This window comes from Lycium barbarum, chromosome 1, assembly GCF_019175385.1.
Source record: "Lycium barbarum isolate Lr01 chromosome 1, ASM1917538v2, whole genome shotgun sequence".
Lineage (NCBI taxonomy): Eukaryota > Viridiplantae > Streptophyta > Magnoliopsida > Solanales > Solanaceae > Lycium > Lycium barbarum.
The window spans coordinates 120,599,046-120,743,224 of NC_083337.1; positions in this window are offsets into that span (position 1 = coordinate 120,599,046).

Sequence of the window (144,179 nt, forward strand, 5' to 3'; positions counted from 1 at the left end):
ATTAGGAATACAATAACGAATATAGATACAAAATACATGTACATAAATACATAAATACGGGCTATCAATATGTTGGGTTTAATGCCCTAGAATTTGAACTTCATGGATATCAAGAAACGGAGCATGGGGAAGAACGTAGAGATTCCCACACGTGGATGGAAGTTCTACATACCTTAATTGCTCCAAAACTTGAATTAAAGACTTGAGTTTTGGAGAAGATTTCCTAAATCTTGATTCTTGAACCTTGAGATGTGTTTTCTTGAAAACCCTAGATTAGGAACAGTAATTTCTTGCTTAGATTGTTAGAATATATGTTAGAATTGAGTTGGAATAATTAGAGTGGGCTTACCTTGGTGTTCTTGATGATGGAGGAGGGTAGGAGGTCGTTCTAGGGCTTGAAGGAATGAAAAATAATAATGTGAACTGATACGGACGAATATATACTGTTCTGGAAAATTAAAATTTTTGCCTAGTTAAATACTGACCGAATTTTGAAATACGGACTGCACTACGTCTCTTCAGTAAAATGGCCATAACTCTTTGCACAGATGTCTGTTTGACCCCCATAATATACCGTTGGAAAGGTATTTCAAAGCTCTACAACTTTTATCAAGGAAGTTTTCCCAAATTCCAAATACGTTTTGAAATACGGGCCGTATAATGCTCAGAAATCCTTGGTACCAGTTTACGACTTGAATTGCGGGCCGTATACTGAAATACGGTCACTGTTCATGGGCGTAAACCACCATCTTACAATTGAAGAGGAAATTTCAAATTCCCTCATTCTTTATCTGGTTTTCGAAGTTTAGGATCATGGTCAAAGCTTAGGTTAAAGGTACGGAGTGTTACATTACATCAGGAGCCCTAGAAGTATTTCAATTCCATATCCAGGAACCTTCCGGAAACTCAGTTCCTACCTACTCTAGCCTGAGAGTTCTCTCAGAAAATCTAAGAAGCTCTCCACATCATATATATTTTGTGTGTTGCACCAAAAGGCTAAGAGGGATAAGACATTGAACTTCAGCTTTTGTGTGTTCTCACTTTTTCCTTCAAAACATTTATGATTCCCTTATTTCCAAATGACCCACCAAAGACTAATATGCTGATAGTCTTTGATGCTCACTGCTCCTTCCCTATTCGAAAAAATGGCAATAAGGGATGCTTTGAGGCTCTTCTCGAACTTCTGATATTGTCGAATGGAGCTATTGTCTCCTCACCTTTCCTTTAACTGTGTTCCAGTACTTTCGGAAGAAAGCTGAAAAGAAACCATCAGACCTAGGAGTTTTGTCTTGTTCACAATTATTCACCACCTCCCTAACCTCCTCTTTCCCTATGTCCCTCTCCAGCCATCCCCTCATCTCCCTCCTTATTTGTTCCTCTACTCTCTCCTTGTTTGTCTAAACTTTGTCCCCCCCCTCACAACACCCTCGGTGCTTCCCTTTGGTCAGCAAGCCTGGGGAGAAATCGAAGGCCCCTAGCAGTGGGACATTCAGTCTCCGCTGCCCAGTCCGCTCTAGCTACTACGATTCACCCCGTATTGCGAAGATTCCTACCAAACAGGTCTTCAAATATTCTTTCTCAACTGCGCGTTTTTCACAAGACCAGTTGAAGCCGGGCTTCTTCCGCTGTCTATCTTCCTATAACCCTCCAGGTTCAAAGCTGGCCACGCCTATGCTTCCCTGATTTGAATATCTTGGCTTGTCCAGAAAGTTCTCTCGCCAGACATTTTTTTGTTCTGCCAGATAGCAAAACATTCTCTGAAAATTAAGCTGCCAGAATCCCGGCCAATGAGGTATGTTGAAAACTGAATGGGCTGGAAACAGTGGTGTTGCACTAGAATCCATCACAAGTGCCGTGCATGATTGATACTCACGGAACTTACCTCCTCCCTTCCAGTGTGTGTCAGTGCGTAGCTGCTTCAGCTGGGAAGCCACTTTTGTGTTTTGGTCGCCTGGATCTTCCGACACCTTGGCTGTGGCCGGATCTATGAACTAGTAGTCGCAAGTGGTGTTCCGATGTCTTGGGCTTTTGACCATCAGGGTAAACTGACATTCTCTCTCTGCAGCTTCCTGTCTCTTATTGATATTGCAGTTAAAACTACATCAGATCATTGTCTAACAGTACTATTTGTGAGAATAATGATATTTAATGATAAACATTGAAAACCACATACTGGAAGATAAGGTGTCTGTTGTTTACAAACATTGGAAATGAGAAAAATGATGAAGGCAACTTTCAAGAATAGACAGTGAAATCTATATACCATTAATCTATATGCCATTCTTTGTCTAGTTCCTGAAATATCTGAACTCATGCGCCATCCATACTAGTGTTTTTAAAAGCAAAAAGAGCAAAAAGAATGACAAGGCCCATGGGGATCGAAGTGAAGCACACAGAAAAAATAGAGAACACTCGATTTAGTACAAAACAAAGTTAAATTGCAACTAATTTCAGCATTCAATATCCAATGCCAATATTAATCCAACTCCTAAAAGTTCAAATTCAAAGAAGCGACGGATCCTTGTTGGGTTCACTTTGCGCACTATTGTTTGAAGTGCAAAAGTAAAAGTGGATGGCATCACCCATGAAGCGATAACCCCCTTTCATTGCTTTAAGTTACAACATGGGGCTTTTAGAGCCTGTTTGGATGGGCTTATGCCTATAAGCTGAAAACAGCTTATAAGCTAAAAAAAATAAGTTGGGGTAGTCTAACTTATTTTTTTTTTGGCTTATAAGCTGTTTTCAGCTTATAAGCTGCTTTAGATAAGCTAAGTCAAATGGGCCCAATTATTTTTTTGAGCTTATTTTAAGCACAAAATGACTTTAAGCTGGCCAGCCAAACACTCAAAAAAGCTGAAAACAGCTTATAAGCAACTTATAAGCCAATCCAAACGGGCTCTTAATAAGGCTAATTCATACTACAAGGAGTCCACAAATCTTTAAACTGTCTTGGCAAGTGTATGTTTCACATGATAGGCTGGCTCTTTGTTTGCTTAAAACTTGGAGCTGCGCAGGTTCTCTGTACTTTATGCTAAATAGGGGCCTATCCAATCGACTTACTATTCATTTGAGGGACGGAATCTGATAATTCTATGTAACTCGTGTCTCATCATAGGGTGATCAAAGATCTCCTGGTATTATACCATTGGCTGTGAAGGATGCCTTCAGCATTATCCAAGAGGTACTTCTTGTTAGTGCAAACTTTATGGATTATATACTCTGTCATAAATACTAGGCTGAATTTGTTGCTGGTTTAGACTCCGAGCCGAGAATTTCTGCTTCGTGTCTCATACTTGGAGATCTACAATGAGGTGAGCTTCCAACCATTTATGAAGACTGTTTCTTGTGTTTTTTCCTGCTTAAAGTCCGTAGTTCTTCTCGATATACTGTGTAGTAAATGTCAACTGTTAATCCCTTTTCTTGATCTACTTTTTGCTGTTTATCCTAATTTCTTGACCCCTTCTAATTAAATGCGGAACTTCTTCCATCTCCATGATTTCTACCACGGGATAATGATAAAGTTTGATTTTACATCTTTTCAACAAATAGCTGCCATTAACTATAATTATACATATAGATAAAACTCGAGAATGGCTTATAAGAATTCATCTATACAATTATTAAAAAAAATGAGTAACATGTTTTTGTTACATCGCCGTTTTAAGGCCTTGTTTATGAATGAAATATATTTACTTGATTAAAAAAAAAAAATGTAACACCATTACCAGTTATAAGAAAGTTCTGAAACAATTTTCTTTTGAGAAATTTCTCTCTTTATTCTAAAAATGAATGGTTGGAATGAAAAACAAAACTATGACCCATATGTTTCCGTTTCCTGTTTTTGAGATATAAGCTATCAATCATCTGACTTGTAAGCATGATTCATGTATAGCATAAGCTCCTAAGGCTTTGACATCATCTTGATGATTCATTGAGCTGCTTTCTTTACACATTAAAAAAAAGGCTAAATACCTAGATAGCCCCTTAAACTTGGCACAATATGTAAGTTAGCCACTTAAATTAGCTAGTGACCAGATAGATACCTTCTTGGCAAAAATGTGTCTGCTAAGCACACCACTCAGCAAAACCAGGCGCTTGAAATTACACGCCGATGATATGTTAGATAACTAATTGAATAAAGACACGTGTCATCACAGGAAAAAAAAGCTCAGAAAGAATAACAGTTTCTCTCTCCCCAAACTCCACCCCGCCCCCAACCTTCCATTTATTTTTCTCTTTCTTCCCTCTCTTTCTCCATATTTCTCTCTGTTTCTGTTTCTTTCCCTTTCTCCCTCAGCCTCGGAACTGTCTCCCTTTCTCTGTTTTCTTTTCTCTTCATTATTTGCAAAAATTATTAAAGAACTGAATGTGGGTTCGTAAAGGATGGCAGAGTTGAGTTTATTTTTCAATGAGTTTATTTTTCAATCTTCTTTTTGATTTAGTTCAGAAACAGAGATACCATTCTTCAGTTCACCATAGGCACAGATAGGGTGCCATATTATTATATTTTTTGACAAAAATAGGGTGCCATTTTGATATCACACGTTTTGGCTATTTTTATTGATTCTCCGTTGCAGTTAGTTTAGTCGAATGAGTTAAATAGATGTGCTTATCCTAAATGCAGAGTAAACTTTTTATTCTCATTTCATAATGTCAAATTTGTTTCAGCGATTGTGGGTGTGTACTAAATATTCTATAGTTTAATTAAGATGTCCAGTAACACATAAAGCTCAGATCCACATGAATAGATTTTGACTCAAATGGAAATATCTAATTTCCATGATGTTCTTTTGCACCAGAGAGAGAGAGAGAGAGATGGCGAGGGAGAGGGGAAAAAAGGAGTAAAAAAGAAATTGAAATACATGGTTGATTTTGGGATATTAAAAGTAGAGCTTCTGCAGTATTAGCACAATCATGCGCTCAAAATGGAATTTGCGATACACAGTGTGCCATGTAGGATTTATGTGTTTAGGGAACACACTTTTGCCAAGTTAATGTGTCTATCTGGTCACTAGCTAAGTTTTTTTTATGTGGCTAACTCTTACAAATTGTGCCAAGTTTAAGGGGCTATCTAGGTATTTGGCCAAAAAAATCCATTCATTTGCTATCTTTTACCATCAGTCTCAATTGCATGCCTCTTTCATATCAGACTACTAATTTCTTTTGCTTAATTGTGGTTACTTGAAAACTAAAGGGTTGATTCTGTTTAAAGATGAAGCATTTTTCTGTTAGTTGATAGTATCAGTAACGTCTGCTCTATTCAGGTTGTTAATGACTTGCTAAATCCAGCTGGGCAGAATTTAAGAATCAGAGAGGACACTCAGGTTTTATTTCCATTAAGATTCTTATGCATGTTCATGTAAACAATGCTGTTACACACCTATCTTTCTTTATGATGCTGTATCAAGTCATTAACTGTATGACTTCCTTCTTGTTTCATAACTTCCATTCATTTGGCAGCTCTTGTTTTTCTGCTAGGTAGCCCTTTTAATAATAAGAAACTGCCACTTCTACATCTTGGAGGAAGTGCAGTTTAATTAAGCGTGATCAATCTATTCTTTGCACCTTCTTGGTTCAATCAATGAAATTTTACATGTCAAAAAGAAACAAAAGGTTCAGTGATCAACCTATTGGACAAATATATCTACACATGTAAAATGTTGTGAACCTGCAATGGTGGACAATCATAAATGACATGCATGAATAGTTGCTTCCTTAGAAATGCTACAATGGCATTGTCAGCAGGTTATTCCAAATACTAGATTCACCTCCAAGCTTACGAAATCTGAAAGCGCTCTCTAGCTGCTGGTTATTGCACATATATCTCCATTGCCTCGGACTAATCATTGCCTCATTGGTTAGTACAACTACCATAATAGGCCATGGAGCATATGATAACTTGGGGGTTAAGTAGTTGCATGAACTACTTGGTTACTAAGATAACTTGGAAATAAAATTGAGATATACTTGCGAAGCAAAGCTACTTCTGAACTAATATTGAGTAGACAGTAAAAAAACTTTTTAACTCTCCTAGCCATTCTTTTTTTTATTCTACTATTTTTTTGTTTTGTCGAAATAAACCCTTCATTGGTAATTTAATAGTTAATGAATAAAGTACAAAGAGGGGGACTTGACTGCCTTACTCTTCAAAAAATAAAAAATGAACAAGTTCAATCCCTAAGCTAAGAAAGGAAACCATTCAAATCTTTGACAAAAGTGTAGGAGGTAATCCTCTGGAATGTAAGCAAAAGGCTTGTTCCTGTATTAGAGGAGTCCTTTCATTTACAATGTGAACCATAACTACTTTAACTACATGACTAACTTTACAAAGGTGGCTTCTAATTCTGGAAAGGATTTTGATAATCGAGGAATTCACTGTACTCCAACTTTGAAACTCGATGAATAATGGTCTGCACCTTTCCCTTCTCCACTAAGTATCGAACTTGGTTCGCCTGGTAAGATTCGAACTTGTGACATGTGCCTCCAGTGGCGGAGCCAGGATTTTCATCCAGGGGGTTCAAAAATTCTAAAAGGTAAATACACGAAGAAGTCAGGGGGTTCAACATCTACTATATATACATAACAAAATAATTTTAACTTTGAAAATACACTGTAATTTTTCGCCGAGGGGGTTCGGATGAACACCCTGGAGCCAATGTGGCTCCGCCCCTGTGTGCCTCCCATACATCCACGTTTCCATTGAACTAAATTTTTGAAAAGCAACTCGTCTAGCAATTTTTTTTTTTGCTAGCAATTCTTATCAATCTAAAAGGAGATCTTCTCTTACCATTTCAATCCAAAAAAAGGCTCAGCTAGTAAGAGCTTACCTGGTATGTTGGAGAGAATCCGGGAACATAACAGATATATTATCACGATTCATGAATTCATGGTCCACATCTAACGTGACCCAAGTGTGACTTGAATGATTTTACTGGCAACTAATAAAAATTGTGCGAGCCCTCTTGAGATAATAAGCAGGACAATACTAAGTTCACTTAAATAACATATCTACTGCAAGGTATATAACATATCTCTAGCCAGCTTTCTGTATTAAATGCTACTAAGCATCTTCCTGATGGGATGTCCAAGGTGCTACTAAATCTGCAATAAGGACCTTCTCATAGAAGCCAATCTCACATGCAGAGAGTCCTTAAAGCTGTTGACATTTGTTGAGATTCTAGCTGCTTTAAACAGAGTATTAGATGCTTATTTTTCAATCTGCACTGGTCTTTTTTTTTTTTTTTTTTTCATTTAAAGCAGTTTACAGTGTTCAGGTTCGTTTGTAAAGTATTGCTTATGCACATTTTTCTTCATCCTAAGCTATTTTAGTGTGTTGAATCTTCTATTTGATGCAAGCTGCTTTGAAATTTTATAGCACATTGCCCTTCAATTTTCTGATTTCTAAACATACAGTGTTCTTATTTGTTGTCTCCTTATTGGTTATAGGGGACCTTTGTGGAAGGAATTAAGGAAGAAGTTGTTTTATCCCCCGCTCATGCTCTATCCCTTATTGCTGCTGGGGAAGGTATAAGCCGATGCTTTTACAAGTCACATCATAACTATCTTCAACAAGAGAAAATATAAACAGAAATGTTTCCATTTTCATGTTTTACTTTTTCCTTGTCTACCTTTGTATCCCTGCAAAAGCATACATTTAACTGATGTTGATCAGTGAAGATTTTTAGCAAGAAGAAAGGGCTTCTTGTATTTCTGAATGAATATACAATCCATAAGAATGGGTACTTATACATGAGTTCTAAGACTAAATAAGGAAAGACAATATTACACAATCAATTCCTAATCATTTACATCAATACAATATATTCCTAAAATGAAGCTATCAATCTTAATCATCAATATCAAATCAACATCTCAATCTTAATCATTAATACCAAATCAACACTCCCCCTCAAGTTGGTGCAAAGATGTTGCACATGCCCAACTTGCAAACCAGTGTATGAAAAGTCCGTTTGTTGAGGCCTTTAGTAAACACATCAGCTAGTTGTTTTTCTGATGACATGTGGAATAAACTCAAGACACCACCTGTGACTTTTTCTTTGATGAAGTGTCGATCAATTTCAACGTGCTTTGTTCGGTCATGCTGGACTGGATTTCGAGCTATACTGATTGCAGCCTTGTTGTCACAATACAAGGAAAGTTTCCTTTTTTCAGACAATCTCAATTCTTCTAGTAACTTTTGTAACCACAAAAGTTCGCAAACACCCTGGGCCATAGCTCTATATTCTGCCTCCGCACTTGATCTAGCAACTACACTTTGCTTCTTGCTTCTCCAAGTGACCAAATTTCCTCCTACGAGTGTACAGTAACCGGATGTAGACCTTCTGTCATCTAAAGATCCAGCCCAATCTGCATTGGTAAAGGCTTCTATTTGGAGGTGACCATGTCTGGAGTAAAGTAGACCTTTTCCTGGAGCAGACTTCAGATACCGCAAAATGTGAAAGACAGCTTGCATATGAGGATCTCGAGGATCATGCATAAACTGACTCACTAGGCTGACTGAATAGGCTATGTCTGGTCTAGTGTGAGAGAGATAAATGAGTCTTCCAACCAGCCTCTAATATCTCTCTTTATCAACTGACTTTCCAACTTCGCTTTGTAGTTTGTGAATGCTTTCAATGGGTGATTCTGCTGGTTTGCAACCTGTCATACCTGTTTCTTTCAAGAGATCCAGAATATACTTTCTTTGAGAAATAAAGATTCCTATTTTTGATCTAGCAACTTCAATTCCCAAGAAGTATTGCAATTTTCCTAGATCCTTGATCTCAAATTCCTGTGACAACTTCTTCAATCGGGTCATCTCCTTTTTGTCATCTCCTGTCATTACTATGTCATCAACATAAACTATGAGAAGAGTGAGTTTATCCTTTAAATGTCGTATAAAGAGGGTGTGATCCGCATTTCTTTGTTGGTAACCAAAGGAGATCATTGCTTTATAGAATCTGTCAAACCAAGCTCTAGGAGATTGCTTCAATCCGTACAAGGCTTTCTTCAGTCTGCATACCTTTCCTTGACTTTGTTCAGTACCAAAACCAGGAGGAATCTCCATGTACACCTCTTCTTCTAAGTCTCCATGAAGAAATGCATTCTTCACATCGAACTGTTGCAAATCCCAGTCAAGATTAGCTGCACAAGATAGAAGAATTCTAATAGTATTCATTTTTGCAATAGGAGCAAATGTCTCTTGATAATCCACTCCAAAAGTCTGAGTGAATCCTTTAGCCACCAATCTTGCTTTGAACCTTTCAATGGAACCATCGGCTTTATGTTTTACAGTGAAGACCCATTTGCAACCAACCAACTTCTTGTCTGGTGGTGATGCGACAAGTTCCTAAGTCTCATTCTTTGATAAGGTCTTCATTTCTTCCATCATAGCTTGCTTCCGCTTAGAACCTGTAAAAGCTTCCCTCCAATTCTGGGGAATAGACACAGAAGAAATAGACAAGGCAAAGGCTCTATAGGAGGGCGATAAAGAATTATAGGAAACAAAATTAGATAAATGGTGTTTAGTGCAAGATCTGACTCCTTTCCTGTGAGCAATAGGCAAATCTAACTCATTAGGAAGTATAGATAACTCACCAGAAGAAGAAGGTTCGGCTTCGACAGGTTGCATGATGGCTTCTTCTGCTCTATTTCTCCTTGAGTAAGTTATCAAATCAGGCCTATCCAAACGCCCAACAGTCTCCCCCTGAATTCTTTCTCTAATTTCACTTTCTCTTATGGTAGTAGTTTCAATAGTCTCCCCCTGAATTCTTTCTCCAATTTCACTTTCCCTTGTGGCAGTAGTTTCAACAATAGAACTAGGAAAACCCATCTCTTCTTCCTTATAATTCTCCCCCTGAAGAGGTGATGGTGTAATACTGAAATAGGGCTCAGATTCCCGAAAGGTAACATCCATACTGACAAAGAATCTCCTAGAAGGAGGGTGATAACATTTGTACCCTTTTTGTGTTGGAGAATACCCAATAAAGACACATTTAAGAGCTCTAGGTTCAAGTTTCCCAGAGTTCCTAGCGTGAACAAAGCAAACACACCCAAATATCTTTGGAGGAACAGTATAGTCATTTTTACCCTTTAAAAGCTTTAAAGGACTTCGGAAATTAAGAGTTTTAAGTGGCATTCTATTGATGAGGTAGGCAGCTACTAGAATGGCATCCCCCAGTAAGGCTTCGGTAGATTCATGGTAAACAAAAGGGATCTTGCTACTTCTAACAAATGCCTATTTTTTCTTTCAGCAACCCCATTTTGTGCACTAGTATAAGGACAACTAGTTTGATGGATTATCCCAAAAGACTCCAAGTAAGCTCCAAAAGTTTTATCCATGTATTCTGTGCCAATGTCAGTTCGAAATATTTTTATCTTAGCCTCAAACTGAGTACAAATCATCTTATGAAATGACTTAAAACAGGAGAAAACTTCACTTTTGGCTTTTAACAGATATACCCATGTCATTCTAGTGCAACAATCGATAAAAGTAACAAACCATCGGCTACCAGACAAAGAAAGTGTTTGAGTAGGACCCCAGACATCAGAATGAATAGTCGAAAAGGGAATTGTGCTTTTATTGTCACTCAGAGGATAAGAGTTTTTAGTGTGCTTGACATATTCACATGCATCACAAGACAAAGATTCAAACTCAGTTCTAGAAAATAAACCAGGGTATAACTTTTTTAAAGCAAAAAAAGATGGGTGTCCCAACCGTCTATGCCACTGTATTATTTCTCGGTTGACATCTGTCACGCCCCGAACCATGGCCTGGGCGTAACACGGCACTCGGTGCCTGACTGCATGTGACCGAGCGAACCACATTGCTTGCTGAACCATCATGAGGCATACATGAGCGGAAATATAACGTGAAGTGCATGATGAGCTTTTATAAAACATAGTAAGTCATAATATTAAACATAAATACTTGATTAAGTCATGAATGCGGACAATATCATAAATGAGCCAAACCGGCTAACCAACTCTGGAAGTGTAACATGACACTTGTCTTGTCTATGAAACCTCTAACATGAGTCTGAAAAAAACACGTAACATACTTGCTGGGACAAGGCCCCCAGCATACCCTTAGATGCAAAACTAGATAAAGAAAGACAATGCCTAAACCCCGAATGAGATGGGGCTCACCAATAAGCTGGTACGTGCAGATCCTAATGAGCAGAAGCGTCGTCTTGTAAATCCGTACCTGCATCGTGAAATGCAGGCCCCCGGGCAATAAAAGGGGACGTCAACACATTGAATGTACTGGTATGTAAAACAACTGAAAGAAACAACATAGGACATGGAATAACATGATAAAAACTGAAATTGAAAACCTGGACATGAACATGAGCATGAGTACATATATATATATATATATATAACGTAAGTAAAACATGATAAGTCGGGAGAGCATTTTATAAACCGACATGTGATATCACCACGTGGGTACGTGGAGTCTGGTCCTCGCCGCGACCAGCAGAGCCCTCATACCTTGCCAGGGTATAAGATGGTATCGTGCCTGATGGATCCATTCAGTGTAAATTAAGGTATCGTCCTAACTGGGCGGAGCGATCCTTGTCCTATGGTGGCTATATAGTTTTCAGGCTATCTGAGCCTTCTCGGTAATTCGTGCAACTCCCAAAAACATGAACATAATATAATTGGCTAAGAAGCCCATGATTTTCGTGAATAAACTTGTACTTGTCTTGTAATCATGTTTTCACGAAATAACTTATAAACATGGTTTCATGAAATAACTTGTAAACATGGTTTCATGCGATAACTTGTATTTAGTATGTATGTATCTTGTATCATAGCATGAAAGTAATTATATAATATAGTTGCATGAAAACTTGTAGACATTGTAGGATATTCATGAAATAATCATTCTTAGTCAAAACATGCATGGAAGAACCCATGGAATACAAGATATGGGTTTTCACAGATTACGGACGGATTCTCAATAATCATAAAGAAATATTAAGAACTCAATGATGGAATTATAACAATTCATACATAATATAATCATGGACATGGACCTAGGGTTATCATGAGCATGGTATTGAAACCTTAGTTTTAGTAGAGAATCATAATTTTATGAATTATGAGGCGTGGGGAAGAACAATGATGTTCCCACACGTAGATAGTAACTCTACATACCTGGTAATGCCTCAAACTTGAATTAAAGACTCTAACTTTGAAGAGGATTTCCAAAATCTTGATTCTTGAACCTTGAGATGGTTTTCTTGATAACCCTAGATTAGGAACAATGATTTCTTGCTTAGATTATTAGAGTATATGTTAGAATTGAGTTGGAAAGGTTTACTCAAGTTAGAAAGGGATTAGGAACTTGAATTCAACCTAGAATCATGATAAACTTACCTTGGAAGGTTCTTGATGCTTGGGACTTGTTCTTCCTGACTTTAGGGTAATTTTTCGTGACTAGGGGTGTTAGGGAAATAAACCCCAAGGTTAAATATAACTTAAAACGCGAAATCCCAACTTTTAACCCGAAATCGACCTGTTTCGCGATGGGTCCGCGATGCGGGTGCATCGCGCGACATTCTGTAGCTCAAAACTCGGAGTTGCGCGATCGGTCCGCGAAGCGGGGCCATCGCGCGCTCTCTCACGCGCCCCGAGAAGCGACGGGTGTCGGTTCTGCACAGTGTTCGGTAAAATAGGCATAACTTCTTGTACATAGCTCTGTTTGGGCTCCACAATATACCGTTGGAAAGCTATTTCAAAGGGTTACAACTTTCGTGTTTTAAGTTTTCTCAAATTCCCAACGGATTTTCACGAAATTTGACTGGAAGACAGACGTATCGAAAATTTAGCCGATTCTATCGAATTTTAAGTGCCTTACTATTAGCCATATTGAGACGATCATATCTCCTTGCTCCGATCTCTGATTGGCTTGGTCCTTATATCGTTAGAAAGGTATTTCTACATACTACAACCTTCATTAAGGGTACTTTCCCAAATTCCCAACTAATCAAGGAGTTATCACTGCCCGAAGTAGGCCTATCAACCATTTTCGCAAAACGTTCAAACCTTCAGTTTTTTCACTAAAACTCTAATGATATGAGTCTAACCTTAGTTCCAAGATACGGGGTGTAACAATATCCTTATTTCCTACAAAAAAGGCCTGACCAGAGTCTCGAGTTCCATCGATCAAATATAAGCCATTATGCAATCTACCACTGTCAATCTTCTTCCCTGTATGAAGGTCTTCAAAAACACAATAATCAGGAAAGAATCTGACACTACAGTTTAGTTCTTTGGTGATAGCGCGAACAGATAATAGGTTAATAGGAAAATCAGGCACATGAAGAATGGATGATAAGGTAATATTAGGAGTACAAAAGATTGAACCTGTTCCAGAGACAGGGGTTAGGGAGCCATTGGCTATTCTGACATAATCCCCTTTGGGACTAGGAGAGTAATTTTGAAGGCCTTTAGAAGAGCCTGTCACGTGTCTATTCGCACCAGAATCAATAATCCAACAATTAAGCTGAGCATTAAAAGCAATACCTGACTGCACATAATTGGGACTAGCAACACTAGAAGAGTCAAGTTTGTTCAGAAGACGGCGAAGATGTTGAACTTCATCTCGAGACAAAGTCTCTCCAGAAGTAGTGTCACCCATATTATCTGGATGGGAAGGGTTAGAATAGGCCTACGACCCGAGAACTGAAAAAAAAAATTCCAGAAAAAAATCGCAGGAAGTTGGCTGCCACGCTGGAATCCTAATTCCGGTGATCGGAAAAAATCAAAACTGATAGGGATAGGCTCAGAATGTTCCAGCGACCCCAACAGAGAAAAATAATCTAGAAACGAACTGAACGGGAGGAGTTTTTTGTGCGGACAGCCACAAAGAGAGAAAAACTCGACCTCTTTGATAAAACACGGAACCCTAGTGCTGCGAGGGAGAAAACTCACCTCAAAAAGGCAGCAATGGATCTGATACCATGAAGATTTTTAGCAAGAAAAAAGGGCTTCTTGTATTTCTGAATGAATATACAATCCATAAGAATGGGTACTTATACATGAGTTCTAAGACTAAATAAGGAAAGACAACAGCCTGTGTACAACACACAGGAGATGAATCTCTCCAGTTAGTTTATAATGTTTAAGTCCTTATTTTGGAATATTAGAAGCATCAACTCCAATGGTGCTTTTGACAGACTTAAACAAATCATCAGGCTTCAACATCCACCTTTCATAGCTATTAGTGAGCCTTTCCATAAGGCTGACCAAATAGACAAATTCAAGAGATTATTGGGATTCACTAATGCATATGCCAACTGTAATAGTCAAATATGGCTATTTTGGAATGATATAATAGATTGTAGTGTGGTAGAAGAAACTGACCAACAAGTTACTTGCAAAATCAATTGGATGGGCAACAATTTGATTATCACCTCAGTATATGCCAAATGTGAAGCTGTTCTTAGAGAAGATTTATGGGATAGCTTGAGAGATGTTGCTGCAAATTATAACTTACCTTGGTATATTGCTGGGGATTTTAATTGTATTACTGATCCTGCTGAGAAACAAGGTGGTACTCCTCATAGAATGTCCAAAAGTCTTTCTTTCCTGCAATGCATCATGGAATGTGATCTGGTGGATCCAGGATACTCTGGATCCAATTTCACCTGGTGTAATGGATGGTCTCCGGATAAAAGAGTTTGGCAGAGATTGGATAGAGTCCTAGTTAATCATGAATGGATGAACTTGTTTGATTCGACCTCGGTTGATCACCTAATAAGGACAGGGTCTGATCATTCTCCTCTCCTAACTATTGCCAACACAAATCAGAGAAATCATACTAAATATTTCAGATTCCTAGATTTATGGACCGAGGAGGATAATTTCTATAAGACTGTGGAAAATGCTTGGAATATTGAAGTTCAGGGATCAGCTATGTGGAAATTCCACCTTAAGCTAAAAAATACTTGCAAGAAACTGTCTGAATGGTCCAGAAACTCCGTGGGGAATATTTTTGACCAGGTTACTGATTTGGAAAAGAATGTGGCTGACATTGAAAGCAGGATCCTCATTGACAATTCTGAGAGTAATAGAGCTACTCTGAATTATACTAATGCTCTTCTTGTCAAAGCTTACAAAAAACAGGAAGCCTACTGGAAACAAAAATCAGGAATCCAATGGTTTGTGGAAGGAGAAGTCAACTCCAAATTCTTCCACTCTATTGTCAAAAGCAGGAAAAAGAGACTATCGCTAAATAAGATGAGGAAAGAGGATGGAAGCTGGATTGAAGGCGATGAAGAAATTGCTAATGAAGCTGTATCCTTTTTTTCAAATCAATTCTCCAAAGAGAATTCTACTACTGACTTTTCTAGTCTTAATTGCATTCCTAAAGTACTAAATGACTATGATAATGAACGTCTCACTGCCAATCCAACTATGGATGAACTGAAAGATGTGGTTTATTCCATGAGTTCCCACAGTGCTCCTGGCCCTGATGGGATCTCAGGGAAATTCTATCATAGTTGTTGGGAAATCATAAAAGATGATTTGCTACTAATGGTTCTTGATTTTTTTGCAGGAAATCAGATTCCAAAGGCCCTCACTCATACTTGTCTAATACTTATTCCAAAAGTAGACAATCCTCAGACTTTTACTGAACTAAGACCTATTAGTCTTAGTAATTTCTCAGTCAAGATCCTTTCAAAATTAGTTAATCAAAGACTCAGTTGCCTCATGCACAAGCTGGTCTCACCTAATCAAACAGGCTTCATCAAAGGTAGATCAATCACTGACAATATCATGTTAACCCAAGAGATGGTTCATAACATCAACAGAACCTCTTCACATTGCAATGTGGTGCTTAAACTGGACATGACTAAAGCATATGACAGGGTTTCCTGGGATTATCTTCGTAGAATACTTAGACAATTTGGGTTCTCTGAGAGATGGATTGACACTGTTTGGAGACTCATCACTAATGTCTGGTATTCTGTCAATATTAATGGCACTAGACATGGTTTTTTCAACTCCACTAGAGGCATCAAACAGGGAGATCCTCTTTCCCCCTCTCTTTATTATAGGAGCTGAATTGTTTTCTAAAATGATGGACTCTTTAACTCAATCAAATTTTATTCCATTTTCCATGGATAAGAATGGCCCTAATATCTCTCATTTATGCTATGCAGATGATACTATTTTATTCTCATCATGTGATCCCCAATCTCTAGAGCTGCTGATGAATAAATTGGGGAAATATGAAGAGGTTTCTGGACAACTTATCAACAAGAGAAAATCTGGATTCTATGTCACTTTTAAAGAAGATGACCCCAGGATAAATATTATTAAAGGGATCACTGGTTTTAATCATTGCCAGTTCCCTATGATCTATCTCGGATGCCCCATTTATGTTGGGAGGAAAAAAATTGTTTATTTCAATACTATGGTGACAAAAGTTGGTAAAAGGCTACAAGGATGGCAAGGAAAACTTCTTTCTTATGGAGGAAAGGCAGTTCTTATTAAATCAGTGCTCCTGGCTCTTCCTCTACATTTATTATCTGCTGTATATCCTCCCAAGACTGTTTTGGAACAGATAGAGATGATCATTGCCAATTTTTTTTGGGGAATGGATGGAGACAGGAAAAAAAAACATTGGTGCTCTTGGAAGGACTTATGTTTCCCAATCAGTGAAGGAGGTGCAGGTTTCAGATCCCTTAGGGATATCTGTAATACTTTCTCAGCAAAATTGTGGTGGAGATTCAGGACTCAAGATACTATTTTAAAATCATTTCTTGAGGCCAAATACTGCAAAAGATATCACCATGTTGCTAAGAAATGGGCTTATGGACAATCTCACATATGGAAGAGGCTCATGGATAGCAAAAAAGTGGTGGAACCCTCCATTCTATGGAAAATCGGCAAAGGAGAAACATCTTTTTGGTGGGACAATTGGACTGATCTAGGTCCTATTGCAAACCTAGTTCAGAATCAAAGAACTCCCAAAAAATCTATGGTCAAGGATTTCCACAGGGGTAATACCTGGAATATTGTGAAACTCAGGAGGATTTTACCTCAAAGTGTAATCAACTCTATTATAACCATTGAGTTTAACACTGAGAGACAGGATTTGCCTATCTGGACTCCTGATCTTACAGGGAAATTCAGCAGCAAAACTGCTTGGCAGATTGTGAGAAGGAAAAGAGAATCAACACTTGTTAGCTCAAAGACTTGGCACAGAAGAGTTCCTTTTAGGATCTCATTCTTCTTAATGAGGGCTTTGCAAAATAAGATCCCCTCGGATGATGCAGTGAAAAGGTTTGGAATCTACCTTCCTTCTATTTGTAATTGTTGTCTAGTTCATAAAATAGAGACCACTGAACACCTCTTGAGTGAAGGGCAGATTGCCAAACAAGTATGGGAATTCTTTTGCAACACATGTGGTATTGGTTTGGTTCAGGGACAAATAAGATTGTCAACTATGAAATGGTGGATAGCTAAAGGCAGAAATGAAGTTCACTCATGCATTCTTCAGTGTATACCAATTGCTATATGCTGGGAAGTCTGGAAAAACAGGTGTAGGGCCAGGTTTGAAGAAAAGAAGATGTCATCTTGGTACATTATTCAACAAGTCAACCATCTTATTTCTTTAATTCTTAAAGCACAGTTCCCTGATCTACAACTTCCTAGTTCTTGGTTGGAGAAATGTAATTTGGTGGAAAAGCTCAGACCTGTAACTCACTCTCAGGCAGTGTACTGGTATAAACCCAATTTTAATTGGGTCAAGCTCAATGTGGATGGTTGTAGTAAAGGAAATCCAGGTTCAGCTGGAGGAGGAGGCATCATAAGAGATCACAGAGGTATAATGAGTCATGCCTTTGCTGAATTTTATGGGCAATGCAGCAACAATACGGCAGAGGCGTTGGCCATTTGGAAAGGGATTAACATATGTAAGGATAATGGTTTTCGGAATGTTATGGTGGAATCTGATTCTCTTATGGTCGTCAACATGATCAAAGAAAAGCTAAAATCACCCTGGCAACTAACTGAGATCATTGTTAAGATTCAGAGATTAACTAGATACGGTGATTTTGAGTTCAAACATATATACAGAGAGGGAAATTCTACAGCGGACCTACTTGCTAACTTGGGAGAAGACTCAAAAACTTCTACTATCTTCACTGAAGCTTCCGTCCTTCCTGCTAAGGTTAGAGCTTCAATGAAGCTAGAATTTGATGGGCTCCCAAATTTCAGATTTAGAAGCAAAAGAAATAAATTCCTATCGAATGGTAGCTGATTTTTTTGAATTTTTGTGGCACCTCTTGATGTACTTAGTATCCTTTTACTGTTGGTTTCAACCAAACAGTAGAGGCAATACTAATCACCACTTCCAACTTAATATTAGTATACAAATGGGAAATAGGATGGATTTATCCAACCTCCACTATGTAAATGAGGCTAAGGTCTATGTCCTCCTCCGTGCAATTATGATTTTTGGAAAATATACAGGTTGGAGTCATGCCTAACTCCTCCATCATAAGGATGGAACTCTTGAAGGAAAAAAAAAAAATAAAAAAAAAAAATAAATCTTAATCATCAATATCAAATCAACATCTCAATCTTAATCATTAATACCAAATCAACAATCAGCAATTGCTCGCATTTCACGCTAATTTTTCTGCATAAATTGTATTAGACCAGTTTTTCCTCCATTGTTGGGAAGTTCTTTCACTACAAGTTAAGAACCAAAATTTTGCTACAGATATCATGCCAAGAGAACATATGTATATTGGTAATGTTTCCTAAAGTGCATATATGATAGTTGAATGCAGCAATAGTAATTCTGTTTCCATACTTTATTCCTTTTGGGAAACTTCTTTCCCCAAATTCATCCCTCTAGTTTGGGTATTGTTCAGTATAGCCCTTGACTATAATTTTATAAGGTTACAGCCTGTCGCCTATTCGGCCCTTAGCTAAGTTGCCTTTATGAGAAATATAAGAGAATGGGAGAAAGAACAGGTGGGAATCGCATACTGAGATTATTGTCACGTCCCAAAATACCCGCTAGACGTGATTGGCACCCAGCAAACACCACCCGCCAGGCGAACCGTATATCATACTCTTAACTATTTACAAAAGCACTAAAAGAAAATAAGTGCAGGTCCAACAACGTTATTAATGATAAAAATGCGAAATAGTCGCCAACAGAATCCACTCACGAAGTCTTCAATTACCAGCTTCGTTCTCAACGACAGTATCTGCATGGACATGCAGGTAAGGAGTGAGTTATACATAAATATAACCTAGTAAGATCCTCGACCTGCCACTTCAAATACCCCTGGAACAAGTGTTAGAAAATACAAACACACAACAAGCACAAAAATATTATGCACATGAATATATCATTATATAATAGCAACCAAGGTCCAAACCACTGTTTATCAAATATATTATATATCTCAACACAATTTACACTACGAACCGTCATAAGTGGCAGTTAAAGAATTAGTCAACACTATGAATCCACGGCAACATACACAATGTGCCAAATATGTCAGGAAGCATACACAATGCTAAGGGAAGCATACACAATGCCCCAGTATAATCAAGAAGCATACACAATGCTAAGGGAAGCATACACAATGCCCCAATATCATGGCTCACAGATATATCACATCACAAAATAATTTATAAAGAGAGTTTTGGATTATTTGAAAATAAAGTATATGCGGTTGGCCTTAAGGACCACCGATTCTGCCAAGCACACGCTCGCCCCAACACATGGACCAGGCAGACAAAACATATTTTTAAAACGGTTTTTGAAAAGCAAGTACCCAAAGCTTAAAGTCTCACTTACCTCAAATTCACAATTCAAGCACACTTCCCAATAAATCAAAACTGTGTTCTTGAGTCTCCGGATTGCCTCAAACTACACAAAAACGGATTTAGAATGGTCAAAACCCTTAGGGTAAACCACTTCTATATTTTTAGAGGCTTAAACGGTTAAAGTCAAATTTTAAAGGACGAAAACGCCCTCTGGTCAATGTGTTCAAAACCCGACAAGACTTATGTTTTCGGAAAGGCCTTAACGAGAGGATTCCAACGATATATAGAAGTCTAAAATCCGACGCTATTTGCCCTTTCAAATCAATGATTTTGGTTGAAGAACCCTAGAGCTAAACTTTCTCCATTCCTCAAAATATCCCCATGTTTTCACTATAAAGATTCACCCATAATTATGTAATAAACTTAAATAAAATATTACAATCATTACCTTAATGAGTTGGGAGGAAAATCTTTATTTTTTTTCTCCTCTCCCTTCTTCTCTTTTTCTCCCTTTCTTCTACTGCGTTTTTTTTTTCCTTGTTTCTGCTTCTATCGTTTCTGGTTTTCTATTTCACGTCTGATGCTCATCATACTCTTATTCCTTTTTCTCTTTATTTTCTTTTTTCTTTTCTTTTTCTTCTTTTTGTGGGCTTGGCCCACATCTCTTTTTATTTTTTTAAAGGACCCTTTAATCCTTCTTTTCTTTTATTTTGTACCACTTAATTCTTCTATATATATATATATTTTTTTTTTATTTCCTTCTTTTATTTAAATTACCAACTAAGCCTAAAAAAATATGGGTTATTACATTCTCCACCACTTAAAATGACGTTCATCCTCGAACGGATCTAGATCATACCTGTCGCGTCAAATAAATGAGGATATTTATCTCGCATATCCGTCTCAGACTCCCAAGTAGCCTCCTCGGTTGGATGATTACGCCACAACACTTTGACTGAAGCTACCTTCTTCGACCTCAATTGTCGCACTTGCCTATCAAGAATAGATATCGGACCCTCCTCATAAGTCAAATTTTCATCGAGCTCCACATCCTCTGGTTGAATCTTATGGCTGTTATCACCGACATATCGTCTTAGCATAGACACGTGAAATACGGGATGAACAACAGACAATCTCGGAGGTAAAGCAAGTCTATATGCCACCAACCCAATTCGATCCAAAATCTCATAAGGACCAATGTACCTAGGACTTAACTTGCCTTTCCGAGTGAATCTCATAACTCCTTTCATAGGGGATACTTTTAAAAAGACTTTTTCCCCCTTCATGAACTCCATATCACGTACTTTCTTATCTGCATAGGACTTTTGTCTGCTTTGTGCTGTCCGAAGCCGTTCTCGTATCAATGCAACTTTTTCCAAGGCTTGCTGAACCAGATCTGGACCTAATAGTTGTGCTTCGCCCGGTTTGAACAATCCAATTGGTGAACGACACCTGCGACCATATAGAGCCTCAAACGGCGCCATATGTATACTCGATTGGTAGCTGTTATTATAAGCAAACTCTGCCAAAGGCAACTGATCATCCCAATGACCACCAAAATCAATCGCGCAAGCTCTAAGCATGTCCTCTAAAATTTGAATAACTCGCTCAGACTGCCATCAGTTTGTGGATGAAAAGCTCTACTCAACTCGACCTGCGAACCCAACGACTTCTGAAAAGACTTCCAAAACTCGGCAGTAAATTATGCACCTCGATCAGATATTATAGAAATAGGCACACCATGAAGTCGTACTATCTCACAGAGGTAAATATTTGCTAACTGCTCTGCGGTATGAGTAACCCGAACTGGTATAAAATGAGCGGATTTGGTGAGTCTATCCACAATCACCCAGACTGAGTCATGTTTCTTGAAAGTATTCGGCAAACCAACTACGAAATCCTTCGTAATCCTTTCCCACTTCCACTCTGGATAATCAAGTTTTGCATTACTCCGCCGGGTTTTTGATGTTCATATTTGACCTGCTGACGATTTAAGCAACTTGTCACATGTTTCAAAATATCAACCTTCATACCTTTCCACCAATATAATCCACGCAAGTCTTGGTACATCTTCGTAGCACCTAGGTGGATGGAGTATCGTGAGCTATGAGCCTCTTCAAGAATTAGTTGCTTCACATTACCCACCATAGGAATACACAGTCTACCGTGACAACGTAACACGCCTTCGCCATCAATAGAGAATGACTTAACGCCCCCATTTTGCACTCGATCTCGCAGTCTAGCAAGACGGGGATCTTCATATTGGCAAGCCTTGACCTGCCCCACTAAGGACGATTGTGCCACCATAACTGCAAGTAACCTGCCCTGTACTGTATGATCAATCCGAACTCCGCGGTTGGCTAATGCCTGAATATCCTTAGCCATAGGTCGTTCTCCAGCAGTAAATCGGGCCAAGCTGCCCATAGACTTTCTACTCAAGGCGTCTGCCACCACATTCGCCTTACCAGGATGATACAAAATAGTAAGATCATAATCTTTAAGTAACTCTAACCACCGTCGCTGTCTCAAATTCAGATCTCTTTGCTTGAATATGTATTGCAAACTCTTGTGATCAGTATAGATTTCACACGGCTCACCATAAAGATAGTGACGCCAGATCTTGAGTGCAAATACAACTGCGGCCAATTCTAAGTCATGAGTTGGATAATTCTTCTCATGTTTCTTTAGCTGTCGAGACGCATAAGCTACCACTTTACCATTCTGCATCAAGACACAACCCAACCCAACTCGAGATGCATCACAATAAATGGTGAAACCACCCTCATCAGTAGGTAAGGTCAAAATCGGGGCCGTAGTCAATGCAATCTTTAATTTCTGAAAGCTTTCTGAACATTCATCTGACCACTGGAGTACCACACCTTTCTGAGTTAAGCGTGTCAATGGAGCAGCTATCTTCGAGAAACCCTCCACAAACCTTCTGTAATATCCAGCTAGTCCCATGAAGCTGCGTATCTCTGTGGGAGTAGTGGGTTGAGGCCAATCTCGAACTGTTTCAATTTTCTTTGGATCAACTTGAATCCCATCTCAGGACACCACGTGTCCTAAAAAGGAAACTGTGCTCAACCAGAACTCATATTTTGAGAACTTGGCATAAAGCTTTCGTTCCTTAAGTGTCTGTAGCACAATTCTCAAGTGTTGTCCATGCTCAGCCTCACTCCGAGAGTAGACCAAAATATCATCAATGAACACAATCACAAAATGGTCTAAGTATGGCTTGAATACCCTGTTCATGAGGTCCATAAATGTTGCGGGGGCATTAGTCAGCCCGAATGACATCACCAAAAATTCGAAGTGCCCATATCTTGTCCGAAAAGCTGTCTTGGAGATGTCCTCAGTCTTGATTCTCAGCTGATGATAACCTAATCTCAAGTCAATTTTGGAAAAATGAGTAGCACCCTGCAGTTGATCAAACAAATCATCAATACGAGGCAATGGATACTTATTCTTGATAGTCGCCTTGTTCAGTTGCCTGTAGTCAATGCACATTCTCATCGTGCCATCTTTCTTCTTCACAAATAACACAGGTGCACCCCAAGGCGATACACTAGGCCTAATGAACCCTTTATCAAGTAGCTCTTGGAGTTGAACCTTCAGTTCTCTCAACTCGGCTGGAGCCATACGATATGGAGGAATAGAGATAGGTTGAGTCCCTGGAACTAAATCAATGCTGAACTCGATTTCTCTCATCGGGGGTAGGCCGGGTAAATCTTCAGGAAAAACATCCGCAAATTCGCGAACAACAGGAACACTAAGGTTGAGTCCCTGGAACTAAATCAATGCTGAACTCGATTTCTCTCATCGGGGGTAGGCCGGGTAAATCTTCAGGAAAAACATCCGCAAATTCGCGAACAACAGGAACACTATCAATAGTAACATTCTCCGCTCGAGTATCATGAACGGTGGCAATAAAACCCAAACACCCATGATTAATCATTCGGCGTGCCTTTACATAAGATATTATTTTTCCTTAAGTCACAGGAGTCATGCCTTTCCACACTAAAGTTTCTCCAGGAAAATCAAAACGTATAAGCTTAGCGTAGCAATCAACCGATGCATAACATGATGCCAACCAATCCATGCCCATAATCACATCGAAAGCGGACATCGGTAATACATAGATCAACTACGGTGTCCCTGCCCTGAATAGATATCACAGAATCTCTATAAACTCTATCCACTAATATACTCCCCCCCACTGGGTTTCTACCACATACGGCACATTAATAGACTCAACTCCCTGTTCTAAGAATATAGCAAAAGAAGGAGATACATACGAATACGTAGAACCAGGATCAATAAGAGCATATGCACCATGAGAACCAATAGTAATAATACCTGTGACTACTGCATTAGATGCCTCGACATCCTGTCTGGTCATAGCAAAGAATCTCGGCGGTCCACCCCCTCCCTGAGCAACCTGTGCACCCTGTCGACCCTGTCCACGAGCACCCTGTGGAGTGGTCCTAGCTGGCTGAATCTGACCCTGTGTAGCTGTAGTAGTTCTGGACTGAGTAGATCTGGACTGCCCACGATAAAAACCACTCTTGCCCCCAGATGGAGCACCACTAAACCCACATGTGTTATGTGGCTTTTTGCTTTCACGCTCAATTTTGTCCATCTCTAGATAGGACTCGTAACGGAGAGCAGTGTCAACTACATCTGAATAGGTACCATATCGCACATCTCGTACCACAGGACCACGATAGCGATGCTCAAGTCCATCCACAAATCGTCTCACCTTCTCTCTCGGATCCTCTACCAAATAAGGTACATACCTGGATAAATCTGTAAACTTGGCCTCATATTCTGTAACGGTCATAGTTCCCTACCGCAGATTATTGAACTGACGTCTCATGTCATCTTGCTTGCTTAATGGAATAAACCTGTCCTTAAACAGTGCTAAAAATTCTGACCAAGTAATAGGTGGTAACCCTGCTGGCCTACCTCTCTGAATCGAAATCCACCAAGACTCTGCAGAGCCTGAGAATAAGAAAGTGGCAAATTCCACACCACGAGTCTCCTTCAGCCCCAACGTAGTCAATATCTTTTCACAATGATCAATGAACTTCTGAGGTTCAATAGAAGTTGGTGAAGCATCAAACTCTGGTGGCTTAAGATCCATGAAATTCTTAAACTCCTTAGATTGCCCTACAGACTGGACAACCTGTTGAGGGGCCAATTGAGGCGTCTGATTAGCTGCAACATTCAACTGAACTTGAGCTTGTGCTTGTGAAGTAGCCTGAGGACCTGTAATTCCACCATGATTAGGCGCCAATGCCTCCAAAACATTCAATAATCTGGTCACCACATCTGCGGGCATAGCAATAGTAGGGGCGGCAGCTGGTGCCGGTGGAGTGTTCTGAACCACTTGTTCTTGCAGTTGCTCTGAAGCAACTCGGGGCTAACCCCCATTCACAACTTCAGGCTGAGGAGTGGCCTGAGTCCTAGTCTGAGCTCTAGTCTAATGAGCACTAGCTTGTCTACCACCGAGGGTAGCACTCTGTCCAGCACCACGTTTAGCAGATGAAGATGCACGTTTCTTAGCCATCTGCGAAATAAATATTACAAGGTTAAACTTGATTCAACTCACGCACGAACAAGGAATGAAAGAAGGGAAAACTTCCTAGATGTCCAGTAGCCTCAAGGTCATAAGTATGGGCGCCTACATACCCATGAACAAGATTTTACTAAACACTGCTCCATGACCCGGGACTTGAAGCCTAGGCTCTGATACTAACTTTGTCACGTCCCAAAATACCCGCTAGACGTGATTGGCACCCAGCAAACACCACCCGCCAGGCGAACCGTATATCATACTCTTGACTATTTACAAAAGCACTAAAAGAAAATAAGTGCAGGTCCAACAATGTTATTAATGATAAAAATGCGAAATAGTCGCCAACCAAATCCATAATCGATTTATGAAAATCAATCAATGCTAAGATAAAAAAAAATCTCTAGCCTACATCCCACACTAAGACCATGGAGCATCTAACAGAGTTACATGAGTTTGAGTGTCGGGCATCCAAACCCAAAATAAAAGAAATAACTAGAACTAAACAGAATAAAGCTGAAATGGCTGTCTCCACGAACAATGCGGTGGCTCACCTCAGCAATAGAATCCACTCACGAAGTCTTCAATTACTAGCCTCGTTCTCAACGACAGTATCTGCATGGACATGCAGGTAAGGAGTGAGTTATACATAAATATAACCCAGTAAGATCCTCGACCCGCCACTTCAAATACCCCTGGAACAAGTGTTAGAAAATACAAACACACAACAAGCACAAAAATATTATGCACATGAATATATCATTATATAATAGCAACCAAGGTCCAAACCACTGTTTATCAAATATATTATATATCTCAACACAATTTACACTACGAACCGTCATAAGTGGCAGTTAAAGAATTAGTCAACACTATGAATCCACGGCAACATACACAATGTGCCAAATATGTCAGGAAGCATACACAATGCTAAGGGAAGCATACACAATGCCCCAATATAATCAAGAAGCATACACAATGCTAAGGGAAGCATACACACTGCCCCAATATCATGGCTCACAGCTATATCACATCACAAAATAATTTATAAAGAGAGTTTTGGATTATTTGAAAATAAAGTATATGCGGTTGGCCTTAAGGACCACCGATTCTGCCAAGTACACGCTCGCCCCAACACATGGACCAGGCAGACAAAACATATTTTTAAAATGGTTTTTGAAAAGCAAGTACCCAAAGCTTAAAGTCTCACTTACCTCAAATTCACAATTCAAGCACACTTCCCAATAAATCAAAACTGCGTTCTCGAGTCTCCGGATTGCCTCAAACTATACAAAAACGGATTTAGAATGGTCAAAACCCTTAGGGTAAACCACTTCTATATTTTTAGAGGCTTAAACGGTTAAAGTCAAATTTTAAAGGAAGAAAACGCCCTCTGGTCAATGTGTTCAAAACCCGACAAGACTTATGTTTTCGGAAAGGCCTTAACGAGAGGATTCCAACGATATATAGAAGTCTAAAATCCGACGCTATTTGCCCTTTCAAATCAATGATTTTGGTTGAAGAATCCTAGAGCTAAACTTTCTCAATTCCTCAAAATATCCCCATGTTTTCACCATAATGATTCACCCATTATTATGTAATAAACTTAAATAAAAGATTACAATCATTACCTTAATGAGTTGGGAGGAAAATCTTTATTTTTTTTCTCCTCTCCCTTCTTCTCTTTTTCTCCCTTTCTTCTACTGCGTTTTTTTTTACCTTGTTTCTGCTACTATCGTTTCTGGTTTTCTATTTCACGTCTGATGCTCATCAGACTCTTATTCCTTTTTCTCTTTATTTTCTTTTTCTTTTCTTTTTCTTCTTTTTGTGGGCTTGGCCCACATCTCTTTTTATTTTTTTAAAGGACCCTTTTATCCTTCTTTTCTTTTATTTTGTACCACTTAATTCTTCTATATATATATATTTTTTTATTTCCTTCTTTTATTTAAATTACCAACTAAGCCTTAAAAAAATATGGGTTATTACAATTATTACATCAAACTATGAGAGGTTTGGGTTGTGATGTATATATTTTAAAATAGGAAGGAGCATGATAACAACGAGGTTAGGGGGATCCTAAATATATAAATAAATTATTAGATGTGCGGAAGGAGCATGATAACAACAATGTCTTTATTTCTTGCTCCAACTTCGGTCATTGAAAAGTTGGAAAAGTTTCAGAGAGATTTGGCGGACAGGACAAGGAAGTTTCAATTGGTGCGGTGGGAGACTATCACATCTCCTAAAAAACGGGGAGGCCTTGGAGTTAAAGATTTAAAAGTCTTTAATAAAGCTTTATTAGGCAAATGGTTGTGGAGGTTCGGGGTGGAAGCACAAGCTTTGTGGAAGGGGGTGATAGTTGATAAGTATGGGATTACGGAAAGGGGGTGGAAAACTAGAGACATCGCTTTGCCTTTTGGATATGGGTTGTGCAGGAATATCATGAAGATATGAGATCATTTAGTGGAAAATATCTCATTCAAGGTTGGAGACGGAGAAGAGTACTTTTTTGCGGACATAACTGGTGTGGGAACATTTTATTGAAAGATGATTTTCATAGTTTGTACAGAATTTCTTGCCAAAGAGACTTGTCAATTCAACAAATTAGGGGGACACAAGATGGAGCGACTTTTTGGGACTTGAGATTTAGAAGTGGGAAGTGAGTGAGTTTCAAAGATTGATAGAATTGCTTTATAGGCAAGTCATGGTGGTGGGGCCTGGAAAATAATGGAGTGTTCTCTGTGAAGTCTTTCTATGAGAAGCTTTTGGTTAGGGAGGAGGTTGATTTCCCATGTAATGTAATATGGGTTCCAAGTGTGTCGAGGAAGGTGTGTTTCTTCACCTGTCTAGCTACTAGAGGGGTGATTTTGACATTGGAAAATCTTAGAAAGCGGAAGGTTGTCTGTGTTAGTTGGTGTTACATGTGCTAGGAGGCGGGCGAGAACGTGGACCATCTTCTTCTACATTGCGGCTTGCGGGCGAGAACGTGAACCATCTTCTTCTACATTGCGGCTTTACCATGAGATTATGGTGGGATATGTTAAAGTGATTTCGAACTTTTTGGGCAATGCCAAGAAGTGTGAAAGAGTTGATGGTCAGTTGGAAGAGCAGGAGGAGGAGGAGAATATGAAGGGCTTGGAATATGGTTTCGCTTGCGTTGTGGGTGGTTTAGAGAGAGAGAAATAGGAGAGCTTTTGATGGAGTAGAGTCGAGTTTCTCTCAGTTGAGGAGTAGTCTCCGCTCCCTTATTTTCTTTTGGTGAAAACAGAAAGTTCCTTGTAGTGTAGATGATTGGGCAGAGTTTGTAGAGAATCATATTGTGTAGATGCTTTACCTTTTGGTATATACCTTGTATACGGCTAGTTTGGCCAGTTTATGAATGAAAATACCTTTACTTGATAAAAAAGTGCAGAAACCAAAATAGAAAAGAATTTGAAAACTAGAAAATAAAGATATGGGAAATTCAAGGAAATAAAGATATGGGAAATTGAAAACTAGAAAATAAAGATATGAGAAATTCAAGAACACAAGTTTTGAAGATTGAAAAGCTCCAAGTAACAACGAATTGATTATTGGGTGGACCAAACGCCTTTACTTTAAACGAATCAAACTTAGAATTCGGATCTTGACCCCTTCTTGAGTAACGTTAGACAACAATTAGTATGTGTACTAGTCGCCTTCTAAGAATACCAAGAAGAAACCAAAGATATCAAAGAAGAAGTTATCTTACTACCTTGAATTATGAACTAGTTAGGTTGAAAGATAAATCCCAAAGCAATCTGCCACAAAGGTTCAAAAGAACTCTTGGTTATAAAATATTCTTCAAATGTAAGTTTCAACGAAGGAACGAAGCACCCCTTTATATAGTAGTAAAGAAGGGGGCTGGTCAAACACAAAATTAAATAGGAATGATATTTCCTAGGGGCATAGAATGTTGCCCACACTTAGACCAATGCAAGTCAACATAAATTAAAACAACTCTTAAATATGTATTCTAGAAACTAGTTTTGGGGCAGATTTGGGCTGCTGTATTTTTCTCTTTTTTGGGGCAGATTTGGGCCTCATTTCATCTCATCTTGGACTTTAATTTGGCCTCCAAATAGGTGTAAGACTTGGACATAATATCTTCATTGGCTGGAGCTCTTCTTCCATCACAAGACACTTTTTATTAGCTAATTGGCCATTGAGCTTATTTTGAAATTTTCTTGTTTGAGATCTTGTCATGGGTCCTCTTGGAACCTCGAAAGCTTCATCCATGTCCTTTAATGACGTTGAGCTGCCATGGATGCTATCATTCCCCTCTTCTTGAACAACATTCGTCCTCGAATTCAAACCTGCATCAAATAAGGAAAGATCAAAAACATTGAAGGTAGCACTAACTTGATATTCGCTCGGAAGATCAAGTTTGTAAGCATTGTCTCCAATACTTTCATGGACTTCAAATGGACTATCTCCTCTTGGGTCTAATTTGGGTCTTTTTTCGGCAGGAAATCTTTCCTTCCTGAGATATAGCCGTGAATCATATAATTCTATAAAGACCGTTCTCTCAAGCAATTCACTACTCACTTGGAAAGGAAGAAAGAGATACTCACAAGATTTTGAAACACCAATAATCTTGAGGAATAAAACTTACATATGTAAGTTGGTTTCACCAATTATGTACCCCAAACCATCTTGCCAACCAAGACTTCTCCGCTGTTGGTATGGTAAAGAAGGCAATGTACAAGATTGTTCGAGCACCAACTTAGCCCAAGTATCTCTACAACATGCATTAAATTGAATACTTTTATGGCACTGCCAAACATCATCAGAATCAACAAAGATTATCTCTCCAAACAAAGTAACTTGGCTCACAAGAATTTCACAAACATTGGGTAAATAAAAGAAACTAACAGAACTGAAGATTAAAGATTTTAATCATAGTTGGCTTCTTCTTTTTGTTCCTTCCCATGAGTACCTACAAAAGAAAAACTACCAAAAGAAAAAGCAGAAGCATCATTAGTGCTAGTATAAGAATAATAGTTAAAGTTCACCCAAATTCTCTTGTTTGTCTTTTGTCTCAACTTCTTTTTTTCTTTCTTTTCAATCTTGCTTTTGTCTTTCTCTCCTCCCTTTTCTTGTGATAACTCACTCGCTTTTCTCAACTGAAACTCCATTTTCTCCTCTCTTGGATTGTCATTTTGCTCTCCCTAACTCTTCTCAATTTTGTATCTCTCTTCCTTCCCATTTTCTTTTTTCACTCAATTCTTTTATTCTCTCATCTTCTCTTTTTTTTGGAGGAGGAGGAACTTCTACACACAGAAGTTACACATGAGGAAGAGTCACTATCTTTTTCGCAACTTGACTCCCCTCTTGGAAGATTACATACTCAACAATCTTATGAGAAAGAGTAGGATGATTACTTTTGGAGTTAACTTCATCTTGACACTGTGTTATAGAATGAATACGCCTCAATTCCTCTTTTAAATTGCCCCAAGTCAAAAGTAGTTGATTAAATCTCACCTAATGGGGGTTATTATAATCATTCACTAGCTTCTGTAATTTCTTGGACAAGGCCATTGTGGCAAACTCCAATATCTCTATCTCTCAATAATTGTTACAAGCAAATATATGCTTCATATAATATTCCCATTGGAGGTCAGTTTCTTCACTAGCATACATGTGCAATTTTGGTAGTACCATATGACTACTACCCCATTTGGCCAATCCTTCGTAATCATATATTCTTGCACCTGTCAAAGACCATCTTCATTTATAAAAGAAAAAAACTGTAATGGTGTATCACTCAAATTTTGGCTTTTTCCCTCAATTATTCTCACCAAATCTTATTTTTTTCCCCTCAAATAACCTTTGGGAAATTACTTTGTGGATCTATAATTAAACCCCACTCATATCAAGCTCTTAATAGTAAAATAAAGAATTTTGGGACACTAAAGAAAGTGAAGGATGAATCCTAGAAAGAATTAGGATTTAGTTGAAACAAGACTCGGATAAAAAGGAAAGGATTTTTTAAAACAAGACCAAAGGAGTAAGAAAAATTGATTGTTTCTTACCCTTAAAGATCTAGGATCTCCTCTTCTTTTTGTTAATAATATTCTTACTTCATAAAAAATACCCTTAAAGTTGGTTTTGAAATTCTCCAACTTCCCAGTCTCGCAAGTTTCTTCTAAACCTCAAATCCCAAAACCTTTCTCCCTCTTGTAAACTCCATGATTGTAAAATCGACATCCTTTTTTGGCAAGAAATCCAATACATGTTAGGAAAAGTGAGTTTCAAAATATTGTTTCCACACCACCTATGATTATCTTATGTTACTCACAAAGCGGTCGAGATCCGAATCTATTGTTTGATTCGTTATCTTAGGTAAAGGCGTTAGATTTCTCTTATCTATACGCGAGACTGGAGGTTTGGCGACAGACTCTGGAGTCGAAGGGTTTCAAGTTGAGCAGGACTAAGAAAGAGTACTTAGAGTGCAAGTTTAGTTATGGGAGTCAAGTAGAGGATGAGGACGTGTAGCTGGATACTCAGGTCATCCCAAAGAAAGAAAGTTTCAAGTATCTGGGGTCGATCATCCAAGGGACTGGCGAGATTGACGACGATGTCACACATCGTATTGGAGCGGGATGGATGAAATGGAAGCTCGCATCGGGGGTGTTGTGTGATAAGAAGGTGCCGCCTATTCTAAAGGGAAAGTTCTACAAAGCGGTGGTTAGACCGGCTATGTTGTATGGGACGGAATGCTGGCCAGTTAAGAAAGCGCATGTCCAGAAGATGAAGGTAGTTGAGATGCGGATGCCGAGATGGATGTGCGGGCATACCAGGAGAGATAGGATTCGGAATGAAGTGATTCGGGAAAAGGTGGGTGTGGCCCCTGTGGTGGATAAGATGCGGGAAGGGAGGTTGAGGTGGTTCGGCCACGTGCAGCGGAGTTGCGCTGATGCGCCAGTGAGGAGGTGTGAGAGGATGGTTGTGGTGGGCCTGAAAAGAGGGCGGGGTAGGCCAAAGAAGGCCTGGGGAGAGGTGATTCGGCAGGACATGGTGTTACTCCAGCTTACCGAGGACATGACCGGTGATAGGAGGGGGTGGGTGGAGGTCGAGTATGAGGGTAGAGGGCTAGTGGGGGGCCGCGAGGTTTCCTTTCTCGTATTAGGAGTATTTTTATCCTGCTTCTATGTGTTGGTCTTGTCTATCTTTGTTATTTTATCATGACTTCGTTGCTTTTGCTATTTTTCATTTTCACATGGTTTTGATTTGCTTGTCCGTATCTGACTCTTTTCCCTTGTTTCCCTTGTTTTCCTTGTTTTCTTTTGAGTCGAGGGTCTTTCGGAAACAGCCTCCCTACCTTCCAAGGTGGGGGCAAGGTCTGCGTACACTTTACTCTCCCCAGACCTCACGTTGTGGGATCCAACTGGGTATGTTATTGTTGTTGTTCTTGTTACTTGGTTCCTGTCAAGACTTTATAACTTACGGTCTTGGAAATTCTTAGATTGTTCCTTCAAATTTCCCATATTTTTATTTTGTAGTTTTCAGATTCTTATTTTTTATTTTTTCTTCTGCACTTCTAATATTCAGTTCTAAATTTGGGATCTCCCTAACCTTGTTGTTATCAGAGCATCAAGATTAAATAGTCTTCCTAGTTAATTTTACTGATCCTAATTGATATCCAGTATATTTACAATATGTTCCTACTATCAAATTGGTGGATACAAATCGTAATTACCAAGCTTGCGACACATATAACTAGTTCGGAGACCGGGAAGTGTCTTGGTGAATATATTTGCAAGTTGATTATTCGAATTTATAAACCTTATGATGATACTTTCTGAGAGTTATTTTTCTTTTTATAATCGAGAAATCTCCAAGGTCTAGTGGCGCACGGTTCGGTGGCTGATGGGCCCCTTCCTCTGGAATTCTCAACTGAAATACCATATTTTTGTGTTCCTGATTCATGCATCACGTGTCACGCCACTAGAGCAAAGCGCTTGGGCCTTCCTGAGAATATCTTTTTTTCTCTGATAAATTGACAATTAACTTTGATTTGCTTGTTTTGTCACAAAAGATCAATCTAGATGCAATATGAAAGTGCAGTTTGATTATCATATACAAGCTTCATCTGATTAATCTCTCCGAACTTCGGTTTTTCGAGCAGTTGCTTGATCCACCACTACCATAGCATGAGATTCTGCTTATGCATTAGATTGTTTCATCCTCTTCCAAAAGCCCTAAATTGTGTCCAACAAAAAACTAGAAGTAGACATCTACCAGAGGGTAATCCGGCCTATATGCATCTTTATACCCAAAATTCTGCTTATTTCCTTTGATCTTTGCTTGATTATCTCTCTCTGAAGCAGGTTTTATATATCAAAGAATACGAATTATTACATCCCAATTAATATCATTGGGAATTCCATGAATCAACTTACAACGCTTATCAAGAAGGCAATATCAGGAGAGTAATATTGAGTATTCAACTTGCTAAACAACGTTCTATATCGTTGAGGATCTCTAAACAGCTCCCAGACTTGGTAGGAACTTACCATTTAGATTCGTAGAAGAGTCAATAGCCTTACAATTTGTCATCTTGTTTCTTCTAGAATTTTAAGAGCATGCTCCCTATGAAATGGCAATTGATCGATCTCAATACCTACGAAGTACTTCAACTTACCTAGATTCTTGATAGAAAAATGTTAAAAGAGATGGTGCTTTAACTTAGTAATTGCCACTTGATCATTACATGTGATCAATAAACCACCAAATACATGATCAACATTAGGGTGACTCACGCCAACCTCTTAAATGTTTATGTTGATATTAGCAAGGGGACTACTTCAGATAATATAGTGATTGATGTAACTCGACACACCAAATCAAAGGACTCTCCCTGAGCAAAAAAATACGGTGGTTGTTCCATATATATATATATATATATATATATATATATATATCGTATCTTCTAGATTCCCTTGGAAAAAGTACATTCTTGATACCAGCTGATAAAGCGGCCAATCATGAACAACACCATGAACAGAAAAAGGCGGATGAAAGCAATTCTTAGGTGTAGGGAGAAGGTATTATGACCATAGTCAAGTTAAAAAATCTATATGTAACCTTTCGCAACCTAACATGTGTTGAGGCAATCACTTTGACTATCAAGACTAACCTTTACTTTTAAGACCTACTGACAACCAAAAGTAGATTTAGTTGGAGGGACACGAATGAGTTTTCAAGTATCAGTAGAGGGTACAAAACAACAACAACATACCCAGTATAGGCCCACAAGTGGGGTCTGGAGAGGTAGGATGTATGCTGATCTTATCCCTACCTTTGTGGGGTAGAAAGGTTGTTTCCAATAGACCCTCAACTCAAATAAAAAGAAAAGGATTTGAAGCATGGTATCAAGAAAAAATATGACAATAAAATAGTAAGATAAAAAGCAAATGAAGCAACAAAAAAGAATCTATGCAATTGCTACTAATACTACTAATAAGGAGAATACTCGGCTACCTACTAACCTTCTATAGGGTCATATCCTGAGTAAGCTGAGTTGTATCATGTCTTGTCTAATCACCTCCCCCAGTTCTTCTTCTGTCTACCTCTACCTTTCCTAACTCTTGTTATAGCCAACCTCTCACACCTCCTCTTCACATATCCGAACCATCTCAATTTCGCTTCCTTCATCTTATGCGCTACGGGTCAATCACATCCCATAGACGACTCAGGAATAGAAACAATTGACGATGACAACATAAAGGCATAATGGGATGATGGCATATGATGATAACTCAGAAAGGCATAATAAGTGGAGAATACGAGTAGAATGACTGCCTTTTTGAATTCTTCCTGCCAGAAGGGCAAGGATATGTTAGTTCAGAAGCTTAGAGTTTGAAACTACGACCTATTTCTGTTATCTTGTCAAAAAAAAAAAAAATGCGACCTATAATGCACAGACATATATTGTTTTTATCTTGACGGGTCAATTCTTGGATAGGCTGTATTTATCTTCTTTCTTTTATTTTTAACTTTACAGTGATTTTAACTGTTAAAAGTCTTTTTATTAATTGCACCAAGATTGTGCCAAGTTTTACGACCTATACATAAAGGAACACTTAATTACACCAAACATATAAACACAACAATAAAGGGCTCCTGATCCTCCTTGTTGCCTTGGTCATATCTCTTTTATGCCCTTCGTTGGAGTTTACAGTTATATATTAATGTTTTAAGTTTTATGAAAATTCGTTTTCTTCTTGCAGAGCATAGGCATGTTGGTTCCACAAACTTCAATCTACTCAGTAGCAGAAGTCATACAATATTTACGCTGGTATTTTATGTTTTTACCAATGAACTATAAATCCGTGATTAGTTATGCTATTTTGATCGTACTTGCATCTTGAGTTTCGTCGAAACAATGCGTATATAGTAATTTTGGCAAACTTTCTTTGGACAGACAATAGAAAGTAGCCCCTGCGGTGAATATAGTGAAGGAGGGGCAGTTACTTTGTCACAGCTGGTAAAAACTCTGCTCTAGACTTGTTAGACTTCAACATAATTACTTTGAACAAATCATACATTCCTTGCATTAGGGTAGGCTGTGTACATCACACCCCTTGGGAAAGGGGTGCGGCCCTTCACCGGACCCTGCTAACGCGTGATGCTTTGTGCACCAGGCTGCCTTAATACATTCCTTACAGCTTGTTTGGATGGTTGTTACCTATTTTATTGTGTCAAATTATTACTTTAAATAAAATATCTGTTTTGATGGTTACTTGAGTTTTACTGTATCGTATTGTTAAATTCATTGTAATGTAACGATCAAAAGTGCCATTTATGTAACGGCCTATTTGGTGTGGTCGCGTTATTACCTTTTTTCCCGCTTTTCATTTTGACCTTATTATATTTAATAATCCTATTTTACCCTTTACCCCATTTTTTTTTATTTTTTATAATAATTCCAGTCGTGCCCAACATTTTCTTTTTAATATTGTGAGTTAATTATTCATATTGCTGGTACGTGGTGTTATGAGACGACGAAAAACGATACAATTTATCAAACGTTTATAGTTATCAAAACAATACAATAGAAGATGATACGAAACACTATGTAACGATGCATAACAACCATCCAAACAAGCTGTTACTGGCCTAAACTACTCGTTTTAGGAGAAGAACAAGGAGTATGGTGGAATTTTCTGATATCATTGAAGACATGAACTTAATTGATCTACAATTAGAAGATGGTAACTACACATGGTTCAAAGGGGATAATCAAGATAGAGCTTCCAGAATTGATAGGTTCCTGATTTCTGAGGAGTGGGATGACAGTTTTAGTAATATAAAACAGATTCCCCTACAAAGATTAGCATCTGATCACATTCCACTAGCTTTAGAGGGGGGCACGTGGAACAGGAGCAAAAACTATTTCAAGTTTGAGAACTGGTGGCTAGGAACAACTGGTTTTTCAATGACAGAGTCCAAGAATGGTGGAGCTCTTTCATTTTTTCAGGCATGCCTGACTATGTACTGGCTTGTAAATTAAAAGCTCTCAAATCAAAACTCAAGGACTGGAGCAGAAGTGAGACAGGAAATTTGGGTCATCAAAGGAAGAAGCTGTTAAGCCAAATGGCAGAACCTGATGAGGTGCTGGGAGACAGAGTTTTAACAGAGGAAGAAACTGTAAAGAAGGCAGCACTGTTCATGGAGTACGAGGAGTTGATAAAAAATGAGGAAATCTCATGGAGACAAATCTAGGGCCCTATGGTTGAAAGAAGGTGACAGGAACACAAAGTTTTTTCACAAAGTGGCAAATGCACATAAAAGATTCAACAATATTGACCAACTGATGATCCAGGGAGAATTAACAGAGGAGCCAGCTAGAATAGAAGAGGAAATTATTGATTACTACCAGAAACTGTACGAAGAAACTACTCAGTGGAGACCTACATGCCATTATGACAATTGCCCAGTCTTATCTGAGGAGGATAAGGATTCTCTACAAGGTAGCTTTGATGAGAGTGAAGTGCTAAGGTGCTTGAAGTTGTGTGCAATAGATAAAGCACCTGGCCCGGATGGCTTTACTATGGGGTTCTTCATTAAGTGCTGGGAGATAGTGAAGCAGGACATCATGAATGCTTTTCATAACTTCTATGACAAAGAAGTCTTTGAAATAAGCTTCAATGCAACATTTATTGCTCTCATTCCCAAGAAGAAAGGTGCTAAGGAACTAAGGGATTTCAGGCCTATCAGCTTGATAGGTAGCATCTACAAATTGTTCTCCAAAGTTTTGACAGAGAGATTAAAAAGAGTGATCTCAAAATTGGTGGATTCTCAACAAATGGCTTTCATTAAAGGTAGACAGATCATGGATGCTGTCCTCGTAGCTAATGAAGCAGTTGACTCTAGGTTGAAACAACAGAAACCTGATATTTTGTGCAAACTTGATATTGAAAAGGTTTATGACCATGTTAATTGGAGTTTCCTTCTGAGCTTGCTAGAAAGGATGGGTTTTGGTCAAAAATGGATACACTGGATTAAATTCTGCATCTCTACTGCTAGCTTTTCAGTCCTTATAAATGGCTCTCCAGCGGGGTTTTTCAAAGCACAAAGGGGACTCAGGCAAGGTGACCCTTTATCACCTTTTCTGTTTGTGATTGCTATGGAAGGCCTTAATAATATGATTAAAACAGCCAATCTGAATGGATGGATAAAAGGCTTTAATGTAGCTAGAATTGGCAATGACAGATTAGAGGTGACTCATTTACAATATGCTGATGATACTTTCATATTCTGTGATGCTGAAGAGGATCAATTGAGATATCTTAGGGTGATTCTGGTTCTTTTTGAAGGAATATCTGGCTTGCATATCAACTGGAGGAAAAGTTTCCTTTACCCTATTAATGAAGCTGCAAACATGGACCTGTTAGCTGCTGTTCTGGGTGGTGAAGTAGGCACCTTACCAACAATATATCTTGGAATGCCTTTAGGAGCCAAATCTAAGTCAGTAGAAATTTGGAACAATGTCATTGAGAAGTGTGAAAAGAAATTGGCCAGGTGGAAGACCCAATATCTGTCTATGGGTGGCAGATTGACTCTTATCAACTCAGTACTTGATGCACTTCCAACATACATGATGTCCTTGTTCCCCATCCCAACAGGGGTCATCAATAGGTTGGATAACATCAGGAGGAATTTCTTATGGCATGGGAACAAAGAAAAGAAAGGTTACCACTTGGTTAAGTGGAAAGCAATCACTTTTGGCAAGAATCTTGGAGGGTTAGGGATCAAGAACTTGAAGATTCAGAGTGAAGCTCTTAGAATGAAATGGTTGTGGAAGTTCACCAATGAGAATCAACTCCTTTGGGGGAATATTATTAAAGCAAAGTATGAACAGGAAGACAAATGGATGACTAAGGAGGTCACTACACCATTTGGGGTTAGCCTATGGAGATCCATTAGAACACTGTGGAGTGAATTGAGGGATAATTCAAAGATCAAAGTGTTTGATGGGAGTAAAACTAGCTTTTGGAAGGACAATTGGCATGAAGTTGGCAGATTAGACGTGGTCTTCCCAGATATCTTCCATATAGTTCTAAACCAGCAAAGGACTATAGCAGAGATGTGGACACCTCAAGGATGGAACATCATTTTTAGAAGACATATCAATGACTGGGAAGTGCAAAGAGTGGTTGAATTCTTTAGTACACTAGAGCAGTTTAGTGGACTACAGAGGGGTGAAGATGTATTATGGTGGCAAGGCAGCAGTAAGGGTTTATTCAAAGTTAATGCAGCTTACAAGTTGATGAATCAATCCAATCAGCAGATAGCCAACTGGCCTTGGATTGGAAACACATCTGGAAAACAAAAATTCCTCACAAAGTTGCCTGTTTTGTGTGGCTACTGGCTAAAGAAGCAGCTCTTACACAAGATAATTTGATGAAAAGAGGTTTCATTTTATGTTCCAGATGCTTTTTGTGTGGGGAAACATCAGAGACAGTTAACCATCTTTTCCTTCACTGTAAGATAACAGCTCATCTATGGAGAATTATTCTTAATCTCAAAGGCATTTCCTGGACCGTGCCTGGGAAGGTTACAGATGCTCTTAAAAGCTGGGAGGCTTACAGGCAAAGGACAGGACTAGATGGAGAATTGTCCCTGCTTGCATTTGGTGGACAATCTGGAAGGAGAGAAACTCCAGATGTTTTGAGAATGTGGAGAATGGGGTGCAGAAGATCAAGTTAAGCTTTATTTTGCTGTTGTGTTTTTGGTGCAATCAGATCTACTCTAATGATACTGTCACTATAATTGATGTTTTAGATACAATATAGAGAGAGGGCAGTAAAAGTTACTTTCTTGTAAAGATGGTTTCAGTACTACCTAAGTACTGTTTGCTGCATATGAAATATAGAAAAAGTTACCAGTTTCAAAAAAAAAAAAACTACTCGTCTCTCTTTCTAACAACTAATTATTGGGTCAAGTTCTGTTATTTGTCTGAAAGTGTTGTATCCCTCCTTTAAGTTCAAAAAAAAAAGTTATGTTATTTGTCTGAAAGAGTTTATCTTCGTTTTAATAGAGAACTTCTAACTCTCCATTTCCTACTTTTCTGTTTCTTGTTTAAAAAAAATGCTTGCAGCACCTTATTGATTTGGCAGGTTCTGAGAGCTCAAAGGCAGAAACCACCGGCATGCGCCGAAAGGAGGGATCTTACATCAACAAAAGCCTACTGACTCTTGGAACTGTAAGGACCCAAACGACTTTATCGTATCATCAGTGTAATAGTTTTGCTTGACCTAATATCTGCTTTTTTGACATTTCAGTAATAAAGTGGCTTAGTTGTTTAAGAAAAACTTATATACAGAAAATACCAGTTTTATGATCAGTCATCAAGGATATTGACTTGACATTGTAATGTGCACAAAGGACAGAAGATTTTAAAACCCTGGGACTGTTTGATGATTTATTTTTGAAAAACCAAACTATGGCTATATCACTTTTAAGTGTTTGATGAACAAGGTCATGTTGCAAGAGGTATGTAGTGTATATTGGTAAATGATGGCTTTATGAAAGGGGTTTAGAAAATCTTGTGTGAGCATCGTCCAATACATGAGTGCTTTGCAGATGCTTTTATTGTTGGTTGTGACTAATGGACTCTAAGTTTATTTAAAAGGTCCATTTCTTCACAAAATAACTAGACAAGATTAGGCTTGTGATTAAAAGAACAAAAAGACGAATAAAGGAAAGAAGGTTCTTATCTTTTGTTTTCATTTGTTTTGGGTAATATTGACTTGTTTTCTTTGTAGGTTATTTCGAAGTTAACTGATGGGAAAGCTACTCATATACCGTATAGAGATTCAAAATTGACCAGGCTTCTTCAATCCTCATTAAGTGGTCTAGGACGCGTATCTGTAAGTTATTCATTTCTTATGTGTTGATGTTACCAGCATAATGTTTCTGGTGAACCATGGCTATCATACAAATAATCCAAATATCTTACCAATCTTTTTTTCCGTCATCCCTAATAGTTAATCTGCACTGTGACTCCTTCGTCAAGCAATTCTGAAGAGACACATAACACATTGAAGTTTGCTCACCGTGCTAAACACATTGAGATTCAAGCAGCACAAAACAAGGTCAGACGAGTCCAGATACATGTCGCTTTTGATTGTTGATTGTCAGTAGTGCTTGAGATGCAAACTGTCAATTTGCAGATAATTGATGAAAAATCACTTATCAAGAAATATCAAAACGAAATTCGTCGTCTAAAAGAAGAGTTAGAACAACTGAAGAGAGGCATCGTTACAGTTCCACAAATGAAAGATAGTGGAGAAGATCTTGTGCTCCTGAAACAAAAGGTAACCTTGGACGATGCTGGTTTGTCCTCTGGCCTCTTCATTTTTTCCCTTTCACCAGTCAGCAATATTGACTGGGAAAGGTCATACTTCTGTTTCATAACTTCATAAAAGATTACAGCTACTTTTCAGTGAGACTGAGTTGATGTCGTTTCCTCGCTATCAATTTGCATATGAATTTCAGCCTGGTTTTGTTGAAGAAGGGTCTTGAAGGAAGTGATAGCAGGAAGGGGGTGGGATGGGAAGGGAAGGGAAGGGATACCTTCTGCGAAACTAAAGCAAATGTATAGGTCATCAAGCATCCTTACCAAAAAATAAAAATAAAAATGAATAGGGCAATCATAATTAGTTATGGTATTCATTTATGGGCGACCATAGTTGTAGCTTTGTCAGTAATAGTATTTGTCATCTTTCTCTTTGTTCGAGATTTATTTGAATTATTTTGTTAGAATTTAGAGACCCCAACAAGTTTGGGATTGAGGCATAGTTGTTTATTTTGATTGGTTTGTACCTGAAGGTTTTCCTTAACTGATAATGGGCTTGTAATGTTTTATTACTGGTTATAGGGTGCTATGTTCTGAAGCTCTCTTTGAAAACTATTCAATAATTCTTTCAGTTGAAATTTAGCTGCCAAAGATTTATATCTTATGCACTGGCATAATTGATGTTTGTTCCTTCCCTGTGCATTTTTCTTAACAGATTTTATGTGAGATTGTTGTTTAATTGAAGCTTTTATATTGTAAAGAATACAAAGGTTTAGCAGCTTTCCTGTTATCTGGCGGAATCTTGAAATTGTTGTTGGCTGTCTCAGACAGCTGGCTCTGAAATTGTTCCTGTTATATGGCGGAATCCGAATAAGGAATGTGGTGTGTTTTTTCTACAGTTAGTAAATCATTGTCATTAACAGTGTTTGGTTACCGTAAATTGGAAGTTTTCATTTAAGATATTGTGTTTCGGAGTGTACAATGGTTTGTGACTATTGTGTAATGCATTATCTAACTAAAGTCGATCTACTTTGACATACTTTGTAAAGTTAGAAGATGGTCAAGTCAGACTACAGTCGCGGTTGGAACAAGAAGAGGAAGCTAAAGTGGCTTTGCTTGGTAGAATACAGCGTCTAACAAAACTAATTCTAGTATCCACCAAAACTTCACAGTCCACAAGATTTCCTCATCGAGCTGGTCCTAGAAGACGACATTCCTTTGGGGAAGAAGAGGTGCTGTTACCCGTAATGATTCCTTCTTTTGATAATTGCCTTTGCAGTATGTGTATTTAGTTCCAGTATTTAGTAGCCTTTCCAAGGGTAACTGGTTATAATATGATGTAACACTTAAGACAAGGGGGAAATCTGCCTTTACAGACTTTAGTAACTGTCCTTTTTTCTCTCCTTTGCTGAATGTGTAGCTTGCATATCTTCCACATCGAAGACGAGATCTCATTTTGGAAGATGAAAATATTGATTTGTATGTTTCGGTTGATGGCAACGCGGACACTTCTGATGATACATTCAAGGAGGAAAAGAAGACTCGGAAAAATGGATTGCTTAACTGGTTTAAGCCACGGGTATTTGGAATCTACTCTATTGTTATTACAACTACTTCACTTCTAACATGTCTGTTTCATGTTTTTGCAATAATGTTAGTGGCATGGAAATGGGAACTATTTTTATTTATCAAAGTAACAAGCATATTACAGTTAATAATGACGATCTAAAACTCTTCTATCTGACTATATGTGACATGATTTTTCCAGCCTATGACATGTCAAAAGATTCATTAAGCGTTTGTTATCTCAGTGGTTATTCAAAATCTCATTTTATACTCAGATGGCAGTATACACAGAATGTAATGTGGATAGACTCTGACATGCCGTTTATTTCAAATGAGGAAAATTATCCGTTTTATGGAATCAGTGGAGGGGGAGCTTATTATGTTCTTAGTTGTACTTTCGTTTTCCTTTTTTCGCTATAATTGTTCCGACTTTCACTTAAAAAGTTGTAGAAAAGGATTATCAGAGGTTTTAGTTGAAAGAATATATATAAACTGTTGGTTAGGCCTCTTGTTCAAAAATATTGTTGCTTAGGCGAATAAAAAACCAAAATTTCTGTCTACATAGTGGAAAGGTGAGCTAGTCTGATTCCACGGATAGAATAACATTTTGAGAAGTTTGTGTTAATCAACGATAGCATGGTAGGTTTAATTCTATGCCTACCTTGATTTCATTCTTTTACTGCAGTTTACATTGCTACAATTTCTAGTGTTGTATAGTTTCAATCCCAAGGGTCAATCAAGCCTTTGAAACTAGTGAAAATAGTCACCACAATCTAACTTACTGCTTTCAATTGGATTTTCTTAGCTTATTACCTGTGCTGCTTCAAATTCTTCTATTTTTCGCAGAGACGAGACAGTGGGTCAGGTACCTTGGCGAGCACCAGTGATAGATCCAGTGGACTCAAGTCAACTAGTACACCATCCACTCCTCAAGCTGAAAATCACATGGAATCGAGAAACTCACACTCTATACCCACAGAAAGCATGCCTTCGGCGGAGTTTTTATCTGATGTCAGATTGGATAAAGAAGTTCCAGAGGATAACCTTTTGGACCAGGAGACTCCTCTGGTAGGAAGTTAATATTTTTGCGAAGTTTGATAAAGAAGTGAATATTAGTATATCTATTGGATGTCATGTAGCAAACCCCAATATAGGGTCAGCAAAGTTAAATATAGTGTTGATCAAGAAAAGCTGCTTTTGAATTCTTCCATTTCTAGGGTGTGTGAAGTTTCTCAGAGAAGTCCCAGATGAGGAACCTAGTGATTGGATCCAAAGTTTTACCTCATGAAATAGAGACTAGAAAGCTCCGACTTGGAAACACTGTCAGCTTTGTGCTTAAGCATAAATAAACAATTTCATGTTTACAGTGCTTTTTCATGGTCTGGTTACTCATAGATTTACTTCTTGTGTGATAGACTAGCATGAAGACAATTGATCAAATTGACCTCCTGACGGAGGAACCAAAGATTTTGTCTGGTGAAGTGGCACTGCATACAAGTGCTTTAAAACAGTTGTCAGAGGAAGCTACACACAGTCCAAAGAAAGAACAAGTTCAAGTATAAGTCATGAAACAATATTTTCTGCATCTTTTTATTTTAATGCAACTGTTATATTTTCTGACGTTTAACCTTTGAGTGCCTAAGATGGAGATTAGGACATTGAAGGATGAAATAAGAATGAAGAATGAGCAAATAGATTCACTGGAGAAGCAAATTGCTGAGTCCATTATTAGCCCCTTTGAAAAGATGGAAAACCAAGAAAGAACTGTTGTAAGTTTGGCTTCTTCTCCATCAATAAAATGTTTACTTTATTAAATAGAAGCATCTGGCTTCTTCTACTATTCAATGGCAGCAGCTATGTCAAAAGTATCTCTCCTTATTTAAACTGTTTGTTCTTTTGTCTGCACTATTTAGTCTGTTGCTGAGCTCTTGGCACAGTTGAATGAGAAGTCTTTTGAACTTGAGGTAGTAAGACCTGCATGTCTTCACTAAGAATATTATTTCTTCCATTTCTCCTTGGAGTTCTAGTTTATGTTTATCCCTTCCAATTGTAGCAAACATCATCCAGTTATATTGATCGTTCCAGGTTAAAGCTGCCGATAATCGAATAATTCAGGACCAGCTAAATCAAAAGGTAGACTGCCTCTTTCAGCTGTTTCCTCATGGACTGTTGATTGTTCCATGGAAACTCTGTTCTAATAAGATTTCTTATTTTTGATAGACCCATGAATGTGAAAATCTACAAGAAGCAATTGTGTCCTTAAAGCAACAGCTTTCTGATACCCTAGACCAGAGAAACCGCAGTCCATCAGTAGTCCATTCACAACGTCTATCTGAGACCAAAAGTTTACTTGTGGAACTAAGAGCTGAAAAGGAGAGTGTTGCCTCAAAGGATGCAAAAGAAGCATTACTCCTACAGGTCCAGGTTCCCATCTGTTTTTCTCTGTTAGAGTAGAAACTCTTGCATATCGCCTACTGTCTTGTGGGCCACTCGACTCATATACCTTGGGGATATATATTTGTTGCAACACAAAAAAAATGATTTGCTAGAATGAGAAAGATGAAACAAAAAGAATCTTACTAGAGGGATAAAATCAGCCCCAAGCTTAAGGTCATATTCTCTCAACATTTTACATTTTGTTCCGATTTTGATTTGCGAAGTGTTTCTCTACATCTAGAAAACCTTCAGCAAATGTCTTTAGGCTTTCTTATCGCGTTTGCCGCCTACTGTTAAATACGCAACCTGACAGTCAAATTTCTTGTTGATGCAACATTCCCTGATAATCATATTACTGTTGTAGAAATGTAAGTGTACATGTATGTAATTTTTGGCTCCTTATTTTTTCTCCTTGCAATACTTAATCTCTGAGGCTAAGCTATTTTTTTCCAGAGTGCTCTGTACCCAGTTTCCAGCCTTCCGCCACAAGTATACACCCTAGAAATGGCTTGTTCTTTCGATTTAATCATATTCATAAGTTTTTCATCTTTAATAGTAATGCGAACTAACTGCTCTAGTTGATGATTATGTTGTGGTATTCTCTACTTAAGATGGACCTTCATAACTGTGTAGGTAAAAGTTTTTATTTTTATTTTTTATATGTTTTGAGTAAGCACACCACTATTTGGTTTAGAACATTGATTTTTTCAGACAAGATTAGAAGTACAGATTATCTGGTTGGTTTAGAACATTTCATTTTCTGGCAAGATCCGAAGTAGAGATATTCTGAAATTAGAGGGATGGGTTATATTAGCATCAGATTTAGATCCCTCAAGTTGTCTTCAGGAAATGTTTCTTTAGATAATCTACTCTATTAATATGTGTAATCCCAAAAAGAGTGACAGAGATCTGAAACAGCTTAGATCACTGAATTTCCGTTCATAACTTTGGGAAGCTTTGCTTTTCAAATCTCCAAGTCTGTAACTTGGTATGGAGGCAGAGCTCCTCCATCTATGTGATTCATGCAGCATTTGGTTTTTTTGTCATCCATGTCTGTTTTTAATGAGAATGTAGGAACAACATAGTCTTTATTGAAAATTCTAAGTGTGTTCTCGTGTTTTTTTTTTTTTGTGTGTGTGTGTGTGTGTGTGTGAGTGAGGGAGAGAGAGACACTTACACTTTTTTATTTGGCCATGGTCATAAATAAACACCAATCTTACACAATACAGTGTGAAACGAGATGCTTACCACTCTTCATTCTCCATACAAAGAGATGCTTACCACTCTTCCTTTAAAAAAAGATATAACCATTCTTATAAATAAATAAAAATACTTACCAAAAAACAGTTTGGTATTCACTTTGAACAGAATATCACCTCAGTTCCGCTAACATAAATTTACCCAAATTGGAATTTATCCATTAGATGCATAACGGGTGAAAAAATACGTTATTTTTTCAACCTTATCCCTCTTTTGACTTCGTTAAACTCTCTTTATCTATATATTATTTCTTCTGTACACACATCTCCATCATAGGAAATGGTAATTGCCAGGATTCATTAAAAGAAAATCAAGAACCCACTCATGGGACGGGAAACCCTTCCCGCATCAGGCACTCATAATTTTTTAACGTCTAATTAGATCGGGAATCATTCAAATAAAAAACAAAAGCTCGTTGCCTTTTCTTTTCCTATAATCTAATTCGCAACCCTAACCATTCATTCATTTGAGCAACTTTATTTTGTCCGTTCCAAGAAGTCGTGGTCTTCCAAACTTTGCCGAGAGTATGGATGAATCCCTCACTGTCCATATGCCACACTTAAAGCCGAGTACTCTACTGTTGAGTTAGCTTTAGCTAGCAACCCGAAGAAAATATCGAAAAAATTGTGTAAATCCAATCCGAAGAAAAAGAAATAAAGAGATTAGATCAGACAACCAAAAACCATTGAAGAAAGAAATAAAAAAAGGACTGTTCACAATTTTCTAGTTAATTTGAAACATAAAATAAAACTAAATAGATCCACTTCATTTATCATGCTGAATTATTTTTGTTCGATACACCGTTATCAATATAAATATTGAAAAAACAACATGAAAAAAAAAAAAGCAATTTCAATTGAAAACAATAAAATATTTTTAAAATATGACTTGTGTTGGATTGGCTCTACCAAATAAAATAGATACAAAAAAGTATAGATGGGAGAATAAATAAAGAATAAGTGAAAAAAAAAATTACAATTTTTAATTAGCTTTATTTAATCCATAATGGATTCAATAAAGGTAGGTGAGATGAACAAACCTGATTTCTTTTTTAGTTTTAGTAAAGTAACAATGAAAAACGAAAAACTACCCAATTAAAGGAAATGCCCAAATTTTAGATTCCGTGGATCAATAAAATAAGAAGTTTTTTCATTATAGAACACGGAATCCAATGGAAGCAATGATAAATAAATACAAATAGAAAAAAAAGAGAGGAAATATAAAATAGCAGGAACTTATGTGTTGTCCGGAAAGAGGAGGACTTTTATTTGTTCGCCGGAACAGCCTCTTTTATGAAGTTTTCGGAATTACTCATAGTGGCTATAATTTAAAAGGTCTTATCAATAAAGTTTCCATTTATCTGTGTACTAGGCATAGGTAGCAATCCAGCCTAGAATTCTTCTCATTACCTCTCTTCGGAAAAAAATTCTAGAAAGAATAGAATTGTATGGTACGAAATAACATACCCTTTTTTTTAAAGAAAAAAACAAAAGATATGAACACTTCACTGGTGGGGCATTGTCACATTATGACACTTGAAGACGATTACAGATTTATGTCTATGCATGCATGTTTGTATTATGCACAAAATGTTCAAAATACTTGAGGTGCCAACAGGTACCCCATCCACAACAGTATGTCAATTTGACTTGTTGCTTTTGCTCCTGTTAGGCAAGAGAGATTGAAGAACTCCACAAGAAAGTAGCGGAACTGGTTGAGGCGAAGGAGCAACTGGAGGTCCGGAACCAGAAATTGGCAGAAGAGAGTACATATGCCAAAGGGCTAGCATCTGCAGCAGCTGTTGAATTAAAGGCACTTTCTGAAGAAGTTGCAAAGCTAATGAATCATAATGAGAAATTAGCTGCTGAGCTAGCCGCCCAGAAGAGTTCCTCTAGCCAGCGTAAGCCAAGTGTTGCCATGCGATATGGAAGAAGAGATGCTCATCCGAGACGAAATGAGCAAAATGTGTTGAGTGCAGATATGAAAAGAGAACTGGCTTTGAGCCGTGAAAGGGAGCTTTCATATGAAGCTGCTCTTGCAGAAAGGGATCAGAGAGAGGCTGAATTACAGAGTAAGGTCGAAGAATCCAAACAAAGAGAAGCCTATCTTGAAAACGAACTGGCAAATATGTGGGTTCTTGTTGCAAGACTAAAGAAGTCTCAGGGAGTTGAATCTGATCTTCCTGAGTCAACCATATCAGAAAGCCAGAGAATTGATGATTTTGAGGTTTGGGAAAGTCTTGTGCAGTCTAGAGGGCGTCAGTGAGGGATGTTAGTACTTAGAACCAACAGTGAGTTGTGATTGTCTGTATGATAATTTAGTGGGATTATTGCAGATTAGGAGGGCCATTCTGTTTATTCTGTTTCCCCCCCTTATGCTACTGTTGGTAAATCAGTGCTGAGGGACTCTCTGAATTGTTCTCTGCACGTTGAACTTGCTGCTCTTGTACAGAGGTTGATGTTTGCAATTTTTATAGCTGGAATATTGAATGATAGGCTTGTATTTGGCTCACTAATTCTGGGAAACTGGCAAATAGGTTTGCTACCCTTTACCAGTTGTCTCTGCAAGGCAATAACGATCGTATGGAAGAAAGAAAAATTCTTTTTTCCTCTTTGAGTTGGACGTTTCACTTTCGAGTCTTTTCAAAATGCTGTCACTTGAATAAAAGAAAATTTTGCCACAAATTATGTCAAAGAAAGGTCTTTGAGAGCTCATTTAATTGAAATTATTGTTGTTTTGTCGTTTTAATAGTTGCATAGCCTTGGTTGTTGTGAACCAAGCTGACTACATTGCCAAAAGTTGTGAATAGGACTGATTCAATTGAGATTATTGGGCCGAATAAAGTGTTGGAGAGTTTTATTTGGGATCCAGACCCAATTAATAATTGGTTAAAAGGGACTAGGGGTTAGATAAAATGGTTTATGCGTGTTGTGATGTTCCGTTCTCTCTTCATCTCTGCCCTGTATCTTCCTCATTTCAATTTTGTATCATTCTAATTCTCATTCCTTTCTTCTTAGGTCTCTTGAATTTACGTACTACTTTGTAATTCCAGTTTAGCGTTAACTATAAACAGTTAGTTCTATTGAACAGAAGTTGTCTATTCTCGGTCTGTTTCATTGTCTAGTCAAAGACTTTGTTGATGCCGACTTCTTTGTACTCAAAAGTGCATTGTTTCAATTTTTCTTAGTCTCATTGAACATCTGGTAATCTTTTGATTTTTAGTTGTAGAAATTTCTACTATTATAGAAGCATGAGTGAAATGTTGGGATCAACATGTTAGCTTATGGTCAATAAGATTTATTTTAAGGTACTTCTGTCATTTGAACTCACATTTTGTTATTCTCTTATAATGAAGACCTCCTATTGGTTGCAAAACCACTACATGCGTAGCTTTAATGAAAAATCTTAACCGCCTTGACAATTTGGCCCTTTTCTTGTATCTCTAGTTTCTCGGAACGTGTGTAGCACGTGATGCGAGTTATGTAGTGCACATTTTTCTAAAGTAATCTTTGTATTATTAAAACACAAGGTTTAATAAATAATTATTGATGGAAAAATAAGGAAGAAGTTTCTGTCATCACCGTATGATGACTTGTTTGTCGAGGTCCAATGATTGGATATCATTTGTACCTACGAAAATCAAGGACAATAGTTCTATAATCAACTAACGAATTACACTACCTTAAGCCATCACAAGAAACTAGATTATAACTAAGAGAAAGTTTTTCATCAATATTCAAGCTAGCTATTCTAACTTTGGGAGCCACTATTTATAGTGTTGGCCTTTCGTTACAACTAGATCTAAAAGTGACCTTAGCATGAATTGCAAATTAGCCTAAAATAGACTAATCATGCTCAGATGTAGTGACATTTGCGGCCGTATAAGGCAAGATGCAGTCACTTCTTGTGGCAGCATTTGGGAGGTTTTCCACTGAGCTTCTAGTTAGGATATTGAGGAGAAGCGATGCATATGGCTGGATGCGGTCGCATACATGACCGCGTTCTGGGTCGCATCTTCTCCTTCACTCCAAGCAATCCTCCAAATGTTGTATACTTTTGTGTGTTAATCATCAAAGGTCTCCATGAGCATGGCTTATAAGGCTTTGGCTTGGCTTCGTGTGAAAGGTCTTGAACGTGTTGTACCCCTCGATATTGTATTGTCACGCCCCAAACCTAGGGAGGCGTGGCCGGCACCCGGTGTCTTATTTGACCCCGAGCATACCAATCTATAACTCATAAACCCCAGAACATACAAGCAATCTAGACCGACAAGACCAATCTGTAAAACAATATATAATGCCGACAAGGCCATGCTCAGAATAATTCGTAAATGACAACTGTCTCAACTGAAATGGGTCACCCAAAAAAATATATATACATCTACGGAGTCGACAAGACGACCATGAGTGTCTACAAACAGCAAACCCAAAAGAAACATATACAAGGGCCAACAAGGTCACCATGCTGATATACTGAATATACCAGACATGTCTACAAGCCTCTAAAGAGAATATAACTGTACTATGGTCAGGACAGGGCCTCGGTGATATGATTCTCATTGGCTCAAGTGCATTTATAGATCCTATGATTCGTGGTGGATCTCAACATAGAGTGTATGATCTTCATTGGAGCTTATTCACCACATTTGGAGCGTTTCAAAGGGCCTCAAGTGTGTATCTCCACACTACACACTCGATGATGATCAATGATGAGAGCCAAGTCTCTACAAGCTTCATAAAGATGGAATCCTACAAGATTTGGGAGATTGCTTGGTTGGGAGATCTAGAGCTCGAGGTCCTTACCCGCAAGACTTGGAAGATAGCTTGGAGGGCTATTTGCGCAAAAGGCTATTTGTGCGCTACTTTGCGCAAGGAGGGTTATGCTTGCAAGAAGGCCAGGCATGCAAGGTCGATTAGAAGGTCATTTATGCAAGGAGGGACGTGTTTGGCCATTGAAGGTCAATCCTTGAATTGAAGACTACACTAAGAAGATTAGCCAAACAAGACCCTTACTTCATTAAGGGTAGCATTGTAATTGCCTATTAGTCTTCTTTGCTTAGCTTGTCTTTCATTTGATTAGGGAGATTTGGATGAATTATGTATTGAATACTTTAAATGAGTGATAGTTTGTTTGGCTTAATAGCCTTTAGGTTGTAGACTTAGTTAATGGTGGATTCCATTGTTGGTTTTGAACCTCATTTCCATTGATTTCATGAAGAGTTATTCATTTGTGGATTTCATTTGAATATCTCTTGCCTTGATTTCAAATAGCTTAGGTTCTATTGATTGAATCCAATTGGAAGGGTCTAGGTTTCATATACTTAGGTTTGTCCATAGATTCATTATCATTAGGGTCTAGCTTTTATCCTCTATTTCTCATCCCCTTTTCTTCAATTCTCATCCCAATTTCTTGTTATCCTTTAATTCCGCCTTTTTGTGAGTGATTTGGTGTTTTCACCAAATCAATTCATTATCACTTGCACCCATCATGTCTATATATAGCATAAGACTCCCAAACTCTGGACCTGGTAACTCCGGATGAAATGGAGCTTACCTATCAAGCTAGAACTCGGCAACATCCACTGAAGAGGCTTGTCTACCTGTTTATCAGTACCTGCAGGCATGAAATGCAGAGCCCCCCCAGCAAAAGGGACATCAGTACGAAATAATGTACCGAGTATGTAAGACAACTGAATAATTGAAACTGAACTAAATTGATATACATGATTTACTGAATGCAATCTGAGGAGTCAGTAGCAATTTGGAAGTAGACTTATATATCTCCGACTCAAATCATATAAGTAATACTGAAATAAACTATCTAGCCTCATATAGGGCTCGGTGTGTATGTGAATAGCCCCATAAGCAAGTGTATAGCTTCGAAGGCAAATGTATATATCCCCAAAAGCAAATAATAATACTATAAATGACATAAATATACTCTCTGCTTCTCAACTAGACATGGAGCGATGCTAATCCGAATAAGAATTCCCGACAAGGGATCACTATGACATAGATAACATGAAACAACATGAACAAGAGATCTGATGAAGGACACTTCTTTGCACGTTCGTTCGGAACTCGCTTAATTATAGATTCATGCCATCAAGAAGGGAAACTATGGTGGCTAGCCATGTAAAGAGGATAATCTCTAAATTCAAGCCATCATCCATAAAAAAGACTACCAAACAAGGCCCTTACTTCATTAAGGGTATTATTGTAATAGCTAGTCTAGTCTTCTTTAGTTTGTTTAGTACAAATAACATACTTGGTCATTTCATTACTTAGTTTTTGAATGTTGAATTGAGATGGATACTCTAAATTGAGTGATAGTTTGTTTGGCAGAATTAGTGTTAATCTAGTGATTAGTGATAGTTAATCATAGTGGACTCCATTGTTGGCTATGAAACCCTTTTTCATTGATTTTCAATTGAGTTGTTCATTTGGATTACTCTTGGTTGATTATCAAATAGTCTAGGTTCGTTAGTAGGAATCGATTAGGAGGGTTTAGGTTTAATATACCTAGATTTGCCTATAATTCCTTTACTAATTGGGTCTTGCTTTTATCCCTCTATTTCTCATTCCGATTTCTTCACTTCTCATCCCTTAATTTGTTTGTTATCTTTGTTTTCGCGTTTTATTGATTGAATTCGTGTCTTCCACAAGCCGAATCGTATCATATCCTCAAGTGTATAGCAACTAAATCTACAACAAACGACAATAGAGTTAACGTGACTAAAGGGAAAACTACAATACGATATATCTGTTACACCTCGTACTTTTGTACTTTGAGTTTCGCCGTAAGTTAACCGACGTGGACGTGGAGGGTGAGATTATCTTTGAGGTTATAAGTGATTAGTCATTTTAATCCAAAGATTAAAAAGGTTTAAGATCATGTTCAGTAGGTGTTGGAAGGTTTAGACGTTAAACGAATCGAAGGAAATACGTTTCGTCGAAAATCGGGTTGTTGGCCAAGATATACAGTCCGTATTTAGTATGTACGACCCTTACATTGTGGAGTACCCTCCGTACTTCTTAAACAGAATGTTGGATTTTCCATTTGCTAGATATGGTTCCAAAATACGGACCGTACATGGGATGTATGGTCCGTACTTTCCACCGTAGATTGAGGCGGTCAATTTTAGTTTTTGAGCTATTTATTTCGTGGCTTTCATTCTTGACTCATTTCCTATAGACTCCATACACTCCCTAGCCCTCTCCCCAAGTTCTCATACCAAGTTAGAGCAAAACTGAAGGGAATCACGGTGAATTACACACTAAGAGGCTAGTGATACTTGTTAGAGTGTTGTTGATCTTCTTGTGGCTGATTTGGAGAACTCTTCAAGGTGAAGTAATCTAGAGTTTGGAGTTGTTCTTGTTGTTTGATGATAAGATTCGACTTGGGAGACACGAGGAAACACAAGATGAATTAAACGCAGAATTTAAGATAGGAATAAGTTGGAGATGTGAATAGAAAGGATAGAAGCAAAACCCATTTAGTAAGGATTTATGGAAAAACTTGGATAAATGAAACCTAAGTCCTCTCAATTGAATTCAAACTAAAAGAACCTCTACTAATTGAAATTCAACACTAGTTAATCAAATGAATCCACAAATGAGCAACTCTATTGTGAACATCAAGGGCAAGGGTTTTCTGTTACACCTCGAAAAACTTTCCGCGTCATGTGCGTTGTGAGTAAACTAACATAAGCTCGAAGAGTTCATGGAACCATTATAAGGTTAATGAATAATCTTACCAAGTGTTAAGCAAGCGTCTAAAGGTTTCGGGATTAAGCAAATCGAAGAAAATAAGGTATTTCAAAATGAATTTTGTCGAGTCTAGTTTCCAGCGCAACAAACCGCTCGCCGATACAACATCGGAGTAGCGAATTATGGACATTACAACTTAGGCTGACAGAGTAGAAACGGACTGCTACAGTACCCGGGTTGCTACAGTACCTGACCCAACACACCTATAAATATCCCTCTAACCCATCATTTTTCATCATCTTTTCATTCACCACACTTCTAAAGAGTTCTAGAGAGCTCTTGAGGGTGCCATAACTCTCCATAAATTTCCATAACTCTCTATAAATTTTCATAATCTTCCATAATATTCCATAATCCTCCATAACCTTCCATAATCTTACATAACCTTTCCATATTATTAAGAGAGAATACCAACATCAAAACCCCAAGGATAATCCATGGAAGGTAATTGTTCTTGTTTTTCTTCAAAGTGGCGATGAACTTGTTCTTGGAAAGGGGTGAATAAAGTGAAGTTCTTCTACTATAAGGTATATTCTTCCTATTATTTACATGATTGAGATGATGTAAAGGTTTATCAATTCTTAGAGAGGAAAGAATCATAGGAGAAAAATCATAAAATGTTGAATTGAAGTTGATGGCCATGAGGTGAATTTGAAAGGAGATTTTGGACTAATTTGAGATTAAATTAAATATAATTCCTTGATTATGGTACTGTGGATATGGTTATGGTTAGTTGAGAAATTTGGAAAACATCGTGTGGGATGTTTTATGGAACCTATTGGTGTTGATAATATTGTGGTTGATGTTGGTATTGTTATTATTTTTGTTGGTTGCTGGATTATAATTTTGGGCTAGGCATATAAACAGGGGAGATGCTGCCCAAATTTCGGCAGATTCTAAATAGATTTCATTTGGATGCTTGAGACAAATGTATGATATTCAGCCTAATGATAATATGGATGGTTAACATGTGGAAAACGTTAAATGGCTGAGGCTACCGAAAGGTATGTTAAGGCTTTCCCTTTCTTTCATTTTGGCATGATCCTATGACATGAGCGAACAACGAGCAATCGAGTCTCCATATTACTCTACTCTTAGAAGTAATAGGAGTATCTCAGTTTTTGATGATCCTATACCCCTTGTTATGCTTGTTCCTTCTGTTCATGGGGTCCTGAGTTTTATATCATGATTATGTTAGTTCACATTCATGCATTACATTCATTTACATGTATGCATATTGACCCGTGACCAAAAGGCGTTATATATGCATATATTATGTAAATATATATATGGGGTATGGGGAAATGGGTTAGGTGTTATATACGCATTACCACCTGATCAGCTGGTGCACAATGATGATGATTATGATGCCCGAAGGGGCCATTATGCTATTATGCCCGAAGGGGCCATTATGTTATTATGCCCGAAGGGGCCTATATGGGATATGGATCGGGCCGTACATTCCTCGGCACTATGACCTATGCATATCATATGCCCGCAGAGGAAATTTCAGTAAGCAGACATATAGATGCATTCATACAAATATGTTCAGATAGCCAGACATACAGATGCATTCATACAAATGTATTCAGTCAGTCAGTTTAGTTTATGATTTTTAGATTTTCTTCATGACTCCTGTGTATGTTACTCTTCTGCCTTACATACTCAGTACATTATCCGTACTGACTCCCCTATTGTACAGGGGGGGGGGGGGGGGGGGGGGGCTGCGTTCATGCCCGCAGGTTCAGATAGCCAGGAAGACAGATTGCATCCTTAGGCTGCTTCTTCAGTTTGATAGTAGAGCACTCCTCTCTTGTCGGAGTTGCCGTCTAGACCGGGCATGTGTCCTGATGTTATGGGTAGGGCGGAGGCCCTGTCCCGTCCACAGCATGTCCAGTATGTCAGTAGAGGCTCATAGACGCTAGTACTCAGTCAGACAGTATGGCCCGCTCAGCACATGTTTGGTTATCTAGTTTTATTGGGTAGCCTTGTCGGGTTGTACCTCGGTTCAGTTTATTGGTGCATGTATATATATCTTTTGAGGGCTGTGACCCTCCAGTTTATGACATCTATCAGTCAACAGATCATGTTGTGAGTGCCCTCAAGTGGCCCGGAATGAGCATGAGCAAATATGTCATGTACGTTTAGTGGCATCTAGGAGGTCAGCTTCTAGGTGTCCGTCATAGTCCTCCGGTTGGGCTGTGACAAAAGTGGTATCAGAGCAGTTCGTCCTAGGGTTATCTATGAGCCGTATCCAGCAGAGTCTTGTCTATGGGCGTGTCGTGCACCACACTTATAGGCAGAAGGCTGTAGGATATTTAGGATGGTTATCTTTCTTTCTTATCATAGATCGTGCAGTAGAGCCAATGATAGGAAAGCTCGTTCTAGTACTATTTTCGCTAAATAGCTGGATTGTATTGATGAAGAGGACAAGTTCTGTTAATGAGAGTGTAAGTAAGGCTCCGAAAGTGTACATGAGACCCATATCATTCGTCGACTCATGATCGAGGATTTCAAAAGGTATAAGAAAGAGTATCAGCTATTCCCTTAAGATTGTCACGACCCGGCTAGGGGCCGCGACGGGTACCCGGGGCTAACCACCGAGCACCGCTCGTACTATCATTTACCTAACCCCTTTAACAATCATTCATCTATTTCCGGTTAACTTTAAAAAAAGAGGATTTGCTTTTCATTACAAAAATATAACGCGTTGATACAAAAACATATTTCAATATACTTATACACATGCGTACTACCCACGTTGTGGAACCACACAACCCACATCGAGCATCTATGAGCCTCTATTGAGTGGTATAAAAATATATACACAAAAGGAACAACCAATTAGCACCTCCGGAAGATGGAGTGCTCGTCAGCTCGGCTAGTGACTCCTATCAGTTTGGACCGCTTTCCCGTCTACCTGTGGGCATGAACACAGCATCCAAAGAAAAGGATGTCAGTACGAGCATTGTACTGAGTATGTAAGGCATACATCAAGAAATGAAGTAAGAATAAGAAAGTAAAGTAATTACAAGGAGATAATCAATAACTGCTTGCCTCATAAGGCGGATCCAAGCATGCATACTCATAAAGCATCATATAGTAAATTGCTGCGAAACGCGCAGCCCAATCCATATGTCATCATATGTTAGTGCCGAGGAACGTACGGCCCGATCCATAAATATAATAAGTTAGTGTCGAGGAACGTACGGCCCGATCCATAACCCATATATCCCGCGTCCGGGCATCCCGCGTCCAGGATGAAATCATGATATGCCAGCTGACCAGGTGGCTATGCGTCTATAGCGCCTCACCTTTCCCCATTTCCCCTGAAAGCATTTTCATATCATATATATACATACATAATATACATAGCATGCTGGAGAGCCCAAGGAAAAGCTGTAAGTACGTCGGAGTGACGTAAGGTCGAAAGCCACCGATTATGTTATGGAGTAATCATCGTCGCTTTGTCTCACCTTGAAGGAACAATTATTATAAGGCGAGACTATCAATGAAGAATAGCATTAAAAGAAAGCATAGAATAAAATCATGAACTTCATAAGGCATCCATTCATATACTTTGGAAGGTTTAGAAATAAAGTCACCATCCATGAATAAATTGAGAAATCAGTAAATAGCTCGACGTTCTCGTATAGTCCTTGAAATCGTACACTTGATACTTTTAAACATAAGATTTGCTCTAATCATGGTCAGCGTAATAATATTCTCATTTTTGACATCCTCATTGTTATTGAAAACAATATCTATGGTCGTTATCATAAGAATTCACATAATCACAACCTTTGGTTTAGGAAAATGGGAGTACTTTGGAAAAACATTTATGAAATATCAAGAAGGGAATCGTGCTTCGGAATATTAGACTATTTAACCTTTGATAGCAAGGAAAAGATGGGAGCATTTATGAAATCGTAAGCTAGGGATCATGCCTTTGAAAGAAAGGGAATAGCCTCACATACCTTTGACGTTTACTATTCTTATCGCTTGCTCGCACTTCCTTTATTGCGCGTCGTTAGCTAAGATATACCTTCAAGAGAATTCATGTCGTCGTTAGCTAAGAAATTATAAGGACGGACTACTATTTCTAGGGAAAAATGGGGCAGCACTACCTTTGTTTATACTGCGTTTCCCATATTCTATTTTAGCTCCCAAACATTCGCGACAATATCCACAATATAGAAATCAGCAATCATCATTTATGTACGTTTAGCAAAGATATCGCTGACTTGTTCTCCGTCGATATCACGTCGTTACCTTCATAAGAGAATTCGTATCAATATTAGTAAACTAACTACAAGAACGCATCGCTAATTCTAGGAACAGTCGGACAACGCTTCCTTCGCTCATTCCATTTTTCTCATGTTTTATATCAACTCCCAACATTCATAATATTACTAGCAATATCATCATCGACAATCGTCATTTACGTACATTTGGCAAAATCCACCATTTTCCTCCAATTTTCCCTTATTTCTACTTCTAGCTCATCCTTGCGTTTTCATGCATTTAATGCTTGTTTCATGATATAAACATCATTTATAACGTACTTTTATTCACAACACTTCAATATTCATAGTTCAATTCCACTATCATTCATTTATGTCACTATTCACTCAATGATGACCCATTTCTATGTTCTTCTACATTTCAAGTGTCTAGGCTTCCAATACCTTGAACCATATGGTATAGTCATGAAACATACCTTGGATGATGGTGGAACAAGCCTTGAACAACAATACTCTTTTTATACCAAAACCCTATTTCAACCCTTTTGAGATGTCTTGAAGAAGATGACTTCCAATAGAGTCTCATGCACTTGCTTTCATGAATTAGATGTTGATGATCTTGGTTTCCCTTTGATCCCTTGAATTTTGTGGATGAATATTTGGAGAGCTTCTAGAGTGTTCTTGAAGGTTGTATAGATGAATAATGAAATAAAATGAGGCTTTGGTCCCTTTTTATAACTCAAAATTTGATCTTTAATGAATTCCAGTCGGGGTGAACAGTGATCGTAAACCACAATTTACGGACCGTATTGTGGTTTACGGACCGTCCTCCATGATCGTTTTTAATCATCCCAGAAACAGAAAGGTTGGCTGGAAATATGGGAGTTTACGACCGAGGTTTACGGTCCGTAAACCAGTTTACGGGCCGTCCTCCAAGTCGTATTTAAACATGTCCAAAACAGAGAAGTTGGCTGAAGAATATTGCAGTTTACGATCGAGGTTTACGGGCAGTATTCCAAGTCGTATTTAAGCATTCCCACACTTTAACAGAAAGTTGGAATTTGAAAGGCTGGAGGACGATGGTGGTTTACGGTCCGTAAATCACTTTACGGGCCGTAAATCACTTTACGGGCCGTAAATCACTATACGACCACTGGGCTGCATGAAATTCTACAACTTTTCCATTTCCAAAAATTCACGAATCATCACCCCTTGCTTAGTAAAACACCCCACACTCATACCCTTGTCATTCTATTCCTTGTACATGTACGGGGATTTTTCCGAGGTGTAACAAAGACGGACCTCTCGGTGGATGTGGTTCCAGTAGGAGGAGACCCGACTGGGAAATCATATGACAAAGACCCGTTTAAGAGTTCACGAGACCCCAGAGGTGGAAGACACAATGGAGGTAGTACAGAGCTTGGTACATCCAGATTTTCCTATGTTTCAGCATTATGTTAGGCCAGCTTTGATGTTAGTATCACAAAGGTGCCTAGTCCTCTATCTTGGGTTTTAGTTAATCAGGAGTTACCCACCAATTGTGGGGAGTATGAGGTAGAAAAAAAGAAGAGCCAGTTAAGGAGCAGTGCTTTCAATAAGGACAAAGGGGCTTCATTCCCAGATACATCCGACCTGAGTTGTCCAGTATCTTATTTACAGGTATATGGCTTTTTCCGTCAGAATCAGTTGTGGCTTATATGTATACGACCTAATCTCAGGATATCATCGATCATTCGTTACTCCGGGGCCTTAGAAAGTTGATAATGGATTGTTCTTATGAATAATTATAGTCAGGACATCCTTATTTCGGACATGGATTTTGAAGTGAGAATTTAAAATTTTAAGTCATATAAGTTTATGTACTCTCCGAGAGATTTCTCAGGGATGGATGCAGAAGTTGTAGTAGAACTAAGCAGATAGGGTGGGACATAAGAATATTAAGAAATTGAAAAAAGATGAGGTGATATTTCATCCTGTCACGACCCAACTGGAGGGCCGCGACGGGCACCCGGTACTAGCCCACCCGGGCACCCCTTAGCGTATCTTTAAACTTACATCTAGGTGGGCCACATATAAAATCAGACATTTCTATTCATCCATCATACTAGTCCCATTGGACAACAATACCTTTATATCATCATTGGCATCTATGTCATATTAATGTACATAGGCCGACAAGGCTAACAAAATGAAATCCAAAATATAGGCCGTCAAGGACAAACACATCTAACCATATACACATGTCTACGAGCCTCTAAGAAGAGTATGTCATATCATATAGGCGGGACAGGACCCCGCTATGCCCATAATTATATACACAAAAGAATCAATACCAAAAGCTATAGCTCTGAATGAAATGGAGCTCCGCTATGTAATCCCTGAGAATGTAGCTATGGGTCAAGTCTGTCTCCCTGGGCACCTGCGGGCATGACACAACGTCCACAAACAAAAGGACGTCAGTACGAAGAATGTACTGAGTATGTAAAGCATGATCAATATCAATATAGAAGCATAATAAGCAACATAAGAAATAGCATAAGATGGGAGATAGTCGTATCACCGTCATGAGAACTTACTTGCCTTTCATAGGGACTTTCAATTTCTAACGTGTATTCGTGTACATACATCCGTATCTGTATCTGTTTCACCTTCGTACTCGTATTCATATACGTATCCTTATTCATATTCATACCATATCCGTATTCATACTCATATCTATATCATATACGTATCCCCGTTATGTACATATCCATATCATAAACGTGTTTATATCATATACATAACCATATCATATACATAGTATTTACATAGCATGCCCGACCACGAAGGTTTACTTGGCCAACCAAGGCTCAAGGTTACACATACCTGGCCCTACCAAGGCTTCAGGGTTATATCCGTACCATCTGCAGAGGTGTGCGCGCGTTACGTAATTAGATACATATCATACCCGGCGTCATAAGCTCGGGGTTGCATAATAGTCATACATAGATACACATACATAATAGCTCATAAGCATCTTAGTATTATCATCACTATCATTACCGTCATCGTTATCATCGTCGTTCATTACATCTATCCTTATAGGATTACTCGTCATATGAGGAACTTAGTACAATCGTAATACATATCGAGAGTCATAAGCTTAGTAGCTTTTGAAGATAGAATCATTTGGAATATGTCATAGACTTATAGAAGATTTAGATGATTGGCCAAAGAACCATGTCTTATGAAAGAAGGGGTTAGCCTTACATACCTTTCCGTTCAACTATTTTACCATTTGCACGTTCTCCTTCAACGCTCACGTTTCTACCTTCATTGAAGTTATACTATCATTAGAAATCGATAGCTAGCATACACGACTAATGTCACGACCCGGCTAGGGGCCGCGACGCGTACCCGGGGCTAACCACTGAGCACCGTTCCTGCTATCATTTACCTAACCCATTTAACAATCATTCATCTATTTCCGGTTAACTTTAAAAAGAGGATTTTCTTGTCATTACAAAAATATAACGCGTTAATACAAAAACATATTTCAATATACTTATATACATGCGTACTACCCACGTTGTGGAACCACACAACCCACATTGAGCATCTACGAGCCTCTATTGAGTGACATACAAATATATACACAAAAGGAACAACCACTTAGCACCTCCGAAAGATGGAGTGCTCTTCAGCTCGGCTAGTGACTCCTATCAGTCTGGACCGCTTTCCCGTCTACCTGTGGGCATGAACACAACATCCAAAGAAAAGGATGTCAGTACGAGCATTGTACTGAGTATGTAAGGCATACATCAAGAAATAAAGTAAGAATAAGAAAGTAAAGTAAGTACAAGGAGATAATCGATAACTGCTTGCCTCTTAAGACGAATCCATGCATGCATACTCATAAAGCATCATATAGTAAATTGCTGCGGAACGCGCAGCCCGATCCATATATCATCAGCTGTTAGTGCCGAGGAACGTACGACCCGATCCATAAATATAATAAGTTAGTGCCGAGGAACGTACGGCCCGATCCATAACCCATATATCTCGCGTCCGGGATGAAATCATGATATGCCAGCTGACCAGGTGGCTATGCGTCTATAGCGCCTCACCTTCCCCATATCCCCTGAATACATATACATATCATATACTTATACCATATACTTAGCATGCATGAGAGCCCAAGGAAAAGTTGTAAGTACGTCGGAGTGACGTAAGGTCGAAAGCCTCCGATTATGTTATGGAGTAATCATCGTCGCTTTGTCTCACCTTGAGGGAACAATTATTATAAGGTGAGACTATCAATGAAGAATATCATTAAAAAAAGCATAGAATAAAATCATGAACTTCATAAGGCATCCATTCATATACTTTGGAAGATTTAGAAATAAAGTCACCATCCATGAATAAATTGAGAAATCAGTAAATAGCTCGACATCCTCATATAATTATTGAAATCTTAAACTTGAAACTTTTAAACATAAGATTTGCTCTCACCATGGTCAGCGTAATAATATTCTCATTTTTGACATCCTCATTGTTATTGAAAACAATATCTATGGTCGTTATCATAAACACTCACATAATCACAACCTTTGGTTCTGGAAAATGGGAGTACTTTGGAAAACATTTATGGAATATCAAGAAGGAAATCGTGCTTCGGAATCTTAGACTATGTAACCTTTGATAGCAAGGAAAAGATGGGAGAATTTATGAAATCGTAAGCTAGGGATCATGCCTTTGAAAGAAAGGGAATAGCCTCACATACCTTCGACGTTTACAATTCTTATTGCTTGCTCGCTCTCCCTTAATGCACTCGTATATACCTTCAAGAGAATTCATGTCGTCGTTAGCTAAATAATTATAAGAACGACTACTATTTCTAAGGAAAATTGGATAGCACTTCCTTCATTTCTAATACTTTTCCCATGTTTCATTTCAACTCTCATACATTCGTAACGACACTCACAATATTACTTTCAACATTCATCACTTATACACTTTAAGAAAAATCTACCATTTTCCTCCAATTTCTCCACATCCATGGTTATAGCTCGTTATCACGTTTTCTCGTATATAATACTTATTTCATGGTCTAGACGTTATTTATAACATATTCACAACCGTAGCTTATCAACATTCATGACTCCATTCAACTACTATTCAATTGTGCCACTATTCACCCATGCAAGGCCCATTTTCTATGTTCTTATACATTTCAAGTATCTAAGCCTTCCCATACCTTGAACCATATGGTATAGTCATGAAACATACCTTGGATGATGGCGGAACAAGCCTTGAGCAACAATACTCTTTTTATACCAAAACCCTATTTCAACCCTTTTGAGATTTCTTGAAGAAGATGACTTCCAATAGAGTCTCATGCACTTGCTTTCATGAATTAGATGTTAATGATCTTGGTTTCCCTTTGATCTCTTGAATTTTGTGGATGAATATTTGGAGAGCTTCTAGAGTGTTCTTGAAGGTTGTATGGATGAAAAAATGAAATAAAATGAGGCTTGGTCCCTTTTAATAACTCAAAGTTGATCTTTAATGAATTCCAGTCGGGGTGAATAGTGGTCGTAAACCACAGTTTACGAGCCGTCCCCCCTGGTCGTATTTAAGCATGTCCAAAACAGAAAAGTTGGCTGAAGAATATTGCAGTTTACGATTGAGGTTTACGGTCCGTAAACCAGTTTACGGGCGTATTCCAAGTCGTATTTAAGCATTCCCACACTTTAACAGAAAGTTGGAATTTGAAAGGCTGGACGACGATGGTGGTTTACGGTCCGTAAATCACTATACGACCACTGGGCTGCATGAAATTCTACAACTTTTCCATTTCCAAAAATTCACGAATCATCACCCCTTGCTTAGTAAAACACCCCACACTCATACCCTTGTCGTTCTATTCCTTGTACATGTACGGGGATTTTTCCGAGGTGTAACAACTAATTCTAGAGAAAATTGGACAGCATCTCCTTTATTTATACGACATTCCTCCATGTCGGATATCAACTCCCAAACGTTAATAATATATTCACAATATCATAACAATAGTCTCTATTCATCCACATTATCCATATCTCTCAATTCACTTCCAATTATCCATATCCATGGTCATAGCACACATTTACATTCATTCATATACAATGTCTATCTCATGTTCTTAACATCATTTATAACGTATCCATATCACAACACATCAAGAATCATAACTCAATTCAAACTACTACTCACAAGAATCACTACTCTCACATTCAAGACCCATTTTCTATATCCTTTTACAATCCAGGTGTTTCAACTTTCAAACACCTTAAATAACATGGAAATACCATAAACCTTACCTTAGATGTTGTAGGAATAAGCTTCAGGTGGGAATACTTCTCTTGAACCAAACCCTAGTTCTCCTCCAATGGAATATTTTGTGGTCCTCTAACCCTTGGAAGCTTTCTAACACATAAACACTTGGTTCTAGTCTTTGATCTTTGAGTTCTCTTGGACTTGAGTGGAATATGCTTAGATAAGGGTTTTTGAGCTCTCAACACTTGTGGAAGATGAAAAATGAAATAAAAGAACCCAAGGCATCCATTTATACAAACACTGAAAATCAGTTCGTCGGGACTTCCACGGACACTTTCACGGTCCGTGGAACACTTCACGGTTCGTGGAAGTGGCCGTGGTTCACCACTGGCCAGACATCATCTCTGCTGGGTATTCTACGGACAGTATACGGTCCGTTGAAGGTTTCATGGTCCGTGAAACATGGCCGTGGAACTCACAGCTTTTCCGAAGTTATTCTCGTCGTTTCGTTTGATCTCCAATTCTTATACAACCTTCTTAACACTTGTATAATAATTCATTAACCATACAATAGGCTCTATATCATCCTTATCAAACATCACAACGTAAACATTAGCTCAACCATAGCGGAACCCTTTTCGAACACGACTTACGTTCGCTCCCTTAAACAACTAAACTTCACATATTCATAGAACTTCGAAATCTTATTGTATGAACCTCAAACTATCTAATCCTCCGCTTAACCTCGTAGGGATTTCATAATCACCTTAAGCTCACATTAGCCTATGCACAAGGCAACACATACGGAATTTCCGAGGTGTAACACATCGCCTACATTTATTAGCAGTATTAGATTGAAGCACCCTGGGCTTATAGTATATTGGCCTTTAGGAGAAAATAAACCGGAAAGAAATTGAATAAAGGAATAAGGCACCAATGTTAGAAGGTGTAGTAGATACGAGTAGATGAGATTTACAGATACCTATGGAAAAGAAGTGCGGTATGTGACCAAAGAAAAGGATGCTGGATGATTTGTATTAATAGTGTATGTAAATCAAGGCTTCATAGACCGAAAAGTAAGGAGTAGAACTATAAAGTGAATTAATCAGTGAATTTGAGGCCCTTGGCAAGGACTAGATTATAGAATATATATAATTTTGACTTAGGATTTCAAGATGGTTATAAGGTAGCTTGTGGGAGTAATTGTTAAGGTCACCATCTTGAAGGATTGCGAGTTTTGTGATATGTAAAGAACCAAGTAATTGTAAGTCAAGGAGTGAATCATGCGTTCCTTCAGAGGGTATGATCTAATGCAGAATAGCGAATAGATTTGAAGCGAGACATTATATGAATATCTGTGAGTAGCTTATAAAGTATATAATGTGCTTTTCAAGGTATACGGACCGGAATGGTATGATCTATAGAAGAATTAGGTGCAGATCTTCAGAGGCACTCGAGTTATGCAAGTTGTATAAGTACTAAGGAATAAGCCTATCTCCTGTCCTAAAATCAAGAAGGTGAATCAGAAACAAGTATGCATCTCATATGATTGGAGTTCATATTATGAAAGTCAAGTTACCAACCTCCCAGTTTACATTTATGCTTCATAAGTTTTAGGGATGTCCGAGGGAAACCCCAAGACTTCCTCTAAGTAAAGGATTAGTCGTGCTAAACAAAAGTATTATCAAGTGCGCAACCAATATTTACTTCTCCTTATACAAATGATCCCTACAAAGTTGAAGAAAAAAAAGATTATTTGAAGGATCAGTTGAATCAATTCGGTCTATAAGGGAGTAGGATAGCTCCTTGCATATCTACAAGTGATTTTAAGCAGCTAAATAAGATGATAGCTAAGGATAAGCAAGTACGATTAAGGGTGGACAGTTTGTTTTGCTAGCACAGAATGCTCCCTCAAAGATGAACATGAGCTCCAGTTATTCCCAGATAAACGTCAGAGGAAAGGCGTCCCAAAGACAACTTTCAGGATCAGGTAAGTTACCTCGAGTTTTGAGCAATGTCATTTGGACTGACTAAGGCCCCAGCAGTATTGTAAGTGTGTTTAGATTCCTCCGAAACCTATTCGTAACAGTGTTCCTAGATGATATTTGGGTTACTCTTGCTCAAAGTCGGAGCATGTTATTCGTTAATTGCAGATCTATGGTTCATCCGGCCTAGAAAGTTTTCAAAATGAAAGTTCTGATCAAACGGTATAGTGCTCCTAAGGTTAAAGTATAGGGAGGTGAAGCTATATAGAATTTCCCAAGGGTTAGAAAACTCATACAAGTCGGTGATTTCTTGGACTTAGCAAGTTATTATTGGAATTTTGTGAAGGATTTTTCCTACGTTTTGTGCCACTGATAAACTGGCCAAGGAAACAGCCAGACTCTAGAGGACTGATAATTGTAAGCCTAAGTTTCCAGAAGATGAGTAAAAAGTAAAGTTTCAGCATCAAGTGTAACATTCCTAAAGGGACCGGATAGCCCTATCACGCATTATGATGATTCAAGCATTGAGTTAAGTTATGGATTGATACAACATGGTCAGATTATAGCTTATGCCTCAGGATAGCTATAACGGTACAAGAAGAATCATTCGACCCATGCTCTTAAGTTAGTTATAGTTATGTGTACAGGAAAGGATATACTGGGATAACGTCGATATTAATTATATAAGTACTCTATGAGATTTTAGCGCACCCTTAAGCAAAGATGGTTAAGTTACAACAAGGTCAATAAATAGAATGATGGAAAGACTCTGATGATTGTGAAAGTCAATGGAAGCAAAGAAAGTCGCTAATGTTCGAGCCACAGATCTAGAGTAACTCAGTTTATGTTAAGATAAAGACGAAATGTTGAGGACTTGTGAGTTCAGCAGTTCGTCAGTATCAGAATTGATTAGTAAACTTAGATTATGGCATCTATCTAGGGCATAGCCTTATTAAGTCAAGGAAAAAAAAGAAAAAAAAAGAGAAAGAAGAGTTCGTTGAATTTGATGTCAGCTCATTATAGGATTACAGATCCTCAAGGGAGGAGCTATCTTTATACATCCTATAGACTGGGACTATACCGAAGCAATTATCCAATATGATCAGATTGACGATTGATGAAATGAAAAGATTATTGCCTCGTTATGCTAGGCAGTTGAGAACAACAAGGACATACATTAATACTACTAAGAAAGGAATAAGGAAAGACATACCAAACTTCATAGTGCAACGAAAGTTAGATATCAGAAGTTCAGTAAGTTATAGTAAGTCATTGAGATTCCAATTCGGAGATGAGAAACCACCAATATAGATGACCATGTTTACCGCGGAAGTTTACCTCAGTTATGGAAAATTACCAGTAGGCCTATGGAATTAGCCTATTCTCCGTTCATCAGGACTACTTGTACAGTAGGGGACTACGTAAATCCTATGTCAGGAAGGGATATCATGATGTGTCCATTGCTTATGTCTATCATTCAGACCAGGTGAGTGCAAATTATAGCTCACTCCAGAAGGATTTAAATCCTCTAGATAAGTCTTGCTTAAGCTGAGAATACCATGAGATACTTAAGGATATACCACAAGTTTGCGTGACATATTTAAAAGGTAACCGAGACGACCCCTAATGCTTATTGAGATTATTATTTCAGTATTCAGATGAATCTATACAAGGCTTGGACCAGATTTATTTATTATTCATAGCAAGCAGTACAAGGATCTGGGATTCCCAGAACCTACAAGCGTTCCCTACCTATATCAGACTATGTACTCTGGGGAGTACCATATCAGAAGAATGCGACAAAATTCAGAAAGAAGAACAAGCTTAGCCTTTGATACGTTGAGCCTTACAGATTATACGCAAGCCAAAGATTTAAAGCCCTAGAGTCAATGCCCAAGATTTATATGTCAAACTAGAAATTCTTTCAGAATTGTGCCAGTTAATGATAGTCAGATTACAGAGCAGCTATGTGCAGTTATTGCATGATAAAACTCCAGCGCTATACTTGATAGCCAAATCCAAAGATTAGATTAAGCACTAGAAAGTAAAGTTAAAGTCCTATAAAGAATTCGAAGAGTAATGCATAAGGTTGACGATTCCAGAATATGGACTAGAACAGTTGGACTATGTAAGGTTATTGCAGAGAAAATTCCGTGTTATTTATAGAGTCTGCGAATGACCTACAGGTTATCGAGAGGCATGAAACACTCCAAGGGTTGTAAGGTCTCTAATGAATCGACGAGGGACATAGGTGAGTTATAAGTCTTATGTAAAAGTTAAAAGGTAAGATGAAATGAACGATACATCTTGAAGGAATAGCTTATAAAAGAAGAAGGAGTTGAGTTATGACAAGGTGTTCTAATATGCAAGATATAAGAGAAAGAGGATAACTGAAAGGAATTGAAGAAGGTGAGTTTGTTGAAAGTTCAAATTAACATCCCCTATAAGGTTTCTGATAAGGACTTGAGTTAAGTCGACATTCGAGGACGAATGTTCCTAAGGGGGGAGGATGTTACACCTCAAAAATATTTCCGCGTCATGTGCGTTGTGAGTGAACTAACGTAAGCTCGAAGAGGTCATGGAACCCTTATAAGATTAATGAATACTCTTACCAAGTTTTAAGCAAGCGTCTAAAGGTTTCAGGATCAAGCAAATTGAAGAAAATAAGTTTGTCGAAAATTTAGAAAAAAGTTTAATGAATTTTGGGTCAACTTTGGAGGGGTATATCTCCTAGTATATTGGGAGTTTTAAGATATTTCAAAATCCTAAAATGAATTTCGTCGAGTCTAGTTTCCAGCGCAACAAACCGCTCGTCGATACGACATCGGAGTAGAGAATTATAGACGTAACAACTTAGGCTGACAGAGCAGAAACGGACTGCTACACTACCCGGGTTGCTACAGTACCCGACCCAACACGCCTATAAATATCCCTCTAACTCATCATTTTTCATCATCTTTTCATTCACCACACTTCTAAAGAGTTCTAGAGAGCTCTTGAGGGTTCCATAACTCTCCATAAATTTCATAATCTTCCATAATATTCCATAATCCTCCATAACCTTCCATAATCTTACATAACCTTTCCTTATTATTAAGAGAGAATACCAACATCAAAACCCCAAGGATAATCCATGGAAGGTAATTGTTCTTGTTTCTCTTCAAGGTGGTGATAAACTTGGTCAAGAAAGGAGTGAATAAAGTGAAGTTCTTCTACTATAAGGTATGTTGTTCCTATTATTTACATGATTGAGATGATGTTAAGGTTTAACAATTCTTAGAGAGGAAAGAATCATAGGAGAAAAATCATAAAGTGTTGAATTGAAGTTGATGGCCATGAGGTGAATTTGAAAGGAGATTTTGGACTAATTTGAGATTAAATTAAATATAATTCCTTGATTATGGTATTGTGGATAGGGTTATGGTTAGTTGAGAAATTTGGAAAACATCGTGTGGGATGTTTTATGGAACGTATTGGTGTTGATAATATTGTGGTTGATGTTGGTATTGTTATTATTTTTGTTGGTTGCTGGATTATAATTTCGGGCTAGGCATATAAACAGGCGAGATGCTGCCCGAATTTTGGGAGATTCTAAAAAGATTTCACTTGGTTGCTTGAGACAAGTGTGTGATATTGAGCCTAATGATAATATGGATGGTTTATGTGTGGATTTACGAGCTTGAAAGGATATATGTTAAGTGGCTAAGGCTACCGAAAGGTATATTAAGGCTTTCTCTTGCTTTCATTTTGGCATGATCCTATGACATGAGCGAACAATGAGTAATCGAGTATACATATTACTCTACTCTTAGAAGTACTAGGAGTATCTCAGTTTTTGATGATCCCATACCCCTTGTTATGATTGTTCCTTTTATTCATGGGTCTTGAGTTTTATATCATGATTATGTTAGTTCACATTCATGCATTGCATTCATTTACATATATGCATATTGACCCGTGACCAGAAGGTGTTATATACACGTATATTATGTGCGTATATTATATATGTATATATATATATATATATATATATATATATATATATATATATATATGGGGTATGGGGAAATGGGCGAGGCGTTATATACGCATTACCACCTGATCAGCTGGTGCACATTGATGATTATTATGATGCCCGAAGGGGCTGCCCAAAGGGGCCATTATGCTATTATGCCCGAAGAGGCCATTATGTTATTATGCCCGAAGGGGCCTATATGGGATATGGATCGGGCCGTACGTTGCTCGGCACTATGATCTATGCATATCATACGCTCGTAGAGGCAATTTCAATAAGTAGACATATAGATGCATTCATACAGATATGTTCAGATAGTCAGACATACAGATGCATTCATACAAATGTATTCAGTCAGTCAGTTTAGTTTATGATTTTCAGATTTTCTTCATGACTCCTGTGTATGTTACTCTTCTGCCTTACATACTCAGTACATTATCCGTACTGACTCCCCTATTGTACAGGGGGGGGGAGGGGGGCTGCGTTCATGCCCGCAGGTTCAGATAGCCAGGAAGACAGATTGCATCCTTAGGCTGCTTCTTCAGTTTGATAGTAGAGCACTCCTCTCTTGTCAGAGTTGCCGTCAAGACCGGGCATGTGTCCTGATGTTATGGGTAGGGGGGAGGCCCTGTCCCGTCCACAGCATGTCCAGTATGTCAGTAGAGGCTCATAGACGCTAGTACTCAGTCAGACAGTATGGCCCGCTCAGCACATGTTTGGTTATCTAGTTTTATTGGGTAGCCTTGTCGGGTTGTACCTCGGTTCAGTTTATTGGTGCATGTATATATATCTTTTGAGGGCTGTGACCCTCCAGTTTATGACATCTATCAGTCAACAGATCATGTTGTGAGTGCCCTCAGGTGGCCCAGAATGAGCATGAGCAAATATGTCATGTACGTTTAGTGGCATTTAGGAGGTCAGCTTCTGGGTATCCGTCATAGTCCTCCGGTTGGGCTGTGACATTTTCAATAGGCAGCAAAAGGAATCCACCTTAATTAACTATCATTCTACTAATCCTAAAATTGACACTACATACTGGCTACCAAACCAACTATCACTCAATTTGAGTATCTCATCAACATTCAAGTCCCAAACTCCCCCTAATGAAATGATAAGTGTAGTATTTCTGCCCCATAGGCTAAGAAGACTAAGCTAGCTATTACAAAAATATCCTTAATGAAGTAAGGGCTTTGTTTGGTGGTCTTCTCAAGGAATCATGGCTTATCTTTAAATAATAGCCTTTTTGCATCAATAGTCATCTTCCGGTCTTGGCATATTATCCGATCCTATACTTTTCTCCTTTAGCTGCTTGGCTTCTTTGTCTCCAAGTAGGTTGAGCCCTGAAGGGTCTCCAAGGCCTCTCTTTGCATGAACATGGCTCGTCTGTGTCACACCCGAACCATGGCCTGGGTGTAAAACGACACTCGGTGCCTGACTACATGTGACCTAGCGAACCACATGGCTTGCTAATTCAACATGGAGCATAAACATGAGTGGAATATAACATGAAAAATGATGAGCCTTAATAAAATATGAGAAGTCATAATATTGGCACGACCCAGCCGGAGGGCCATGACGGGTACCCGGTACTAGTCTACCGAGCTCCCCTAGTCTAACATTCCATAACCATTTCTAAGTGGGCCAATTAGACCGCTCATGAATATCATACTTGGTACAACCATCAATAACAGCGTTCGTAAGCATAAGCCAACGAGATTACCGAAATATTATATAGCAATAGGAACTGAAGAAGCTATCAAACATCTACATCATACATATGTCTACGAGCCTCTAAGTAGCATACATGAACCCATAAGATGGGCAGGATTTCGCCATGCCCAAGTATATATGTACAAAGGAATAGTACCAAAAGACTGCAGCTTCGGAACAACTGGAGCGCTTCTGAGATGCCACTGATGGAGCTCCTAGGGATCAGGTCCATCTACCTGTCTACCTGCGGGCATGAGCGCAGCATCCAAGGAAAGGACGTCAGTACGAACAGTGTACTGAGTATGTAAGGCATGAATAATAACATAATAAGAGATATAGAACAAAACATGAGATAAGGACATCCTGTATGTTTGATTGCCTCTTAGGGCGAATATCATGCATGCTTAGTCCTTTCATAAAAACATTTCTCATACTTGTATAACATAATAGTGTTGCAGAACGTGCAGCCCAATCCATAAATAATTTATATTGCTGCGGAACGTGTGATACAATCCGCGTTGCATCAAGACCTTTCACAAGGAGCCAAGCGCGAGAACTCCAAGTTGTACGAGGGCTTTTCATGAAAATGGATGTGTTAGGACACACTTTGTTTCCATCCCGAGGGACCCATGCATTGATGATCGCATGGGAGGACAAAAGAGCGAAAGAAGGGGAAGATGGCACAACATGCATCCAGCATAGTGCGCACTACTTCTAGCAAAGTGCGCACTGCGGCTAGCAAAGTGTGCCACATGTTGAAAATGCGAACCAACAACTCCAACGCAAAGTGTGTCAGCAAATCTGGGGATTTTGAGGAGCACAAGATGCGACAGAAGAGCAGGGACGCATGTTGAACATGCGTCTCGCATATGGAGCCACAAAATCTGACATCCGGATCTTTTGGGTCAGTTTGCAAGCTTGACGGCCACTTTTGGGCCTCTTATGTAATAGTTTATCCTAAGACTATAAATAGCTTAAATTTGCTCATTTCATGGTAGACTATTTTGATTATTGATATTTTGTGATTGTAAAACTCTTTTGAGTGTTGAGAGCTTGCTAAGCTTGAGATTGTGAACATTGTGAGAGGATTGGTTATTAGGGTGTCAAATCCCTATTGGTCATCCTAAGAGTTGGTGCTCTTTAGTTCCTAAATTAGAGGTCAAGTTAATCTAAGAACTTTGGTTGCTAATTTGGGTCTTTAGTTGTGTCAAATTATCTATCCTTTACTTTCTTGTCCTTCTTTCTTCATTTTCATTTTGATTATTGCATCAATAGGTATCAGAGCTTGGATTAGATTTGTTCTATCAAGTCTAGTCTTGGGTTTGTTACAAAAAAAAAATCGAAATTCTTGAAAACCCCAAAAATTCTGTGTTCGTTTTGTTGTTTTGACATTAGATTTGAGTTTCTTAGTGTCCTAGGGTTTCAAATCCAAAGTTCAGTGTCATTTGAGTCAATATTGAGAGATCTACCATTGTTGAGGTTTGAGATTTGAAGAAAAATTGAAGAACATTTGGTGGGTTTTGAAATTTTGGTGAAATTGGAGGTTGATAACTGTTGGGTTTTATTCTATTTGATTAAGGGAACTCAAATCCGAAATTTGGGGGAATTTTGAATAGATTTGGAGGTAGATAGAAATTTGAATGTTCATGTATTCTTGAGCCACCTTCATAAATTCTTAGTGAATAAGAAGACCCAAAGGAGGGTTTGATCAAAAAATATTCCCACAAGTTTTTGGAAAGGTGTTTCCTACCCCAAAGAAGTAAATACAAGGTTAGGTGGGCCCAAGGGGATCCAAGAATTCAGAAAATTTAGAAAAGGAACCTACCAAACGGATCCCAAAAAGAATTGATGTCACCAATTGTGAGCTGAAAATAGCACAACCTACGACACCATATGTGGAGCCGCATGTTCAACATGCTAACACGCAGCTCCATAGCAAAGTGTGTCAAAGAACTTAGCTAGTCAAGTGTGTAATCTGCGAGACGCAAAGTGTGTCGCAGACACTGTTTGCGAAGCTACAGTGCCATCTCAAGTTGCGCACTTCAAGTTTTTCACTCAAATTTCATTCCATTCCATTTCTTTTCACTTTCTTTGATCATCTAAACTGAATTAAACTCCAGTAATTGATCTTACTTGAGTTTGATTAGTTCTTGAGTGCTTACTTTCTTTTGTACCAATTCTCTTCGTTCTTTTCTCGTTTTAACTTCGTCGATAATTTATTGATTCAAGTCCGTTAGTTTGAATTGAGTCGTCCGATCTTTCCTAGTCTAACAAGAATCTATTCCGACCAAGAGTAGCATTTGAACCCTCGTGACTAATCGACATTACAAGAACACAATCTTTGGCTGAAGCAATTGCGAGGCAAGTAAAGGTGAGCATACTTAAGCGATTGTGAGTTGATTTTACTAACTTAACATGTTTTCTTGTTTTGTTTAGTGTCTTGAATAGGTACCATGGCTACGGATGATGAAACACAAGTTCCCACCAGGGAATTTACACTCGTTGATGTGATGAGGGCATTGCAAGCCTTGAATGACAAGGTAGGAAGTATAGATGGTCGAGTGGAAACTTTGGGAAGTAGGGTGGAGGCAATTGAAGGAGGTAGTAGGGAGGTCTCATATTCGCCCCGAGTGCAATACCAAGGAGGCACAAGTGGAGCTACTCGAAGCACTTCACTTACACTGTCACCCGACACCTTCCATCATCTATATAACCCCACTCCCCAGAACACTCCCCAAAGTACTGCTCAAAACACAACTCTCACCCCACCAAACAACATTCCCATAGGCCAAAGAAACAACCCAACCCCACAAGATCAAACTCCAAATGACCCACATCAAAATGTTCCCCCTTAAATGATCCACACCTAAATGTACCAATGCCACCCCAAAACCATCCGAACATCTAACAGCCAAATGAGGATGAATAGGAGAAGATATACTTGAGCACGAACGTTATGGTGACCAAGGTTGGAGGCAACGAGGGCAAGCACAAGGAGGTTACGAGGAAGGGGTGGACGGTCCTAACCCGCACATGGGTAGGCAAGGAGGGTACCAAGCTTGTGAAGGTTACCAAGGTTGTGACCATCAAGGTTATGAATATGATGGAGCATTTAATGGGAACCATGGTTATGGAGGAGGGCGAGACATGAGTCTCAATTCCATCAAGATTACTCTTCCAACCTTTAAAGGGGGAAGTGACCGCAATATGTTTCTTGATTGGGTGATGCATTGTGATAGAATCTTCTTGACAAACGACATGTCCAAGGTGAAAAAGACATCTTACGCAATTCCTCAATTCGAAGGGTACGCCTCCACATGGTGGGAAACTCAAGTGAAAGCAAGAAGAATTATTGGTCTTTCTCCCACACCTACTTGGGATGAATTGAAGGATGCCATGCGGCGTAAGTATGTCACCGAGCGCTACAAGCAAGAACAACTCAGGAAGGTGTATACCTTGAGGCAAAACAAAAAGAGTGTGGAAGAATACTATGATGAGTTCCAAATCGTAAAGATGAGAATCGATTTTGAAGAGGATGATTTGAATGCTATGACTTGGTTCCAATCCGGGTTAAATGGTTACATTGTCTCCCAAATGAGACTCCACAACTATGGGAGCATTGAAAAAACCCTTCAAGCGGCTATTGAGATAGAAGAGGGACACAAGGAAGACAAAATCAATAAGTCGAAGGGCTATGTGAGTTCATGGAACAATAACAAAGAAGGAGGAACTTCTTCCTCAAATTGGCAAAAGAGTAAGGGCACCATGCAAGAAACTAAGAAACCCTTTGAAAAGAACACTCAAATTGAGAAGCAAGTTAATAAACAGCCTCCAAAGTTCGCCCCAAAGGAAGGAGGTATGAAGAATCCCATCCAATGTTTTAAATGTCATGGCTTTGGTCATAGAGCAAGTGAGTGCCCAAATCGAAGAAACTTTATTTTGAGAGACACTTGTGGTGATGATAAGGGGGAATGTGAGGAAAGATATGATGAAGGTAATCGTGAGAATGATGAACTTGGGAGTAATGAAGAACAAGATGATGGTGATATCACCGTCCCACTTTGCTTGGCAAGAAAGGTGTTAACATGTATGACCGTCCCTCAAGAAGGGGAGCTTCCCATACCACGTTGTGTAGACTCTTTTGTAGGTTCCCAAAGAAAAGACTTGCCAAAGGAGTCCCTATATGAAGATCTTCCGTACTTGGAGGAAAGAAGTGAGTCCATGGAAGAAGACCTTTGTCTTGAACATCAAGGTAACATATCTATCCCTAATACTTCGAGTGTTCATGGTATTATTAATGAAAGTGATCATACACTAGTTGATCCTTTTGATGACCAAATTGAATCTTCTTGCAAGATTAAATTTTGTCCATCTAGTGTTGACACTTGTGAAGAGAATGGTAATATTGTTGACACCTTGAATGTGAGTGGTGGCTTGTCTTTGTGTAATCTTGAAAATTCGTCTTCTTGCATTATTAACCAAAGTGAATGTAGTTGTCTTGATTCCTTTTCTTGTAAAGGCATGAACTCTAGTTGTACAAGTAACTTTGAGTTGAGTTTGAAGAATGCAAGTGCAATGTCATGTGTTGACAAGAGTAGAAAGAGTATTTTGCTTGAAAGGAAAGATAACATGATAAAAATTCATTCTTTGTTCTATTTCATGAATGCCATTAAGAACATAGGTTTGGATGAAGGTTGTGATAACTATTCCCTTATTGATGTGGACCTTTCTCTCTTGAAAGAGGATGATCATTTGGTTGAGGAAGAATTTGATTTGCTTGATCATTTGCGAAACCCAACTAAAGATTATTCTTACAATGTTGGCATTGATAGTGAGTCCTTGTATGATTCTCCTCCCATTTATGTTGATGATATTCATGCTTGGCTCAAGTGACCCGTTTCCCGATGAGAACACTAGTGAGGAAAGTTATCATCGTGCTAAGAGTATAGTGTCATCCTTGAGTAGCCCTATGTCAATTGATAAGCTTGAATTTGATGTTATGAGTGATCTCGATGATAGCTATGTTGATGGCATTGTTTTAGGAGATACTTTTCTTGCTAAATTGCTTTTATGTGAAGTCTCTTATGATAATCAAAGGGCATATGTGTCCAATGGGAATTTTACATTTGAGTTTGAGCTAAGAGACACTTTCCTCTACTATTTATTTGCTTATGATGACTGTCATTGTGAGATGATCCTTGTGGATCTCGCTAGCACTAATGAATTTTGTAGTGGAGGCATGTTGTCTTCTTGTTGGATGTGTGTAGGTGACCCCTTAAATTTGAGGATAAATTCTTTTCAAGAAGGGGAGAATGATACAATCCGCGTTGCTTCAAGACCTTTCACAAGGAGCCAAGTGCGAGAACTCCAAGTTGCACGAGGGCTTTTCATGAAAATGGATGTGTTAGGACACACTTTGTTGCCATCCTGAGGGACCCATGCATTGATGATCGCAAGGGAGGACAAAAGGGCGAAAGAAGGGGAAGATGGCACAACATGCGTCCAGCAAAGTGCGCACTGCGTCTAGAAAAGTGTGCCACATGTTGAACATGCGAACCAATAGCTCCCACACAAAGTGTGTCAGCAAATCTGGGAATTTTGAGAAGCACAAGATGCGACGGAACAGCAGGGATGCATGTTGAACATGTGTCTCGCATATGGAGCCACAAAATCTGACATCCGGATCTTTTGGGTCACTTTGCAAGCTTGACAACCAATTTTGGGCCTCTTATGTAATAGTTTAGCCTAAGACTATAAATAGCTTAAATTAGCTCATTTCATGGTAGACTATTTTTATTTTTGATATTTTGTGATTGTAAAACTCTTTTGAGTGTTGAGAGCTTGCTAAGCTTGAGATTATGAATATTGTGAGAGGATTGGTTATTAGGGTGTCAAATCCCTATTGGTCATCCTAAGAGTTTGGTGCTCTTTAGTTCCTATATTAGAGGTCAAGTTAATCTAAGATCTTTGGTTGCTAATTTGGGCCTTTAGTTGTGTCAAATTATCTATCCTTTACTTTCTTTCCCTTCTTTCTTCATTTTCGTTTTGATTATTGCATCAACGTGCAACCCGATCCATATATGTATATATATATATATATATTATATTGCTGCGGAACGTACATCCCGATCCATACCCATATATCTCACGTCCGGGCATCCCGCGTCCGGGACGATATCATAATATACCAACTGATCAGGTGGCTATGCGTATATAATGCCTCGCCCTTTTTCCCATATCCCCTGTATATATATATATATATATATATATATATATATATATATATATATATATATATATAAGCAACATGCATGAGAGCCCAAATAAACGTTACCACTTTATCGGAGTGACATAAGGTCGGTAACCTCCGATTATATTATGGAGCAATCATCATCGCTATATCTCACCTTGAAGGAACAATGATTATAAGGTGAGATCAACAACAATGAATAAAATCATGGAAATCATGAAGTAAGCTCAATAATCTCATAATAACATTAAAATCATAACTTTGGAACTTCTAGAAATAGGATCATCATCATCATCATCATCATTATCATCATGAAAACATAATCATCTTTTGCGTCATAAGAAACTTTAAGAATCAAGAGTCTCTAGCTTGTGGAAATATGGACATTATAGAAGACATGTATGGATTCACAAGAAAGAAGTCATCATTGTCATCATGGTATTCATAGAAAACATCTTGTCTTTAATATCATAAAAACCTTGAGAATCATAAACTTCTAGCTTTTCGGGAACAAGGATGTTATGGAAGACATATATGGAATCGTAACGTAGGAGTCATGCCTTTAGAAGGAAAGGGACTAGCCTTAACATACCTGATTAATCCCCTACTACTTAACTCTTATTCTTCCGAGCTCGTAATTCTACATTCAAGAAAAATCATACTACTGTTAGACTTATATTGTCATATGCCTATCTTAAGTCTTTAAATTAAACCCTCTTAAAGTCTGCTGGAATTCCCTTCCACTCAACTCAACTCAACTCAATCCAATACAACAACACCACATCAATCATAATGCATATTCATGTTGCCATACTAAGTTAAATCAAAAGCCATCTGATAGATTCTTCCAAAGCAGCCCATATGCATAACATCTTATTCTATAAATTCTATTTCAAGTTGACTTCCAATTCTTCCATCAAATCCTCATATAAACACATGGACATGTACCACAACATCAGGTTCACCATATTCATATTATCAACTCTGATTTCCAGCCACAATAACATGTATGTAATACTTCAAAATAGTCCAACAACACAAGAACAACATACCTATGATTTTCAAAAATTCGGGTAGCACTTCCCCTATATCTTTTACCTCTTTCTAATTCAAACCAACACCAAAACAATAAGAAAAACGTCAAAAATATAATATTCAAGTTATTCCATCAACTTCCAGCCATAAATACCACAAGAACAACTTCAAAACAGTTCAGCAACTAACAACATCACAACTACGATTTTCGAGCTTTATTTCACAAGTTTTCAACCGTACAAGCTAGTCACGACTTCTATAGGCTCAAATACATGGAGGATAGAAATATTCTTACCTTTAATAAGCTTGATTCACCTCTAATAATCCTCTAAACCCGGCAACAAGAACTCAAGCTTCAACTTGCATCCAACACCTTAAGAGTGCTTCTTCTTGCTCTCTTGGAACTCTTGAGATAGAACTTGGGTGAAACCCTATTTTTTTGGCTTAGGGACTTTATGATCTGACTTGGGAAGGTCTTAGAAGCTTATGGGAAAAGTTTCAAGTGAAAATGACTTAAAATGTCCTTTTAAAACGTATTTAATATGCAAGAAGGTCGCCACAGCCATAGTGGGTCCCAGCGACGCTGACTGCGCAGTCTCGTGAAAATGAATATCTCTACTCCGATGTCATATGGATGAATGGTTTGTCGCATTGGAAACTAGACTCGACGAACTTCAACTTAGGCTTTTGTTTCTGTCACGACCCGACTAGGGGCCGTGACGGGCACTCGGGGCTAACCACCGAGCACCGCTCGTTCTGTTACACGTCATACTCATTTAACACTCTTTTATCAAATTTATACTCAAATCATACTTCATTTGGGAACATAAATTGTTTTATATACATAAGCCCTTTAGGCTATCAAAATAGTATATGTATGTACATAGTAGCAACCACGTGAGACCATATAACCCACACTGCGTATCTACGAGCCTCTACAGGAATGCTAGACATAAGGACGGGACAAGACCCCATCGTGCCCAAAATATACATGTACACTAAAGAATGACCGTAAGCACCTTCGAAACAATGGAGTGCTTTCAAATCAGCTAACAGCTCCTATGAGTCTGGATCAAGCTCACCTCCCTGTCTACCTGTGGGCATGAACACGACGTCCAAAGAAAACGGACGTCAGTACGAATATTGTACTGAGTATGTAAGACAAGAATGAAATAAATATAATAGAAGGATCATGAGCCATAAGAGAAAGACATAACTTGCATAGGTTTCATAAGTGAATACATTTCGTACACATATCGTATATTTATATAATCATGGTACATGTATCATCCCATCACATATATCATCACATCATAATCCTCATCGTTAACCCTCGTCCGGGTAACCATCATATGCCGCCCATTAGTGGTGATCATGCCCGGCCCTCTAGGCTCGGTGTAAACATAGCAGCCCACCTTAGCGGTGACATGCCCGACCATTTTGGCACTGGAATCATATCATCATATAATCCATCATAAATTCATTATTTTTACACATCTCATAGGCATAACATAATCTTATCATAGCTTAACACTTTCATACATAACATAGGCATATTATAAGCTTGCATTATTGATCATCTTATGGACATATCATGACTTAGCATCATTTCACATTTATCATTAAGAGCATACATTAGACTTTGAAGGCAACTATGGCTATGTCGGGGTGACATAAGGTCGTGAGCCCCCAATTATATTATGGAGTAATCATCACCATCATATCTCACCTTCAAGGAACTAACAATTTAAGGTGAGTGTGCGCAAAGAGAAGTATCGATAAAGACATACTTAGGATTATTAGCTTCATGGACACCTTATATTGCACTAAGGTTCCTCATACTATTATTCATCATCATCATTATCATGCTCGTATCGTATTTCCTTTCTTAATCATGTACATATGTAGTTTGGTATATTTACGGACTCATAGTCTCCATCGTATAGGATGATCATAGAAAACTTGAAAGATTCGTGCCTTAGAAGGAAGGTATTAGCCTTACATACCTTTTCCGTTTAACTAGTTTATCGCTTGCTTGCTCTCCTTCAACGCCCACGTTTCTACCTTCAAGAGAATTTGTATTAACATTAGTTAATCGGCTACAAGAATGTGTTACGATCTCTAGGGAAAATTGGGCAGAATTTCCTTTGTTTCTACTACTTTTCCCATGTTCTTTATCAACTCCCAAACATTCATAGCAATATTCACAATATCACAAACAACAATCATCATTTATCTACATTTACCACAATTCATCATTTCCCTTCAATTTCTTCACAATTATGGTTATAGCTCACTATCGCGTTTTCGCATATATAATACTCATTCCATGTTCTATAGGTCATTCATAACATGTTTACAATCTCAACGTACCAATATTCATAATTCAATCCAACTATTGTTCAACAATGACACTATTCACTCATTTATGACCCATTTCATATACTCTTCTACAATCCAAGTATTTCAACTTATCAATACTTCAAACATCATGAAATTATGATGAAACTTACCTTAGATAGTGTAGAAACAAGCCTTGAATGGAAATACTCTTCTAGCACCAAAACCCTATTTCACTTCTCTTGGGATTTCTTGGCTTGGATGACTTTAATGGGTTTCACACTCTTGATTCTTGTTGGTTTGATGAAGTTGATCATCAATTTCCTTTGGATTCTTGTGGATGAAGAGTGGAGAGAATATTCTAGAGGTTTCTTGACTTGTGGAGTGAAAATGAAATGAGGGAGAGGTCCCTTATATTAATTAACAATCTGTCCCGACCAGAACATGCAGACCAACATACGGTCCGTATATTTTTCACTGACCGTATGTCTGGACTGTATGTTTGGTCCAGTGAAGTGTGCCATTCTGGCCTTAACCTACGGCAGGACATACGGTCCGTGTGTATTTTATACGGCCAGTATGTCTGGCCGTTTAATGTCCAGCTATCCGGGACTTTTTCTCATCGACTCGTTTGATCTCCGATCCTTATGGAACCTTCTTAACACTTGTTCAACGCCTCATTACTATTCTAAGGGATGTTATCATTCGTCTCCTAAACATATTTAAGCCATCATTAACTCGTCGCTCATAAGTCTTACCCGGCACATAACATAGCCTTCACTTTTCCTTGTCAACTTTCTTCCTTTACGTCGTATGTCATTGAATCATGATTAGGGTCATCAAATGTTATTTATTATTTATCCGAATCATCGTATACGTCGTGCTCTTCGCTAGCCTATTCACTGTATGATAATGGGAAATTTTCCAAGGTGTAACAGTTTCACTTCAAAACTCCTAATATACTAGGAGATATACCCCTCTAAAGTAGACCCAAAAATTTCTGTCCAAAATTTTGCCAACTTTTTCTAAATTTTTGTCAAACTTATTTTCTTCGATTTGCTTGGTCCTGGAACCTTTAGACACTTGCTTAACACTTGTTAAGAGTATTTATTAACCTAATAAGTGTTACATGGCCTCTCCGAGCTTACATTAGTTTACTTACAACGCAAACGTCGCGAAATTTTTTCGAGGTGTAACAAATATATAAGGAAAATACTTGTATAAAACGTGAATGCAGAAATATCATAAACTGAGCCAAAGATGGCTACACAACTCCGAGTATCTGACATAACTGACTGACTAGTCTATGAAACCTCTATCATGAATATAAACTATAAAACATAATTGCTGGGACAAGGCCCCCAGCACACCTTAACTTGCTAAACATAACATGAAAATAAATAAGGGTAACACCCTGAATAAGATGGGGCTCACCAACAAGCTGATACGAGCAGATCCTACGGAGCAGATGTGTCGTCCTGTAAATCCGTACCTGCATCGTGAAATGCAGGCCTCCCGGGCAATAAAAAGAGGACGTCAGCACATTGAATGTACTGGTATGTAAAACAACTGAATGAAATAAACATGACACATGAAATAACATGATGAGAGCTGAAACTAAAATTGAAACCTGGTCATGAACATGAATATATATAACATGAGGGAAAACATCTTAAGTAGGAAGCGCATAAATATAACCGATAACATGAATCACCATATGGGTACGTGGAGTCTGGTACCTGACCCGACCAACAGAGCTCTCATACTTTGCCAGGGGTATAAGATATAAATATGGCATGAAAGGATCCAATCAATAAAGCATGAGGGAATCATCCTAACTGGGCGGAGCGATCCTTATCCTACGATGGCTAACATAGTTTCAGGCTAGTTGAGCCTTCTCGGTAATTCGTGCAACTCCCAAAAATATGAACATGAAAATAAGTGGCATTTGAGCCCATGGTTTATCGTAAAACATGACTTGCATTATACATGGATATAGTTACCTTATATACTTGCATGAAAACGTGTAGAGTGTTTCATGAAAATAAACATAGTAATTAATAACTTGCATGTAAGAGCCCATGTAATATAGAGTATGGGTTTTCATGGATTACAGACAGATTCTCAATAACCAAAGGGGACTATTAAGAACACAATAACGAAGTAATCATTATCATGGTACATGCACCTAGGGTTATCATGAACATGGCTAAAACCCTAGTTTTGGTGTAACTTGTATAATCATGGAAGAACGTGGCGTGGGGAAGAACTGATAACAATCAACCTAGGGAAACTCTAAGAACTAAACAAAAACAAAGGAAAACAAAAGATATTTGAAGAATTGGGATTAAGGAATTAGAGGAGAGATACTTGACCCACTTGGTAATGAATCATATAGGCAAATCTAATTATATGAAACCTAGACCCTCCTATTTTGAATTCAACTAAGGAACCAAAGCAATTTGAACCAAATTAGAAGACTCAATTTGAATCCACAAATGAGCAATCTAAATGAATTCAATGGATAAGAAATTCACTTCACAACTTGAAAATCACACTTGAACAATAACCAAACAAACTATATTAAAATTCTCTCAATATGAGTTCACACAATATTCAAGCTACGTCTTCCAAATGGATGAAAATAACTGTTTATACTAATGCCTATTAGACCAAAAGGCCCAAAAGTGGCTCATCGGGTTGGAAGTCCACTTTTCTTCTCCCATGATTTTGTCTCTTGGCTACCTTGGTGTTGATCTTGTCAATGCTCACCTCTACCTTGGCATGGATTTTCATCATTTTGGTCGCCCTCTATTTTGCATCTAAAATCATAACAACATCACTAGACAAAGGGGTTAAGGTTAAAGGAATCAAAGGATTAAAGCCACAACATACTTCAAATGGAGTCATGCCAATAGAGAAATTGAGGGACCGATTGTATGCAAACTCAATCAAAGGTAAACGGTCCTCCCAATAAGTGGGCTTTTCTCTAATCATACATCTAAGCATACTCCTTAGAGTCCTATTCAGTACTTCAGTTTGACCATCCGTTTTAGGGTGGCAAGAAGTAGAGAACATGAGCTTGGTATCAAGTGTACCCCAAAGACTCTTCCAAAAATGACTAAGGAATTTGGAATCCCTATCGCTAACAATAGTGCGGGGGACTCCATGCAACTTAAGAACATGATTCACAAACAAGGAAGCTACATGAGATGCATCATCACATTTATGACATGGTATAAAGTGAGACATTTTTGAAAATCTATCAACCACCACAAAAATGCTATCATGACCCCTTTTAGTTCTTGGACATCCCAATATGAAATCCATAGAAATATCAATCCAAAGACCAATAGGAGTGGGAAGGGGAGTATACATACCTTGAGGCCGAGTCTTTGATTTGGCTTGTTTGCACTCTAAGCATTGCCCACAAAGCTTCTCCACATCATGTCTCATCTTGGGCCAATAGAATTGTTCAAAGAGAATGTCAAGTGTTTTAGACACTACAAAGTGTCCCATCATACCTCCACTATGGGCTTCCCTCACAAACAACTCTCTCCAAGAGCTCATAGGAACACAAGCCTTGCCATCTTTGAACAAGAATCCATCAACAAGTTGGAACCGGTCAACCCTCTTCCCTTGAGTCAAAACCTCGAAAACTTCCTTAAAATCGGGATCTTGAGAATACAATCCCTTAAGGCTTTCAAACCCCCATCATCCTAGACGTCATGGTATGTAGCAAAACATACGTTCTAGATAAAGCATCCGCCACCACATTTTCTTTACCCTTTTTATAATGAATTTCATAAGGTAAAGCTTCAATAAGTTCTACCCACTTTGCATGTCTCTTGTTGAGTTTGGATTGACTTTTCAAATGTTTCAAGGATTCATGATCCGAACAAATCACAAACTCCTTGTGCCACAAATAATGCTGCCAATGGGTTAATACCCTCACAAGAGCATACAACTCCTTGTCATAGGTAGAGTAGTTCAATGCCGCCCCTTTAAGCTTATCACTAAAATAGGCCAATGGTTTGCCTTCTTGCATCAAGACCCCACCTATGCTAGCCTCGAAAGCATCACACTCAACCTCAAAAATTTTCTAAAAATTAGGTAATTGTAACAAAGGCGACAAACTCAACATTGACTTCAATTCTTGGAACGCCTTTTCTTGTTCTTCTCCCCACACAAAAGGAACATCCTTTTTGATCAATTCGGTTAAGGGGGAGGCAATGGTACTAAACCCGTTCACAAAACACCTATAGAAACTTGCCAACCTATGGAAACTCCTCACATCGGTTGCATTTTTGGGGGTTGGCCAAGTTCTAATGGACTCCACCTTTTCTTCATCAACTTCTACACTATTCACACTTACAATAAAACCCAAGAATACCACTTTATCAACCCCAAACGCACATTTCTTGAGATTAGGAAACAATCTTTTACGTAACAAAACATCAAAAACTTGCCTCAAATGGATCACATGTTCTTCCATTTATTTGCTATACACAAGAATATCATCAAAATAGTTGGGGAGCATATGGAACATTTTGTAGGGTTCTTTGGGGTGCGGGTTCACTTTGGAATGTTCGGTATAGCTGGGGATAGGTTTGTCGATTGGTGTTTTGGGTATTAGGTGGTTGTTGTTGATACAATAACGGATACGCGGAAACGAGAAATCAAGAAGATAAACAAAAGGAAAAGAAAACATAGATAATTTGACACAACTTAAGATTCAATTTAGCAACCAAAGTTATATAAAACTAAGACCTCTAAATTATTATCAAAAGAAACACCATATTCTTAAGTTGACCTCAAGGGAATCGAATTCCCAAGCAACCAACCTCTCAACAACATAAGAATCAACAAGATCCTACCAAAGGCCTCTCACAAGTTTCTCTCTCTATAGATAACCCTAAAACACTAAAAATATTCATTCATCAAAAGTCCCTATTGAAATGTTTAGTCTACTATTTATACTAAGAAAATAAGGAAGACAACTAGCTCTATTACAATTATACCTTAATGAAGTAAGGGCCTTTTTTGGATGTCTTTCATGGAAGTGAAACTTGAAAAGGCTTGCATTTAAGTACTAGCCTCTTTTTGCTTGCATAGCCTCCTTCTCCAAATAGCCTCCCAAGCTATCTCCCATATCTTGAAGGCCGTCCTATGTGAACCTCTTCTCCCCTTCTTGGAAAGGATTCATCCTCGAATCTAAACCTTGCAAAACCATAAGGGAGATAAACAAAAACCAAGTCCTCAAAGGACGAGGGTTAGTGTTAGGGTGAACTAACCTACCACCATGCCAAGTAAGCACAAATTTGTGATATAGCCAAGTATCAACCATTTTCAAGCAAAATAAGCTCTCAAGTAGAGCACTAAGAACTTGGCTAACCAAAAGATTAAGGAATGTGGATATTCTAAAAGACCCAAGGGTTTCAAGACACCAAGTTGGCAGGGCATTCAAATGATCCTCAATTGCAAAATAATACCATTCACACCAAGTTAAAACTTCACCGGGGTCAAAGGGAAAAGATATCCACATATCACGGGCAAGGCAACAACGGAGTACCCCAATAGGACCCCGCCCGCCATAAGATGCACTCCCAAAAAGATCATGAATGTCATCATATGCAAAAAGATAATAAAAAAGGTGTCATGCAAAATAACTTCATCTAGGGTGTCCTCAAATGTAGTCTCACTATTAAGCTCAAGAGCATGGTCAATCATACTACTACTATTTGGAACACCCAAGGAAGAATTAGCAATTTGTAGACAAGTTTAACCTTCTTTTTGAACACTTCCCCTCCCAATAAGTGGATCACAATTCCTCAAGGGAGGATCTCCATCATAGGGAAGAGTGTTATCATCCCATAGTGGATTTTCAAATACCATGTAGTCACCAAAAGTGGCCACACTTTCAACATTACAAAACATCCCACCAGGTACTTTACTCTCAATAGTCATGTCATCCTCAAATAAAACATTATCCTTTACAAGAGAGTAATCCATGAAAAATGAGGAGTCAAAGCATGTCATTTCACTCTCAAAAGAACCAATGTCATCTTTCAATGCATTTTTGCTCATATGACTATCTACATGACATACATCACCACTACAAATTGGAGTCTCATCACGTGACACTAAAGTACGATCAAGAGACCCATTTTGACAAGAAACAAACAAGGGTGAGATGTCACATTCTTTCAATTGACCAACTATATCCACATCATCATTAACTAGAGGTATATTAAACACTTCACAAAGATCCTCAAGTAGTGAATTATCATTACAAGCAAGTTGATCAACACAAGTTTCAGCACAAGTTGGTAGTATGTCAAATTCGCAAGAATTACTAACATGATGACCACATGACATTGTACTACCATTCAATTCACAAGTGTCAACACTAGGTGGACACAAATCGATCTTGCAAGAAGAATCAATTTGGTCATCTAAAGGATCAACTAGTGTTTGAGCGCCTTCATTCGATAATGCACTATCATTCAAAGCACAAGTGTCAACACTAGGTGGACACAAATCAACCTTACAAGAAGGATCAATTCAGTCATCAATAGTATCAACTAGTGTGAGGACACTTTCAACAATGGCATTACCAATACACAACAAAGAAGCATTAGACATAATGCAAGGTAAACTAACTTTCGTACTTGACTTGACATTAAAATCACAAAAAGATGTAGGAGTATAAGGATAAGTGATCTTATCTTGGTGTTCATGCAAGATCCTTTGACCAATTGAAGGAATGGTTATGACCGCCGTCCTTGCCTTCAAGCGTGGGGTTCTCTCAAAAGAGGTACCCCTCAAAGATTCATTTCTTCTCATATGTGGCTTGGGATATGGGCTTCTTAATATCCTTTTCATGTCCTCCCAAGTCTTGATTGGACTCCTTACTCATCTCCCACAACATTTCACATACTCTCAATATTTGACAAGCTTTGAGTCAAAAGTTTGAACGGCTAAGTCCATCTTCATTTCTTGTGAATAGTTGTAGCTAGCGAAGATTTCATCTATTATGGACTCCCATTTCTCATATTCTTCTCCACTAGCTTCCCTAGCCAAGGTAGGCCATTTCACATGGGTGTCTCGCACTTTTGCACTTGGACTCCTCCGAGAAAGTATGCATGGAAAGAGAATTTTGCCTTTCTTGTCCACTACATATCGATGCCAATCTTGTTCATGTGGGATTCCATGCTTTTGGAACCAAGGGACTCCTAAAAATACGTCACAATTATGCATTGGAAGCACATCACACCAAACCTCCTCTTGGTACTTGCCAAGTGAAATGGATACCATCACCCTCCTATCAACCTAATATCCTCCCTCGTCATAATAAGGATTTCACCTAGTCACACAAGGTTGCCTTAACTCTTCAACCGCATGAAGGGTGATGAAATTGGTGTAACAATCGTCATCAAGCACAAAGATTCCCTCTCTACCACAAAGGTTTACCTTGGTCTCCATGAATCGCCTCTTTGGAACCACCTTTTTTTGCATAGAACGACTCCAACTAGTACTCACATTCCCACTCATGCCACTTTGCTTCGGATAGAAAGTACTACAAGAAGAAGCATATGCATGCCCACTAGAAGTCCTTCCATAATCAACATTAACACTTCCACTATTTCCATAGACATACCCTCCACGAGTCCTATTTGTATAAGGATTTTCCCCATAAGACCCATAAGATACGTGTGAAGGAGAGTCATACCTCGAGTCGTCTTCATCTTCATGATGTATAGTAAAAGATTTTTCAGCTTCATTATCTTCACCATACGAATCATAACAAGCGTCTTCTTCATCCCCATCTTCCTCATGAGACACATGAGTACCACTCTCTTCATATTCTCCTTCAAAATGGTAATTCTCTCCTCAAACTTCCTCATGATCACCATTTCCTATATAGCCCTCATATTCCCCATCGTCACACCCTTGATAGCACCCATAGTCCTCCCATTCGTAACTACAACCATCATCGTCATAACAATCATAATCGCCACCACATGAATCGGAATCTATGGAGAAGTACCTGCAAAGAACACTTAGCAAACACGCTAGTAGTAAATAAGCCTCACCACACTTATGTTTACACTCGTTTATGCTCGGCTAGCACCACTCAAATGAACTCACACACTCTTGCCTTTTACCACTCCAATGGATTGGCCGATGTTGATTCTCAATTGGTTTCGGTTGCTTGCAAGGTGCACAATTGCTACTTGAGGTCGGAATGGATTCTTGTTAGACTCGAAGAAAGAGGATGACTCAATTCAAAATAAATGCACTTGAGCCAAGAAATTAACAACGAGATAAAAACGAAGAAAAGCACGAAAAGAATTAGCACGAATGAAACTGCGGACACAAGAACTAGTAAACACAAAGTAGGAATAACTACTAGTTGAGAGACACAAGAAAATAGAATGCAAAAATCGGGAAAATAACTAAAACTTTGGCCCGGGTAGGTGATAACTTGAAAACACGGCCGTGAAGCCCCAATTGATCTAAGGTATCAATTTGAAACAACTAAAATTTTTAAATTTCTATACTTTTTTTTTGCTCCCTACCAAAGGATTAGGGACACAATCCAACAAGCAATCCTAAGAATTTTTTTGGAATTGAAAAGAATTAAGAAATAATCACCTGATCGAGATTGATGAAATTGGACTTACACGACTAAGTGGTAGTGTTTCACAGTTCGTATAAGTTTCCACGGGCCGTATAAGTGGTCGTGTAACAAGGCTAACTTGAGGCAGAATGTTGGTTTTTAGGGCCAAATTTCACGAGTGCTCAGGTTGACTTTCACGGATCGTATAATGGTTCACGGTCCGTGGAACCCGTCCATATCTTAGGACCAAAATTGGGCAGAAACTGGTCCAAACAGCTTGCCTTTCACGAACCTAAACTTGAGTTTCACGGACCGTATAATATTTTATGGTCCGTGGAACTCGTCCATATAATATGATCTCGGAAAAATCTTCAGCTGGCTCGGGATTTGTGGATGAATTTCTTAGATTTGCTGACTCTTATGGCCCCACACAACCTAGCATTTTCTTATTTGGGTAGAAAACACCTTTTCACAACTTTGGGAATTATATTTTGGATCAAACTCACCCTTTGGTCTTCTTCTTCCCTATGAAGATATGAAGGTGCTCAAGAACATGAAGAACAATTCAAAATTTCAACTACCCTCAATTCATCTCCGAATTTGCTCAAATTTCGGATCTAGGTTCTCCTTTACTAGTAGAACAAAGCCCAATAGGTTTCAAGTTCCAATTTCACTCAAATTAACAAGACCCACTTCAAGTTCTTCAACTCAACAATGGTGAAAATCTCAAAACAACTTGGAATGACTCGAAACTTCGGATTTGAAACAATTTTTTTTTTATTTTTGAATTTTGGGGATTTTTTTGTAGTATCAACTCCCAAGCTAGATTTGTTGAAACAAACCTAATTTAGGCTCTGATACCAATTGATACAATAATGGATACGCGGAAACGAGTAATTAAGAAGATAAACAAAAGGAAAAGAAAAGATAGATAATTTGACACAACTTAAGATTCAATTTAGCAACCAAAGTTATATAAAACTAAGACCTCTAACTTATCATCAAAAGAAACACCAAATTCTTAAGTTGATCTCAAGGGAATCGAATTCCCAAGCAACCAACCTCTCAACAACACAAGAATCAACAAGAGCCTACCAAAGGCCTCTCACAAGTTTCTCTCTCTAGAGATAACCCTAAAACACTAAAAATATTCATTCATCAAAACTCCCTATTGAAATGTTTAGTCTACTATTTATACTAAGAAAATAAAGAAGACAACTAGCTCTATTACAATTATACCCTTAATGAAGTAAGGGCCTTGTTTGGATGTCTTCCATGGAAGTGAAACTTCAAAAGGCTTGCATTTAAGTACTAGCTTCTTTTTGCATGCATAGCCTCCTTCTCCCAATAGCCTCCCAAGCTATCTCCCATATTTGAAGGTCGTCCTATGTGAACCTCCCATTATCTTCAAAGACTCCATCTTCATGAAGCTCGGTGGAGTCGGTCTTGTATCAGTTGTCGTGGAGCTTTTGGGTTAGGTGAGGAAGTGGTAGGTGGGAAGCACAGTGCTTGTATTGTCCCGGGTGTAATGGTTGGAGTGGTTTTTGCGTTTTTGCCCAAATCCCCTTCAACTTGAGAATGAGGAGTGCCCACTCTACTTGAGGATTCAACTTGCACCACCTTCACCTCCAAACTATCTATCCTCGCCGTCAATCCACCCACATTCACCGTTAATGTCGACAATTGACTAATGATCATGTTCATCAAACTCACCAAGTATGACGGTTCTTCCCCCTGATGAGTACGATCTCCTTGATGAGATATTATGACCTGCAAAACTAGTAAACAACGTTAGTAATAAAAGCCTCACGTCACTTGTATTGAACTCTCAACCTTACCACACTTCGTGCTCTTTTGAAGTTGTTGATGAATCACTCGTCCAATAAAATACACACGTTGCTTATCCTTTGTGGTCAAATGAATTCTTGTTTAGATGAATGACGGATGACTCAAAGCAAAATGGACGAGAGCCAATAAATTTTCAACAAAATAAAATGAAGAAAAGCTTGAAAGAAATTAGCACGAAAGAAATGCAGACACAAGAACTAGTAAACACAAGTAGGAACAACTACTAAAATGGCTATTAGTTGAGATACACAAGAAAATGGAATGCTAAAATCGAGAAATAAATAAAATTTAGGGCCCGGGTAAGTGATAACATGAAAACACGGCCGTGAAGCCCCATTTTCCCCCTCTACCAAAGGATTGGGGACACAAACCAACAAGCAATCACAAGGAAAATTTTGAAATCGAAATGAATTAAGAACGAGATTTGAGGCTTGAGAAATCAAAGAAGTGAATTAGAAATGAAAGGAATCGAAGTGGGATCAAGATATGTTTACCTTAGGAAATACGACTGGAACTTCACCAAATACGGTCCGTTTTTGGATATACGGTCCGTATTTGTGAAATACAGTTGAAATACCAAAATTATACGATCAGGGCCTTGTAAGATACGACTCATATTTAGTGATACGGTCCGTATGGGTGACCGTATTTAAGAATTATTTCCTAGGTAGAAACTCAAATTTGGACCTCACTTTTTACGGCCCTCTTATACAGTCCGTGTAGAGAAATACGGACCATATTTAAGGATGTATTTTCCCAATAGTAAGCTCGATTTGCACCTCAACTTATACGGCCAACATTATACAGTTCGTATTATAGGATACGGACCGTATTATAGGATTTTACTCTAAGGCAGTAAGCTCAACTTAAAGCCTACTTTTATACGATCCAATTTCACGAGCTCTTATGTGGTCCGTATAAGGAAATACGGGTCGTATTTAATGATATCTTCCAAAAACACTAAACTCGTTATGCTACAGTGAAATTCTTGTACCTCGTTTGGCTCGGGATTTGTGCTGAGATCCACTCAACCTTGTATTTACCCTTTTGTGGTAGAATAACAACTTTTCACAACTTTGACTTGGCCAACTTGGATCAAACTTTTCATTTATCTTCTTCTTCACCAAGAACAAGGATGAACACCCAAAAACCCAATGTAGTCCAAATCAACTCGTTTTTGTCCCAATTTTTAGATCTAAGCTCCTTTCCACCCAGACAACAAAGCCTAATATCAATCGAAGCACAATTTTACCAAAATCAACTAAACCCACTTTGAGATCTTCAAGCTTTGATGAAGCTTCAATGGTGAAAACTCCAAAGCCCACCCAAATGACCTCAAACTTTGGATTTAGATGTTTTCCACCACAACAAACTCAAATATATATTAAAAAACACTCAAATCAAACCACAACTTCAATTTTTCTTTTTGGAATTTTTGATTTTTTTTTGGATTTTCAGAATTTGAGCCTAAGATTAGAAATTGTAGGAACAATCTCTTAGCCTATTCTCTGATACCAAATGATAAAAATCAACCTAGGGAAACTCTAAAAATTAAACAAAAATAAAAGAAAACAAAAGATATATGAAGAATTGGGATTAAGGAATTATAGGATAGATACTTGACCCACTTGGTAATGAATCCTATAGGCAAATCTAAGTATATTGATATGAACCCAACAAGCACAAGGCCATTCACTAGGAGTTAAGCAAGAGAACTTCAAGATTTGCAACCCTTGTTCATGGAGATGGAAGCCTTGGAGGAGATTGGAGAGAAGACCTCTCAAATTTACAACATTTGGGAGTTGGCATTGAAAGAGTTGCAAAGTGGCTAGATGCGTAAAATGGCTAAAAGTGCAACTATGGGGCTAAGATTACAATTGGAGGTCATACTTGCAAGTTATGAGGTTAGAATGGCAATTGGAGGTCATAATTGCAAGTTATGAGACTTTGGATGCAATTGAAGACCCATGTGGGTATTTTTGCAAAAGAGCCACTTTAGGGCCTTTTGGTGTAATAGGCATTAGTACAAATAGTTATTTTCATCCATTTGGGAGACTTACCTTGAATATTGTGTGAACACATATTGAGGGAATTTTAATATAGTTTGTTTGGTTATTGTTCAAGTGTGATTTCCAAGTTGTGAAGTGAATTGCTTATCCATTGAATTCATTTAGATTGCTCATTTGTGGATTCAAATTAAGTCTTCTAATTTAGTTCAAATAGATTTGGTTCCTTGTTTGAATTCAAAATAGGAGGGTCTAGGTTTCATATACTTAGATTTGTCTATAGGATTCTGTTAGACCCCGTGGTTTTGTACATTCAGATTCGTCGTGTGTCGGTGGTTCCAGTCTTGGATATAGGGGTTATCAAAGCTAAATGAGCTTAGACAAGTTTATCTTACGGTTATAAAGGGTTAAGTTCATGTTTAGCAGGTATTGGAGGGATTAAAGGTTGAACAAATCGATGAGAATCTAGTTCAGGGAAAAGTGGGTTTTACAGTTGGATATACGGACCATATATCTGGCTAACCCCCACCGTAAATTGATTCAAAAAAGGGGCGAATCACTGGTCAGGATTTACGGTCCAATTATACGGACCGTATAATTTTTACGGTTCGTAAAGTTGGCCGTAAATCCGGGTCGGGCCAGATTTCTTTTAAGTTATATATATCCGACCCTTACTCATTTTATTTCATTTTCAACATTTCCCAAGTTCTTGAGAGCTCTAGAACCTTCTCATAAGTATGCCAAACCAAAACCAAATGAAATCAAAGATCAAAGGGCAAGAATCAAAGGATTCAAGTGTTGGAAGGCTCACTAGGGTTTGTAGGGTCCAAGAATTTCTTTGGTGTTGAAGTTAGGGTTTCACTCAAGTGGAATAGTTGATCATAAGCTTGCTCTTGTATGATTAAGGTAAGTTTTCACATCTATTTTCATGTTATTAAGGATGCTTGGTTGTTGAACAACTTGATTGAGAGAAGAAAGTAAAAGAGGAAGTCCAAGTATGGATTTGATGATATTTTGGGTAATAAATTAACTTGGGTTAAAATTGTTGGAATATTTTGAGTATAATCTTCTTATGAAAGGTAATACCGATGTTGGGGAAATGTTGTATACAAGTCTATAAGAGACTGTGTTGAAGTTAATGGTATAAATTGATTATGAGAACGAGTTTTGGGACTATGTTGGATATAATGGGAATAAAATCCCTTGATTATGATATTGTGGATGTTGTTATTGTTGTTTGGGAGTTGTTTTGTAATATGGCGGAAGTTAAGAGTATAGGGGAAATGCTGCCCAAATTTTGTTAGCTCGTCAATTACTCTAGTTTGCACTTAAGAGTGTTTTTAAGACCTAACCTTAGTATGAACCCTCTTGAATGTAGATTTTGCGGACTTTGGAAGAGAACGTTAAGTAGTTAAGAAGACGTAAAGGTATGTAAGGCTAACCCTTCTTTCTAAAGGCATGATTTCCTCATTTTGAATCTATACATGATATCCATGATATTCCTACTCCTATAAATGCCATAAGCTCATAACTTTCAAGATTTTCATGATATTATTGACAATGTTCTTTGTGAAGATAATGATAACGATTATGGTGATGAGTTCAATTCTAGAGATGCCATCTAAGATATTCACAATGTCCTAATCCTAAAGATGCTAGAAGTTCATAACTTACAATATTCTTGAAATACTTTGGCAAAAGCTCCTCATAGGGATGATGATGATGATAATAGTTATGATGATAATGATGATGGTGATTCAATAATAGAAACTGGAGGTTTACTGACTTTGTGTCACCCCGATAGTGTTGTAATGTTCTCTCGGATACTTATGTATGTCATAGATGAAGCTATGTTGTGACACCGAGCCTATATGGCCGGGTATGATATCTATTACGCGCACACCACTGCAGTTGTGCATGGACAACACCGAGCCTTGTTATGGTCGGGTATGGATGACACTGAACCTATATGGCCGAGTATGGTATCATCATAAGTATATGTATGGAATGTTTTTGTCAAAGGTAGGTTAAGTAAGCATAATGAACGTCTTAAGAGGTATAAATGATTCATTTATCTTATGTTATTCTACATACTTTTATCATGTTATTATTTATGCCTTACATACTCAGTACATTGCTCGTACTGACGTCCTTTTATTTGTGAACCCTGCATTCATGCCTGCAGGTAGACAGGGAGACAGGCCAGACCTAACTTTAGTATGAACCCTCTTGAATATAGATTTTGCGTACTTTGGAAGTGTTACACCTCACACCTTCAGAGCATGAGCATGCCACATACTTCACCGAATAATGGAGTATCGGAAGCGTTCCATGAAGTTTTGGGAGGTACAAACGATGGAAAGTATGTAATAATGAAGCACATGATGAATTACGATCTCGTAAGTCATAATCGGGAAGGACAACCTTGGAACCAAAGGACATGACTATTATCAAGTATTAATAATGATAAATATCATGTATGGAGAGTTTCAGAAGATTTCGGGACCAAGCAAATCGAAGAAAATAAGTTTGTAGAATTTGAAAAAACAGTTGGCAGAATTTTGGACAGAATTTTGGGTCAAATTTGGAGGGGTATATCTCTAAGTAGATTAGGAGTTTTAAGGTGTTTCAAAAGCCTAAAACGAATTTCGTCGACTCTAGTTTCCAACGCAAAAAACCGCTCCTCAAAAACACATCGGAGTAGGGAGTTATGGCTATTTCAAAGATAACCCATCCAAGCTGCTAAATGGCTTCCGCGGGTCCCACTTGGGAAAGTCGGTGGAACCGACTTATGAGGGGTATAAAAACCCATCAGCCCCATTTTTTCACCATTCTTCATCTTATGAGTCCTAGAAACTTTCTAACACATCCCCCAAACATTTATAGCCTATTAAATCAAGAATTTAACAAGATTACACCAAACTAGTCCATGAAAGGTGATTGTTCTTGCTTTTACTTGATGTTGTGGTGAGTTTGGTCTTGAAGAAAGTTAGTGTGGCTAAAGTTCTTCAAGTATAAGGTATGTTCTTCATCCTATCTCTTATGTTGAGTTGATTTGAAGGTTTAGCAAGTCTTAAAAGTGAAAATAGTTATGGAGGAAAGGACATAAAGTTTTGTGTTGTAGTTGTCACACCCCAATCCCATCAGGGCATGATGGGCACCCAACTCTTACTTAGAGCTGAGCGAACCCTCTGGCATTCACATAATGAAACTGGACATATAAAAGTTTTTCGAAAATATAATAAAGTACTCTCAGTCAAACCATAGAAATTTGCGAACGATACTCAATTAATCAAAAATCGAGTAAGTCAAATTGACATATCCGCCTACATGGTCGCTTTATTCAACACATGACATCTCAACATACTAACCACAGGACACTGTCTGCAAAGTCTCTAAGAGTAAACACCTGAATCATATGATTTGGGACAGGGCCCCGACATACCCATACACACCTATGATAACCATAATGACTCGGCACTGCTCCAGGAAGAAAGTGGAGTTTGCCAATCCCAGCTGATAGCCAACCATCCTAGCTGAATACTTTTACCTGCAAAACAATCTGGGACTGTGTAGCATGAGCACAGCGCCCCCAAGCAAAGGGAAGTCAGTACAAACAATGTACCGAGTATGTAAGGCATAAGAACATCAAGTATAGATGAATCATGAAAACCAGTCTCAATATTTGAATGCATCTGTGGCTAACATCTGAGAATATTTGCGTAACTCTATATAACTGAAATTGACTCTATGGCGTATGATAGGCATAGGTTATAATATAACTGATAGTGCTGTGGAACGTACAGACCGATCCATATATAATTTAATAATGCCGAGGAGCTTACGGCCCGATCCATATATAATATAATAATGCCGAGGAACATACGGCCCGTTCCTTATATAATATAATAATGCCGAGGAACGTATGACCCGATCCATATATAATATAATAATCATATATATACCATACCCGGCCCTCTAGTGAGGGACTCGGTGAATAATGCAATGAAATATTGCATGAATACATACCCGGCCCGGGACTCGGTGAAATGATGTAATAACGTTATGCACGATTAGAATATCAGGAGCAACCATATACAAACTAAATCATCATCTGAGACTCAATAGAATAATTAGAATGAACCAACATTAGAGAATCAAAGACAACTGTCATGTCAAGTACCGCTGAGAACTAGAATTCATTGGAGTCATGTATGTTCATCGTTCGCTCGTTTATGTAATTCATGCCAAAAAGAAAGAAGGGATAGCCTTAACATACCTTGTCCGCTTCTTATGCTAATCCAAACTTATGTCTCGGGCTTCCCAAGATCTACAACAACTTCAGTAGATATCAAACATTAGCTATAGGTACTTAGGAATCCAACCCTAAGCTAGCACGTCATTTATAGAAATTCGGACAACATTTTCTTTATAAATTCAACAAACCCCGAGAATTCAACTCGGCCAAATCATCAACAACAATACCAAAATCCATATTAACAACATCAACAATTAATCCCATCGATCCAGCCCCTCAACAATATAAAAATAGTTTCAATAATTCAAACAATAATGCGATGAACGACAAGCTCGGCTTGTCAATTAAACAATAGTTTTAAACCCCATCTTCACTCCGAAATTACTCGACAATATTAACAACAACAACAACAACAACAACAACAACAGCTCCAGGTTATTCAATTAATTTCCAGTCATGTAATTTTATAAGAACAACCTCCCAAAACAGCCCATCGAACTACAACACAAATTTATCCGATTTCCCCCAATTAATTTCGTAGTTCTCATTTCACAATATAGCTATGACTGGGATAAACTAAAATATATCAAAAATAGGAGAATTATTACCTTATATGCCAAGAACTACTCTTCTTCAATCTTACTTTACTTTGAAGAAAGCCCGGATTTAATAACGGAACAACGAGATTGAAGTAGTAATCGAAACCCGTAACCAAATCACATAACGTAGCTGTTGTTCCGAATAAATCATGCTGCTGCCAAAATTTAAATTTGACGTTGCTTCTCTACCACAAATGAATCACATTGTTTCTTGCTTAAAAGAACAAGATGCTGCTTCTCAAGGATGAACAAAAAAGGTTTTTGTTTGCTTCTTTAAGAGCAGCCATATAATGTGAAAGTTACTACATAGTTTCCAATACACCATTATAATTCAGAGAAGAATATTAAGTACACAACCCTTTATGTCAATGTGGGGTCCACCCACTATGAATTACATACACTACAACCATTATCCCAATAGATGCCACCTGCCACATAGATACATTAGTCACCAATGAAGCATTTCCATGGATTACACGTGGATGTTATCTACAGCATATCACTTATTCCACTTAAATAGTAGTTATATACCCATGTGATAAAGCACTAGTCCATAACCTAATTTTCCACACGTAAAATATTATTTGTGATCATCATCGTCACTCGTTTGCATTTTAAATCATTTCGGCACTTCATTCCTTGTATACACCGAGTTCTTGATTTTCATGCTTGAATATGACCAAATCCTCCGGGCTCGGGTAAATTTGCTCATGTTGGACGGTTCAATTTTCTAGTCCAAAAATACGGGATATTATAACTTGGACCGTGTTTCATTCAAATAAATGTTGAACCGCGACGAAACTTATTTTCTTCGATTTGCTTAACTTCTAATCCTTATGATACATCTGTACTCACTCTAACCACCTATAATCTTGGGGGATAACCACGTTTCTGTTAGTAGTGTCATTTAACTCGCACGCTTTCCAACGCATGAAAATACGGGTTGTAACATCCTTCCCCCCTTTAGAACATTCGTCCTCGAATGTTAAACTAGTCCTGTATAAGTATACTTTTTATTGTGATCTTATAACGAATCAATTCTAACTAGAACTCGTCTATCATGTTGTGCCTCTCTTTACATAGCCTAATGCCATTCTCCACTTGACATATGTCAATATGGAATTTCCAAAGAAAGTGGTCATAATTCAACTACTTTCATAATTGACTGCAACTTACTATATCCTTCTACGGTTGAAGCTTAAGTAGAGTTTTTCTTGTTTTGGAATCATCTTTCCAGTAACACTGTAGAATAGGAGCTGTCTGTTACACCTTGGAAAATTCCCTATTAACGTACAATGAATAGGATAGCGAAGGGCACGACGTATACGATGTTGTGATAAGAAATAAATAGCATTTGATGATCTTAATCGAGATTCAAAGGCAATTGACGTAAGGGAAGAAGGTTGTCAGGGAAAGCAAGGGATATGTTGCGTGTCGGGTAAGGATTATGAGCGACAAGTTAATGATGGCGTAAAGATGTCTTGGAGAAGAGTGATAATGTCCCTTAGATTGGTATTGAGGTGTTAAACAAGTGTCAAGAAGGTTTCATAAGGATTGGAGATCAAACTAGTTGACGAGAACGAGTTTCGGAGAGCTGGGCATTATACGGCCAGACATACTGGCCGTATAAAACATACGGACCATATGTCCAGTCGTATGTCTAACAAGGGTCCTCACTGGACTAAACATACGGCCCGTATAAAATGTACGGACCGTATGTTGCTCCGTATGTTTCGGTCGGGACAGATTTTTAATGTTGATATAAGGACCCCTCCCTCTCATTAATTCATTTCATTGCCACTCTCCACCGTTCAAGAAACCTCTAGAATTCTCTCCACTCTCCATCCACAAGAAACCAAGGGAAAACCATGATCAACTATACCAAATCCACAAAATCAAGTGTAGAAGACCTATCAAAGTTCATCTAAGCCAAGAAATCCAAAAGGAAGTGAGTTAGGGTTTTTGTGCAAGAAGAGAATTCCCACTCAAGGATTAATCATCCATCATCTAAGGTGAGTTTTATGATAATTCCTTGTTGGTTAAGGTGTTGAAAGTTAAAAACACTTGGGTTGTAGGAAGATATAAGAAATGGGTCATGAATGTGAGAATAGTGACATTATTGGGTAAAGGTTTGGATTGAGTCATGATTATCGATATGTTGTGATTGTAGATGTGTTATGAATGACATTTAGGACATGGAATAAGTATTATAAGTGAGAAAATGCAATAATGAACTATGACCATGATTATGGAGAAATTAGAGGGAAATGGTGAAATGTGGTTAATGTAGATGAATGATGATTGTTGTTTGTGATATTGTGAATGTTGTTATGGATGTTTGGGAGTTGATATAGAATATGGGAAAAGTTGTATAAACAAAGGAAGTGCTGCCCAATTTTCTTTAGCTTTAGTAAGTACGTTCAAGTAATCGATTAGCTAATGTTCACGCGAATTCTCTTGAAGGTAGAAACGAGGGCATCGAAGGAGGACAAGCAAGCGATAGATTAGTTAAACGAAAAAGGTATGTGAGGCTAGTCCTTTCTTCCTATGGCATGACTTTTCCTTCCTCTTCATGATTCTCCTACATTCCGGAAAACTAAGAGTCTATGTTCATTAATAGCCATATGAGATAAGAGATATATTATGAGTCCAATAATGATGATGATGAGCTTAAGTCTAAAGATTCTAGAGTTCATGATATGATGTCCCCATATAGTTAATGATGTCGTTTATTGTATACACTCACCTTATATACTATTTCCTTCAAGGTGAGGCAGAATGCCTATAAATGCTCCATAATGGAATCGGGGGGTTCACGACCTTATGTCACCCCGATAGAGTATAATTGTCTTAAGTTCCCAGTCATACATTATGATAATAGTATAATGAGCATATGTTGATGATATTACACCATGTCTATATGGCACGGGCAGCACCGCTAAGGCGGGTGGCTTACAAATGATTACACCGTGTCTATATGGCAGGGGCAGCACCGCTAAGGCGGGCGGCGTGAGATATTACCCCGGACACGGGAGGCCTGGATGCAGGATAATGATTGTCACACCGTACCTATATAGATGGGCAGCTTATACATTTATGCATACATGATATGATGATGATTATGAAGTAAGCCAGCATGCATTATTTGTTTTATAATTGATTGTCAGTTACAGTTGCTCCTCATTTGATGCTTCCTTTCTCTCATTGACGTATTATTATTATTATTATTATTATTATTATTATTATTATTATTATTATTATTATTATTATTATTATTATTATTATTTATGCCTCTCATACTCAGTACAATGTTCGTACTGACGTCCGTTTTCTTTGGACGCTGTTCATTCCCACAGGTAGATAGGGAGGTGAGCTTGATCCAGACTCGTAGAAGCTGTTAGCTGACTTAAGAGCACTCCATTATTCCGGAGGTGCCTTTGATCATTCTTTTGTGTATATATGTATATTTTGGGCACGACGGGGTCCTGTCCCGTCCCTATGTCTAGCACTCTAGTAGAGGCTCGTAGATACGCAGGTGTGGGTAGTATGGTCTCATAATGTTTCTAATGTATATGTTTATATTATTTTGATAGCCGAAGGGCTTATGTATATATATATATATATATATATATATATATATATATATATATGTAAAGTGATTATGTTTCCAAATGAGAAAAAGACTTTCGTATGATATGAATATGATAAGTAAGGGAATGAGTGGTGCTCGGTGGTTAGCCCCGGGTACCCGTCACGGCCCCTAGTCGGGTTGTGACAAAAGTGGTATCAGAGCAGTTTGGTCCTAGGAAGTGTCTACGAGCCGTGTCTAGTAGAATCTTGTTTATGGTGTGTTGCGCGCCACACTAATAAACAGGGGGCTATGGGGCATTTAGGATAACTGACCATCTTTCATCTTAAGAGATTGTGCGATAGAGCTGTGCTATAAGCTTTTTCTCCTCCCTAATAGTGTGCTATGATTTCAGAAATGCCGCCAAAGGGAAAAGCTACAACCGCCCAAAAGGGCAAGACTACAATGAAAAGGTGGATAGAAAGAGAGTCGCCGATGAATGTAGAAGAGGGCGAATCACATAATGAGGCCCCATCTAATACTTCCTCCACCCCACCCAATGTATAAGAACAAGGAGGAGCTTCAGCTCTAGTTCCTCCACCGGTTGCTTCGGGTCAACAAGTGACCGAGGCCATTCATCTATTGACACAGTTAGTTGCCACTCAGGCACAGCGGCAGAATGTGAGTTCAAGTGATCGGGCAGTGTCACGACCCAGCCCCGTGGGCCGCGACTGGCACCCTACCTGGGTACCCAGACCAAATCGCATATTTATTTCCAGATCCAAATTCATTTCAGAGTTTTTCGAAAATCATATCAAACATACTTTATATCAAAAACATGTCTTAAGCGGTCATACCAAATCAAAATGCCCTATAAAATACAAACGGAGCGGCGGAATAGACATCGCCGGTCAACAGTGCAAACATAAGCATAAGGGCCATTTGGGGCCATCATAACAAACGGACCGCTTTAAGACCAGAAAACAAAATCGAACAACCATACATAGGACCCTTATCCCACATATATGACTACAGGCCTCTACGAACTCAAAACAAAGACAGATGGCGAGACAGGGCCCCGCCGTACCCAAATAGTCAATGAACACAGTGTATGCATAACAGAGAATGTCTATACCAAAGTGGACTCCGGATCAGATGGAGTACTCCAAAATAGCAGAATGAGTAGCCTAAACCGGAGGATCATCCCAAACGAGCTTCTGTACCTGCGGGCATAAAACGCAGCCCCCGAAGAAAGGGGGTCAGTACGAAATATGTACTGAGTATGTAAAGCACGAAGTACAGAAATATGGATCAAAACCGGAAGCAAATCAAAAGACAAAGTGGAGTACAAACCGGAGTGTCAAAATCCGTATCAAATCGTGTACATATACATAATGCAGGCGAAAATCATGCAAAGCTCAAGAACGTGGTCGCCACTCCGACGCTGGCGCCACACACAGCATAACACCAGAAGGTTTCAAATCTCCGTACATCCCCGAACACAAACATAATCATAGGTGAGCGTATCGCATCACGAGCCATATCACAGCATAACTCCAGACGGAACCCGGCCCTATGGCGAAGCCTCGGGAACCGTAACACAGCATACAGCCGAATTATCATAAAGCGCACGAATCAAAACCGGCCCGGGAACCGGTGAACGAAGTCATAACAAGGCACGAGCGGAGTCGTGAGCAGACAATGCAAATCGTATTTCAAAATAGTCTTTCAAAACATAGTAATCTCATAAATCATTTCATAATACAAAATAATCGCATACTTAGTCGATATAAGGCTTCATTTCACAAAACATTTCCAAAATAGTACGTATAGCTCAAAATGTAACTTAGCGCATCGAAATGTTCAAACCATATCCCGTAGGAGAAATTTCCAAAATCGAAAGTATCTTTTCAAACTTTACTCAAAAGGACAGCCCAATAAGACAAATGGGGCGTCTCGGAGTTAGCGGGCCCACCTCGAGTCAAATTGAGGTGGCAAACATATTTTTCAAACATTTATAGGCCAAAGGGTCATACATAATCATTTCTAAGTTACCCGATCACATTTCGATAGGTTTCGGACGAGTGGTGGCATTCTAGCCAAAATAGAGCCCTTAGGCTTCAATTGAATTGAATGAATAGTAACTTTTCTGTGGATCGGGTTTCGAGGAGCAGAAATGCTCCGGAAGTTCTCAGATTCGCCTATCATACTAAGATATGCCAAACGAAGGAGTGGGAAGCTTTACATACCTCACAGACGTCGTATGCTCTCCCAAAAGTCCAATCCCGTTTCGTCTAAACTCTGCAAATGGTCAAAGTTACCAATTGAGATTCTTAGGCTTAAAAATGCCTTTAACTCCATTTTCGCCTACCGAAATTTCGGCAGCATTTCCCCTATAAATCTAACATCCCCGAGACTTAGCTCGGCTCAAAATATATCAATAACAACAGCCCACACATCAACAAACAACACAAGCAATAATCAAACCACTCTAGGTTCAAAGTTCAACTTTATTACTTAAGTTGGCAACCTTCATTCAAACTTCCAAAACTCCAACTCTATATCTACATAATTGTATTCATTTCCTCATTCAAACTTATACAATCACATCCTAAATACAATCCAAGCCATACACGAAATTGCCTCAAAATCCATTACTTTCCATAATTCTTCAAAAACATCAAAAATTCACGACGCACATTCTAACTCACGTCGTTTCATTCCGAATTCATTAACATCATTATAAGTTCATATTTAAAGTCTCTAGCACCCTAAATATACAATGATATACATAATGATACCGAAGGTATACGCTTTCCGATAATATCCAAAATCATTTTCCAACGCCAATTTAATTCATCAATCAATCATTTACGACATAAGAATCACAACAACACATTATACCAACTAAACAAGATCAATTCACATCATTTTCTCCTCCCTATGGCCCACGGCCAACACACCACATACACACACACCCACGACTTTCTATTTACATCCAAGTTACGGGATTCTCGTCTATTTCCAATCCTTAGCATATTCATATCAATTCTATAACATTAAAGGGGCAAAATTCTTACCTTTTCTTGAAAACCCGACTTGTCGTAAACGTAGTCCTTGTGCCAAACTAATTATACCCCGTTGAAGAGGGCCTTGAGTACTTCACAACTATGTAGAGATTAGGATTTTTGGATCACAAACAAGGCTTGGAGAAATTTTTTCTTTCTCTTTTCTTAGTCACGGCCGAGAGCCCTTTTTTTTTGTGGAGTTCTTCAATTTTTTATTCTTGTTCTTGATAATTCTAAGAACCAAACATGATATATATCCACTTATAGGTCATGTGCATAGCACATGACCTTAATAAAATGGGCTTGGACCTTGCTCCCTTGGCCGGCCACTTGAAGATTTTTGGGCCTCAATTTTGCTTTATATTTTCTTGGCCCAATTCATAAAAGTCCCGTTTTGTAATTCCCGAAACTAATTTCCGAAATTTCAAATTTACCCTCGGCCTTCCCCGAGGTCTTGACATTAATGATTCCATAACCAACATAGTCATATTCACAAAAATCAAAATATTTCCTTATAACTCACCAATCGTAGTTATTTCTCGATTTCCAACTATACGAAAATACGGGACATAACATTCTCCCCCCCTTAAGAACATTCGTCCCCGAATGTTAAATAAATCTTATAAAGACTCACAAGCATAGCGGGAAAACCATTTTATATATAAATAGCACACATGGTCCATCCGTTCATTGGTACAACAAATACACAAGTCTAGATTACAGGAGGCGTAGGGAATAAATGGGGGAATCTCTTCTTCATCTCATCCTCCGCCTCCCAAGTTATCTCTTCCTGGTTGTTATTGTGCCACAGAACCTTGACAGAAGGCACCTCCTTAGTGCGCAATCTCCTCACCTGACGGTCTAGAACAGATACCGGCTGCTCATCATAAGACAGCTGCTCCGTCACCTGAAGATTATCTACTGGGAATATCCTGGAAGGGTCACCAATACACTTCCGCAGCATAGACCCATGAAACACCGGTTGCACGGACTCCAAATCTGATGGCAAGTCTAGCTCGTAGGCGACCGCGCCTATCCTCCGAACAATCTGGTATGGCCCGATGTACCGCGGACTCAACTTACCCTTCCTACCAAATCTCATAACGCCCTTCATGGGCGACACCTTTAGGAATACCCAGCCGCCAATCTGGAACTCTAACGGTCGACGTCGTCTATCGGCATAAGCTTTCTGTCGACTCTGAGCAGCTAACAGTCGTTCCCAAATGAGCTTCACCTTATCTACAGCTTCCTGGATCACATCCGGCCCAATCAACTTAGTCTCGCCCACGTCAAACCAACCAATAGGAGACCTGCATCTCCTGCCATAAAGGGCCTCGTACGGGGCCACCAGAATGCTGGAGTGATAACTGTTAATGTAAGCAAACTCTATAAGCGGCAAATGATCATCCCAGTTGCCCCTAAAATCAATAACGCAGGCCCGCAACATATCCTCGAGCGTCTGAATAGTGCGCTCGGCCTGCCCGTCGGTCTGAGGATGGAAAGCTGTACTGAGGCTCACCTGAGCCCCTAGTCCCTCCTGAAATGACCTCCAGAAGTTAGCTGTAAACTGGGCACCTCGGTCAGTAATAATAGATACAGCGACTTCGTGAAGTCTGACTATCTCTCTGATATATATAATCGGGCATAGTCCTCAGCCGAATACATAGTCCGGACCGGAAGGAAATGGGCTGATTTAGTCAGCCTGTCCACAATAACCCAAATAGAGTCGTACCTGCGTAGAGTACGCGGCAACCCAACAATGAAGTCCTTATTAATCATCTCCCATTTCCAGGCTGGAATTTCCATCTCCTGTAACAATCCACCGGGCTTTTGATGCTTGGTCTTAACTTGCTGGCAGTTCGGGCAGTGACTAACAAACTCGGTAACATCTTCCTTCATGCTGTCCCACCAATACAAACACCTGAGATCACCATACATCTTAGTGGAACCAGGATGAACAGAATACCGTGCCTCATGTGCCTCGCCCATAATCTGCTGTCGTAAGCCCGCAACGTCCGGTACACAGAATCTGCCGTCATATAATAATACCCCTTCAGGCGAGATTTCAAACTGAGTCTTTGTTTTATTAAGGGCCACACGCTATCTTCTGTAACGGACAAACGCTTTCCAGACATCATAGCTAATGTCATTCCTTATCACACTACTGAGTTCTCTACCACATTATCGTAATCCCACTTCATACCGGACACCTCACACCAACGGATTCAAAATCACCTCATACCAGAAAGTTCACACCAACGAATCCAGAATCATACCCAACACTCCACATCAACGGATTCAGAACTAGGACCGGACGCCTAGAAGCATATCGAACGAACTCGTAATCGGAGGCAGACGTACTCGACTATGGCGGACGGTTTCATGGTCACAATCAGAAGTACAAAAGTATGTCAAACAAATCTGAGGTCGGAGTCAGACGTACAAAGGCGTATTAAGCGAATTCGTAATCAGAATCAAGCATACGGGAATATTCTGTCACCCCAAACGAACTCACAACTAGATCATCGTATTCAGACTCCTTCAGACTCAACATACGTTGTTCGAACTGAGAGTCAACAACAGACGTCACGCAACACTTATTGCCCCCTTATCTTAAGCAGTCGCCCGTGCAGAATAGCCATATCAAAATCAGAAAGGTGGCGGAATATACATCGCTCAAATGCACACATACGTACAAACTCGTGGGCCGTCTTGGCCATAGCAGTATACGGGTCGCTTAAGAAGGCAAAACAGATCCGTATACGAACACACCAGAGATTTATCAGACAGATTCATAATCGAGGTCAGACGTACGAAATCATATCGGACAGATTCGAAACCGGAATCAGACGTGCAGAATTATATCACACAGAATCGTGACCAAATTCAGACAGGCAGAAATGTATCAGACAGAGTCGTAGTCAAAGTCAGACATACGAAGATATATCAGACAAACGCGTGATCAACATCAAATGTACAGAGGCATATCAGACAGGTTATATTCAGAGTCAGACATACAGAAATGTGTCGGACGGATTCGCAATCAAAGCTAATCATGCAGAGGTATTTCAACCAAGATCAGATTCCGAACCGGATGTACCAAGGTTTATCAATTGGGAACACAATCGAGGCCAGAAGCATAGAGGCGTAATAGACAGGGCCTTATCAACATCGGGAGTGCAGGCTCCAATGATTCATGAAAAATTTCCCTTTTATTGGTAAACTCATTCGCCAAGCTATCACACAAATTGTCTTGCGTTTCGCGTATCGACTCTTTCAAAGATTCCGCTTATTCACACTGCTTATCTTTCATCTTTCCTACCCCCCATACTCATTTTCTCTTTCAGACATCGTCGTTCCAAACTAAGTTATAATGTAAATGGGGCTTTTCTATCCCTTGACAGCATTCGGATCGTCGCCCCCGCTTCGCTTCATGTATCCGGTTTAGTGAAACCTTTCGTCTATCACAATTTTGGTTGCCGGGACTCGGCTCTCATCCCACACGGCACCAAACAAAAATCCTACACACACACATATACATACATATACACACATACGGACATTTTTACCCATGCCTTACTAACTAACGTCTCTGACTGTCATTCAAATTCGCTCAATTTCCCGAGCGGTGTTGTACCTTTTCTTTGCCCATTTAGTCCGCCTCGTTCTGCGTGACTCCTGTAAGGGCACTAATTACTCCACACATTCCCCTTTCCTTTAGATTGCCCCAAATTTTCATTTATCTCTAGCATACTTATACTTGTGCAAAATTTTGCATTACTTCCCAGGGGGGTCACCCATCCCAGAATTGGTCTGGCTTGAGCACGCTTAACCCCGAAACTTTCACGCATTTGACGCGTTAGGGCTAATATAATTTCGTCGATCGCCACTCACGACCTTTGTCACGTAATTTAAGACAAATCGGGGTCTTAACAACCTTTCAAAACGTCCCCGTAGCGGGTCCCACCCCGGCCTACGAGAATTCTATTACTTTTCTGACTTGGTGATTACCGTGTCGTCACTTGTAAATCCTCAACATATACCTCCATGCATACATATGTACTTTCAGACAGCCCACAAGTCTAAATTCGTATTCTACAAATTCCATCTCCAAATAATCGAGGGAAAACTGACAGAATGTTACTGTAAGGTGTCTTCCAACCATCAACAAAAGAAAACCAAAGTCCGACGAACTTCGCGAAATCATCAAATGCCTAATTCACATAATTACCCCCACGGTTATACATATATATATATACTTAAGCCGAGAGCGTACCGCTCAATTCTCAACGGCTTGTCATACGTTTTGTATTTTTCCAATTTGAGGAACCTTAATCGTCGGACATTCTTGTCCTTCACATGGGTTGTGCCAAAACAAAATGGGGTTAGAACACATTCCTGGTCCCTCCAAATAACTTGCGAATCTACTCCTCGTATATATTTTGTTGAGATAAAATTTTTCCGCTAGGGGTAACGCTCCTCACAAATAACATGGAGGGGTACCTTTTAATCCACCATAATAGGTTTATCATAATGATATCGACCTTCAAAACAGGTTAAGAATTTATATCTCATTTCCCCTTTTTCGTATTTCTAGAAAAATTTGGGCAGAGGTTCCTCTATATTTCTTACTATCCCAAAACCTGTACACAGGAAATACCAACCAGGCCTCACAGGGCCACCACATATACGTACATACATATTACATCATATCATCTCATAGCCACACGGGCTAACAATTTTAAACAAAAATATAAATATGCCGAAGCTTACCTCACATGCCCAACTCAACTGTACCTGCTACACTTTTCATATTTTATTTTTTCCTTCCAATGTCCGGCTTATGTTCCAATCGTATTTCAAACACCTTACCCAACATACATCTTCCATATCATTGCTAACCTGAGCACTGTGTAGCTTCCAATATCAACAATCACTGTCTTACGTCGATACCGTTCTCCAGCTGCAATCGAAGGTTAGAAAAAGAAATTCATTTCCTACAGCTGGCTCTATCGCACGATCTAAGATTCCAAAGAAAGTAACATCCTAAATGCCCTGTAGCTTCCTGTTTATAGGTGTGGTGCACAACACATCGATAAACAAGACTCTACGAGACACGGCCTGTAGACATTCCGAGGACAAACTGCTCTGATACCACTTTTGTCACGACCCAGCCCCGTGGGCCGCGACTGGCACCCTACCTGGGTACCCAGACCAAATCGCATATTTATTTCCAGATCCAAATTCATTTCAGAGTTTTTCGAAAATCATATCAAACATACTTTATATCAAAAACATGTCTTAAGCGGTCATACCAAATCAAAATGCCCTATAAAATACAAACGGAGCGGCGGAATAGACATCGCCGGTCAACAGTGCAAACATAAGCATAAGGGCCATTTGGGGCCATCATAACAAACGGACCGCTTTAAGACCAGAAAACAAAATCGAACAACCATACATAGGACCCTTATCCCACATATATGACTACAGGCCTCTACGAACTCAAAACAAAGACAGATGGCGAGACAGGGCCCCGCCGTACCCAAATAGTCAATGAACACAGTGTATGCATAACAGAGAATGTCTATACCAAAGTGGACTCCGGATCAGATGGAGTACTCCAAAATAGCAGAATGAGTAGCCTAAACCGGAGGATCATCCCAAACGAGCTTCTGTACCTGCGGGCATAAAACGCAGCCCCCGAAGAAAGGGGGTCAGTACGAAATATGTACTGAGTATGTAAAGCACGAAGTACAGAAATATGGATCAAAACCGGAAGCAAATCAAAAGACAAAGTGGAGTACAAACCGGAGTGTCAAAATCCGTATCAAATCGTGTACATATACATAATGCAGGCGAAAATCATGCAAAGCTCAAGAACGTGGTCGCCACTCCGACGCTGGCGCCACACACAGCATAACACCAGAAGGTTTCAAATCTCCGTACATCCCCGAACACAAACATAATCATAGGTGAGCGTATCGCATCACGAGCCATATCACAGCATAACTCCAGACGGAACCCGGCCCTATGGCGAAGCCTCGGGAACCGTAACACAGCATACAGCCGAATTATCATAAAGCGCACGAATCAAAACCGGCCCGGGAACCGGTGAACGAAGTCATAACAAGGCACGAGCGGAGTCGTGAGCAGACAATGCAAATCGTATTTCAAAATAGTCTTTCAAAACATAGTAATCTCATAAATCATTTCATAATACAAAATAATCGCATACTTAGTCGATATAAGGCTTCATTTCACAAAACATTTCCAAAATAGTACGTATAGCTCAAAATGTAACTTAGCGCATCGAAATGTTCAAACCATATCCCGTAGGAGAAATTTCCAAAATCGAAAGTATCTTTTCAAACTTTACTCAAAAGGACAGCCCAATAAGACAAATGGGGCGTCTCGGAGTTAGCGGGCCCACCTCGAGTCAAATTGAGGTGGCAAACATATTTTTCAAACATTTATAGGCCAAAGGGTCATACATAATCATTTCTAAGTTACCCGATCACATTTCGATAGGTTTCGGACGAGTGGTGGCATTCTAGCCAAAATAGAGCCCTTAGGCTTCAATTGAATTGAATGAATAGTAACTTTTCTGTGGATCGGGTTTCGAGGAGCAGAAATGCTCCGGAAGTTCTCAGATTCGCCTATCATACTAAGATATGCCAAACGAAGGAGTGGGAAGCTTTACATACCTCACAGACGTCGTATGCTCTCCCAAAAGTCCAATCCCGTTTCGTCTAAACTCTGCAAATGGTCAAAGTTACCAATTGAGATTCTTAGGCTTAAAAATGCCTTTAACTCCATTTTCGCCTACCGAAATTTCGGCAGCATTTCCCCTATAAATCTAACATCCCCGAGACTTAGCTCGGCTCAAAATATATCAATAACAACAGCCCACACATCAACAAACAACACAAGCAATAATCAAACCACTCTAGGTTCAAAGTTCAACTTTATTACTTAAGTTGGCAACCTTCATTCAAACTTCCAAAACTCCAACTCTATATCTACATAATTGTATTCATTTCCTCATTCAAACTTATACAATCACATCCTAAATACAATCCAAGCCATACACGAAATTGCCTCAAAATCCATTACTTTCCATAATTCTTCAAAAACATCAAAAATTCACGACGCACATTCTAACTCACGTCGTTTCATTCCGAATTCATTAACATCATTATAAGTTCATATTTAAAGTCTCTAGCACCCTAAATATACAATGATATACATAATGATACCGAAGGTATACGCTTTCCGATAATATCCAAAATCATTTTCCAACGCCAATTTAATTCATCAATCAATCATTTACGACATAAGAATCACAACAACACATTATACCAACTAAACAAGATCAATTCACATCATTTTCTCCTCCCTATGGCCCACGGCCAACACACCACATACACACACACCCACGACTTTCTATTTACATCCAAGTTACGGGATTCTCGTCTATTTCCAATCCTTAGCATATTCATATCAATTCTATAACATTAAAGGGGCAAAATTCTTACCTTTTCTTGAAAACCCGACTTGTCGTAAACGTAGTCCTTGTGCCAAACTAATTATACCCCGTTGAAGAGGGCCTTGAGTACTTCACAACTATGTAGAGATTAGGATTTTTGGATCACAAACAAGGCTTGGAGAAATTTTTTCTTTCTCTTTTCTTAGTCACGGCCGAGAGCCCTTTTTTTTTGTGGAGTTCTTCAATTTTTTATTCTTGTTCTTGATAATTCTAAGAACCAAACATGATATATATCCACTTATAGGTCATGTGCATAGCACATGACCTTAATAAAATGGGCTTGGACCTTGCTCCCTTGGCCGGCCACTTGAAGATTTTTGGGCCTCAATTTTGCTTTATATTTTCTTGGCCCAATTCATAAAAGTCCCGTTTTGTAATTCCCGAAACTAATTTCCGAAATTTCAAATTTACCCTCGGCCTTCCCCGAGGTCTTGACATTAATGATTCCATAACCAACATAGTCATATTCACAAAAATCAAAATATTTCCTTATAACTCACCAATCGTAGTTATTTCTCGATTTCCAACTATACGAAAATACGGGACATAACAGGCAGCTAGTACTAGAGCCCCTAATTTTATGAGTTGGAATCCTCCGGAGTTTTTTGGGTCAAAGCCGGATAAAGAACCGCAAGGCTTTATTGATGAGATGCTGAGAACACTGAGGATTATCCATGCCTCCGAAACTGAATCTGTGGAGTTGGCATCTTATAGACTTCGAGATGTGGCGGTATTGTGGTACAATAATTAGCTAGCATCAAGAAAAGAAAATGTGCCTCCTCTTGTGTGGCAATGATTTGTAGATGCTTTCATCCGCCACTATTTGCCACCAGAGGTCCGCCGAGCTAGAGCGGATAGGTTCTTAAATCTAAAGCAAGGAAATATGAGCGCTCGGGAATATATCCTTCAGTTTAATTCATTGGCTAGATATGCCCCGACTATGGTGGCCGATATGGGAGATAGGGTACACAGGTTTGTGAGTGGCTTGGGGCCACATTTGTTCAAGGATTGTTTGACGGCTTCGTTGCAAGATGGGATGGATATTTTCCGAATACAAGCCCATGCCCAGAATTTAGAGGGACGACAGCACCTAAAAAGGGGTGATCGTGATATTGATAGAAGGCAAAGCAAGAGGGCCAGATCTATGGGGACAGGAAGTGATTATAGAGGGGGATCAAGACAGACACATTCCAGACACTCAGGCCAGTCGGTGACTAGTGCACCTCTACGATTTACGAGCAGGAGATTTGCTCGCTCCTTTCGTTCAGGACAAAGTCAAAGTTCGAGGGCCTCAGATTCTCAGTTTGGGGGAGATTATAGTCAGAGGAGACCACCAGTACCACGATGCAACCAGTGCGGTAGATTGCATTCCAGACAGTGTCGCCAAGGTTCGGATGCTTGCTATGCTTGCGGCCGGGTTGGGCACATGATGCGAGATTGCCCGTCGATGAGTGGTAGAGTTGGGGTTCAGCCCACAGGATCAGTGGCTGGTTCATCTTCAGTACGCCCGGTAGGGCAGACTCCCCAGATGTCAACAGGTCGAGGTAGAGGCAGAGGGGGAGCATCTACTTCAGGTGCCACTCAGCCCCGTGTGTATGCTTTAGCCAGACGACAGGATCTTGAGTCCTCCCCGGATGTTATTACAGGTACATTATCCATATTTTTCCATGATGTATATGCATTGATAGATCCGGGTTCTACCTTGTCTTATATTACTCCGTATGTTGCTACGTATTGGGGTGAAACCTGGGCCAATCAAACCTTTTGAGGTATCTACACCGGTTGGTGATTCCGTGATAGCTAGACAAGTGTATAAAAATTGTGTGATTGTGATATGCGATCGCCAGACTAAAGCTGATTTAATTGAGCTGGAATTGTTAGATTTTAATGTGATTATGGGCATGGATTGGTTGGATTCATGTTATGCTAATGTTGATTGCCGAATGAAAGTGGTTCGATTTCAATTTCCGGGAGAGCCCGTGCTTGAATGGAAGGGTAATACAGCCTCTCCAAAAGGTAGGTTTATTTCCTACCTTAAAGCAAGAAAGATGATAGCTAAGGGCTATATTTATCACTTAGTCCGAGTACATGACACCGAAGCAAAGTCGCCAACTTTCCAATCCGTTCGGGTAGTGAATGTGTTTCCGGATGTATTTCCAGACGAACTTCCAGGCCTTCCTCCAAAAAGGGAGATTGACTTCGCTATTGATGTGTTGCCAGACACCAAGCCTATTTCCATTCCCCCTTACCGAATGGCTCCGGCAGAATTGAAAGAGCTAAAGGCACAGTTGAAAGATTTTCTTGAGAAGGGGTTTATTAGACCCAGTTCATCACTATGGGGAGCACCAGTCTTGTTCGTGAGAAAGAAAGATGGTTCCCTACGAATGTACATCGATTATAGGCAGTTGAATAAGGTGACGATAAAGAATAAATATCCTCTCCCAAGGATTGGTAATTTGTTTGATCAACTACAGGGTGCTAAATGGTTTTCTAAAATAGATTTTAGGTCGGGTTATCATCAAGTGAGAGTTAGAGAAGAAGATATTCCCAAAACAGCCTTCAGAACAAGATATGACCATTATGAATTCCAGGTGATGTCGTTTGGGTTGACTAATGCTCCGGCAGTGTTCATGAATTTGATGAATAATGTATTCAGGCCCCTCTTGGATTTATTTATGATAGTGTTCATTGACGATATTCTGGTATACTCTCGTACAGAATCAGAACACGTAGATCATTTACGTGTTGTTCTTGGAATTCTTCGAACCCGAGAATTGTATGCAAAATTTTCAAAGTGCGAGTTTTGGCTGAATTCTGTAACATTTCTGGGCCATGTTATTTCAGATGATGGTATTCGAGTTGATACTCCGAAAATTGAGGCTGTGAAAACTTGGCCAAGTCCTGCGACGCCTACAGAAGTCCGTAGTTTTCTGGGATTGGCAGGTTACTATAGAAGGTTCGTAGAGGGATTTTCCTCTATTTCAGCCCCATTGATGAAGCTAACCCAGAAGTCAGTTAAATTTCAGTGGAATGATTCTTGTGAACGTAGTTTCCAAGATTTGAAGGACAGATTAACCTCAGCTCCAGTCTTAACACTTCCAGAAGGGCCAGACGGTTATGTTGTGTACTGTGATGCTTCCGGCGTTGGGTTAGGATGTGTGTTAATGCAGCATGGTAGAGTCATTGCTTATGCTTCGAGACAACTGCGGAAACATGAAAAGAACTACCCAACTCATGATCTCGAATTGGCTGCAGTCATTCATGCATTAAAAATGTGGAGACATTAATTGTATGGTGTGCATGTCGATATCTATACAAATCACAAGAGTCTTCAGTACATTTTCAAACAAAAGGAGTTGAATCTGCGGCAGAGGCGGTGGTTAGAACTATTGAAAGACTATGATGTGAGCATTTTATATCACCCCGGAAAAACAAATGTAGTAGCTGATGCGCTTAGCCGCCGATCAATGGGAAGCTTATGCGGAGGTCCTCCGGAAAAGAAAGAATTGATTCATGAGCTCCACCAACTGGCTAATCTTGGAGTACGTGTAATTGATTCGGGTAGTGCAGGGATTGGTATTAATGATCCCACAGTTTCGTTCCTGAATATGGAAGTGAAAGAGCGTCAGTATGAAGATCCTCTTTTCTGCCATTACAGAGACACATCTCATGAAAAAGAGAAGTCTCCATTTGAAATTTCCACAGATGGAATTCTTAGATACCGAGACAGGCTATGTGTGCCGAATGTTGCAGAGTTGCGCCGTCGAATTCTAGAAGAAGCCCATTATTCCTGGTATTCCATTCACCCAGGTACAACAAAGATGTATCATGATCTCAAGTTGATATATTGGTGGGATGGCATGAAGAGAGACATAGCAGAATTTGTAGCTCAGTGTCCAAATTGCCAACAAGTGAAAATCGAACATCAAAAGCCAGGAGGATTATTGCAAGCAATGGAAATCCCTACTTGGAAGTGGGAAGTGATTAATATGGATTTTATCGTGGGATTACCTCGTTCTCGAGGCAAGTATGATTCCATATGGGTGATCGTGCATAGACTCACGAAAGCAGCTCATTTTCTTCCAGTCAGAACCACATACTCAGCAGAAGATTAGGCGAGGTTGTATCTCAAAGAGATTGTGCGACTCCATGGTATACCGATATCCATTATCAAAGATAGAGGAGCGCAAGAAGGCCTAGCTACTCAAGTGAAGCTTAGCACGACATTTCATCCGCAAACCGATGGACAAGCCGAACGTACCATTCAGACCTTGGAGGATATGCTACGAGCATATGTGCTAGATTTTGGTGGTAGCTGGGATGATCACTTACCTCTGATTGAGTTCGCATATAACAATAGCTATCATTCTAGTATCCAGATGGCTCCCTATGAAGCTCTATATGGAAAGAAGTGTAGATCCCCAATTGAATGGTTTGAAATAGGAGAAGTACAGTTAATAAGCCCTGAATTTATTCAACAAGCGGTAGAAAAAGTCAAGGTGATCCGAGATCGATTGTTGACAGCCCAAAGTCTCCAAAAATCTTATGCGGACAACCGCTGGCGAGACTTGGAATTTCAGGTTGATGATTGAGTATTTGTTAAGGTGTCGCCGATGAAAGGGGTGATGAGATTTGTCAAGAAAGGGAAATTAAGTCCTCGATACATTAAACCTTATACAATTATCCGCAAGGTGAGTCATGTAGCATATGAATTGGACTTGCCTTCAGAGCTTGAATCAGTCCATCCAGTCTTCCATGTCTCAATGCTCCGCAAGTGTATTGGAGATCCCACCAAAATTGTTCCAATAAGTGATGTTCAAGTGATGGAAAGGCTAGCATATGAAGAAGTGCCCATTGCCATCTTAGACAGGCAAGTACTGTTATATCCTGTATTTTTGAACCTCGGAGTATCTGCTGGGGTGGGGCCCACACACCGAGTTTTTTTTTTTTTGGAACATCTGAAAAGTCATATGAATCACATATGCAAAGTTAAACACAACTCATGAAGTACCCTTGGTCCAAATCAAAGTGGAAGCCCTCCAAACGAATATTTTTAAGAAAACGTTTTCGGGTGACCTGACTTTGAGGGGCAAAAACAGTATTATAAGTTTGGAATTTGGAACAATACCAAGAGATAGAAGTTATAGATAATTGAATTAGCTTTCCAACCATAGGTCATGGGTTCCTAGGTGACATCGGTACAAGGAGATATGGACGTTTTAAGGTCGAAAGGTCAGTGGGCTATGCCCAATTCGGGACCAACCGGGTTGGCCCAAGAAAAATGAAAAAAAAAATCAAGCCCAAAAGAGAAGGGGTGGCCGGCCATCATAGGCCCAAGACCACCAAATTAATGAATATTTTCCATGTGCCAATTAATTATAAGTAGCCTTTATCCTTTAGAAGGTTCATGAAATTAACAAGGAGAAAAACAAGACAAACAAGAACAAAAACTAAGGGCCATTTCAGCCAAGACCCATGGAAATTAGGTACCTTAAATTTTGTTCCAAAAATTATTTTCTTGTAGTATTCCTACCAATTCAAGTACCCTCTACAACATGGTATAATTATTTTGGAAGATGGTTCATCCGTTTCATCGTTTCCGCACTTTGGTTAAGTGAAGAAGATTGGAGAAAAAGGTAAGAATTCATTCCATGTTATTATGTTATGAAGGTTTGTTTGTGTTGTAGTATGTAGAAATGAGTAGAAAGTATGGAAATATGGAAGTTTACAAAGTGGGTATATAAGTTGGCATGTAGCCATGTGTGTATAAATGTTGTATACCTATGGTGAGTTGAATTTATGTTGTATTCTAGTTGTGAGTATGATGGAATTCATATTGAGAATGAAAGTTGAATGAATTTGGTTGAAGTTGGAAATGTATGTGTTGGCCGAGTGGTGTATTGAAATTGAAATGGAAATGAATTAATGTTGTTTAATATGTTAGTTGTGTTGTTGTGATCTTTGCAATGTAAATGAAGGTGAAATGATGTAAGTTTGCATTGAAATGGAATGTAGAAGCTTATGCCATTTTAGTACGATTTTATGAAATTACGGAAATGAAGTTGTTAAGGTGTAAATTATGATGATTGTTGATGAACTTGGAAGATGGAAACATGTTATGAAAATGTTTGTTAAAGATTAGAAGTTTTGGAGGAATTATGACTTTGGTGGAAAGTTTGTATATTTGGTATATCTTGTGAATATTTTGTAGAAATGATATGAAATGCTTCCGAATTTTATTGTAATGATCTTGATTAGTAATGAATACGAGAATGTTAATATTGATTTGAGAATATGAAGTGGGAATGAAGTTTATGACATTATGTCGGAAAGAAGGCTAGTTGTGCCATATTTTGTGTTTTGTAGTTGTTGTTGTTGTTGTTAGTGTTGTTGTTGGGTTGTTGATGATTATTTTGGCCGAGTTGCATTCTCGGGGGTGCTATATGTATAGGGGAAATGCTGCCCAAATTTTTGTAGAAAAGTGTTGATTTGAGATTTAAGCCTAAAGCCTTATGGTTAACATTTGGTAAATGTGACCATTTGCAGATTTTGGACGAAACGAGAAGTGAACCTGGGAAGGCAAAGTGCGTAAAAGGTACGTAAAGCTATCCTGATTCTTCTTTTGGCATGTCCTAGGTGTACTAGGATTGGATTTGCACCTCGGAAGACATTCTGTCCATCTGAATCCGCATTTGAAAATACTCTTTTTTTCGTTCAATAGAATAGAACCCCTTAAGTATGCTTTATTGAAAAATTATGCAAACTTCTCCAAACTGCCTAGAAAGTTATGGAATATCCCTAAGACCGATGTAGGTGACCTCATAAGCTTAATATACGTAATTTGAGCCCGCCGCTTTGTTTTTCCCGAGGTGGGCCCACTATTTCCGATTTTACCCTTATGGTAATTTGTAACTTGAGTTCAAGTGATTTTTAAGGAAACGTCTTAACTACTTTTCCAACTACTAATGATACTTATTCTGAATACTATATTGAGTCTCTGTAAAGGTACGATATTTCGTATTACATTTAGTTTCCCACTATTCCCGCTTTGCTCTATTATTATACTATTGTTTTATTTTCGAACAATATAAAATGAAATGGTTTAACTATCCTTCTAACTTCTGAAGGAAAATTATTTTAATGATTCCCTCGAGTCTGGTAAACCATTTTGGGAATATGAAAACGATCCTAGAGGGATTATTTTTCGTAACTCATTATGACATACGACATACACTTACTATGAATCTGTCCGATCTCATTGATTTGATTTGTCCTTCGATATGCCTCATTGAGTCTCTGGAAACCTATGATATTTTTATTGCATTTAGTTTCTCACTACTCCATTCGTGGATGCCTCAATGTTTCCCACACTGAGCCCGGGCCAGGATATGTTGTCAAGCGTAATCCTCTGTATTGTTCGCCGTGCCTCGATGTGAGGGGGCAGGTATACATGTACATGGGTTTGTGGAGTATGTTGTGCCATGTACACACTCTGATATGATATGATATGATCTGATATGGCCATCTGATATGCTATGTTATGTTACGGGGTTATCCCCTACTCTGTTCCTTATGTATGGTGGCACCAGCGTCGGGGGGGGGGGGGGGGTGGCCACGTTCTGTTTGCCGAGTCCCTTGGCAGGGGCCGGATATGATATGGTATATGTTTCTGCACATACTCCTCATGTTTTGAAAATACGCATTTGATACTTCGGACGTCACACTCACTTCTCTGTAAGTTCTGTTTCGGTTATGATCTTGTTCCGTAATGGGACCAGGTACGACATATGTTTTCAACAAATACTATTTATGCTTTATGATCAGCATTTTTCTAGTCTGGATATTCTGTCCATTTTCTATACCTTCTGCTTTGATTATGACTTTGTTACTATGTTCTGTGCTTTACATACTCAGTACATATTTCGTACTGACCCCCTTTCTTCGGGGGCTGCGTTTTCATGCCGCGCAGGTACAGAAGACAGATTTGCTGACCGCCTGCCTAGGACATCTATTCTGCTATATTGGGAGCGCTCTTTTGTTCAGAGCCTGTATATTGGTACAGTCTGCCGCTATTATGTATATGTATGCTATTATAGGGTATGACGGGGCCCTGTCCCGTCTTATGATTCTGTTATGATCTGTAGAGGTCTGTAGACATACTTGTGTGGGTTCTGTATATGTTCGGGTATGATACGATCTGTGACAGCCTCATCGGCCTCCATGTACTGTGTCGGTTCTTTTATGCTAATTACTAACGTCAAGTGACTTTTATATTTGAAATATTCTGTCATTTTGCTAATTTGGGTTATCGGGTACGTTTGGGTGTCCAGCACGGACACTAGTCGCGGCCTACGGAGTTGGGTCGTGATAAAAGTGGTATCAGAGCGGTTCGTCCTCGGAGTGTCTACAGACCGTGTCTAGTAGAGTCTTGTTTATCGGTGTGTTGTGCACCACATCTATAAACAGGAGGCTACAGGACATTTAGGGTGTTACCTTTCTTTGATTCTTAGATCGTGCGATAGAGCCAGCTGTAGAAAATGAATTCCTTTCTTTACTAACCCTTGATTGCAGCTGGGGAACAGTATCGACGTAAGACAGCGACTGATTATATTGGAAGCTACACAGTACACAGGTAAGCAATGGTATGAAAGACGTATGCTGGGTAAGGTATTGAAGTACGATTGAAACATAAAGTTTAAAATCGTAAGGGAAAGTAAACAGGAAAGTGTAACAGGTGCAGTTTGAGTTGGGCATGTGAGGTAAGCCTCGGCATCTTCGTACTTTTATTTGAAATTGTTAGCCCCGTATGGCTATGATGCGATATGATATGATATGTATATACGTATATATGTTGGCCCTGTGAGGCATGGTTGGTATTTCCTGTGTACAGGTTTTTGTTAGGTGTGGAATTGGCCAAACAAGTCAATTCTTTTGTTCACATAGTCGTGATGTAAGCGCTTACCTCATAATAGTTGTGATGTAAGCGCTTACCTCATCATAGGAAATTCATTCCTATAAATAGGTAGCTTATGGTTCATTTGTAAGATATCATTAAGATCATTTGCTATACACATCCCAAGAGAGAAAAAATCTAAGAGAAATACTCTTAGTGAAAGGCCTAAGTAAGAGAAGGTCTTTGAGAGAATTTTCTGTGGTAAAAATTCTTGAGTGTAATTGGGATTGGGGTTGTGAGGTTGAGTGTTGTAAACACTTGTAATATTTCTTCTTTAATAAGATCTGCAGCAGCAACGTGGACGTAGCTCTCACATTGAGGGTGAACCACTATAAATCTGTGTGTGCTATTTATTCTTCGCTTACATCACGGCGTAAGTAGGTTCTGTCTAAGGAGGTTGGTATTTAAGTGGTCCAGCTGTGACCCTCCAATCTTTCCTGGGAACCTGCTTACAAAGGTCGGATTTGGGATTCAAATCCTAACAACTGGTATCAGAGCAACAGGTTGTGTTGTGATTTAGAAACGATGGGAGGCGAAGATGGTACGACGCACAACATCTGTAAATTCGATGGTACAGATTTTGCGTTCTGGAGAATGCAAATTGAAGATTATTTATATGGCAGAAAGCTTCATGAACCTCTGAGTCCGAAACCAGAGGAGATGAAGCAAGCAGATTGGGATCTCCTCGACAGACAAGTTCTGGGAGTCATTCGACTGACGCTGTCGAAGAACGTTGCTCACAACGTGGCAAAGGAGAAGACCACCGCAGATATGATGAAGGTATTGTCTGACATGTATGAGAAACCTTCGGAAAATAATAAGGTATTTCTTATGAAGAAACTATTTCATCTAAAGATGATGGAAAATGCTCATGTTGCTGCACACGTAAATGAATTCAATACCATTGTAAATCAATTGTCATCGGTAAAAATTGACTTCGATGATGAAGTGCAAGCTCTAATTTTGTTGGCATCCCTACCAAATAGCTGGGAGCCAATGAGAGCAGCGGTTAGTAATTCTGTCGGCAGTGACAAACTAAAGTTCAACGATGTTAGGGATCGTATCCTTGCGGAGGAAGTGCGCAGGACAGATTCTGGAGAGGCATCGACGAGTTCTGCTTTTAATGTTGAAAACAGAAGTAGAAATTATGACAGAAACTACAACCGAAATAGGGGCAGATCGAAGTCAAGGAATGGCAGGGGTCAATCCAGACCAGGACGAACATTTGAGTGTTGGAACTGTGGAAAACCAGGTCACTTCAAGAAGAACTGCAGGGCGCCAAAGAAGGAGGACAACAAGGGGGCTGGAATCAACGCTGCTACGGAAGACATTGGCGATGCGTTGTTGCTATCGGTTCACAGCCCGATAGACTCTTGGGTGCTTGACTCAGGAGCGTCCTTTCATACCACCCCACATCATGATATAATGACAAACTACGTGGCTGTGAATCTCGGCAAAGTTTATTTAGCCGATGGAGAGCCGCTAGACGTTGTTGGCACGGGAGACATTAATTTGAAGATGTCAAATGGATCCTCGTGGAAGATTACAAAAGTTAGACATGTTCCAAAGCTGATGCGAAACCTGATTTCAGTAGGTCAGCTTGATGATGAGGGATATGATCTCAACTTTGGTAATGGGTCTTGGAAGGTGGCGAAAGGTGCTATGGTAGTTGGCCGAGGAAAGAAGATTGGCACTCTCTACATGACGGATAGCTGTCGTGATATTGTTGTTGTGGTTGACAACACAAAGAAGACAGATTTGTGGCATTGTCGGCTTGGGCATATCAGCCAGAAGGGGATGAAGCTGTTGGTGACAAATGGCTTAATTCCGGAGCTGAAGACGGTGGACCTTCATACGTGTGAGAGCTGCATTCTCGGAAAACAAAAGCGAGTAAGCTTCTCAAATGCAGGCAGAGAGTTGAAGGTCGAAAAGCTGGAATTGGTGCACACAGACGTGTGGGGACCTACCACTGTACCCTCCCTTGGAGGATCACACTACTACGTGACCTTCATTGATGATTCAACCAGGAAGGTATGGGTTTATTTTATGAAAAATAAATCCGATGTGTTTAGTGTATTCAAAAGATGGAAAGCCATGGTCGAGAATGAAACAAACCTCAAGTTGAAGTGTTTGAGGTCCGACAACGGCGGAGAATACACTGATGGTGATTTCAAACGGTACTGTGCCGATAATGGGATCAAGATGATGAAGACTATTCCTGGAACGCTGCAACAGAATGGAGTAGCCGAAAGAATGAACCGAACGTTGAACGAGCGTGCTCAGAGTATGAGAATACACTCTGGACTGCCCAAGACATTCTGGGCAGATGCAGTCAATACCGCGGCCTTCTTAATTAACCGAGGACCGTCAGTTCCCTTGGATTTCAGAATTCCAGAAGAAGTCTGGAGTGGCAAGAAGGTAAATCTTTCATTTCTGAAAGTGTTCGGTTGCTTATCATATGTTCATAATGATGATACGGCTAAAACCAAGCTTGATCCAAAATCAAAGAAGTGTTACTTTATTGGCTATGGTGACACCGAGCTTGGGTACCGATTTTGGGATGAACAAAATCGGAAGATCATCCGAAGCAGGAATGCTGTCTTTAACGAAGAGGTACTGTACAAAGACAAGCTGCAAAAGAATTCAGAATGTCAGGACAAGGAATCGGAAATAGTCGATTTGAGGGACTTTCCGGCACTTGAGCCGCAGCCAGGTACAACCGAGGCAGAGGAACAAACAATCCGAGAAGGTGCTGATGAAAGTGCTGATTCTGAAACAAATGAACAGACGCCAATCACAGAGCTGCGTAGATCATCCAGGATCAGGAAGCCGCTTCACAGGTACTCTCCATCCCTCAACTACATTCTACTCACTGATAGAGGGGAGCCGGAATGTTATGAAGAAGCAATGCAAGTCGATGAATCGACTAAGTGGGAGCTGGCAATGAAGGATGAAATGGATTCACTATCGGCAAATCATACATGGGAATTATCTGAGTTGCCAAAGGATAAAAAGGCATTGCAAAACAAATGGGTTTATCGGATAAAGGAAGAACCCAATGGAAGCAAGCGTTATAAAGCAAGGCTGGTTGCAAAGGGATTTCAACAGAAAGAAGGCATTGACTATACGGAGATCTTCTCTCCCGTAGTCAAGATGGTGACTATCAAAACTGTTCTTGGGCTGGTAGCAAAGGAAAATCTACATCTGCAACAGATGGACGTGAAAACTGCATTTCTTCACGGTGATCTAGACGAGGAAATCTACATGCGACAGCCGGAGGGATTCAAAATCAAAGGAAAGGAGAATCTGGTGTGCAAACTTCAAAAGAGTCTGTACGGACTAAAACAGGCTCCAAGACAGTGGTATTTAAAGTTTGACAGCTTTATGAAGAAAGCTGATTTTTCAAGGTGCGAGGCAGATCACTGCTGTTACTTCAAACAATTTGAAGACTCGTACATGATACTGCTACTCTATGTCGACGACATGCTAATCGTAGGAGCAAACCTACAGGAGATTGATCGGTTGAAAAAAGGGTTATCGGAAGAGTTTGCAATGAAGGATTTGAGAGCTGCAAAGCAAATCCTTGGGATGAGAATCGACCGAAGCAAGGAGGGCATCAAACTCTCACAAGAAGAATATGTGAGGAAAGTTATCAAAAGGTTTAACATGCATGATGCCAAGCCAGTCAGCACTCCCTTGGCTGGACACTTTCGGTTGTCAAAGGATCAGTCGCCGACAACCGAGGATGAGAAGAAGCAGATGGACAAGATACCTTATGCATCTGTAATCGGTGGTCTTATGTATGCAATGATATGTACAAGGCCAGACATTGCACATGCAGTGGGAGTTGTCAGCCGATTTATGAGCAATCCGGGAAAGCAACACTGGGAGGCTGTGAAGTGGATATTTAGATATCTGAAAGGCAGCTCGAGTTCAGCTCTGTATTTCCGAAAATCAAAAACAGGATTGCAAGGGTATGTTGATGCTGACAACGGTGGTGATATTGATAGCAGAAAGAGCACATCCGGGTATGTTTACACCTTCGGAGGTACTGCAATCTCTTGGGTTTCCAAGTTGCAAAAGATAGTAGCTCTCTCTAGTTGTGAGGCTGAGTACGTTGCTGTGACGGAGGCCACAAAGGAAATAATGTGGCTACAATATTTTCTGCGGGAATTGGATCAGGACCACGAGGGAAGTGTGCTATATTGTGATAGCCAAAGTGCCATTCATTTGGCAAAGAACCCGGTCTACCATGCTCGAACGAAGCACATACAACTCCGGTACCATTTCATTAGATCAACTTTGGAAGATGGAGCGCTAGTGCTTGAGAAGATCGCAGGGAGTCAGAATCCAGCAGACATGCTGACAAAGGCAGTGACGATAGACAAACTGAAGCTATGCTCAACTTCAGTTGGCCTGCACGAAGTATGAAAGTAGGAAAGAGCTGCTGCATCGATCAAAGTGTGAAGACAAATTAAAATTAGTCTTCAAGTGGGAGATTTGTTAGGTGTGGAATTGGCCAAACAAGTCAATTCTTTTGTTCACATAGTCGTGATGTAAGCGCTTACCTCATAATAGTTATGATGTAAGCGCTTACCTCATCATAGGAAATTCATTCCTATAAATAGGTAGCTTATGGTTCATTTGTAAGATATCATTAAGATCATTTGCTATACACATCCCAAGAGAGAAAAAATCTAAGAGAAATACTCTTAGTGAAAGGCCTAAGTAAGAGAAGGTCTTTGAGAGAATTTTCTGTGGTAAAAATTCTTGAGTGTAATTGGGATTGGGGTTGTGAGGTTGAGTGTTGTAAACACTTGTAATATTTCTTCTTTAATAAGATCTGCAGCAGCAACGTGGACGTAGCTCTCACATTGAGGGTGAACCACTATAAATCTGTGTGTGCTATTTATTCTTCGCTTACATCACGGCGTAAGTAGGTTCTGTCTAAGGAGGTTGGTATTTAAGTGGTCCAGTTGTGACCCTCCAATCTTTCCTGGGAACCTGCTTACAAAGGTCGGATTTGGGATTCAAATCCTAACAGTTTTGGGATAGTAAGAAATACAGAGGAACCTCTGCCCAAATTTTTCCAGAAATATAAACAGGAAAATAAGATATAAATTCTTAATATGTCTTGAAAGTCGATACTGATAGGGTAAATCTCTTATGTTGGGTTAAAAGTTTAAGACATACCCTCCATGTCATTTGTAAGAAGCGTTATCCTCATATGGAAAATTTTATCTCGAGAAAGCATATACGAGTAGCGAATTCACAATTTATTTGGAGGGACCAGAAATATGTTCTAACCCCATTTTGTTTTAGCATAGCCCATGTGAAGGGCAAAATATGCGGAAGGGCAAAAATGTCTGACGAGCAAGTTTCCTCTAATTGGAAGAATACAAAACGTATGACAAGCAGTCGGGAATTGAGTGGTTCGCTCACGACTCAAATATATATATAAAAATATGGAGGTAATTATGTGAATTAAGTACTAAAAGATTCCGCGAAGTTCGTCGGATTCTAGCTTTCTTTTGCTGGTGGTCGGAAGATACCCTACTACACATTTTATCAGTTTTCCTCGACTGGTGGGAGGTGGAATTTGTGGAATAAAAACTCAAACTCGTGGGATGTTTAGGAACATATATATACATGAAGGTAAATATTGAGGGTTTACAGGGGGCGACACGGTAACCATATAGTCAGAAAAGTAAAAGAATTCTCGCTAGGTCAGGGCGGGACCCGCTACGAGAACGCTTTGAAAAGGCTGTTAAGACCCCGATTTGTCTTAAATTACGTGACAAAGGCTGTGCGGGGCAATCAGTGTGATTATACCGGTCTTAACGTGCCTAAATTCATTAAAGTTGTAAGGTTAAGCGTGCTATTGCCAGAGCAATTCTGGGATGGGTGACCCCCTGGGAAATGTACAAAATTTTTGCAAAACTAGATATGAGAGACGAATAGGAAATTCTGGGTAACCGAAAGGGAATTAGGATATGTGGAATGGCTAGAAACTTTATAGGGGTCACACGAGCTGGGACGGATTGGATTGCTAAAAAGAAAAGAAAAAGCAGTGCAGCTCTGAAATTAGAGTAAATTTGAATAAATGATTGGAGATGTATTGTAAAAGAAATGGCAGTGATATATATACGTATGTGTAGGCCCCCCATTTATGATGATGTCGATCGATTGGTGAACCCTAATAGCCAGTGTTGTCATATACGAAAAACATTAGTTGGACAGAATTTACGAGAAAAGGGGAAAGGTGTGGTACCAATGTTACGAAATAGATTGATACTTATTTTGCTACCGGTTGAGATTGGAAGATCCAAATGTCAGGAGAAGTGAACCGCGAGAAATGTAATTAAGCGGAGCCTCTGAAAGAGTCGACGGGCAAAGCACGAAAAAATTGCGAAAGCAAACAAAAAATGGAATAGTACAGGGCAAAGAAAAACTTATGGCATGAAATGATGAATCATGTGAATATCAAATAATCCGATTATCGAGAAAACAGAACGATAGATAAGGAATGGGTATGAAGGAAGAATGTGATTATTAAGAGATAAACTGCTACATTAATTATATTACTTGAGTGCCAGCTATCGGATAAGATTGTGTACTATATAATTGTGATTCTGTTAAGGTCTCGTACGGAGAAAATCAAGTTGTTGGTTAGAAAGAAAAGATATGGCGGCATTACTTACATGGGGTCCGCGTTGATATTTATACGGACCCTAGAGCCTCCAGTATATATATATTTTAATAAAAAGGAGCTGAATTCGCGGCAGAGAAGACGGTTCGAATTATTGAAAGATTATGATGTTAATATTTCGTACCACCCTAGAAAAGCTAACGTTGTGGCAGACGCACTTAGTCGTGAATCTATGGACGGCTTGAGCGGCGTACATTCAGAAACAAAGAATTGGTTTGTAAAACTCATCAGTCAGCTAGCCTTGGAGTCCGTTTGGTCGATTTAGAAGATATTGAAATTTTTGTCCGAGAAGTTGCTGAATCATCGATTATGGAAGAGGTAAAACAGCGTCAGTTCGAGGATTCTATTTGGGTATGGTACAGAGATACGACCTTTGACAAGGAAAAGACCCAGTTCGAGGTTTTACCTGATGGGTATTGTTATACAGAGGCAGATTATGTGTGCCCGACGTTGTAGGGCTGTAACGGCCAATTATGGGCGAAGCGCATAATGTTAGGTATTTTGTTCATCCTGAATCCACTAAAATGTACCATGACCTCAGAAGTCTATACTGGTCGGATGGCATGAAACGGGGCATCGCAGATCTCGTTGACCAGTGCCCAAATTGTCAGCAAGTCAAAATTGAGCATCAGAAACTGGGTGGACTGTTTCAGGCAATGGATATTCCGACTTGGAAGTGGGAGATAATTAATATGGATTTCAGTACAGGTTTGCCTCGCACCCCACGGAAGTATGATTTCCATATGGGTTACTGTGGATAGGCTGACAAAATCAGCCCCTTTTCTCCCTGTCAGAACCACTTATTCAACTGAGGATTATGTCAGACTATATATTAAAGAAATAGTGAGACTTCACGGAGTTCCTATATCTATTATCACTGACAGAGGTGCCCAGTTTACGACTAATTTCTGGAGATCTTTTCAGGAAGGATTAGGGACTCAGGTGAGTCTGAGCACAGCATTTCATCCTCAGAGCGACGGACAGGCCGAGCGCACTATACAGATGCTAGAAGATATATTATGGGCCTGTGTTATTGATTTCAGAGGTAGCTGGGATGATCATCTGCCGTTGATCGAGTTTGCTTATAATAACCACTACCATTCTAGCTCAATACGAGGCTTTGTATGACAGGAAATGCAGGTCACCCATCGGCTGGTTTGATATTGGCGAAACAGAATTAATTGGCCCAGATATGATCCAACAGGCAGTTGATAAGGTGAAACTTATCCGAGGGAGATTATTAGCAGCCCAGAGTCGACAGAAATTGTATGCTGATAAGCGACGTCGACCCTTGTAATTCTAGCTTAGTGATTGGGTATTTTTGAAAGTATCGACTATGAAAGGAGTAATGCGATTCGGCAAAAAGGGTAAGCTCGGTCCGCGATATATCGGACCTTATCATATTTTTCGGAAAACTAGGAACGTCGCCTATGAATTAGATCTGCCATCTGATCTGGAAACGATATATCCGGCATTTCGTGTATCTATGCTCCGCAAGTGTGTCGGTAATCCTCCTAGAATATTTCCAGCAAAGGATATTCAAGTGACGGAAGAATTATTTGATGAAGAACAATCTGTAATTATTCTGGATCGCCAGGTGCAGAGATTACGCACTAAAGATATACCCCATGTTAATGTCTTATGGTAAAACAATAATGGAGAAGCAATGACCTTGGACGTAGAGGACGGAATGAAAAAGAAGTGTCCTCACTTGTTTCTTATGCTCACCGGTAACCTAAATTCCTTACGTGATTATATTCAAAGACGAATGTGTATCAATTATGCTACTCATAAGAAGAAACTCCCCCGAAGTACTTACAGACCCTATAAGACTAATCTAACATTCGAGGACGAATGTTCTAAAGGGGGGGAGGATGTTATATCCCGTATTTTTGAACCTCGGAGTATCTGCTGGGGTGGGGCCCACACACCGAGTTTTTTTTTTTTTTTGGAACATCTGAAAAGTCATACGAATCACATATGCAAAGTTAAACACAACTCATGAAGTACCCTTGGTCCAAATCAAAGTGGAAGCCCTCCAAACGAATATTTTTAAGAAAACGTTTTCGGGTGACCTGACTTTGAGGGGCAAAAACAGTATTATAAGTTTGGAATTTGAAAAAATACCAAGAGATAGAAGTTATAGATAATTGAATTAGCTTTCCAACCATAGGTCATGGGTTCCTAGGTGACGTCGGTACAAGGAGATATGGACGTTTTAAGGTCGAAAGGTCAGTGGGCTATGCCCAATTCGGGACCAACCGGGTTGGCCCAAGAAAAATTAAAAAAAAAATCAAGCCCAAAAGAGAAAGGGTGGCCGGCCATCATAGGCCCAAGACCACCAAATTAATGAATATTTTCCATGTGCCAATTAATTATAAGTAGCCTTTATCCTTTAGAAGGTTCATGAAATTAACAAGGAGAAAAACAAGACAAACAAGAACAAAAACTAAGGGCCATTTCGGCCAAGACCCATGGAAATTAGGTACCTTAAATTTTGTTCCAAAAATTATTTTCTTGTAGTATTCCTACCAATTCAAGTACCCTCTACAATGTGGTATAATTATTTCGGAAGATGGTTCATCCGTTTCATCGTTTCCGCACTTTGGTTAAGTGAAGAAGATTGGAGAAAAAGGTAAGAATTCATTCCATGTTATTATGTTATGAAGGTTTGTTTGTGTTGTAGTATGTAGAAATGAGTAGAAAGTATGGAAATATGGAAGTTTACAAAGTGGGTATATAAGTTGGCATGTAGCCATGTGTGTATAAATGTTGTATACCTATGGAGAGTTGAATTTATGTTGTATTCTAGTTGTGAGTATGATGGAATTCATATTGAGAATGAAAGTTGAATGAATTTGGTTGAAGTTGGAAATGTATGTGTTGGCCGAGTGGTGTATTGAAATTGAAATGGAAATGAATTAATGTTGTTTAATATGTTAGTTGTGTTGTTGTGATCTTTGCAATGTAAATGAAGGTGAAATGATGTAAGTTTGCATTGAAATGGAATGTAGAAGCTTAAGCCATTTTAGTACGATTTTATGAAATTATGGAAATGAAGTTGTTAAGGTGTAAATTATGATGATTGTTGATGAACTTGGAAGATGGAAACATGTTATGAAAATGTTTGTTAAAGATTAGAAGTTTTGGAGGAATTATGACTTTGGTGGAAAGTTTGTATATTTGGTATATCTTGTGAATATTTTGTAGAAATGATATGAAATGCATCCGAATTTTATTGTAATGATCTTGATTAGTAATGAATACGAGAATGTTGATATTGATTTGAGAATATGAAGTGGGAATGAAGTTAATGGCATTATGTCGGAAAGAAGGCTAGTTGTGCCATATTGTGTGTTTTGTAGTTGTTGTTGTTGTTGTTAGTGTTGTTGTTGGGTTGTTGATGATTATTTTGGCCGAGTTGAATTCTCGGGGGTGCTATATGTATAGGGGAAATGCTGCCCAAATTTCTGTAGAAAAGTGTTGATTTGAGATTTAAGCCTAAAGCCTTATGGTTAACATTTGGTAAATGTGACCATTTGCAGATTTTGGACGAAACGAGAAGTGAACCTGGGAAGGCAAAGTGCGTAAAAGGTATGTAAAGCTATCCCGATTCTTCTTTTGGCATGTCCTAGGTGTACTAGGATTGGATTTGCACCTCGGAAGACATTCTGTCCATCTTAATCCGCATTTGAAAATACTCTTTTTTTCGTTCAATAGAATTGAACCCCTTAAGTATGCTTTATTGAAACATTATGCAAACTTCTCCAAACTGCCTAGAAAGTTATGGAATATCCCTAAGACCGCTGTAGGTGACCTCATAAGCTTAATATACGTAATTTGAGCCCGCCGCTTTGTTTTTCCCGAGGTGGGCCCACTATTTCCGATTTTACCCTTATGGTAATTTGTAACTTGAGTTCAAGTGATTTTTAAGGAAACGTCTTAACTACTTTTCCAACTACTAATGATACTTATTCTGAATACTATATTGAGTCTCTGTAAAGGTACGATATTTCGTATTACATTTAGTTTCCCACTATTCCCGCTTTGCTCTATTATTATACTATTGTTTTATTTTCGAACAATATAAAATGAAATGGTTTAACTATCCTTCTAACTTCTGAAGGAAAATTATTTTAATGATTCCCTCGAGTCTGGTAAACCATTTTTGGAATATGAAAACGATCCCAGAGGGATTATTTTCCGTAACTCATTATGACATACGACATACACTTACTATGATTCTGTCCGATCTCATTGATTTGATTTGTCCTTCGATATGCCTCATTGAGTCTCTGGAAACCTATGATATTTTTATTGCATTTAGTTTCTCACTACTCCATTCGTGGATGCCTCAATGTTTCCCACACTGAGCCCGGGCCAGGATATGTTGTCAAGCGTAATCCTCTGCATTGTTCGCCGTGCCTCGATGTGAGGGGGCAGGTATACATGTACATGGGTTTGTGGAGTATGTTGTGCCATGTACACACTCTGATATGATATGATATGATCTGATATGGCCATCTGATATGCTATGTTATGTTACGGGGTTATCCCCTACTCTGTTCCTTATGTATGGTGGCACCAGCGTCGGGGGGGGGGGGGGGTGGCCACGTTCTGTTTGCCGAGTCCCTTGGCAGGGGCCGGATATGATATGGTATATGTTTCTGCACATACTCCTCATGTTTGGAAAATACGCATTTGATACTTCGGACGTCACACTCACTTCTCTGTAAGTTCTGTTTCGGTTATGATCTTGTTCCGTAATGGGACCAGGTACGACATATGTTTTCAACAAATACTATTTATGCTTTATGATCAGCATTTTTCTAGTCTGGATATTCTGTCCATTTTCTATACCTTCTGCTTTGATTATGACTTTGTTACTACGTTCTGTGCTTTACATACTCAGTACATATTTCGTACTGACCCCCTTTCTTCGGGGGCTGCGTTTTCATGCCGCGCAGGTACAGAAGACAGATTTGTTGACCGCCTGCCTAGGACATCTATTCTGCTATATTGGGAGCGCTCTTTTGTTCAGAGCCTGTATATTGGTACAGTCTGCCGCTATTATGTATATGTATGCTATTCAGGGGTATGACGGGGCCCTGTCCCGTCTTATGATTCTGTTATGATCTGTAGAGGTCTGTAGACATACTTGTGTGGGTTCTGTATATGTTCGGGTATGATACGATCTGTGACAGCCTCATCGGCCTCCATGTACTGTGTCGGTTCTTTTATGCTAATTACTAACGTCAAGTGACTTTTATATTTGAAATATTCTGTCATTTTGCTAATTTGGGTTATCGGGTACGTCTGGGTGTCCAGCACGGACACTAGTCGCGGCCTACGGAGTTGGGTTGTGACAAGTACGAAGACTTCGAAATAAGGAAGTAGCTTCAGTCAAAGTCTTGTGGCGAAATAACAACCGGGAAGAAATGAGTTCGGAAGCAGAAGAGAGTATGAAGTCCAAGTACCTGCACTTTGTTTTCATGCTTTTGGTCGTGTGTGGCCAATTTATAGTCCTACTTTGTTGTGGCCCTGTGAGGCAATATTATTATGGGTTGTTGTGACAGGATGGTAGTGCCATATTACAGGGGAAACTCTGGCAAAAATATTTGTAGAATTCCCGAATGTTTAACATTCGAGGACGAATGTTCCAAAGGGGGGGGGGGGGGGGGGGAGAATGTTACACCTTGGAAAATTCCCCATTAACGTACAGTGAATAGGATAGCGAAGGGCACGATATATACGATGTTGTGATAAGAAAGAAATAGCATTTGATGATCCTAATCGAGATTCAAAGGCAATTGACGTAAGGGAAGAAGGTTGTCAAGGAAAGCAAGGGATATGTTGCGTGTCGGGTAAGGATTATGAGCGATAAGTTAATGATGGCATAACGATGTCTTAGACAAGAGTGATAATGTCCCTTAGATTGGTATTGAGGTGTTAAACAAGTTTCAAGAAGGCTCCATAAGGATTGGAGATCAAACGAGTCGACGAGAACGAGTTTCGGAGAACTGCGCATTATACGGCCAGACATACTGGCCGTATAAAACATACGGACCATATGTCCAGCCGTATGTCTTGCCCAAAATAAGGGTCCTCACTGGACCAAACATACGGCCAGACATACGGCCCGTATAAAATGTACGGACCGTATGTTGTCCGGATGTTTCGGTCGGGACAGATTTTTAATGTTGATATAAGGACCCCTCCCTCTTATTAATTCATTTCATTTCCACTCTCCACCCTTCAAGAAACCTCTAGAATTCTCTCCACTCCCCATCCAAAAGAAACCAAGGGAAAACCATGATCAACTATTCCAAATCCACAAAATCAAGTGTAGAAGACCTATCAAAGTTCATCTAAGCCAAGAAATCCCAAAGGAAGTGAGTTAGGGTTTTTGTGCAAGAAGTGAATTCCCACTCAAGGCTTAATCATCTATCATCTAAGGTGAGTTTTATGATAATTCCTTGTTGGTGAAGGTGTTGAAAGTTAAAAACACTTGGGTTGTAGAAAGATATAGAAAATGGGTCATGAATGTGAGAATAGTGACATTGTTGGGTAAAGGTTTGGATTGAGTTATGATTATTGATATGTTGTGATTGTAGATGTGTTATGAATGACATTTAGGACATGGAATAAGTATTATATGTGAGAAAATGCAATAATGAACTATGACCATTATTATGGAGAAATTGGAGGGAAATGGTGAAATGTGGTTAATGTAGATGAATGATGATTGTTGTTTGCGATATTGTGAATGTTGTTATGAATGTTTGAGAGTTGATATAGAATATGGGAAAAGTTGTATAAACAAAGGAAGTGCTGCCTAATTTTCTTTAGCTTTAGTAAGTACGTTTAAGTAATCGATTAGCTAATGTTCACGCAAAGTCTATTGAAGGTAGAAACGGGGGCATCGAAGGAGGACAAGCAAGCGATAGAGTAGTTAAACGAAAATGGTATGTGAGGCTAGTCCTTTCTTTCTTTGGCATGAATCCTATGGCATGACTTTTCCTTCCTCTTCATGATTCTCCTACATTCCGGAAAACTAAGAGTCTATGTTCATGAATAGCCATATGAGATAAGAGATATATTATGAGTCCAATAATTATGATGATGAGCTTAAGTCTAAAGATTCTAGAGTTCATGATATGATGTCCCCATATAGTTAATGATGTCGCTTTTTGTATACACTCACCTTATATACTATTTCCTTCAAGGTGAGGCAGAATGCTTATAAATGCTCCATAATGGAATCGGGGGGTTCACGACCTTATGTCACCCCGATAGAGTATAATTGTCTTAAGTTCCCAGTCATGCATTATGATAATAGTATGATGAGAATATGTTGATGATATTACAACGTGTCTATATGGCACGGGCAGCACCGCTAAGGCGGGCGGCTTACAAATGACAACACCGTGTCTATATGGCACGGGCAGCACCGCTAAGGCGGGCGGCGTGAGATGGTACCCCGGACGCGGGAGGCCTGGACGCAGGATAATGATTATCACATCGTACCTATATGGACTGGCAGCTTATACATTTATTCATACATGATATGATGATTATTATGAAGTAAGCCAGCATGCATTATTTCTTTTATAATTCACAGTCAGTTACAGTTGCTCCTCATTTGATGCTCCCTTTCTCTCATTGTCGTATTATTATTATTTATGCCTCTCATACTCAGTACAATGTTCGTACTGACATCCATTTTCTTTGGACGCTGTGTTCATGCCCACAGGTAGATGGCTAGGTGAGCTTGATCCAGACTCATAGGAGCTGTAAGCTGACTTGAGAGCACTCCATTGTTTCGGAGGTGCCTTTGATCATTATTTTGTGTATATATGTATATTTTGGGTATGACGGGGTCCTGTCCCGTCCCTATGTCTAGCACTCTAGTAGAAGCTCGTAGATACGCAGGTGTGGGTAGTATGGTCTCACAATGTTTCTAATGTATATGTTTATATTATTTTGATAGCCGAAGAGCTTATGTATATAAATATATATATATATATATATATATATATATATATATATATATATATATATATATATATATATATGTAAAGCGATTATGTTTCCAAAAGAGAAAAATACTTTCGTATGATATGAATATGGTAAGTAAGGGAATGAGTGGTGCTCGGTGGTTAGCCCCGGGTACCCGTCATGGCCCCTAGTCGGGTCATCACACTGTCTTTCCTTTGGGTAGGTTTACCATCGCATATTGGTTCCTCTTGTTCTCTCTTCTAATTCTTATAGGTCTACTTCCACTCTTTATTTAGGTCGCACAGCCCGCAGCGTACATCCTTGTTAGATTCATCATTTTAATACTCTGACATGCACTATCTATAACATTCCTTTTGAATAATTGAAAATGAGTTTCCTTCTTAGTAATGAATCTCGGTTGCAATACTCCCTTGATTCCTCAGGGATATCCTTTCAAGTGATATAACTGAGTCACCTTCCTGATATGATCCTCCTTTATACTCGGACTCGTCGATACTTTTTCTTGCTCAATAATGGTATTAAGTGTCACATGGTTTGAAAATCTCTCCCACTTCCTTTCTTCCATATGACCATGAAAATGGTATTGATTCACATCTGTAGAGTTTAGATAAATTCAATCTGAGATGTCCTGTCATAGGTGTCCCTCGTCGACTCATTAAAGGCTTCATAATTTTCGAGAATTTCACCACCTTTTGGTAAACTATTGGAAATTCGCTATAACCACAATGATACAAAAAATGAAAGTTCCTAGGCATAATATTCTTCTGGTAAAACCCCCTTTATTCAATGATCCTATCGAATTCGTAAGTAATCTAACACACCAGGGCTATCGTAGGAAACATATAACATATATTTATATCATATTCAGAGTAATCGTCCTATTTGTCCTTAATGATAATTCCAACTCAAATTACCATATATTTTCCCCCAACTGGGCCAGAGTATCACAAACACAGTATTCTTGCTTACCTCTTACTCCTTTTTTAAGTACCCTATTGGTTTCATTCTCGACATGTAAATACTTGCAGGTTACATAACCGTTCTTGTGTCATTTGTGTATGAACATCTAATCTTATTCGTAAACTTCCCTTCCTTTGGTTAAATCTACTTTACGTATCTCATACATACCAAAACTCTTTTTGTCTATCTGTTGCAACTTATCTCGTCATACACTTTTATTTCCTTTATTTGTCCCTTGATTATCACATCTTATATTCTACTATAAAAAGCTTTATGTCCTTTCGTATTTGTCACCTATAAATCGCAGTATCATTAACAAACGGCTCTACTGTTAGTTCCTTTGCCTCTATTCCAGTATAGTATCGCTATCCTTTATTCCTTGAGGTTTTTGCTCCCAATGTCATGTTATTCAAGGTCTTCACGAATGATTTCCAGTACAGTCTCATATACCCGCTCAATTCTTGTTCATTTATTTACTAGCTATTAGACTCATTTCTGCATAACTCTCACTTTTTGTTTTAGAGTCTATATCTGTCACATCTTAGGATTCATCGTTTCAACCTCTATACTTGTATCTTCCTTACTCGCTTCCCCCCTCTAAGGGTCTTACTTATACCATTCTCAAATCCGTTACCTCACTTCCAATCTTGAATTCATGTATCCCTTTCCTCTATTCCCTTATGATACTGCATCATATTCATGCCATTTCCCATAGTTTATAAATATGGTAATTCATGTGTGAAGTCTTAACATAATCATCTTGCAGTTTTGTGATCAACTAGTACAACCAACATAGCAATCCAAACAAGGATGTATTTTACTTAGCTCAACCGTTAGTTATGAATCAATGTCTACATCCGCTCCAATTAACAACCATCGTCCCGTAGGGATACTCGAAATAGTAGTATGTCTAGCTATCCGTACAACCCATGTAATGTCACTTATCCTATTCTTTGATACTCAGAGTTCACTTTTAGCAACATCTTTCCCTTTTCTTTCTATCTCAAGTTATTCCTCCTTTTCCCGTAATCGACTTCTAGTTACCGTAAATGCACTTTCCCTTAAACCCACCATCTTTGTTTTCAAAGATCTAAGTCTCATGCACAACTAATAGCCCTTATGCCTCATACTCCTTTACTCTTGTGTTGCACTCAACATTGATTTCAAAACCAATCATAATCATATCGTATTTATCATTGATGATAGCCTTGCTTTATCGCTTTATCGTCGTAAGGTAAACTCATAACTCGTGGCCACATTTTTCTTTCAAACTCATTTCTTTATATACTTCACTCGTTCTGCCATGATATAGGATATTCGTAGGAGATGCATCTTCCCTTTTCTCATAATACGACCACTTCTTAAGCGCGCGCATTTCGCATATTTCCTTTTCTTTCTATACCCATACTTATTCCTTTACATTCTTTCCTCCTCAATTTATCTTATTACCTCCCCATTTTATAATCAATCCTTCATTCCTCGCACAAGAAACCCTATTCTTAACTCAGTACCGCCTTGTCCTTTAGAATATATTACTTCCATACAATCCATTCTTCGCTTCCAAAACTATTCTGTTCATTTTGACCATCCCCTATCATCCTTGTTATACTGATCCTTTTCCTAATAATCGTTCTATTTCGTTATTCATTTTTCCGTAGTCTTGGTCTTTTACATCCAACCAAAGATATCACTCGTGATGTTGATCATAAACTTTTACTACTTTGCCATATCACTTTTCTCTTATTCCGATTTCAAGTCGACTTTCTTTTTCCTTTTGCTTGCTATCATCTCTATCATTGCGAAACCTCTATGCTCGACTTTCCCCTAACGAGATCTTATAATATTTCTTATCTACTGCCCTATGGCTCGCTTATTGGTTTCACACTTGCATTCACTCTTTATTAATATAGAACATGTCAGCTCTTTAGTCGTTTCCTCGCTATACTTTACTTACTTTTTATTACAGTTCTTACTACGTTCTCATTATATCCTGATCATAATCAACTCTATAGAGTGCCACTTCTTGATCTAATTCGCAATCCTGCTTATAAAATAGAATAAATATCGTGAAGTAAGCATGCTTAACCTGTTACTTTTTCTGATAAGCCCTATTACACTTACCACAGAAGTTGTCTTACCAATGTATTCAAATTCGTTATAACCCTTCGTATCTCGTACCCCTGTCTCAGTCATGCTGTTACTTTATTATGGTAATAGACTTGTCGTATTTTACTTGTGCTTATCCATCCAATCAATACTTCAGTATCACACTCTATTGGAGTTACCCTTTCTCTTCTATGTTAAGTTTTTATACTACCAGTCTCACTAATTTACCCTAGTATTTCCCTTTGCCATATCAATGTCGATCTTATAGCTACTATTGCTATCAATTCAACAACAATTAACTCATCTCTTGTAGTTGTCAACGATACTCCTAACTTAGTCCCATCCTGCCATTACTTTTTACACAACATCCTTTCCCGTTAGGACATATTACAAGCTTATATCTTATCTCCTTTAAATTCTAGGAAAATTTCGACAGATTTTCCTCTATATTTCTTTCTATCCAAAACCTGCACGCAGCAAATACCAACAATGCTTCACAGGGCTAATATATGTACGACATATCTCAGCCACATAGGGCTCCCAATTTCAAGTAAAAGTACAAAGATGTCGAAACTTACCTCATATGTTACACCTCGAGATGTACCTAATCCTTTAGCGATCTGTCCTGTTATACCTTCCTATTTACTTTCCCTTTCGTTCTTCGGCTTTACATTTCAATCACACCTCAATATTCATACCTTACCCGACATACATCTTTCGTATCGTTGCTTACCTTTGTACTGATTCATTCAATTTGTTTAGTTCACAAATTTATAACTGAACTTATCATCAAGAGATACATTTAATCAATTCCTCCGTTGTACGAACACTAACTTACTTCTATGACAACCAATCCATTATCGTATAAATACATATTCTGATAACGTAGCCTCAACGAAATGTCCTACCTCTGTAACTTCCAATATCATCACTCACTTGCTTCTATCAATACTGTTCTTCTGCTGAAATCAAGGGTTAGTATAAGAAATCTCATTTCCTATAGCTTGGCTCTATCGCCCGATCATAGATATGAAAGAAAAGTAACCATCCTAAATGCCCTGTAGCCTCCTGTTTATAAATGTGGCGCGCAACACACCATAAAAAAGACTCTACTAGACACGATTTTGCAGACAACCCCTAGGACGAACTGCTCTGATACCACTTTGTCACACCCCAATCCCATCAGGGCATGATGGGCACCCAACTCTTACTTAGAGGTGAGCGAACCCTCTGGCATTCACATAATGAAACTAGACATATAATTTTTTTTCGAAAATATAATAAATTACTTTCAGTCAAACCATAGAAATTTGCGAACGATACTCAATTAATCAAAAATCGAGTAAGTCAAATTGACATATCGGCCTACATAGTCGCTCTATTCAACACATGACATCTCAACAAACTAACCACAAGACACTGTCTGCAAAGTCTCTATGAGTAAACACCTGAATCCTATAATTCGGGAAAGGGCCCCGACATCCCCATACACACCTATGATAACCATAATGACTCGGCACTGCTCCAGGAAGAAAATGGAGTTTGCCAATCCCAGCTGATAGCCAACCATCCTAGCTGAATACTTTTACCTGCACAACAATTTTGGACTGTGTGGCATGAGCACAACACCCCCAGGCAGAGGGATGTCAGTACGAACAATGTACCGAGTATGTAAGGCATAAAAACATCAAGTACAGATGAATCGTGAAAACCAGTCTCAATATTTGAATGCATCTGTGGCTAACATCTGAGAATATCTGCGTAACTCTATATAACTGAAACTGACTCTGTGGCGTATGATAGGCACAATTTATAATATAAATGACGGTGCTGTGGAACGTACAACCCGATCCATATATAATATAATAATGCCGAGGAACGTACGGCCCGATCCATATATAATATAATAATGCCGAGGAACATACGGCTCGTTCCATAAATAATATAATAATGTTGAGGAACGTACGACCCCATCCATATAAAATATAATAATCATATATATACCGTAGCCGGCCCTCTAGTGAGGGACTCGGTGAATAATGCAATGAAACTGTGCACGATTAGAATATCAGGAGCAACCATATACAAACTAAATCATCATCTAAGACTCAATAGAATAATTAGAATGAACCAACACTTGAGAATCAAAGACAACTGTCATGTCAAGTACCGCTGAGAACTAGAATTCATTGGAGTCATGTATGTTCATCGTTCGCTCGTTTATATAATTCACGCAAAAAAGAAAGAAGGGATAGACTTAACATTCCTAGTCCGCTTCTTAAGCTAATCCAAACTTAAGTCTCGGGCTTCCCAAGATCTACAACGACGTCAGTAGATACCAAACATTAGATATAGGTACTTAGGAATCCAACCCTAAGCTAGCACGTTATTTATAGAAATTCGAACAACATTTCCTTTATAAATTCGACAAACCCCGAGAATTCAACTCGGCCAAATCATCAACAACAATACCAACAACCATATTAAAAACATCAACAATTAATCCCATCGATCCATCCCCTCAACAATATAAAAATAGTTTCAATAATTCAGACAATAATGCGATGAACGGCAAGCTAGGCTTGTTGATTAAACAATTGTTTTAAACCCCATCTTCACTCCGAAATTTCTCGACAATATTAACAACAACAAAAACACCTACAGGTTATTCAATTAATTTCCAGTCATGTAATTTTATAAGAACAACCTCCCAAAACAGCCCATCGAACTACAACACCAATTTATCCGATTTCCCCAAATTAATTTGATAGTTCTCATTTCACAATTTAGCTATGACCGGGATAAACTTAAATATATCAAAAATAGGAGAATTCTTACCTTATATTCCAAGAACTACTCTTCTTTAATCTTACTTTACTTTGAAGAAAGCTCGAATTTAATAACGGAACAACAAGATTGAAGTAGTAATCGAAACCCGTGACCAAATCGCATAACGTAGCTGTTGTTCCGAATAAATCATGCTGCTGCCAAAATTTAAATTTGACGTTGTTGCTCTACCACAAATGAATCACATTGCTGCTTCTCAAGGATGAACAAAGAAGGTTTTTGTTTCCTTCTTTAAGAGCAGCCATATAATGTGAAAGTTACTACATAGTTTCCAATACACCATTATAATTCAGAGAAGAATATTAAGTACACAACCCTTTATGTCAATGTGGGGTCCACCCACTATGAATTACATACACTACAACCATTATCCCAATAGATGCCACCTGCCACATAGATACATTAGTCACCAATGAAGCATTTCCATGGATTACATGTGGATGTTATCTACAGCATATCACTTATTCCACTTAAATAGTAGTTATATACCCATGTGATAAAGCACTAGTCCATAACCTCATTTTCCACACGTAAAATATTATTTGCGATCATCGTCGTCACTCGTTTTCATTTTAAATCATTTCGGACCTTCATTCCTTGTATACACCGAGTTCTTGATTTTCATGCTTGAATATGACCAAATCCTCCGGGCTCGGGTAAATTTGCTCATGTTGGACGGTTCAATTTTCTAGTCCAAAAATACGGGATATTATAGCTTGGACAGTGTTTCATTCAAATAAATGTTGAACCTCGACGAAACTTATTTTCTTCGATTTGTTTAACTTCTAATCATTATGATACATCTGTACTCACTCTAACCACCTATAAGCTTGGGGGATAACCGCTTTTCCGTTAGTAGTATGATTTTAATTGCACGCTTTTAAACGCATGAAAATACGGGATGTAACATCCTTCCCTCCCTTTAGAACATTCGTCCTCGAATGTTAAA